This window comes from Oryctolagus cuniculus, chromosome 4 (assembly GCF_051225735.1).
Source record: "Oryctolagus cuniculus isolate XC-2025 breed Fujian yellow rabbit chromosome 4, ASM5122573v1, whole genome shotgun sequence".
In the NCBI taxonomy this organism is placed as follows: domain Eukaryota; kingdom Metazoa; phylum Chordata; class Mammalia; order Lagomorpha; family Leporidae; genus Oryctolagus; species Oryctolagus cuniculus.
Genome location: NC_142870.1, coordinates 98,827,856 through 98,972,034, shown reverse-complemented (window position 1 = coordinate 98,972,034; position 144,179 = coordinate 98,827,856). Strand labels below are relative to the sequence as shown.

At 38.3% G+C, this 144,179-nt stretch overlaps 2 protein-coding genes across 6 annotated transcripts; one reads left to right on the top strand and one right to left on the bottom strand.

Annotated features, from left to right (window-relative positions):
- The first annotated feature begins 50,828 nt into the window (after window positions 1–50,828).
- On the top strand, window positions 50,829–59,803 carry TTC14 (tetratricopeptide repeat domain 14). 4 transcript variants are annotated; one of them, XM_002716445.6, is made up of 12 exons: window positions 50,829–51,207; window positions 51,568–51,692; window positions 51,802–52,001; window positions 52,738–52,822; window positions 53,277–53,406; window positions 53,691–53,846; window positions 54,235–54,306; window positions 54,709–54,828; window positions 54,933–55,055; window positions 56,383–56,500; window positions 57,425–57,534; window positions 58,484–59,803. In XM_002716445.6, exons 1-12 carry the CDS (start codon window positions 51,047–51,049, stop codon window positions 59,403–59,405), a joined length of 2,322 nt encoding a protein of 773 aa, XP_002716491.1. In that variant the 5' UTR covers window positions 50,829–51,046; the 3' UTR covers window positions 59,406–59,803. The 4 variants fall into 4 exon arrangements, 2 of the variants coding, with proteins under 2 accessions (XP_002716491.1, XP_089187032.1); XR_016232539.1 differs by having other exon boundaries at window positions 50,865–51,207; window positions 57,442–57,534; XR_007924612.3 differs by having other exon boundaries at window positions 50,865–51,207; window positions 56,383–57,005.
- A 2,084-nt stretch (window positions 59,804–61,887) lies between these two features.
- Window positions 61,888–104,979, bottom strand: CCDC39 (coiled-coil domain 39 molecular ruler complex subunit). Of its 2 annotated transcripts, XM_070072467.2 has the most exons (20): window positions 104,594–104,979; window positions 103,193–103,312; window positions 101,286–101,432; window positions 99,729–99,887; window positions 98,501–98,593; window positions 98,275–98,403; window positions 93,828–94,019; window positions 90,104–90,207; window positions 89,665–89,797; window positions 87,930–88,124; window positions 84,697–84,861; window positions 81,227–81,364; window positions 78,471–78,679; window positions 70,774–70,897; window positions 66,646–66,805; window positions 66,132–66,238; window positions 64,892–65,032; window positions 64,567–64,746; window positions 64,353–64,438; window positions 61,888–63,207 (listed from the first exon to the last, which is right to left on the bottom strand). In XM_070072467.2, the coding sequence occupies exons 1-20, from the start codon at window positions 104,681–104,683 to the stop codon at window positions 63,060–63,062; spliced, it is 2,820 nt and encodes a 939-aa protein (XP_069928568.2). In that variant the 5' UTR covers window positions 104,684–104,979; the 3' UTR covers window positions 61,888–63,059. The 2 variants fall into 2 exon arrangements, with proteins under 2 accessions (XP_069928568.2, XP_089187031.1); XM_089330905.1 differs by lacking the exon at window positions 64,892–65,032 and having other exon boundaries at window positions 62,916–63,207.
- Between the last annotated feature and the right edge of the window lie 39,200 nt (window positions 104,980–144,179).

The window sequence follows — 144,179 nt, the reverse complement described above, 5'->3', positions numbered from 1 at the left end:
TGTGTAACCAGTAGTTACTAATACTAGAATTGGGAATACAGCAGCTAAAATGGATTATCTGAATCTCAAATGAGAAGGAGGCAATAGTGGTAGATAAGGTCCGAGAAATAACATGAGAGAACAGAAGCAGACACTGGGTGATGCATAAGAAATGATATCAACTGTGAGAGGATTCAGGGAAGGTTGTCCTATCAGAAAAATAGTCAGATTTGGGTTTTTTAAGGAAAACAGCAGTGTAGAATAAATGAATATCAAATAATAAAAGGTAATGACCATTCAGTTTACAAAGGAGTCAGCCACTATCATTTGATTGGTAGAGACTAAAAGTAATGCAGAGGAGTGGGAAAGCCTTATAGCAGTGAAAGGAGTCACGGTAGGAATGGTAAAAAGCTGGAGAGAACAAAGAGTCCCTTGCCATAATGTGGAATACTTAACAGCTGGGAAACCATCCTGAGCTAAAAGCAAGTGTGATAATAAATGAGACATAAAGAGTTTTGTCCATTATGAGAAATGCAGGCTGTGCCAACAAGGCCATTCAAAAGGCCAGGTGGCTGGAGTTATCTGTACCCAGACTCAGGAGTACAGTAAAGACAAACAGCTCCCTACCCCAATAGGCCCCAAGTTGGATTTTTTTCTCTGTCCTGTAAAAAGTCACAAGCAAATGGGAGGAATGGGAAATAAAAGTCAGGATGAACTCATGAAACAAGGAAACACTCTTTTACAAGACCTCACACAAAGTTTCCGATGAGTTTAAACCCCAGATCGCTTCCTTTCAACAGCTTTTTCCTCTGAAGAAGTCCCTCCCAGCTGCTTTCCTGGGAGGTTTCCCTCTGCTCTTTTAATCTGCTTGCTCTTTAAAATAAAACTCTTTTGCTAAAAATTGCCTTCTCGGTTTGTTCATCTGCCTCATACTTCATCATAGATAGAACAAATTCCCAGGGATTTCACTATCAGTTGTAATAGTGAAAAAAGGGAAGTCTTCAGGAATGCTATGATTGGAGGCTGATGGCAAGGGAAACCTTATACAGGCTACCTGGTTGGTCAGGGTGCATATTTGGCTTTCTCTGGTTGGTCTGAAATTGGAATTAGTGATAAAAATTCATAAAGTTGATAGTTATTAATTAAGACATGGCCATTTGGGGCCAATTGTTATAGGGTTTATTATTTGGCTTCCAGCATTGTTACTAGCTGTTGTTTTGTCATGTATAACACCCTGCTTTACAGGGATGCTTAAATAGAGAATGCACAGATTGCTGTAAGTTATCAGTCACAATTCTATTTGTACATGTGGTCTGGCCATTGTCCATTTCTTGTTCAGTTTCTTAGAAACTTGCTTTTGTTATTCATTATTACTTTTGAACTTCAAGTAGCACAAAAGATTGCACTTTTGAAACCAAATGACTTGGGTCATAATCTCCACTCTGTCAACAATTAGTGGTATGAACCTAAATTGATCAGCAAACTTCTTTGTACTTAAATTTATTCATCCACAAGTGAAAGGATATCAAGAGTTTTTAGCTGCTGACAATATGGAAGTTAAAGAAAGGAAGAAAAAGACAGTGGACAGTGGAAGGAATGAAGGAAGGAAGGAAAGAAGTAGAAGAAGGATTGGGAAGAAGAAATGAAGGCAAGGAGGGAAGGAGAGAGGAAATTTAACCAGGATATAGAGAAAACTAATAAAATTTCAATATCAATTAAATATACTTAAGCTATAAATTATAGATTTAAAACACAAATTAGAACTTGCAGATCATAATCTAGAAGCAAATATGAAGCTGTAAACAGAAAACTATGAAGCTGTAGTTAATCAATTAGGGAAAAAAGACAAAATTTTGTCAACAATTGATTAAATTACAAGAATTCTATGTGTCGACACAGGCTATAGGTGGGAATCAAGGAAAGTAATCTGAAAATCATGAACTAAACAGAAGCCTAAGTAAGGATAAGGAATATTAAGGATGTATGTGCGTGTGCATGCGTGTATGTATAGGTATTGATAATTAGTATGAAGGTAGACATTAGAACACAAAGTATAAATCTCCCTAAATACAAAAAGCAATAGAAAAAAGGAAGTGTGGTAAAAATGTAGATGATCAAAATGTAGTTTAGATCAAAATTATCAGTGATATTAGCAAATTCAGATGGACTTAACTTATACCATTTTAGCTCACAGAACAAAACCAAACAATGCTGTATGCAATAAAAACTCCTATAACAAAGTTATTTTAAAAACTTAAACATAGAGACCAGCACTGTGGATAGGTGAGTAAAGCTGATGCCTGCCACCTGCATCCCGTATGGACACCAGTTCAAGTCCTAGGTGCTCCATTTCCCATCCAGCTCGATGCTAATGCCCCTGGAAAAGCAGTGGTGAATGGCCCAAGTGCTTGGGCCCCTGCACCCATGTGAGAGACCCGGAAGAAGCTCCTGGATCCTGGCTTAAGATCAGGCCAGCTCCAGCCACTACAGCCATTTGGGGAGTGAACTAGCGGATGAAAGGGAAGGAAGATCTCTCTCTCTCCCTCTTTTACTGTTTCTCTGTGTGTGTTTGTGTGTCTCTCTTCTCTCTCTTTCCCTCTCTATCTCCCTGTAACTCTGCCTTTGAAATAAATAGTTTTTAAAAAGTGTGAGACCGGGAAGAAGCTCCTGGCTCCTGGCTTCAGATCAGCACAGCTGCGGCCATTGCGGAGTGAACCATTAGATGGAAGATCTCTCTCTCTCTCTCTGCCTCTGCCTCTCTTCTCTGTGTAACTCTTTCATATAAATAAATAAATCTTTTAAAAAAGAATATTTAATCCTTAAATAGCATAGACAATAAATTATACAAAAATATCAAACTTTGCATCCCCAAAATAGAAAATATATCTTCTTATCAACTATACATAAAAATTCATAAACACTATAGCTTCTGTCCTAAAAAATATCTCAATGAGTCTCATAAAGTAGAAATGATAAAAAGATAATTTTCTAATATTAAAAATATAGAAACCAGGGGCTGGCATTGTGGTATAGTGTGTTAATTTGCCTAGTGCATACAAGCATCCCACATGGCTGCAACTTAAGTCTCAGCTGCTCAAATTCCAATCCAGCACCCTGCTAACACACCTGGGAAAGCTGCAGAAAATGGCCCAAAAGCCTGGACTCCTGCCATTCATGTGGGAGACGCAGATGGAGTTTCATGCTACTAACTTCAGCCTGGTCCATCCAGCCCCTGCCATTGTGGCCATATGGGGAGTAAACCAGCAGATGGATGATAACTCTCTCCCTCTCTCTGTAACTCTTTCAAAATGAATCTTTAAATAAATATATGTAAATTAATAATGAAATCAAAACATAGACTTTTCTATCTAGAAGTTAAAATACTTTTCAATAAACAACTCTTCAGTCAAAGAAAAACTGAAATGTCACAATTACTTATAAAAAAAAGTAATAAAAACAATAAATGCCTGAATCAACAAGATAAAATTAAAGCATAGACTAGAGGAAAAACTCATAGTATTAAATAGTCATACAAAATATTGAAAGGATTAAAATAAGTAAATATCCACTTGAGTTTGTAGAAATATATCCATCATTCTTGGAGAGGATTTCTTTAACATAACAAAAATGGTAATTCTTCATGCATGACACACAATTTAACTTATGAGTAATTACAAATAAACAAAACACAAAAAGAGGGAATATTTAAAATAATGACAAAAATAATGTTAGAAACAGAAAACAGTAAATTTAATAAATAAGTCAGTGTACTGGTTCTTTGGAGGAAAAACAACAAAACACAGAACCCATAAGCTAATTAAAGAAACAAAGAAGAAAGAAGCACAAATATACATAATAAAAAATAACAATGAGGAGCACTCATTGGTGATTAAGAAGCTGATTGGAATGTCTGCTTCCCATATTGGAGTTCCTTAGTTTCAATCCAACTTCCTACTAATTCACATCCTGAAAGGCAACAGATGATGGCTCAAATACTTGGGTCCCTCCCTCCTATGTAGGAGACCCATACTGAGTTCCAGCTTCCTGGCTTTAGTGGCCCAGCTCTGCTTGTTGAGGACATTTTGGGAGTGAATGAGCAGATGGAAGATCGTTTTCTTTCTGCCTTTCAAGAAACAGAAAATAAGTAAAAATTTGAAAACAAAATGAAATAGTTGTAAGAGATTGCATGGCAGAACTCTAAGCAAATAAATTGTAAAACCTAGATAGAATATATGAGTTCTAAAAAATCAAATAAATGAGATCTTGGGGTTTGTTTAGGGTTGAAAAATATTCTTTTATATATATGTGTATATATATATATACACACAAACATATACACATAATACACACATATATAACAGTTTTATATATATTATACTCATGCATATATATGACAGTTTACATATATATACATGCATATTTATAAATATATATCACACTTTATTTATTGATTAATCTGTCAAGGGATACCTTGGTTGTTTCTATAATTTGGCTATTATGAATACTTTATTAATAACTTTGCAATGAACATGAGAGTACAGATATCTTTATGAGATAATGCTTTCAGTTCCTTTGTGTATATATGACCAGAAGAGGGATTGCTAGGCTATATAGGGGGGTTATTTCTAATTTCTTTAGAAACATCTTAATTGGTTTCCATAATGACAATGAAATCAGACATGACCCCCTAAAATTTACACAAAAATGTGGCCCCGTAAAGTTCCCCAGAAGTGCTATCTGGGGTGCCACATGTGCTACCAGAATTTGGGGTGCCATACGATTTCACCATCGGCTTATTAATAAATCCCCAATATTAATAAGCCCAAGATGGTTCTTGCCTAATATTTAGAGAAGAATTCTAAATGCCGGCACAGATAAATGAGGCAGCATGGTATGTTTTAAGCTTTTATTCAGTGAGAAAGATGCATAGGAGAGTGAGAGCTTTATTTAAGAGAAGTAAATCTGGGTTCATACCAAGCACCAGGAACCAGCCACATGAGGAGTATATAGGCCAGGAAGCCTAGGGCACGTGGCCCGAAGGCCATGCGCCCTGGAGGTGCAGGGCTACAGCAAGCCCCCTCCTGGCAAGAGGCCAGGCAAAAGAGAAGGGCTGGATACACTGTGTCCCAGGCTTTTAACCCACTTCCAAAGGGGAGTGGTTAATTAACCTGATTGGCTGGCAGGCACCCAGGTGTGGCCAGGTAGAGGGATGAGGCCACACAGGGCCGTGGTGAAGGCATCAGGTAGGGCATGAGGTCACAAAGGGGTGTGGCAAAGGCATGGTCTTCCAGCTCACAAACCTAATCGATTTTAACCTGAATGCCTGTCTACTTCAACAACACCAATTAATTACATTCCCACTAACTGTACACGAGTTCGCTATTTTGCACACCATACCAACATTTATCTCTTGAATTTTGTTAACAGTCATCCAAAAAGGTGTGAAGTTATATCTCATTGTGGTTTTAACTTGTATATCCCTCATGATTAGTGGTGATAATCACCTTTTCATAGTCCTGTTTGCCAGTTCTATGCCCTCTTTGGAAAAATGTCTTTGTTGTCCTTTAATCATTTTTAAAATCAGGTTGTTTTTCTATTATTGAGTTGCAAGATATCTTTCTAATTGCTACAGTAAGGATGAGCATGGAAGACATTGTGCTAAATGAAAGAAGCAATATACAAAAAGAAAAATATCACATGATTTCACTTATATGTGGAATCTTAAAAAGAAAAATTCAAGTATAAAGAGACAACAATACAGTGGTTGGAGAGGGTGTCTGATGTAGATCAGAGTGTTTATGGTAGCAGATAATGTAGGACAAACAAATCTAGAGAGCTAATGTATAACATGAGGTAGAGTAATAAAAGGTAATAAAAGTAATAAAAGGTAATAAAAATTTTACTATATTTGGGATTCCCGCTAAATGAGAAGACAATCCCTGTGAGATGATGAGCATATTAATTTGCTTCATGACAACCTTTTAATGATATATGTGTATCCCATAATATTGTGTTGTATACCTTAGATATACACAATGAAATTTATTTTAAAAATAGAAAAAATTCAGACTAATTTCCATTAAAGAAACAGATATAGTTTATTTATTAAAACACTAGTCCTGTGCCGGTGCCGTGGTTCACTAGGCTAATCCTCCGCCTTGCAGCACTGGCACACCGGGTTCTAGTCCCAGTCGGGGCACCGGATTCTGTCCCAGTTGCCCCTCTTCCAGGCCAGCTCTCTGCTGTGGCCCAGGAGTGCAGTGGAGGATGGCCCAAGTCCTTGGGCCCTGCACCCCATGGGAGACCGGGAGAAGCACCTGGCTCCTGCTTGCCTTCGGATCAGCACGGTGCCCCGGCTGCAGCAAGCCGTCCGCGGCGGCCATTGGAGGATGAACCAACAGCAAAGGAAGACCTTTCTCTCTGTCTCTCTCTCTCACTGTCCACTCTGCCTGTCAAAAACAAACAAACAAACAAACAAAAAAACAAAACAAAAAACACTAGTCCATGGGCCGGCGCTGTGGCTCACTTGGTTAATCCTCCACCTGCAGTGCTGCATCCCACATGGGCAGCGGGTTATAGTCCCGGCTGCTCCTCTTCCAGTCCAGCTCTCTGCTGTGGCCTGTGGAAGGCAGTGGAGAATGGCCCAAGTCCTTGGGCCCTGCACCCACATGGGAGACCAGGAGGAAGCACCTGGCTCCGGGGTTCAGATCGGTGTAGCGCCGGCCATTGCAGCCATTTGGGGGGTGAACCAACGGAAGGAAGACCTTTCTCTCACTGTCTGTAATTCTACCTGTCAAATAAATAAATAAAATCTTTAAAAAAAAAAAAGAACAAAAAAAACACTAATCCACAAAAAGCACATAGGCCAAAATGGTTTCACAGGGAATTATTGCAAACCTCCAAATACCAGAATATTTCAATATTTCTGTGTTCCAAAAAACAGAGGGGTAAAAATTTAACCATCTGCCCTCCTAAACACATCTTGAACCTTTCCCTATCCTCCACACACACACTCGTTACCCAAGCTCAGAATCTCATGATTTTTCATCTGGGTTCTCCATGGTTTCTTCCTCTAATATTTCTGTACTGTCATCCTAGAATGCTACCATTTTGAAAATGAAAACCTGACCACATCATTTCTCTCTTTAAAGTTTTTCAACAGGGGCAAGTATTTTGGGTTAACAAATTAAACCATCTCTTGGGATGCCTTGTGTCCTGGCTGCTCACCATTTCCAATCCAGCTCCCTGCTAATGCATTTGGGAGGCAGCAGATAATGGCTGAAGCACGTGGGTTTCTGTTACTCAATGGGAGACCCAGATGGTGTTCTTGGCTCATGTCTTTGGCCTACCCAGCCCTGGCTATTGTGGGCATTTGGGTAGTGAATCAGGAGACAGAAGATGTCTCTGTCTCTCTTGGTCACAAACAAAAAAATATTCAGCAGCTCTACATTTACCAAGAATAAAATCTAAACTCTTTGGAATGACATACACCATCCTTCAAGGAGTCTTATTCTCCTAAATCAGCTCCCATCTGCCATATGTCATAGCCATATTGAGTTTCTGCAGACCCTTTATTGGCCATCCTATTTTGCACCTCTGAGCTCTTTTTTTAAGATTTTATTTTTATTCATTTGAAGGGTAGAGCTTCACAGAGAGAAAGAAGGTGTGTGGGGCAAGTAGGAGAGAGATAGAGATTCTTATTCCACTGTTTCACTCCCCAAACAGCCACAATAGCCAGGGATGGGCCAGGTGGAAGCCAATAGCCAGAAGCTTCATCCAGGTCTTCCACTGGATACAGGGACCCAAGGACTTGAGCCATCCTCTGCTGTTTTCCCAGGCACATTAGTTGGATTGTAAGTGGAGCAGCCAGGACATGAACCGGAGCATATTTGGGATGCCAGCACTGCAAGCAGAGACTCTTATGTGCTGCATCACAACACCAGCTCCATAATCTCTTTCTTCTCTATTTGGAGTGTTCTGTTCCCCTTGCCTCCAATGTACTTGTTCTATTTCTTGACTCAGCTTGTGTCAACTCTTCCATGAGGTCTCCTCTGAATGCCAAATTCATTCTTCCTTAAAGTATGTTGCATATCTCTCTCAAAGCATCGACCACTCAGCACCAGGTTGCTGAAACAACCCAGCTGTCCTTCAGAAAGTGAATGAACAAACACACTGTACTATCTATACAGTGTAATATTCAGTGATTTTTTAAAAAAAAAATGAGCTTTCAAGCCACAAAAGGACATGGAGAAAACTTAAATCTGTGTTAAGGGAAAGAAGCCATTCTGAAAAGACTACATGCTACATGATTCTAATGATATGACACTAGGGAGTAGACAAAACTCTCTAAACAATTAAAAAATCAGCAGTTGCTGGATTTGGAGGAAGAAGGGAGAAATGAACGAAGTAAAATTTAACTATTCTGCATGTTACTCTAAATGTGAATACAAGACATCACAGTTTCTAAAAACATAAAATTTACAATCCAGAGTGAACCCTAATAGCTATAGTAAACTATAGACTTTAGTTTAAAATAATGTATCAGTATCAGTTCAACAGGTATAAACAACTTATCACACTAATGCAAAATGTTAATCCTGGGAAAGAAGAGGTAGGAGGAGGAAGCATATGGGAACTCTCTGTACTTTCTACTCAATTTTTCTGTAAATGTAAAACTGCTCCAAAAAAATAAAGTACATTTATAAAAAGGACATGGGTTCCTATGGATATTTCTTTTTTAAAATTTTTTTTTGACAGGCAGAGTTAGACAGTGAGAGAGAGAGACAGAGAGAAAGGTCTTCCTTTCCGTTGGTTCACCCCCCAAATGGCCGCTACAGACGGCATGATGCGCCGATCTGAAGCCAGGAGGCAGGCACTTCCTCCTGGTCTCCCATGCAGGTCCAGGGCCCAAGCACTTGGGCCATCCTCCACGGCCCTCCTGGGCCACAGCAGAGAGCTGGACTGGAAGAGGAGCAACCAGGACAGAACCAGTGCCCTAAATGGGACCAGAACCCGGAGTACCGGCGCCACAGGCGGAGGATTAGCCTAGTGAGCAGCAGCGCCAATCTCCTATGGATATTTCTAATTCAAGTTAGCATATATTTTTAAATTAACTTCTTTGATGTAATATTTGTCACTCTTCACTCATATTGAAAATCTTGGTTCCTGGGGCCGGCACTGTGGTGCAATGGGTTAAAGCCTTGACCTGAAGCACTGGCATGCCATAGAGGCGCCAGTTCTAGTCATGACTGCTCCTCTTCCGATCCAGCTCTCTGCTATGGCCTGGGATAGCAGTAGAAGATGGCCCAAGTCCTTGGGCCCCTGCACCTACGTGGGAGACCCGGAAGAAGCTCCTGGCTCCTAGCTTCAGATCAGCGAATCTCTGGCCATTGTGGTCATCTGGGGCGTGAACCAGTGGATGGAAGATCTCTCTCTGTGTCTCTACCTCTCTCTGTAACTCTTTCAAATAAATAAAATAAATCTTTAAAAAACGAAAATAAAATATTGGTTCCTAATTATATTAATTTACATTTAAGTATATGTTTTACCCTATAATACATAAAATAATTTGGCAATATTGAACTTTCAAAATTACATCAATATTACTAATAACATTAATCCTATTGAGAGAAGCTTAAGATTTCTTTGCCAATATTTTATCTTTAAAATATATCTCAATTAAATTATACAAAGAATATTTTTCCCAATTTAATTTCCTAGTTCAGATGTACTGAAGTTATAGTGTGAAAATTACAACTGGGATAACTCTGCTATCATCTTTAAAATGCTCTACAGTTTTGAGATATGTGGGGCTTAAGGAACCAATGCTATATACCATAGTTACTTTGGGAAACAGCACAGAATTTAAAAACTAAGACGGCTAAGTAGGTAATTCTAGGAAATATATCAAAGGAAATTAGAGAAAAATATTGTGAAGAAAAGTTGAGTATACAGATCCTCTCAGTGGTTTTGTGACATAGTCAGTTAACTCTCTTTGAGAATCTTGTCTCAGGATATTAGCTAAGGTCAAACAACTATCATGTGATGCAATAAGGATGAAAGCCCAGATTATAGCCAAGGCCAGCATTTGACACACACTGCCTCTTTCTTCGTCCAACAGTCCTCCACTAATCATACCTTCTGCAATGTCATAGCTTCTGATCCAGCCTTGTGTTAATAGTTCACTTCCTTAAATTAGATTACACATTCCCTAAGAGAAAGAACTATGTCTTATTGCACTTTTTTAATCAGAAAGGTACCTAGCAAATTTCCATAATGTAAGAATTCAATATATATTTTTTCTGCTTTATAACTGAGTAGAGGAGGGGGAGGAATAGCCTAGTTTATGAGTATTTTTCAAGTTTCAGTCTTGTCTTTACATTGAAAAGTAAAAATAGGTTATTTGAAGCACTAAATCTTGCACAGAGTTCTTGTGTAGCATTGACTATTATTATAATGTCTCTTTTCTTAAACATTTTTATTAGATTTCTCAGAAATCTGCACCTATTTTTTAAGCTTTTGCTGTTGAAAAAGACAGGATAGGACACACTTAGCAACCTTATGGCTTAGATTTTTTTTTATTAGGACAGAGGCAATTTTAAATAATTTGCTTGACTGTCACTATCAGTAGATTTCATGGTTCCAAAAAATATGGCAGAGGCAGTCATTTGAATTCTCAGCTCCCGGCTTTGACCTGGCCTGGCTTGGCTACTTCAGGCATTTGGGAAGTGCACCAACAGATGGAAGTACCTAATAGCTCACTCCCACACCTCAAACACCGTCACCCAAATAAATAAGTAGAAAAATGTGGCAACCATATCTTTGTTACTAGTTTTGAACTGTTATCCAATGTAGAAATATGCTGCTGTAAGAGAAGAGCCAGAAAAATCCAATTGAAGTACCTCTATTGATTATTATTCTCAACTCAAAGTATAAACAACATTTTACTTTATGTTGAACTATCGAATGCACTCTTTCCCTCAAGCTAATATTGAATATCCACTGTTATTAATTCATTCTATATAGTCAGTGTGGTTAATTTTTTAAAAGTTGTGTCACTTTAAAAGCTCACCAGTAAACTCAGACTGACAGAAGAAAAGGCTAATATGAGGAAAAGACTGAATAGTAAATTATCCTAAAGTAATCTTAATACTTAAAATATACAAAGAAATTACACCTAGTTGAATTTTTCAGAAATTGCTTTATGAATAAATTTGCAATTGGCATATTTGTAACTGTCTTTCTGAAGTATGCGAAGACCCAGGGAAAGTTTATTTTCAGAAGTAGTTTTTAATCTGCAATTTTGTTAATATATTAATTTGCCTAGGAAATCCTTTTATGTAGATGATGTAAGAGAAAACTTTGAGCAAATAATCATGAGGCAGAAATTTACTGAGCGCAGATGAATGCTTCACTTGCATATAGGCTTGCCTCTGAATGTGGTGTGCACATCTGAATTATTTTATTTATTCATTTATTCACATAAATTCAAATAGCCCGATTTATAAGACGTGTAGAAGTGAAAATATAGATTCATGAGAGTACAGCAATGCTTATGTAGAGCTATAATGGATAACAAGGAAGAAGGATTTCACCAGGATTCCACTAAAATGTACTTTCTGGGAGTGGTACTGGAAAATAATTTGAAATCTTAAATATAAGCCCCAGTTCATACAGTCCCAGCCATCAGTTCCCTTCATTAAAAACTTCCTAAAATTCCATACACTGGAAAACATCTGAAGTCTTGTGCTGACACTCAACCGAGCATTCATTCCCAAGCAATATAAATTATACATATGATAAATCTGACTAAATCTTCTAAATTTATTTATTTTGAGGATCAAGATGGATAGAGTCTGTATCACTTTAGGTCCTAGCAGAAAGAGATGACTCACTCAAACTGGGCAATGGCAAAGAATTTAACAGAGGGACTACTGACAAAAGTAGGGGAAGGGTTAAGGAAAATCAATTAGAGAGACTATTGTATCACATGCTAGCAATTGTACAGAGATGCTACTCCCTGGATCTGAAGTGTGAAAGAGAGGAGAAAAGGATCCTTGACAGCATCTGTAGGGTTAAGAGGGATCTGCCAACCTGTTGTGATCTTGCAGGGAAAAGCTGTAGAGAATAAATGTGTGGACCTCACTTTCTAGGGTGATTTCTATTGGCTAACCACTATCAGACACCAGAGGGCAAATAAGTTCCTTGAGGCCGTCTATTCAGCAGCACAATGCAGGGTAAAGAAGAGTACAAAGTGAATCTGGAGGGCAAATTGTAAATATTCAATATAATGTTCTTTTGCTCTACGTATTATAAAAATCTACCTGAAGTTTGTCTAAGCAAATAAGGAGTTTATTGGCTCATGTACATGGAAAGTTTAGGGGTAGTTCTACCTTCATGCCCAGCTTGATCCACCATTTCAAAACAAATCACTGGGACTCTATCTTTCCATCTCTAAGCTTTGGTCTTTCCCATGGAGACTTCATTCAAAGTTTCCATGTAGTAGCAAAGTAGCTCATAGCAGTTTCAACTTAAAGTTCAGGAAATAATTTAAAAAAATTGTCCCTTCAACAGTTCAATCATGGTTCCTAGGCATGACATTCACTAGCCTAAATCAAGTTACCTGCCCATGCCTAAACTACTCAATTTAATCACAAAGATCAAACATGATGATTAACCTGTACTGAAGTTACTTATCTATCTGTAGATTTAATGCTAGAGGCCACCCAAGACCAAATGATGGAGACTGTGAGGAGGGTGATCCCTTGAGGGGCCAGCATTGTGGCCTAGTGGGTAGGGCCATTGCCTATAGTACCAGCATCCTATATGGGCACTGGTTTGAGTCCAGCTGCTCCACTTCCAATTCAGCTCTCTGCTGTAGCCTGGGAAGGCAGTAGAAGATGGCCCAGATCCTTGGGCCTCTGCACCTGTGTGGGATACCCAAAAGAAGCTCCTGGCTCCTGGCTTCAGATCAGCCTAGCTCTGACCATTGCAACTATCTGGGAAGTGAACCAGCAAATGGAGGATCGATCGATCGATCGATCTATCTACCTCTGTTTCTCTGTAACTCTGCCTTTCAAATAGATAAATAAATCTTTAAAAAAAAGAGTACTATTACCAAAATGAGGAGAAATGGACTCTAGGCGTCCAAAAGACAACAAACCACTAAGATATTTAGTAAGCCAATTCCCTCTTAGCTCTCAATTATCATTATGATCAAAAATAATGTGATCCTGCCTACTTTGGCCTAAGTAGCATTAAAAGATATAGTAACAATTTCTATCTCCTAAATTCCACATTTAATGCCAATGAAGCTATGAAATATATATTTATATCTGCATATTAGTATAAACATATATAGACATATATTCATATGTATGTATATGAAACTTCCCATTATGTAATAATTTGTTGTGCAATAAAATATTTATATTAGCTCTGGACTCTATAAGTACTTCCTACAACATAAGCATTCTCTTTAGGCTAACTCTTGAAAAAGAGGAGTCATTTCTGTCTTATCTATTGTTAAACTTTCTTCCCAAATTATTGACATAGGAGAATGAAATAATGAGTCAATTTTATGTTAATGATAAAATGATGCTTTGAGATATTCCACTCTGAAATGGAAATTGTGGGGAGCAATCCAGACTAGACTAAGTTGCTCGAATTAGGACTTATTCTATGCATCTGCTCTCCCACAATATGGCGCTGGGAGAGAAGTAAACAGCTTCCGCACAGCTGCCTCCAGTTCAACCAATTAACTGTAGGACTTGCTCCTGATTGGAGAGCAGTGTACTCGGCGTGTGGGCAGCCGAGTTGGGATTGGCAGAGAAGGACTATAAAGGAGGAGAGAGACGGCATGCACCAGGAACATCTATGGGGAACATCTAAGGGAACCCGTGCAGCCCCCGAGAGAGCCGGCCGGCGGTGTGCCGCTCCCCTGCGGAAGTGGGGAATGTGGCCAGGGGGAACTGCCCTTCCACGGAGGTGGAAGGGATAGTAGCCAACCCGGGAAGAACCAGCAACAAACCCGGGGAGGGCCGAGCAGACGAAAGAACAGCGCAGGGTCCTGTGTCGTTCCTCCACGAAGAGGGGGAGCGACATAATGGTGCCGTGACTCGGATAGGAAACCTAGGACGGATAGAAAACTTAGGAGGGAAGAAACGGGAAGAACTAGGGAAAATATCGGAGAGAGAAACTAGCAAACAGCCTAGGGAAAAGCCGGACGAAAAAGGTGCCGGAAGAAGCTATTGAAAGCCTAGGCATAGACTCGGATACGGACTACAGGGGGAAGCTGGGAGAAATCTCTAAGGTCGAAAGCGAAAGTGAAAGCTAGAACAAACAGACTCGGACGCGGACTGTGGGGAGAGGCCAGGAGAAATGAGGGAGGAATATCGTTGGAGGAAAGCTTGGGGAAACATACCGGGTAGAGAAAAATGTTAGGGAAATTGAAGCTGCGGGGGGCAGGCCGAGGCGGAAACGAAAGCCACTTTGGGGTTCTCAAGTTAGCCCGGGAATAGGGGGCGAAAAGTTGAAACCAGAAGCTGAGACGCAAGCCAGGTTGGGATCCGTCTGATTAGCCCGGGGAGCAAAGGACGGGAAGCCAAATCGTGGGGCGGAGACGTACGCTGGGTTGAATTCGCCAGGCTAGCCCGGGGAACTTGGATTGAATCCTAGTGGCGGAGACGCAAGCTACGCTGTGTTACTCGCGGAAGCCGCCGCGTGCAGAGAGAGCACGGGGCGTGAATAGATAGGGAACGCTGGCGTAGGCCGTGGTTCAGACGCGAAAGGGTTAAGCGTGGAGACCGCGGAGCGCGCAAAGTCGAGCCGCGCAAAGCCGGGAAGCTGCGCAGATGAGAGACGCGGGCTGAAGCGGCGCAGAGCCGGGAACCCGCCGGCGGGGCGAGGTGCCGGGAAGCTGCGGGGATAAGAGAAACAGAAGTTTTAGAAGTAAAGTGAGAGAAATAGGAATGCTGGAAGATAGAAGTAAAATGGGAGAAATAGGAATGCCCGGAGATAGAGAAATAGAGAGAAATAAGGCCTCCCCTCAACATGCCAATTAGAAGGCTTGGATTCGGTCTGCCTAATCAAGTGAGGCGATGAGCACCTGCGGGCAGCTAGCAGCTTATGAGCTGCAGGTCACCGAAGATAGGCACGAACCAACACTAATAAGTCTCCCCCACAATAAGGCAATGAGAAGGCTTGGATTCGGTTTGCCTGATAGGTCTTGTAAGTCCCCTGCAGGCAGAGCAGAGCATGCGCTGCAGGGCACCGAATACAGGCATGCATCAGCGCCTAAAAACCTCCACACAATGGCGAAGAGAGGACCCGGATTCGGTTTTCCTGATTGATAGGACTTGTAAGAGCCTGTGGCAACTCTAGCAAGTACAGCAGAGTGTGTGCTGCGGGACACCGAAGACAGGCGCGTATCAACGCCAAAAAATAAAAAGAAAGGGGGATCTGTGGGGAGCAATCCAGACTAGACTAAGTTGCTCGAATTAGGACTTATTCTATGCATCTGCTCTCCCACAATATGGCGCTGGGAGAGAAGTAAACAGCTTCCGCACAGCTGCCTCCAGTTCAACCAATTAACTGTAGGACTTGCTCCTGATTGGAGAGCAGTGTACTCGGCGTGTGGGCAGCCGAGTTGGGATTGGCAGAGAAGGACTATAAAGGAGGAGAGAGACGGCATGCACCAGGAACATCTATGGGGAACATCTAAGGGAACCCGTGCAGCCCCCGAGAGAGCCGGCCGGCGGTGTGCCGCTCCCCTGCGGAAGTGGGGAATGTGGCCAGGGGGAACTGCCCTTCCACGGAGGTGGAAGGGATAGTAGCCAACCCGGGAAGAACCAGCAACAAACCCGGGGAGGGCCGAGCAGACGAAAGAACAGCGCAGGGTCCTGTGTCGTTCCTCCACGAAGAGGGGGAGCGACAGAAATAACACTTTTATCCAAGATAAATGGTTTTTAAACCTAAAGAATCACAATGACAGACAAAGTTCAAGTAATATAAAACTAGCCAACCTTGAAGAAATTAAAATCTACTTATTTGTCCCAGAAAAATTACAGTATGCTGTGGTAACAGGAGTGAATATAACTGCTAATTTTAACCAGTGATATCACATGGACTTGTAACACACAGTGAAATTTATCAAGTGAATGGCAAGAGAATATTAGGACCTAGCCTAAATGTTTATTCATATATCCCTTAAGTCATCCTGATGTTTAGGAAAGGAAAGCTTTAACCAGGTAGACACAGAACTGTTTTCTCAAATCATATTGATAGGGTAGATGTGGAACATTTTATGCAGCTGTGTACTTGCTGATGAGACAAAATGAACTATGCAAGTACTTAATCATCATATCGTCCCTAAAATTATAGAGAAGACTGTTTATTTTTAGCTGTATACTGCATTTTTTTTATTTTTCCTGTCAGTAATATACCTACATGTTAGTTTTTAAATCGCTTACCTACACAAAGTACATTAGCTTCTCATAGGTTTGCAGGCTGCCTCTGTGTTTATTCCTGTACAGAAACAAGAACATCTCTAAAATTATCCACTAACGAATCTAATGCTACATGCTTAGAAGAGCAATTGGGGAGCAGGAAATCATCTTATTTTAGCCTGTTTAACAAGACACAAACTGAGATGTATCAAAATGAAAATGCAGCATTCTTTAAGACTGGTTTCTCTTTGCCTCTTATATTTCATTGTTACTGACCTTGCAGACTTAAATGCTACGAAGACTTTCACATAGAAGACTGCTTTGGATCTGAACTGGTCTCATTCTTAGGAACTGGCATCCTTGGAGATAATGGTTTCCCCCATTGTGTTGGTAAACTACTGAAATATGGCAACATCCTCTTCTGATCTTCCATCTTCCCTAGGCATCTTCAATCTAGCTGAGACAAATAAGCCTCCTACAAAGAGTCCTATATTCTGTGCCCTTTCTTTCCTGAGGACTCAGAGAAATGTTCACCATTTTGTCATACACCTCCCCTACAACAAAAGACCCTAGAGTCCTCAGCAGCCACTCATTGTGGCAAATCATCCATCCAGCATTCTCTGATTCATTGCTTTCAAGTTGCTATGGCATGGTGAACCTCAGCAAGACTATCACAATTCCAAAGAGAAAGGGTAAAGCATAAAGCTTAAACCATGAAAGGAAGAATGTGAAAAGGAATTTATTTCCACTCACTTCCTATACTTGCACCAGAATTTTTTCCGAGAAAAAATTTCTTCCAAGAAAAAAATGCCAAAGCTCCCTTTCCATTTTCCTATCTTCATTCCTATTCTAAATCTATATGCACATATATGATAGTTGTTGAAAAGCCATTGTTTATTAATTCCATCATCTCTTTAATTTCTAGGACTGTTTCTATTGAAGGCTTTTTCACATGGATATGGGTCACATTTTCATGCTTCTTTGCATGTCTAATAATGTTTGTTGAATGTTAGACTTGGTGAATTATATTGTTGAGTGATTCTTATGTGTTTTATTAAATAGAGTTTTGTTCTAGCAAAATTTACTTGGACATAAACTTGATTATTTTGATGCTTATTTTTTCTTAAAGATTTATATTTTGAATTTAATCAAAAGGGAAAGTTACAGAGAGAGAAAAAGACACACACACACACACACACACACACAGAGAGAGAGAGAGAGAGAGAGAGAGAGAGAGAGAGGTATTCCATCTGCTTGTTCACTGACCAAATGGCTTCAATGGCTAGGGCTGAGCCAGGCTGAAGCCAGGAACTAGGAGCCAAGAACTTCTTCCAGGTCTCCCAGGCACAGGTCCCAAGCACTAGGCCATCCTCTGCTGCTTTCCCAGGCCACTAGCAAAGAGCTGGGTCAGAAGTGAAGCTGCCAGGACAGGCACTGCTACCCACATGGGATGCTGGTGCTACAGGTGGTGGCTTAACCAACTATGCCATAGTACCCCAGACCCTTGATGTTTCTTTTTCAACTGTGTTAAGGGTTTACAGTAGATTTTAAACTCTGGATAGTTTTAGCCCTTCCTCTTAGGTCTATGGCCTTTAGGGAATTTAATGACTTGTCTGAATGCTCATAAAGGTCTTTCATTCCAGTTGATCAGAATTCAAACATCTCTCAGTCCTAGGAAATTCTGATATTTGTTCAGCTTATAGCTCCCTAGTAGTTGTTCTTTACCATATAAAGGTACTTCAAAAATATTTTGGAAAAATGGAGTTAAAATATGACTTCAATTTGATGAAAAAAGTTAAATATATGCATATTTTTAATAACACAAATCTTCAATGCTGTAAAAAGTTTCCTCAAAAAGATTTTTTGCACCAAAATAAATTTATACTTTTAATTTCATCTTTCCAAAAACTTTTCAAGTACTCCCAAATATTTATACCTTACTACTTAAATATCCCAGTGGGTTTCTATGCAAATGTCTAGAGTTCTTTCCTTGCTTGGCTCTTTCCTCTTTTGGTTCTCTGTCCCATAAATTCCCATTGTTTAAGCATCTCCAAACTTTGATATCTATCTCCTCATCCCAGCAAGGCTACCATGTTCTGTCTATGTTCCCTTCTCTGCACTTGAGCCTCAGAAGAATATCTAAAAGGATTTTCATAGCACCCACCTAGACTTAAGATGTGATACAGCAGGACCAGCCAATGATAAGAAGTGTGTTACATGCTTTAAGTAAGCAGGGGTGTTGCATGAATCTTAAGAGAAACTGAAATGGACACTATAATAGTTTTTGGAAAATTTGAAAGTTGTATACACTACATGGACAAGCATGACAAACAGTCTCACATAGGGATTCTGAGGACAAATAAAATATCAATGTTTTAAAAAGGCAAATAGTTTTGAATAGATAGATTACCCAGAAAATTATAGCAGTAATATGCTATCAAGTCATCTTTATTAAAATGATTTTTGGGGACAGGTATTTGGCTTAGTGGTTAAGAGATCGTTTGAGATGCATGTATCCCATGTAGGAGTTCCTGGGTTCAAATCATGGCTCTGCTTCCAATTCCAGCTTCCTACTAATATGCATGCTGGTAGACAGCAGATAATAGCTCAAGTACTTGGATCCTGACCACCCATGTGGAAGATCCACGTGGTATTCCAGGTTTATGGCTTCAGTGTGGCCTAGCCCTAGCCATTGCAAGCATTTGGGAAGTGAATCAGCTAATTGGAGATATCTCTCTTTCTATCTCTCTCTCACTAACTTTCAAATAAATAATTTCTGTTCTACTTAATACTATTGGTTGAACTCTTTAATTAACACACAATTATTCTTAGGTGTTTAAATTTAACTGAAAAGTGATCCCTGTTTAAATATAAGAGTGGGAATAAGAGAGGGAAGAGATGTACAGTTCAGCACATGCTCAATCGGTCTTGCCCCAAATGGTAGAGTTAGAAACGTGTCAGGGGATTCCAATTCAATCCCATCAAGGTGGCATGTACCAATGCCATCTCACTAGTCAAAGTTATCAGTTTCAGTTCATAATTGATCATAATGATAGGATTAAGAGTTAAAGGGATCTTATCAGCGACAACTAGCTGAGCACCAAAGGGAAAACTTGTTGAAGTGAAATGGACACTATGAGAAACAGTGACTTTATCAGCTCTTGTCCTGACGGTTGATGTACAATGTAATACTTTATCCATTTTAGTATTTTTTTGTTCTAGTACCATTGGTTGAACTCTGTAATTAACACACAATTATTCTTAGGTGTTTAAATTTTAACTGAAAAGTGATCCCTGTTAGGAATTTGGAAAACATTATGCTGAGTGAAATAAGCCAATCCCAAAGGGACAAATACCACTTGTTCTCCTTGATAGGTGACAACTAACTGAGCACCAAAAAGGAAACCTGTTAAAGTGAAATGAACACTAGGAGAAACGGTGACTTGATCAGCCCTCACCCTGACTGTTGATGAACAACTTAATATGTTATCCCTCTTAGTATTTTTTGTTTGTTCTACTTAATACTTTTGGTTGAATACTGTAATCAATACACAATTCTTCTTAAGTGCTGGAACTTAACTGAAAGTGATCATTGTTAAATATAAGAGTGGGAATAAGAGAGGGAAGAGATGTGCAATTTGGGACATGCTCAAGCTGACTTACCTCAAACGGTAGAGTTAGAAACATACCAGGGGATTCCAATTCAATCCCATCAAGGTGGCACGTACCAATGCCATCTCACTAATCCCAGTGATCAATTTCTGTTCACAATTGATCATAATGATAGGACTAAGAACCAAAGGGATCACATAAACAAGAATAGTGTCTGCAAATACTAGCTGAGAGAATAAAAAAAGTGAGAGAATGATCCAACATGGGAAGTGAGATACACAGCAGACCCATAGAATGGCAGATGTCCTAAACAGCACTCTGGCCTCAGAATCAGCCCTAAAGGCATGCGGATCTGGCTGAAAAGCCCATGAGAGTATTTCAGGAATGGAAAGCCAAGAGACTCTGGGGGAAAAAAAAAAAAAAAACCTAAATGAAAGATCTCCGCAAGTGAGATCCCAGTGGAAAGAATGGGTCATCAAAGAAGGAGGTACCTTTCTCTGAAGGGAGGAGAGAACTTCCACTTTGACCATGGCCTTGTCTAAATATGATCAGAGTCAGTGAACTCATGGGGCTTCCACAGCCTTGGCAGCTCATGACAAGAGCCTAGGGTGATTACTGATGCCATAAACAAGAGTGTCAGTTTGTTAAGTCAACAACAGGAGTCACTGTGCACTTACTCCTCATGTAGGATCTTTGGCCTTAGTGTGCTATACATTGAGATTTAATGCTATAACTAGTACTCAAACAGTATTTTTCACTTTATGTTTCTGTGTGGGAGCAAACTGTTGAAATCTTTACTTAATGTATGCTAAACTGATCTTCTGTATATAAAGAGAATTGAAAATGAATCTTGATGTGAATGGAAGGGGAGAGGGAGTGGGAAAGGGGAGGGTTGTGGGTGGGAGGGACGTTATGGGGGGAAGCCATTGTAATCCATAAGCTGTACTTTGGAAATTTATATTCATTAAATAAAAGTTAAAAATTTAAAAAAAAAAAGAATTAAAGGGATCACATAAATAAGATTAGTGTCTGCTAATACTAACTGATAGAATTAAAAAGGAGAGAACAATCCAACATGGGAAGTGGGATACACAGCAGACTCATAGAATGGCAGATGTCCTAAACAGCACTCTGGCCTCAGAATCAGCCCTTAAGGCATTCAGATCTGGCTAAGAAGTCCATGAGAGTATTTCAGGCATGGAAAGCCAAGACACTCTGGCAAAAAAAAAAAAAATGGCCTAAATGAAAGATCTCTGTGAGTGAGATCCCAGAGGAAAGAAGAGGCCATCAAAGAAGGAGGTAAGTTACTCTGAAGGGAGGAGAGAACTTCCATTTTGACTATGGCCTTGTCTAAATAAGATTGGAGTTGGTGAATTCAATAGGCTTCCATAGCCTTGGCAACTTATGACAAGAGCCTAGGGTGATTACTGACCCCATAAACAAGAGTGTCAATTGTTAAGTCAACAACAGGAGTCACTGTGCACTTAATCCCCATGTAGGATCTCTGTCCTTAATGTGTTGTACAATGTGAATTAATGCTATAACTAGTACTCAAATAGTACTTTACACTTTGTGTTTCTGTGTGGGTGCAAACTGTTGAAATCTTTACTTAGTATATACTAAATTGATCTTCTGTATATAAAGATAATTGAAAGTGAATCTTGATGTGAATGGGCTGCGAGAGGGAGTGGGAGATGGGATGGCTGTGGGTGAGAGGGAAGTTATGGGGGGGGGGAGCCACTATAATCCTAAAGCTGTACTTTGGAAATTTACATTTATTAAATAAAAGTTAAAAAAATAAAGGGATAGGTGGTGTTGGGCTTAATGGCTGACACCTATATCACATATTAGAAAGCCTGGGCTTACATCCTGGCTCCATTCCTGATTCTAGCTTCCAGATAATGTACACCTTCAGAGGCAGCAAGTGATTGTTCAAGTAGTTGGGTTGTTACTACCCACATACAGACTCAGATTGAGTTCCTGGCTCCCAGCTTCAGTCTTAGCTAACCCCAGAAATTGCAAGCATTTGGGATTTTCTTTTAAAAAAGAAAAAAATCCATTTTAAATTAGCTTTTAATAGATTCAATGTGATTTGTAGATACAATTCTAAGAACATAATGATATTCCCCCTCCCTCTCCCACTCTGCCTCTCACTCTCCTTCTTGATCCCTTCTTTTTTTTAAGCTTTTGAGATAATGTATTTGAAATTTACATTATGGTAGAAAGGCTTAATACTTCACCAAATAAGAAGTTTAACAAGTATAGTGCAAAAATACTCTCGTTTAGTGGAACTATAGACAATGGGTAAAAACAGTAATTGGAAAAATCACCGTTTCACACATATACAGTAAATTTTAAAGTAATCATAGATCACTAAAACTAATGTAGTATAAAGTTCAATAAAGGTATAAAACAAAAAAAATTTTTTAATTAATGAAATAAAATTTATTTTATTTAAACATTTTAATAAAATTTATCACCAGTGCCCGTGAGGCGGAGGGACGCCGGCCGGAGGGGTCATGCTTCGTCCCACGCGCTCCTGGCTGCCTGCTGTGCACAGGGAGCCCCCTGCCCAAGAGACCCCAGCCAAGGAGGCGCCTGGGCCTTGGCGGCTTTGTTCGGGTGTCCCAGACCCGGGCCGCGCACAGCGCCCCAGAGAAGCTGGCCAGCACGGGGATCCTGTGCAGCACGTGTGGGAATGTGTGCAGAGGTAAGGTGCTGCGGGTGCAGAATAGGTACTTCCACATCAAGTGCTTCGTCTGCAAGGCGTGCGGCTGTGACCTGGCGGAGGGTGGCTTCTTCATGCGTCAGGGTGAGTACATCTGCACGCTGGACTACCAGCGCCTGTACCGCACCCACTGCTTCTGCTGCGACCAGTACATCGAGGCGAGGTGGTGTCGGCGCTGGGCAGGACCTACCACCCCGACTGCTTTGTCTGCGACGTCTGCCGGCCTAACTCCAGTGAAACCATTTTAACCAGCGCTGTGAGGAATGGAAACTTAGACGTCTGTCAGTTGTTCTTCAGCTTGGACTTGTGAATGAGCAGGGATTCCCGGAGGCAGGGAGAGGCCCCTCTTCTCCCTGAGCACCAGTCTTAGACCTCACAAGCACATGAGCCTGGATAGTCACCCACAGATTCCACGTCCCCATACACACTCAGCTGTTCCACAGCCACAGCCACAGCCACAGCCGCACAGCAGATGCAGGGCAGCCCCATCACCCAGGGGACCAGCGGCGTGGTTAGGATCACCAGGAGTTAAGAGACACATCCAGGAAGCCTCGCGTCCTCCACCTTCAAGATGGTTTCTGAGTGCTTCTGGTTTCTCATCAACAGGTGAGATTCTCCCAGCTTCGGGGGTCCTGCCCCCACAGGGCTGCACACTCCATTCTGGCTTAGACTGGACTCTCATCAGTTTCTGACAGAGCTTGGTGCAGGGCTCCGTCGCCCCCTCCAGCAGGGCTGGGGGAATGGTAGATGCGTTTCTGACGTTGGGGATGTGAGTTGTTCTCATCTCGGTTCGGCAGACAGTGGCTGGTCTGGCGACCAGGATGGCAAGCATAGTGTTCGTCAGACAGGGAATCGGCGGATTCACTGTCCAATCTGATCGCGGTTTGAATCAATCCCATCGTCCTTGAGCTGGAAAATTGGAAACAGCCGCCTCCTCTCTGTCACACATGCAGCTCCTCTTCCTCGGGGAAGCTGTGCAGTGCGCAGGTCGGCTGCCAGGCCCCGCGCAAAGACGCCATGTGGCCCAAGACCGAGCCCAGCACTTCAGCAGAGGCAGTGCCCGAGCTTCCGGTCAGGACCACGGTCAGCAGCAGCAACAGGCGCCCCCTGCGCCCTGGCCCAGAGGCTCCCCTTGCGGCCATTTTGTTCCCCTCTCCAAGTGCTTTCGAAGACAGCTTGTTGGGGCCATCGGGATGCCTAGCAGGGTAAGCTTCCACTTGTGGCACCGGCGTCTCATATGGGTGCCGGCTCATGACCAGCTGCTCCACTTGTGATCCAGCTCCCTGCTAGTGCACCTGGGACAGCAGAGGAGGATGGCCCAAGTCCTTGGGCCCCTGCACCCACGTGGGAGAGTCAAGAAGAAGCTCCTGGCTCCTGCCTTCGGATCGGCCCAGCCTTGGCTATTAGGCCATCTGGGGAGTGCACCAGCCGATGGAAGACCTTTCTCTCACTCTCTCTTCGTCTCTCTGTCATTCTGCCTTTCAAATAAATAAATCTTAAAAAGCTAGCTTGATAAAGGCCCCAATAAAGCTGTGAGAAAGGCAAAAAAAATTTATCACAAGAATAGAATATCACAAAAAGTAAAAATACTTATCTCACAGTTTATCACCCTTGCTCTTTGAACAATGGGAAAATAGGTCATGCAAACCCAGAATTTTCTATTAAATAAATATCTAAGTGGTACAAAAATTTCTCCAGCACAGTTCTACATCGTTAAGTTCAAGAGTCTGACAGATTTTCTGGCTATATAGCTCAGGAAACGAATGGTGTTTAATTTGATCAGAAATAAGAGGATATAGCAAAGGCTTGGAAATATTTTAATTATATAGAGCTAATCAATGTGATACGCTATCATTGTGAATTTTTATCTTTCCTGACTCTTTAAATTATAACGTGCTGTTAGTTCTTTTATTCTATGGAGTTACATAAGCTATAAGATAATCTACTTGTTTTTCATCTCCGAGTCCTATAGGTTTGGAACTACAAAAGAGTCGTCAGGATGAAAATAAAACATCAACAACAAAGATCACACTATGTTTTTCATAGCAATTTTCATAGCAATTGAGATTTTCTAGCAATTTATTCATACCTGAATTCCTAATATTTAGAGATGGTTGGAATAAGAAGATATTCAATAAATATTTGCCACTCTCACATTCATGCTAGTTGCCATGATTCTTGGTTATCATCTAATGAAAATTTATAGAAAAAAATAACAATAAAAACAATGTCAATATATTCCCTAACTTGGGCCGGCGCCGCAGCTCACCAGGCTAATCCTCCGCCTTGCGGCGCCAGCACACCGGGTTCTAGTCCTGGTCGGGGCGCCGGATTCTGTCCCGGTTGCCCCTCTTCCAGGCCAGCTCTCTGCTGTGGCCAGGGAGTGCAGTGGAGGATGGCCCAAGTCCTTGGGCCCTGCACCCCATGGGAGACCAGGAGAAGCTCCTGGCTTCGGATCAGCACGGTGCCGCCGTCCGCAGCATGCTGGCCGAGGCGGCCATTGGAGGGTGAACCAACGGCAAAAGGAAGACCTTTCTCTCTGTCTCTCTCTCTCTCACTGTCCACTCTGCCTGTCAAAAAAAAAATATATATATATATATTCCCTAACTTGATGGTATTTGGTTTTGTTTGTTCTTGTTGGGGAAGAAGAGTTGAAATGTGACCATAAAAATGGAAATGAAGTAGTTAAAAGCAAAATTCTAGGCTGCTACAATTAGGGCCGACGTTTGATAGCTCAAAAAGAGAAGTCATGGAGCGTCGATAACACATGAAATAGGAAATGACTTTACTCAGTTCTCCAAACCAAAGTTATTCTTTAGAAATCACCATGGAGGACAAGTAATATCCTTAAATTCCAGATCTTGAAGGAAAAAAAGCATTAAGAAATCCTACTGATAGGATAACTCAAGATGGCAGAGTAGGGAGGGAGCTTGCTGCTCTACTATAGGAGAAGATAGTTTTTAAAAAGTGGAAATAGTGCAGTCTCAGGGAAGAGTTAGGGAATAAACAATAGAGGAAACTCTAGGCAAATTGGAGGGACACAGTGGACCTACATGGAGGGCAAGCACACACAACTCAGGACCCCAGCAGCCAAGAGCCTCCGCACCAGCATTGGAGAGTGAGGTGAGACCAGATTGCAGCAGCCCAAGCCACTGGAGAAAAAGCTGCAGGAAGCCTGAGGGAACCCAGCTCAGAGCCCTGTGGGGGAGAGTGTACGTGACAAACTAGAGGAGAAAAATCAAAGGGGGAGCACATTCTCTCTCTCTCCAATCACCCTACAACAGCATCCTATAAGAACCTGATAGACAGCAGGCAAGATTTTAGACATACATAACAGCTACACAACTCATGTCTTCATCTAGCAACCAGCCAAATGGAGAATCCTGAGTCTGGTGGGAAGAACAGATGGGACTGGGCTCTTGTGACCATGAGTGGTTTATGTGCCAGGACTGTGAAAACACTGAGGCTGTGTGGGAGAACTCAGCATGGGGCTGGGATTTGGCAGTCACTGTGGGAGGCTCTACACGGTCAGGGTTCCCTGGATACCTGGTGAGAGACATTGGTGGGGAATCTGAGCTTACACTGAGGACTGAACAGATCTTTTGTAGTGGTCCTTGTGACAGAGCAGACAAATAATATACCCAGTGGGGCTAGCCCCCAACACGGCACTCCTTTGAGGAGAGGCGCTCAGCTGAGTCTATGCCAACAGACAAGAACAAATTTACCCTATGATAAGGAAAAAAAAAAGAGATTTACCACACCAAACCTGGGTATATCACCTCAGACACATCCTTCAACCTGGAGCACTGAAGAGAGCTCCTTGGCCACACCCACCACATGACTCTAGGTATCCCCTGCAAGCATACACTCCACTAATCCCCTGAAAGCAGACACTCCACTAATCCCAAAAATAAAAGCTACCACAATGAAAAAACAAAGAAGCCAAGGAGTATCTCCACAAATGCTGAATAATAAACACACCAATTCAATAAACAAGAATAAGGAAGACAATATGATGCCCCCAAAAGAACATAACATTTCAAAACTAGATTGTGAAGATGATGAGATTGAAGAAATGCAAGAAACGGAATTCCAAAAATGATCATAGTATTACTTAGAAGTAATCAGATGCAAATGCACAAACTACTGAAATCTATATGACATGAAAGAAAATTTCACCCACAAAATTGAGATCTTAAAGAGAAATCAAAATGAAATCTTGGAAATGAAGAATTCAATAGAATAAATAAAAAATGCAGTGGAAAGCCTTAACAACAAAATTGGTGAGGCAGAAGAAAGAATATGTGACTTAGAAGATAAAGCACAGGAAATTATATAGTCAGACCAAACACAAGAAGAAGAAATTAGAAAAATAAAAAACACTGTTGGTAATCTACAGGATACTATCAAATGACCCAACAAATGAGTTCTAGGAATTTGTGAAGTCCTGGAAAGAAAAAAAGGATTAGAAGGCCTTTTTAGTGCAATAATTACAGAAAATTTCCCTAATTTGAGAAATAAAGGGACATTCAAGTACAGGAATCACATAGAACTCCTAATAGACAAGTCCAGAAAAGGTCTTCACCACAACACATTGTAATCAAACTCTCCACAGTAAAACATAAAGAAAAGATTCTAAAATGTGCATAAGAGAAACATCAGACTATTTTCAGAGGATCTCCAATTAGACTCATAGCAGACTTCTCCTCAGAAACCCTACAGGCTAGAAGAGAATGGAGAGATATATTACAAGTCTTAAGAGAAAAAAACTATCAACCCAGAATACTATATCCTGCAAAGCTCTCATTTATGAATGAAGGTGAAATAAAGGCCTTCTATGACAAACAGAAATGGAAAGAATTTGTCACAACCCATCCAGCCCTGCAGAAGATGGTTAAGGATGTGCTGTACACAAAAACATGGTATTAACTATGAAAGAAGGTAAAGGAAGAAAATCTCCTAGTAAAAGTCAAAGCAAGTCCAAAGTAAAAACTAGGAATATTCATGGAAAAATGGCAGGGCAAACTCATTACTTATCGTCACCTTGAATGTAAATGGCCTCAACTCTCCAGATAAAAGACATAGACTGGTCGAATGGATTAAAAAACAAAACCCATCTATTTGCAGTTTACAAGAAACACACCTCACCAACAAAGATGTATGCATACTGAAAGTGAAAGGATGGAAAAAGTTATTCATTGCTAACAGAAACCAAAAAAGAGCTGGTGTAGCCATACTAATATCACACAAAATAGACTTTAATGCAAAAACTGTTAAAAGATACAAAGGACACTATGTAATGATTAAGGGATCAATTCAACAGAATATATAACTATTATAAACATATATACAACTAACTACAGGGACCCTGACATTTAAAAGAAATGTTATGGGATCCACAGGGAGACATAGACTCAAATACAATAACAATGTGGGACTTCAATACCCCACTTTCAGCAATGGACAGATCAACCAGACAGATAATCAGCAAGGAAACAGCAGACTTAATTGACACTATTGACCAAATTGTCCTAACAGATATCTACAGAACCTTTCATGCTACAGTTGCAGAATGCACATTCTTCTCACCAGTGCATGGAACTTTCTCTAGGCTTGACCACATGCTAGGCCAAAAAGGATGTCAGAAAATTCAAAAAATTATCATCATAGCATGCATTTTCTTGAACCACAATGCAATGAAGCTGAAAATCAGCAAATCAGGAATCTCCAGAACATATTGCAACACATGGAGACTAAACAACATGGTCCTCAATGAACAGTGGGCCATAGAATAAATCAAAAGAAATCAAAAAATTTCTTGAAAGAAATGAAGATGACAATACAACATATCAAAACTTATGGGATACAGCAAAAGCAGTGTTAAGAGGAAAGTTTATAGAAATTGGTGCCTACATCTAGTACTTGGAAAGGTACTAAATAAATGAGCTATCAATGCATCTCAATGATCTAGAAATAAAACAGCAAACCAAACCCAAAACAAGTAGGAGAAAAGAAATAATTAAAATTGGAGAAAAAGTGAACAACATTAAAACCAAAAAACCAATAAATTGATCAGCAAAATGAAAAACCAGTTTTTTGAAAAAATAAGCAAAATTGACACACCATTGGTACAACTAATCAAAAAAGGGAGAGAGAAGACCCAAATCAATAAAATTAAAGATGAAAAAGGAAATGTAACAACTGACACCACAGAAATAAAGACTCATCAGAAGTTACTACAAAGAGCTGTATGCCAACAAACTGGGAAACCTAGAAGAAATGGATAGATCCCTGGACACAACCTAACTAAATTGAGCCATAAAGACATAGAAAACCTAAACAGACCCATTACCAAGACAGCTACTGAACCAGTAATAAAGACCCTCTCAACAAAGAAAAGCTCAGGACCAGATGGCTTCACTGCTGAATTCTACCAGATATTTAAAGAGGAACTAACTCCAATTCTTCTCAAGTTATTCAAAACAATTGAAAGGGAAATTCCTTCTATGAAGCCAGCATCACCTTAATTCCTAAACCCAGAAAAGATGCAACAATTTCCCTGATGAACACAGACACAAAAATCCTCAACAAAATTCTGGCCAATCAAATCCAATAAGAAAGATCACATAAGAAAGATCATTCACCTGGACCAAGTAGGATGTCCCCTGGTAGTCAGGGATGGTTCAACATTTGCAAATCAATCAATGTGATATATCACATTAACAAATTGAAGAACAAATACAACATAATTATCTCAGTAGATCAGAGAAAGTATTTGATAAGATACAACATCCCTTCATGATGAAAACTCTAAGCAAATTAGGTATAAAGGAACATTCCTCAACACAATAAAGGCAATTTATGACAAATCCACAGCCAGCGTCTTATTGAATGGAGAAAAGTTGGAAGCATTCCCACTGAGATCCAGAACCAAGACAATGATGCCCAGTCTCACCATTGCTACTCAATATAGTCCTGAAAGTTTTAGCCAGAGCCATTACAAGGAAAAGAAATCAAAGGGATAAAAATTGGGAAATAGGAAATCAAACTTATCTCTATTTGCAGATGACATGATTCTATACAGAAGAGATCCTGAAGACTCCACAAAGAGGCTATTAGAACTCATAGAAGAATTTGGTAAAGTAGCAGGATATAAAGGCAATACACAAAAATCAACAACCTTTTTTTATGAACTTTTACATATTTTTATGAATTTGCCATTGCTCAGTCATGATGACTTTTATTGCCTTAAGTTTTTTTAAAGATGAATTTATTTATTTGAAAGTCAGAGCCACAAAGACAGAGAAGAAGGGGGGGTGGGGAAGGAGGGAGGGAGGGAGAGAGGTCCTCCACCCACCAGTTCACTCCCCAATCGGCGGCAACAGCCAGAGCTGTGCCAATCCAAAGCCAAGAGCTAGGAGCCTCTTCCAGTTCTCCCATGTGGGTGCAGGGGCCCAAGGACCTAGGCCATCCTCCACTGCCCTTGCAGGCCATAGCAGAGAGCCAGACTGGAAGTGTAGAGGTGGGACTCAAACCAATGCCCATATGGGATGCCAATACTGCAGGCAGTGGCTTTACCTGCTAGCCCACAGTGCCAGCCCCAACAAACTTTGTATATACAGATAACGCCATTGTTGGGAAAGAACTTCTAAGATCAGTCCCATTCACAATAGCTAGAAAAAAAAATAAATGCTTTGGAATAAATTCAACCAAGGATGTCAAAGATCTCTACAATGAGAATTATAAAGCATTAAAGAAAAAACAGAAAAGATACAAAAAAAGAAAAAATCATCCATGTTCATGGATTGGAAGAATAATCAATGTCATCAATATGTCCATTCTTCCAAAAGCAATTTACAGATTCAGTGTGATACCAATCAAAATACCAAAGACATTCTTCTCAGATCTAGAAAAAAAGGATTCTGAAATTCATATAGAAACACAAGAGACCTTGAATACCTAAAGCAATCTTACACAACAACAACAAAAAAAAAGCCAGAGGCATCACAATACTAGATTTCAAGACATACTACAGGGCAGTTATAATAAAAACAGTCTGGCACTGATCCAAAAACAGATGAATAGACTAATAGAACAGAATAGAAATGCCAGAAATTAATCCAAGCATCTACAACCAACTTATATTTGACCAAGGAGCTAAAGTGAATCCCTGCAGCAAGGACAGTCTCTTCAACAAATAGTGCTGGGAAAACTGGGATTTCCACACGCATAAGTAAGAAGCAGGACCCCTACCTTATACCTTTCACAAAAATCCATTCAAAATGGATTTAAGACCTAAATCTATGACATGATACCATCAAATTATTCGAGAACATTGGGGAAATCCTGCAAGATATTGGCACAGGCAAAGAGTTCTTGCAAAAGATCCCAGAGGCACAAGCAATCAAAGCCAAAATTAACAAATGAGATTTCTTCAAACTGAGAAGCTTCTGTTCTGCATAAGAAACACTCAGGAAAGTGAAGAAGCAACTGACAGAATGGGATAAATTAATTGCAAACTATGCAACTGATACAGGATTAACAATCAGAATATATAAAAGATCAAGAAACTCTACAATAACAAAACAAACAACCCAGTGAAGAAATGGGCAAAGGATTTAAAGAGACATTTTTCAAAAGACGAAATCCAAATGGCTGACAGACACATGAAAAAATGTCCAGGATCACTAGCCATCAGGGAAATGCAAATCAAAACCACAATGATTTTTCACCTTACCCCAGTTAGAATGGCTTTCATACAGAAATCAACAAACAACAAATGCTGGTGAGGATTTGGGGAAAAAGGAACCCTAATCCACTGCTGGTGGGAATGTAAACTGGTAAAATCACTAGGGAAGGCATTTGGACATACCTCAGAAATCTGAATATAGACCTACCATATGACCCAGCCATCCCACTCCTGGAAATTTACCCAAGGGAAATGAAATCAGCAAATAAAAGAGTTATCTGCACCCCCATGTTTATTGCAGTTGAATTCACAATAGCTAAGACATGGAATCAACCTAAATGTCCATCAACTGAAGACTGGATAAAGAAATTATGGGATATGTACTCTATGGAATACTACACAGCAGTAAAAAAAAATGAAATCCTGTAATTTACAAGAAAATGGATGAATCTGAAAATATCATATTTAGTGAAATAAGCCAGCCCCAAAGGGACAAATACCATACGTTCTCCCTGATCTGTGATAACTAATAGAGCACCTAAAAGGAAACCTTAGAAGTGAAATTGACGCTTAGAGAAGCAGTGACTTGAACAGCCCTTATCTTAACTGTCAAGGAACAGTTTATTTTTCTTCTCTTCTTCATACTATTTATTGAATTATTTACTTAACATAGAGTTAATCATATGTGTATAAAGTCAATTGAAAATAGCTGTCAGTAAAAAATAAGATTGGTCGGCACTGGCACCCCGGATTCTAGTCCCATTTGGGGCGCCAGTTCTGTACTGCTTGCTCCTCTTCCAGTCCAGCTCTCTGCCGTGGCCCAGGAAGGCAGTGGAGGATGGCTTAAGCGCTTGGGCCCTGCACCTGCATGGGAGACCAGGAGGAGGCACCTGGCTCCTGGCTTTGGATCAGCACAGCATGCTGGCCATAGCGGCCATTTGGGGGGTGAACCAATGGAAGGAAGACCTTTCTCTCTGTCTCTTTCCCTCTCTCTCACAGTCTAGCTCTGCCTGTCAAAAAAAAGAAAAATAAGATTGGCACTAAGAGAGGGAGAAGGAAGTTTATAACTATGAAGCATGTAGTTCTGCATAAATTCCTATAGACTTACTTCTAAGGGTACAGTTTAAAAACTTGCCATGGGACCCCAAGTCCCATTAAGCTTTGGTCATAAAAATATTATCTTAAGTGTTAAAGTGGCCATATTAAGTGTTAAAGTGATCATTTAGATAGGATCATGTGTTAAAGGGATCATACAAATAAGATCAAATGTCTGGTAATAATAATACAATTTAAAAGGAGAGAACATTACAATTTGGGAAGCAGTCCACACAGCAGACTCATAGAATAACAATCGCTTTAAATAGCACTCTGACCTCAGAATCAGCCCTTAAGGCATTCTGGTCTGGCTGAAAAGCCTATGAGAACATTTCAGGCATAGAAAGCCAAGACACTGTGGCAAAAAAAAATGTCCTACATAAAGGATCTCTGTGAGAGAGACCCCAGTGGAAAGAAGCAGCCAGCAAAGAAGGATGAACTTTTCTCTGTAGGGAAGAGAGAACTTCCACTTTGCTTATGGCCTTGTCTAAATACTGACAGAATTTGTGAATTCAAAAGGCTTCCATAGCCTTGGCAGCTCACTGAAAGAGCCTCAGGTGATCACTGATGTCATACATAAGAGTGTTGTTAAATTGACAACAGCGGTCACTGTGCACTTACTTCCCATGCAGGACTTCTATCCTCAATGAGTTGTATTATGAGAATTAACTATAAAACATGTTCTCAAACAGTTTTTATGTATGTGCATGTGTGTGCCAATTATTGAAATCTTTAATTAGTACAGAGTTGATCTTCTGTGTATAAAGTTAATTGAAAATGAATCTTAATGGAGAATGGGACTGGTAATGGGAGAGGGAGGAGGAGGAGTGGTGGGAATGGGAGAGTAGTTATGGTGGGAAGAATCACTATATTCTTAAAGTTGTACTTATGAAATTTGTACTCATAAAATAAAAGGTTTCTTTGGGGAAAAAAATAGAAACCCTGCTAATAAAAGCCTTTAAATAAAATTAAAGCAATTTTAAACCAAGAGACTATAAAAAAATCTTTGTAATTAATATTACAAATCTAATATGATATACCATGATTTGATATTATGATTCAGGAGCAGGCATTTGGCATAGCAGTTAAGATGTCACTTGAGGGGTGGCTGTTGCATAGCAGATAAAGCTGCTGCCTGTGATAATAACGTCCCATATGGGCACTGGTTCCTGTTCTGGCTGCCCCAATTTCAACCCAGTTACCTGATAATGGCCTGGAAAAAGCAGCCGAAGATGCCCCAACTGTTTGGGTCCCTGCCATCCACATGGGAGACCCAGATGAAGTTCCAGGCTCTTCCACTGGCCTGGCCCTAGTCACTGTGGCCATCTAGTCCATGATCCAGTTGTTAGAGGATATGTGTGTGTGTGTGTCTGTGTGTGTGTGTTTCTGTGTGTCTGTGTGTAACTCTGACTTTCAAATAAATAAATACATCTTATAAAAAAGATGCTTCTTAATATATCAGCACCCCATATCAGATGGATGCCAAGAGAGTCCCAGCTCTGCTCTCAGTTCCTGCTAATGCACAGCCTGTGGGTCAGTAGATGATGACTTCATTCTTTGTTTTCCTGTCATCCACAAAGAATACCCAGTTTAAGTTCTAGCCTCCTGGCTTTAGCCTGGCCCAGCCTTGGCTGTTGAGGGTATTTGTCTCCCACCAGCAAGTGGGAGACAACTTTTCTTTCTCTCTCTTCCTCTTCCTCCCTCTCTCTCTCTCTCTCTCCTTTCTTTGCCTTAAAATGGGACACTGAAATGCAACACAACTATGACAGTTAATTTTTTAAAGATTGATTTATTTACTTAAAAAGCAATGTTTCCATCTGCTGATTTACTACCCAAATGGTGACATAGCCTTTGCTAGGTCAGGCCAAACCTAGTATCCAGGAGCTTATTCTGGGTCTCCTAAGTGGGTGCAGGGACCCAAGCACTTAGGCTATCTTCCAATGTTTTCCCAAGCATATTAGTAGGGAGTTAGATAGAAAGTGGAGCCACCAGGACAGGAACTGGCACCCATATGGGATTCTGGTGTTGCTGGTGGCTGCTTAATCTACTCACCATAATGCCAGTCCCTTGGTGGTTAATTTTATGTTAACTTGTCCAAGCCATGATGGTCAGACATACAGTCAAACATTATTCTAGATACTCCAGGATGCTGGTTTTGGATGAAATTAATATTTTAAATTGGTAGATTTTGCTTTACTCAGATTTCCCTCAATAATCTGGAGAGTATGTTCAAATAATTAAAGGCCTAAATAGAACAAGAAAGATGGACCTTCTATAAGCAAAAGGGAATTCCTGCAGCGGATGGCCTTCAGAATACAACTGCACCATTGACTCTTTCTTGAACTACAGCATGTTGGCCCACTCTGTATATATTGACTTGGCAGCTTCTAAAAGCACATGAACTAACTTCTTAAAATAAATATCCTTTTTAAGTATATATACACACATCCTATTAGTCATGTTTCTCTGAACAATCCTAATCAATACAACAAATATGCAGATATTTGTTCTATAAGCACAAACACCACATAGAAATTATCATTAGTAACAGATCCAAGGCAATCAGTTATTAACAAAAGTTAAAAGACAAAAAGAAATGTAAACCTCAGTGTAGATGAAATGAGGTTAGGGAGAGAACAAAAGGAGGAAACAGAAGGATTACATTTGTTTTAGTTGTCACACCAATTAATTCACTTGTCCTTACCAAAAAAAAAAGTCTTTTAAAGTTTAAAAAAAAATAATCTATCTGCTTCTGGAGTATCCACTCACTATGTTTGCTGCATTTGTTCAGAAAGCATTTTTAGATTTGGGCATTTTGTGTGGTGGGTAAAATGTCACTTGGGATACTCAAAGCCCACATTGGAGTGCCTCAGTTTGACCCAACTCTGCTCCTAGCTCCAACTTTTTGCTAATGTGAACCCTAAGAAGCAGCAGGTAATGGCTTACTTATTTGGATTCCTGTCATCCACAAGGAAACATAAATTGGTTCATGGTTCCCAGTTTCTGCCTGACTTTTGTGGGCATTTGCAGAGTGAACTAGTGGATAGGAGTTTTCTCTATCCATCTTTGTCACTCTGCCTTTTAAATAAATAAAATAATTTTTTTTTAAAAAAAGGAAGCACTTTGATTCAAGGTTGAACCTACAATATAGGCTACTTTTCTGGAATACTGCTCTTCGTATGTTGCTACAATTTCCAAATGAAATGCTTTATTTACCAAAACTACCTTGTAAGCCAACAGATGATCCCACTGGCCAGAATGGGAATTTATTTTTCAGGTCTTCTTCCATTAATCTGGTTAACTAAGCCTTACTCAGTCATATTTGTGACATCCTGTGCCCCATCCCTTACTCTGAATGAATTAGATATCAACAAGTGTATATGTGGCCAGCAACGCGGCTCATTAGGCTAATCCTCCGCCTTGTAGCGCCGGCACACCGGGTTCTAGTCACAGTCGGGGCGCCAGATTCTGTCCCAGTTGCCCCTCTTCCAGGACAGCTCTCTGCTGTGGCCAGGGAGTGCAGTGGAGGATGGCCCAAGTGCTTGGACCCTGCACCCCATGGGAGACAAGGATAAGTATCTGGCTCCTGCCAGCGGATCAGCGCAGTGCGCTGGCCGCAGCGCACCAGCCACAGTGGCCATTGGAGGGTGAACCAACAGCAAAAGAAGACCTTTCTCTCTGTCTCTCTCACTGTCCACTCTGCCTGTCAAAAAAAAAAGTGTATATGTATATGCAGTCATTCATTTATTCAGATAAATTCATTTAAGATCTGACACGTACCTGGCACTAAGCTAGTTACTGAGTACAGTGTCAAGGTATGATACAGTCCTGTTTTCATGGATCTTATATTTTAGCGTGGGAGACAAATAATAAGGGAAAAATTATGATAGGTGTTATGATGGAAGTAACTGGAGTGCTGAAACAGTGAAGATAAACTAAGACCTAAATATAAAAAGAAAGTAAAGCGAGGGATGAGCATTTAAGAAAACAGCAAGTACAAAAGGTATGTAGTAAAGAGAATTTGGAGTATTTAGAAAGTATAAGAAAATATATGTAGTTAAAGCCTGATGATTGATGGAGAGGGTCAAAAAAGAATTAGGAAATAAAGGCAGTTACCAGATCATGAAAGGCTTTTTAACAAATTTATCTGGGCAAAGAATGGAACCCTCCTGAACTTACAAATAAGATTACCTTCTGAGAAAGTGAAACTAGAGAAGATCAAAGCATTATGAACATGAATCACCATGTACAAAAGCAGCTAAAAGCAGAAAAGAAAGTACACGTATGCTTATTGTTTCAGAATTTGAGAAATGTACAATGCAAAGTGACTAGTATATAGACATTGAGAAGAATTAGAAAATAATTGCAACTTAAAATGAAACAAAGTCAATAAGATAGAACCTTGCCTTAAGGAGGAAATCTGTTAACAAGCCTGAGATATGCCTTAAATGTATCTCTCCAGCCACCATTTTGTATGCACACGGGAGGACAGAGCAAAAATAAAAATGAAGGTAAATCTGCTGCTATCTTATTTGTATATTGGGCTTCCATTTTGAGAAAGCTTTTTTTTAACTTTTATTTAATGAATATAAATTTCCAAAGTACAGCTTATGGATTACAATGGCTTCCCCCCATAACGTCCCTCACACCCGCAACCCTCCCCTTCCCACTCCCTCTCCCCTCCCATTCACATCAAGATTCATTTTCGATTCTCTTTGTATACAGAAGATCAGTTTAGCATACATTAAGTAAAGATTTCAACAGTTTGCTTCCACACAGAAACATAAAGTGAAAAATACTGTTTGAATACTAGTTATAGCATTAAATCTCAATGTACAGCACACTAAGAACAGATATCCTACATGAGGAGTAAGTGCACAGTGACTCCTGTTGTTGACTTAACAAATTGACACTCTTGTTTATGGCATCAGTAATCACCCTAGGCTCTTGTCATGAGCTGCCAAGGCTATGGAAGCCCCCCTGAGTTCACCAACTCTGATCAAGGCCATGGTCAAAGTGGAAGTTCTCTCCTCCCTTCAGAGAAAGGTACCTCCTTCTTTGATGACCCATTCTTTCCACTGGGATCTCACTCGTGGAGATCTTTCATTTAGGTGTGTTTTTTTTTTTTTGTTTTTTTTGCCAGAGTGTCTTGGCTTTCCATTCCTGAAATACTCTCATGGGCTTTTCAGCCAGATCCGCATGCCTTTAGGGCTGATTCTGAGGCCAGAGTGCTGTTTAGGACATCTGCCATTCTATGGGTCTGCTGTGTATCTCACTTCCCATGTTGGATCATTCTCTCCCTTTTTTATTCTATCAGCTAGTATTTGCAGACACTATTCTTGTTTATGTGATCCCTTTGGTTCTTAGTCCTATCATTATGATCAATTGTGAACAGAAATTGATCAGCGGGACTAGTGAGATGGCATTGGTACATGCCACTTTGATGGGATTGAATTGGAATCCTCTGGTATGTTTCTAACTCTACCGTTTGGGGTAAGTCAGCTTGAGCATGTCCCAAATTGCACATCTCTTCCCTCTCTTATTCCCACTCTTATATTTAACAGCAATCACTTTTCAGTTAAGTTTCAGCACTTAAGAGTAATTGTGTATTGATTACAGTATTCAACCAAAAGTATTAAGTAGAACAAACAAAAAATACTAAGAGGGATAACATATTAAGTTGTTCATCAACAGTCAGGGTGAGGGCTGATCAAGTCACCGTTTCTCCTAGTGTTCATTTCACTTTAACAGGTTTCCTTTTTGGTGCTCAGTTAGTTGTCACCGGCGCCACGGCTCACTAGGCTAATCCTCTGCCTTGCGGCGCCAGCACACCGGGTTCTAGTCCCGGTTGGGGCACCGGATTCTGTCCCAGTTGCCCCTCTTCCAGGACAGCTCTCTGCTGTGGCCAGGGAGTGCAGTGGAGGATGGCCCAAGTACTTGGGCCCTGCACCCCATGGGAGACCAGGATAAGCACCTGGCTCCTGCCATCGGATCAGCGCGGTGCGCTGGCTGCAGCGTGCCTGCCACGGCGGCCACTGGAGGGTGAACCAACGGCAAAGGAAGACCTTTCTCTCTGTCTCTCTCTCTCACTGTCCACTCTGCCTGCAAAAAAAAAAAAAAAGAGAGAGAGAGAGAGAAAGCTTTTTGAAAATTGAGCAAATACAAACACACATATTTACAATTATGTTTATAATATTATGCTATAATTATTATGTTATTTATACATGTACAAGGATACTTCAAATGTTCATGAAAAATGAAGTTACAATGCATTTATCTTGATGCAAAAAAAAATTGAAATCCATGCATTAGCAGGACCTTCAGAAAGTTCATGGAAAAACATTATGAAAAATACTATGTCTGGATTTCAAGTTTTTTACAGCCAAACTGTCGCTCCCCCTCTTCGTGGAGGAACGACACAGGACCCTGCGCTGTTCTTTCGTCTGCTCGGCCCTCCCCAGGTTTGCTGCTGGTTCTTCCCGGGTTGGCTACTATCCCTTCCACCTCCGTGGAAGGGCAGTTCCCCCTGGCCGCATTCCCCACTTCCGCAGGGGAGCGGCACACCGCCGGCCGGCTTTCTCGGGGGCTGCACGGGTTCCCTTAGATGTTCCCCATAGATGTTCCTGGTGCATGCCGTCTCTCTCCTCCTTTATAGTCCTCCTCCGCCAATCCCAACTCAGCTGCCCACACGCCGAGTACGCCGCTCTCCTCCAATCAGGAGCAAGTCCTACAGTTTATTAGTTGAACTGGAGGCAGCTGTGCGGAAGCTGTTTACTTCTCTCCCAGCGCCATATTGTGGGAGAGCAGATGCATAGAATAAGTCTTAATTCCAGTAACTCAGTCCAGTCCGGATTGCTCCCCACAGATCCCCCTTTCTTTTTATTTTTTGGCGTTGATACGCGCCTGTCTTCGGTGCCCCGTGGCACACACTCTGCTCTACTTGCTAGAGTTGCCACAGGCTCTTACAAGTCCTATCAATCAGGCAAACCGAATCCGGGTCCTCTCCACCATGTTGTGAGGAGGTTTTTAGGCGCTGATGCGTGCCTGTGTTCGGTGCCCTGCAGCGCATGCTCTGGTCGAGCCTGCAGGGGCTTACAAGCCCTATCAGGCAAACCGAATCCAAGCCTTCTCATTGCCTTATTGTGGGGGAGACTTATTAGTGTTGGTTCGTGCCTATCTTCGGTGACCTGCAGCTCATACTCTGGTCGAGCTGCTTGCTGGCGCTTACCGCCTTAATTAGGCAGACCGAATCCAAGCTTTCTCATTGTTGTATTGTGGGGAAGCCTTACTGATGTTAATTCGTGCCTGTCTTCGGTGACCTGCGGCGCATAAGCTGCTAGCTGCCCGCAGGTGCTCATCGTGCTCATCGCCTCACTTAATCAGGCAGACCGAATCCAAACTTTCTCGTTGCCATGTTGAGGGGAGGCCTTTCTATTTCTCTATTTCTCTATCTCCGGGCATTCCTATTTCTCCCATTTTACTTCTATCTCCCAGCATTCTTATTTCTCTCATTTTATTTCTAAACTTCTATTTCTCTTATCCCTGCAGCTTTCTGGCGCCTCGCGCTGTCGGCAGCTTCACGGCTCCGCGCAGCTTCCCGGCGCCTCGCCCCGCCCCGAGGCTGCTTCTCGGCGCCTCGCCGGCTCTGAGCCGCTTCAGCCTCTCTCATCTGCGCGGCTCGGCTTTGCGCGGCTTGGCTTCACGCGCTCCGCGGTCTCCACGCCCTTCGCGTCTGCACCACGGCCTCGCGCCAGCCCCGTTCCCTATCTACTTGTGCCCCGCACGCTCTCTCTGCACGCGGCGGCTTCCGCGAGTAACACAGCGTAGCTTACGTGTCCGCCACTAGCATTCAATCTAAGTTCCCCGGGCTAGCCTGGCGAATTCAACCCAGCATACGTCTCCGCCCCACGGTTTGGCTTCCCGTCCTTTGCTCCCCGGGCTAATCAGACGGATCCCAATCTGGCTTACGTTTCAGCTTCTGGTTTCAACTTTTCGCCCCCTATTCCCGGGCTAACTTGAGAACCCCAAAGTGGCTTTCGTGTCCGCCTCGGCCTGCCCCCCACGGCTTCAATTTCCCTAACATTTTTCTCTACCCGGTATGTTTCCCCAAACTTTCCTCCAACGATATTCCTCCCTCATTTCTCCTGGCCTCTCCCCACAGTCCGCATCCGAGTCTGTTCTAGCTTTCACTTTCGCTTTCGACCTTAGAGATTTCTCCCAGCTTCCCCCCGTAGTCCGTATCTGAGTCTATGCCTAGGCTTTCAATAGCTTCTTCCGGCTCCCTTTTTCGTCCGGCTTTTCCCTAGGCTGTTTGCTAGTCTCTCTCTCCGGTAATTTCCCAGTTCTTCCCGTTTCTTCCCTCCTAAGTTTCCTATCCGTCCTAAGTTTCCTATCCGAGTCAGGTTTCCTATCCGAGTCACGGCACCATTATGTCACTCCCCCTCTTCGTGGAGGAATGACACTAAGCCCTGCCTAGGCTTCATATCCGAGTCACGGCACCATTATGTCGCTCCCCCTCTTCGTGGAGGAACGACACAGGACCCTGCGCTGTTCTTTCGTCTGCTCGGCCCTCCCCAGGTTTGCTGCTGGTTCTTCCCGGGTTGGCTACTATCCCTTCCATCTCCGTGGAAGGGCAGTTCCCCCTGGCCGCATTCCCCACTTCCACAGGGGAGCGGCACACCGCCGGCCGGCTTTCTCGGGGGCTGCACGGGTTCCCTTAGATGTTCCCCATAGATGTTCCTGGTGCATGCCGTCTCTCTCCTCCTTTATAGTCCTCCTCCGCCAATCCCAACTCGGCTGCCCACACGCCGAGTACGCCGCTCTCCTCCAATCAGGAGCAAGTCCTACAGTTTATTAGTTGAACTGGAGGCAGCTGTGCGGAAGCTGTTTACTTCTCTCCCAGCGCCATATTGTGGGAGAGCAGATGCATAGAATAAGTCTTAATTCCAGTAACTCAGTCCAGTCCGGATTGCTCCCCACACCAAACACATCTTTTTTTAAGAGAGGGTGAAGCAGAAGCATAGAGGGAGAGATCTTCAGCCACTGGATCACTCCCCAAATGGCCACAACAGACAGGGCTGGGCCAGGCCCAAGTGAAGAGGCAGGAGCTTCATCTGGGTCTCCCACATGGGTGGCAGGGGCCAAGTGCTTGGATAATCTTCCCCTTCTATCCCAAGCACATTAGCAGAAAGCTGAACCAGTGGAGCAGCTGGGACTTGAACTGGCGCCCATATGGAATGCTGACTCTGCAGTGGCAGCTTAATCTACTGCACCACAGCACCATTCCCACATATCTTGTAAATTCATTTTTTTCTCAAACTTTCTGAAATGCCCTCATGTGCATATATCACATTTATGTTACATATATCATATATAATATACAGTATATATTGTATATTATATTATATATATTATATGTATGGGTGGAGCAGTGTCCAGATTAGCAGAACAGTTGATCCCTAAATAGGCATTCCCATAAAGAGGAAATGAATGCACAAGATTACTTAGTTTGATTAAATTAGTCATTAACATCACCCAACAGAATGATTTTGCCCTTATTCCAGACACACAAAGTTCTAACTAAAGCTGACTTTCCATCAGAGACCACGTTGACCCTCAATATGAGTTTCTAACGCAGCATTTATATTTCATCATCAATATATCATAAATGTGATTTCTAATCTGTATCTGGTTTGGTTAGTGTGTGCCACTCTATCCAAAATGACTTCCATGTCTGCACTTGGAAAACTGAGGATCAATGCCCAGAATACAATCTACAAACCTCATGGAACTACTACACTGAGACTTCTTAACAGTGACCAACCAATCTCTCTCTACAATTTGTGTAGCTTGGGCCTTTTCTAACTACAAGTAAAGAAACTACAGAATCTCATTCACTTAAAGAGACCAGCCACAGTAGGAATCCACACTTAACCGGCACTGCAATACAATAGAAAAATAACTTCATACTGTTTTCATAGAAAAAGAAGCACAGTGGCTTAAAGATTGACATGTAGTTTCAGTACTTGGACTGTTTTTATCATAGAACAGAAAATGTTAAGGGTTAGATCTCAAAATTCATTGTGTCCAACCCCTTAGTTTTAAAGGTGACAAGAGAAGTATGAGAGATCAGATAATTCCCCCAAAATACAGCTGGGACTCCAGGACTAATGATCTTCTCACTATGGTAAGTGCCCACCCCAGAGTAATAGTAGCTCACACTCTAAATCTTTCTGTATACACTGACATGTAATATTCTCATTATGTGCAATGATAGACAAATTAAATAATGAAATTATGTTACCTAAGAAATAAGAACAGATACTTAGCTTTCTCTAAAACTTCATCCTTTTGAATAACAGTCAATTCCAGCCTGAGTAGCAGCCAAAATTATCCTTTTGTAAGAAAGAAATAATGTGCTTTCATGCTTAACACACTGAAATGACTCTCAATCATCAGTAGTAAAAGCCGAGTTCCTATTAATCCCTAAACCATGGTGGATGTTGAGCAACAGACATGATTATTGGGACACTCGCATTACATATCAGAGTGTCAATGTTCCAGTTCTGATCTCATTCCTGATTCCAACTTCCTGCTAATACACATCCTGGTAGGCAGCAAGCGATGGCTCAAGTACTTTGGTCCCTGCCACTCACATGGGAGACCCAAATTGAGTTTCTGGCTCCTGGCTTCAGTCTGGCCCAGCCCCAGATGTTGCAAGTATTTGGAGTGTAAACCATGGATGGGATATCTCTCTCTCTCTCTCTCTCTCTCTCTCTCTCTCTCTCTCTTTCTCTCCTTGCCTTTCAAAAGATAAAGAAATAAATATTAAATGTTTTTTTAAAAGTCCTATGTCTCTGTGTTCACTCTATCACTGCCGTACTTACTTCCTACTTTTCAGATACATCATCTAACTTGGGATCTCTAGACTGACTATGCACCCTGCCTGGAATTCTTCTCTCTCAAATAATTAGAATGACTAACTCTTCATCTCCTTCAAATCTTTGCTTAAATGTCACCTTTGAAATGAGACTTTCCCTTAAAAAAACTGTTACATTCATCCTACACTTCCATTGTCCCTTGCCTTGATTTACTTCTCTATCTATCAGAAAAAAATATACTTCATCATTTACTTATTATGTTTGTTGCTCATTATCTGTCTCCCTTGGGGATGTAAGCTCAAAAAAGCAAGGATCTTGGTGTCTTTTTCCACTATTATATCCCTATCCTTTTATTTTTTTTTAATATTTATTTATTTATTTATTTGAAAGTCAGAGTTATACAAAGAGAGGAGAGACCGAGAGAGAGAGTGATCTTCCATCCTTTGGTTCACTCCCCAATTGGCCAAAACGGACAGAGCTGCCCCGATCCAAAGCCAGGAGATAGGAGTTTCTTCCGGGTCTCCCACGTGGGTGCAGGGGCCAAAGGACTTGGGCCATCCTCCACTGCTTTTCCAGGCCATAGCAGAGAGCTGGATCAGAAGTGAAGCAGCCGGGACTTCAACCAGCGCCCATATGGGATGCTGGCACTTCAGACCAGGGCATTAACCCACTGCGCCACAGCGCCGGCCCCATCTCTATCCTTTTAAACAGCATCTAGGTGCTGGCACTGTGGCATAGTTGGTTAACACCCTAGCTTGAAGCACCGGCATCCCATATGGGCACCGGTTTGAGACCTGGCTGCTCCATTTCCAATCCAGCTCTCTGTTATGGCCTAAGAAAGCAGTAGAAGATGGCCCAAGTCCTTGGGCCCCTGTACCCATGTGGGAGACCCAGAAGAAGCTCCTGGATCCCGGCTTCAGATCAGTGTAGCTCTGGCCATTGCAGCCAACTGGGGAGTGAACCATAGGATAAAAGACCTTTCTCTCTCTGTGTACCTCTGACTCTCAAATAAATCTTTTAAAAAAATAAATAAACAGCATCTAACTCACTAGAAATTTGTTAAATGAATTCATTCATTCATTTGATAATTAGACTACTCTGTGTATACAGACAATCAAATGCCATATAGAAAGTGACTAGGATAGGGACAGGAATTGTAATGCAACAGCTTAAGCTGCCACTTGGAATGTCCAGATCCTATATCTGAGTATCTGGCATGAAGTCCAACCTCTACTTCTGATCTGGCTTCCTGCTAATCCACATGGGAGGCAGGAGATGAAAATCCAAGTACTTGGGTTGCTGCCAATCATATGCAAGACCCAAATGGAGTTTCTGACTCTGCTTCCACCTGACCCAGCCCTAGCTGTTGTGAGACTTTGGAACCAGCAGACAGAACACAGCTCGCTCGCTCTCTCTCTCTTTCTCTGTCAAATAAATAAATCTTGTTTAAAAAAAATAAGTAAAATGATCAGGGTAAAGTAAATCCTTTCCCTGATGTATCAGATCTTCCAATGGATTCCATCAAGGAATTTTTTTTTTAGATTTATCTTATTTATTTGAAAGACAGAGTTACATAGAGAGGTACAGAGAGAGATCTTCCATCCAATAATTTACTCCCCAGATGGCCACAACAGCCAGAGCTGCCCTGATCCGAAGCCAGGAGCCAGGAGCTTCTTCCAGGTCTCCCACGTGGATGCAGTGGCCCAAGGACTTGGGCCATCTTCCACTGCTTTCCCAGGCCATAGCAGAGAGCTAGATCGGAAGAGGAACAGCCAGGAACAGAACCGGCGCCCATGTGGGATGCCAGCGCTTCAGGCCAGGGCTTTAACCCGCTGTGCCACAGTGCTGGCCCCCCATCAAGGAAATTAATACATGTCTACTCCCTGAAGTTCTCCTTTAGTGCTGGGGTCAAATAAAATATAAAATTACTTTAATAATTGAAAACTGATCAATTACTCTTATTTTACAGAAATGTCTAGGTTGCATTTAAAATGAGTATTAAAGCAATCTAGAGGGGCCGGCACTGTGGCATAGCAGGTAAAGCCACCGCCTGCAGTGCCAGTATCCCATATAGGTGCCAGTTCAAGTCCCAGCTGCTCCACTTCCCATCCAGTTCTCTGCTATGGCCTGGGAAAGCAGTAGAAGATAGCCCAAGTCTTTGGGCTCCTGCACCCACATGGGAGACCTGGAAGAGGCTCCTTGCTCCTGGCTTTGGACTGGCGCAGCTCCAGCCATTGCAGCCATCTGGGGAGTGAACCAGCGGATGAAAGACTTCTCTCTCTTTCTCTCTCTCTGCCTCTCCTTCTCTCTCTGTGTAACTCTTTCAAATAAATTAAATAAATCTTAATTTAAAAAAAGGCAATCTAGAATGTTTAGACAAAGAATACTATTTATATAGTATTAAACTTGCAAATTTTCTTGGTTATAATCCTGACATTTTCTCTGGAATTGTATCCTGTGAAATTGGCACACAATGAGAATTCAAAAAGTGTGTATGTGTATGTATAGTGTATGTGTGTGTGTGAATATGTGTACCCTTATCAACAGTCAAGATCAAGTACCTGAAAATAAGCACATTAAACTATTAGTACTACACACATCTTTCAACTCCTTGTTTTCCAGAACAATCATCATATATTTATTCTAGAATATCTTCATTCTATTTCTCAGTCCTTTTTGTAAACAAAGACAAACATACAAGAAATCTGGCTGAATCTAGTACTGCAGATGGTCACTACATTTGGTCAAGCACTGCACATCTCCAGGAATGCCACATACATCATACATGGATTATAAAATGCACCACCATGCTGCTTGCTCACCAGAGGCTGATACCTCTGGGTCTTTTCAGAACTAATCAGCCTAGGCTGGAACTGAAATCAGTAATCTTTCTTTTTAAAAAGTAACTACAAGTTACTAAGATAATCAACCCTAGGCAATGAGATATGAGGTGATTTACATTAAATTAATGGCTTCAAAACATTTACCAGTCACTAAAAATTGGAGAAAGTTTAGAGACACATTTAACTTAAAATGACTCTATTTGATAGGTCAGTATAATTCATCCCTGAATCCTTGTTTAGTTAGCAGGTTTTCTGGTAAAGGGGCTAAAATTTTGTATCACAATAATCTTATAGCACCCTCAAGTGGATTAGACTGACAATGTTTTTATTGTCAAATAAATGTAATTGGTCTGTGAAATGAAAAAGAGAGAAGGTGGTAGAATCCTTTCAAACAAAGACTATTTGTATTAACGACGATGTACCAACTGTTAGCACGGCTTATGGTTTGAACTATTCCTTTAATAACAGGGATGGGTTTTTGGCTGATATAACCATACTTTCCATTACTTTTGCTTACTCTTTTCTGAGTCACTTTAGGGTGGCTTTGTATAGAACATAGCTAACTACCTTTATATGTAGGAAAGCTATAATCGAACATCTTGACCAGCGCCGCAGCTCACTTGGTTAATCCTCCGCCTGCAGCGCCGGCACCCCGGGTTCTAGTCCCAGTCGGGGCACTAGATTCTGTCCCGGTTGCTCCTCTTCCAGTCCAGCTCTCTGCTGTGGCCCAGGAAGGCAGTGGAGGAGGACCCAAGTGTTTGGGCCCTGCACCTGCAAGGGAGACCAGGAGAAAGCACCTTGCTCCTGGCTTCAGATCGGCACAGCGTGCCACCCGTAGCGGCCATTTGCGGGGTGAACCAACAGAAAAGGAAGACCTTTTTCTCTGTCTCTCTCTCTCACAGTCTAGCTCTGCCTGTCAAAAAAAAAAAAAAAGGAAAGCTATAATCTGAACATCTCCTACCAAATACTTAAAAATAAAACGAAATGGCTCCATTATTTGGAAAAAAAGGTTCAAGGCTATCTTTGGATATTAATAATAGATATTTGTATTTGTCAGATTTCTCCAGAGAAAGAATTATTTGTATGTATATCATGAAGAGTTGTCTCACATGATTATGGAGGATTATGGAGTCACACGATCTGTCATCTGTAAACTGGAGGCTCAGGAAAGCTGATGGTGTAATACAGTCAGAGTCCAAGGCCTGAGAACCAGGACAGCCAATGGCACAAAGTCCCAGTCTGAAGACAGGAGAAAAGGAAATGTGATGTCTCAACTAAAGCAGTGAGGCAGAAAAAAAGTTGGGTAAATTCCTCTTTCTTCTGTCTTTGGTTCTATTCAGCTACTCAATTGATAATGCCAGTCTACACTAAGGAGAGCCATCCACATACAGAGTCCACTGAGTCAAATGTTAAACTTGTCCAAAAAACAGTCTTATAGACACAACCATAAATTTTTAGCCAGCTATGGTAACATTTCCTGACCTAGTCGAGGTGACAGAAAAAATCACAATATTTTCAAAATATTGTAAGTCCCATACATACATATTTTAAGACCATATCCTTAAGGAGTATGGTTTCCACTGACCCTCTAACTGCAAGGTTTGGTGAAAAGACCACTAGATAGACAATAGTGTGGATTCTAAAATGGCATTTTGAACAACAAAAACAATTTTAATATCTCCATATTTGTGTCTTCATTTTTTAGGTGGCAGAGTAGAAAAAGAAATTACTAGTTAGTAGCCTCTTAGTATATTAATCGAGACTCTTGCTTTCAAACCGTAAGCTTACTCAAGTTGGTTTAAGCAACAAAAAAGCAATTTTCTTTTTCAAGGAAAAAAAGGGAGATGAGTTGGAGAACACCTGGCTTCAATATCTATGTTATATAGCTTTAGTAATCCAGGCAGTATATATAGGCAAAAGAATAAATAAATAAATATTCAATGGAACAGACTAGACAGCCAAGAAATAGATCCATGAAAGGACAGTCAACTGACATTTGATAAAGGTGAAAAGACATCACAATGGATAAAAGACAATCTTTTCAGGAAATGAAGATGGAACACATAAACATGCATATGGGAAAAAAAGAATGTATACACAAATGTTCCACTCTTCTCAAAAATAAAACCAAACTGGATCATAGATAGAAGTATAAAATGAAAAACTATAAAGCTCCTAGAAGGTAACATAGGAAAAAATGTAGATGACCTGTGGTTTGGTGCTGACTTTTTAAATATAATACCAAATGCATAATTCATGAAAGTAAGAATTGATAAGCTAAACCTCATAAAAATTAAAATTATCTACTCTGTAAAAGATACCATAAGAAAATCAAAAGACAAGCATCATATTGGTGAAAATATTTGCAAAACACACATACAAAAAACTGTCAAAACTCAACAATAAAATAAACAACCCATTTTAAAAATAGGCCAAAGACTTTAACAGATACCATACTAAACAAGATACGCAGATGGTAAATAGGAATATGAAACAATGCACATTTGTTACTTTATGAACCTTCCTAGACACATCATTATCTCCCCAAGTTCTAAGTTTATCTTAGAATACACTCTTGGTGCTGTTCCTTCTGTGGATTTAGACAAATAAAATGACATGTATTCACCATTACAATATCATAAAGAGTAGTCCCACTGCCTTAAAAGTCTTCTGTGCTCTTCCCTCCCTCCCTAGAATTCCTGGCAACTATTGATCTTTTTGCTGTCTTCATAATTCTCCCTTTTCCAGAAAGTCATATACTTGTGATCATACAGTATGTGGTACTTTCAGACTGGCTTTTTTCACCAGCACCATGTATTTAAATTTCCTCCATGTCTTTTCATGGCTTAATAGTTCATTTCTTTTCAATGCTGAGTATTATTCCATTATTTGGAAATACAGCTATTTTTTTATCCATTCATCTACTCAAGGACATCTTGATTGTTTCCAAATTCTGGCAATTATAAATAAAGCTGCTATAAACATCCATGTGCAGGGCTTTTTTTTTTTTTTTTTTTTGGTAAACATAACTTTTTAACTATTTGGTGTAAATACCAAAGAGTGTGATTGTTGGGATCATATGGTAAAAATATATTTAGCTTTGTGGAAAAGCTCCAAACTGCCTTCCCATCAGTAAAGAATGAGAGTTCCTGTTATCCCACATGTTCACCAATGTTTGATATTATCGGTATTCTGGATTTTGACCATTCTAATTGCTGTGTAATTGCATCTCACTGCTGCTCTAATCTACATTTTTTTCTTGATGGATGATATGAACATCTTTTAATATGTTTATTTGCCATCAGTATATCATCTTTGGTAATGCGTCTGTTAAGGTCTTTGGTTCATTTTTAAATTGGGTTGTTCCTTTTCATAGTTGTTTATGAGTTTATTCAGACTTTCTACTTCTTGATTCAATCTTATGAGCTGTGTTTATAGGAATTTGTCCATTTCCCCTAGATTATCCAATTTGTTGGCACATAATTGTTTACAATAATCTCTTAAAATCCTTTTTTATTTCTGAGGTGTTCATTACTTTCATTTCTGATTGTATTTGAGTTTTTACACTATTTTTTCTTAGTAAGGGTTTGTTGATTTTAATTTTTTCAAAACATCAACTCTTCCTTTCATTGATGTTTTTATAGTTTTCTATTCATTATTTGATAGATTTCTGCTCTGAACTACATCATTTCCTTTCTCTGAGAACCCTGTGTTTAGTTTGTTCTTTAGTATCTTAAGGTCAAACATTATATTATATACTTGAGATTCCCCATATAGATGGTAATTAGCAAATTAGTTGCCCTAAATACACGTTACTAGAGAAAGGAAGACTATCTGCTACCACTTACTTCTTTTCAAGAAGACTTTACTGAGCTACACATACTTAAAATGGTAACAGATTTCACTACATTGAAATAAAACAGAGCCACATTACTTCAAAATTAAAGTTAATGATAAGATATTCTCTCTAGCAACTCTGTCAAGATCTATCAAGACCTAAGCTGGAATCCAAACACTAGCTTCTTACTAGTTAGGTGACATTTAGTAATTTACTCAGACACTCTGAGCCTGGTTCCTCAATCTCTAAAATCGAAGTGAAATGAGATTCTGTGGTTAGGATCTTAAGTCAGTAAGCAGGAACGGGGCACCAACGTCAAAATTACTTTTAAAAGTCACTTGAATTACCCTCGAGTATGGTATACTGACTTTTGTGCACATTATATTATACAGTAAGTCTTAAGGACACTCAGTCTTGAGAAACCACTGAGACAAACTAAAGAAAGTATGTGTATATGTGTAGATACATATTCATGTCCAGACGTTAAAGTCATTCTGGTCTTACAACTCTAAAATCACTAGGAGTAAACGAGATATGAAAACAAAATACAATTCCGACTGCTTAATAAACGCTAGCGTCCTTCCTTTCTCCTGCATTTTAATCTATTTCTATATAATATTATCACACGAATCTTAAAAAGTAAGATTCTCACACACATCTATCACCGGAACCCCAGTCAGCTCTTAGCTCAGGAAATCCTTTGCCCAGTCCTTCGGGCTTCCGTAGTCTCGCTCAGCGTCGCGAGATCTGGACTGAGCTCCGCCGCCCCGCCGCTGGGGGCGGCCCCGGAACACTTCCGGGAGGCAACCCTGTAAGTGGCTGTGATGTGTGCTTCCGGCCGCCTTCGGGCTGCCTTCAACTGTGCTTCGGAGCTCAAGTAGCGGACACGGGGCAAAATACTAGCAGCGCCCCGGAAGCCCCGCAGGTCCCTGCAGCCATGGACCGGGACCTTCTGCGGCAGTCGCTGAATTGCCATGGCCCGTCCTTGCTCTCCCTGCTGCGGAGCGAACAGCAGGACAATCCGCACTTCCGGAGCCTCCTGGGGTCGGCGGCCGAGCCTGCCCGGGGCCCGCCGCTCCAGCCCCAGTTACAGGGCAGGTAAGGGGACTGCGGCGCCACTGCCGCTCGGGAGTCGGGGAGGCCGCTGGAGGCTCCAGGACCGCGGCACCGCGCCCACGGGGCGGAAGGCCGACGGGAAGATGGGCGCCCCTGGTGCGGGTCTCCGCGGGCTGCCCTCTGAACTTTGTGGCACTTTAGCTTTGGCGTCTGCTGCTGGAGGCGTCATTTTTTAAGTGTCCCCGCCTTCCACGCCCTGGTTGGCGAATGAGGGAACGTCTGGACACTTTTTCTCCCGGGGGTTAGGTGTCGCGCCTGGAACGGATGGGGTCAGGAAAGCTCTTAAGGAAACGCTCGCCTCTCACATGCACCAGTTTAAATAGCATTTGTTTCTTTTTTAAGGAAAGAGAAGAGAGTTGACAACATTGAAATACAAAAATTCATTTCCAAGAAAGCAGATCTGCTTTTTGCGCTTTCCTGGAAGTCAGACACACCTGCAAATTCCGAAGTTAATGAAGACAATGAAGGTGAGTTTAGTCTTAAGATCTTGTAAAAATTGCAGCTTCGTTTAACAATACTCGGGCTGAAACGGGACTCGGAGCTATTGTTACTGATTTTATTAACTTTTTTTTTCAGATCATTATGCAGTCATGCCACCTTTAGAGCAGTTCATGGAGATACCTAGCATGGACCGGAGAGAGCTGTTTTTCCGAGATATTGAGCGTGGTGATATAGTCATTGGTAGAATCAGTTCCATTCGAGAATTCGGTTTTTTCATGGTATTGATCTGTTTAGGAAGTGGCATCATGAGAGATATATCCCACTTAGAAATCACAGTAAGTTACTCATTTTTCAGTTATGTGGATTACTTCTGTTTCTGATAAAGTCTCCGCAGTGCAGGAATTATATCTTTCAATCCAATTGTGCTTAAGTATCTGTCCAGATACTTTTGAGAACTAAATAAGCAGTAATTGGAAAAAAAACAAAATAGCTTTTTATTTGCAAAAGTTGTTAGCGAAAGAGTTGCAGAGTTACATTCTTGATTTCTAGTTTTGGACTCTGGCAGAGCATTGTCCTTTTTAAATACTCAAGGATAACATCAGCGGACAAGATGAGGTTGATTGATTTTTTGTACTTCAGTTGAACATAGTGTTAATTATTGAATATTTGGCATTAGGCTCTTATATGTTGATAATTTAGAGAAAAGTTGCTGTTGTCAGTATATTTATGATAAAAAAAATGTGATCTGTATGTTGTGTTTTGCCCAAGATAAATAGTCCTGAATTTGAAATAACATATCACTTTAAAAGATGTGATATTTAGAATCCTGGTAGTTTAGTTTTGTTTTTGAGACTTTAGTTTTTGAACTGAACCAGAAGACATATTTTACTGTTTGGACACAGAAATTACTTGTAACTAAAATTCTCATTTAAATTTAGACTTTAAGGAGTTGGTTGTTTTTAAAGTTTATGTCAACAATTAGCTGTCCATGTTGAACATTTAAAATCAAAGAAGACCTTGTTCTTACCAAAGAGTGAAATACCTGATGTTTTAAAATACTTTTTGTTGCAGGCTCTTTGTCCTTTAAGAGATGTACCTTCTCACAGTAACCATGGGGATCCTTTATCATATTACCAAACTGGTGACATCATTCGAGGTGATCAGCTTCATCATGCTAATAAAAACCTAACAACTGTTGGGGCGAGTGTTTGGCACAGTGCTTAAATATGGCTTGGGATTCCCACATCACATACTGGATTGCCTGGGTTTAATTCCACTCACCATTCCGCTTTCTGTGTATACCCAAAGAGGCAGCAAGTGATAGTTCAAATAGTTGGAGTCCTGCCATTCATGTGGGAGACATGTTCTGGGTTCTGGCCTCTTGATTTCAAGCTGGCACAGCCCTGGCCGTTGCAGGCATTTGAGTATTGAGCCAATTGTCTGTCTCTCCCTGTCTTTTAAATAAAATGAAAATAATTTTTTTAAGTAGCGATGTTGGTATTTTTTGTTAAATTTAAAAATTGAGTGTTATTCAGGTAGTATTTGTTAAGTTTGCTTTTGATGTTTACATTTTCTTACAAATCAGCATAGTTTCTCTCTCTCTTATTTAGCTGGAATCAAGGATATTGACAGATACCATGAAAAGCTTGCAGTATCTCTGTATAGCTCATCTCTTCCACCACACCTGTCTGGCATTAAATTAGGTGTAATTAGCTCTGAAGAACTTCCTTTGTACTATAGGTAATTTATCCATGTTATTTCAATATAATTTCTTATAAAAATTATTGGATATAAAATAGCAAATTTTGTTAAATATCTGACAGTCAAGTGAAATTTTAATTTCTCTTAATGCAAATTTTTTCTTTTTTTAATTACTTTAGCTTGGTAGAAGGAGTCATATATTGCTGTGCCATCATATAAAATGTTATTAGTATTTAAACTTTAAATGATAATGTTATTTCTTTAGTAGAAATGAAATGTAATAAGTTAGTTACTATGTTTTTGTCTTTGTGTTTTGTTTTAAGGAGGAGTGTTGAACTAAGTAGCAATTCTTTAGATTCCTATGAAAATATCATGCAGAGTTCGTTGGGATTTGTTAATCCAGGAGTAGTTGAATTCCTTCTTGAAAAACTAGGAATAGATGAATCTAATCCACCATCTTTAATGAGAGGCCTGCAAAGGTATAGTAAATCAGTGTTATTCTCATGGGTGGTAAGGATAATGGTGCTGAGCTTAAGCTGCAAAGCTGAAAAGGCCATATTTGACTATTCAAAGCCTAGCAGCAAGAAAATGCCAAAAGTTGAACAAGGTGATCCCATCTCCTTCTGGCCTGGAATTTCTTATAAATGGTTAGATGTGTGACACATAAACAAGTAGAGAAGAATGAAGAAACTTATGAGGATTTTTTTTTTAAGGTAAAGAAAAATATTGTTTCACATTAATCATTTGTGGTACAAGGATTTTGCTACATACAAATTTGGGTTTTACTCCTTTTCTGTGAATTTATCAGGTATGATGAAGTGTAGTTACTTAAAAAGTATTTAATTTACAGTTTAATTTTTTTTATAGCAAAAATTTCTCTGAAGATGATTTCGCTTCTGCATTGAGAAAGAAACAATCTGCATCTTGGGCTTTAAAATGGTATGAAGAATGTATTTATAAATATTACATTTCTGGTCTAAAAGGTTGGGGTAAAGCAGGCATGCTTATCATCTTGACTAAAATTTGTTAAAAATGAATTAAGATGATGTCTTTTGGACATTTGGTTTTTATGAGAGTAAGTCATCTTAGGTTGTAAACATAATAGAAGTTAATAGCTGTTTCATAAACATATAAAAATGTATATATTTTATAATGTATGTTTTATAAAAGTTAATAGCTGTTTCATAAACATATAAAATGTATATACTTTATAATGTATATTTTATAAAAATGTAGAGACAAAATGCATCTTACATATCTTGGGAGTATTTTGAAAACTAAAATAATTCAAATTTTATGACATTTGATTTTAAAATGTGTTTGCACTAACATTTTCTTTAGTGTGAAGATTGGAGTTGATTATTTTAAGGTTGGACGACATGTGGATGCTATGAATGAATATAATAAAGCTTTGGAAATCGACAAACAAAATGTGGAAGCTTTAGTCGCACGTGGAGCCTTGTAAGTGAATTGTGGATTTTCAGGAACATTTACAAGATAAATGTGACTAACATTTAAGACTACCTCACATGCTACATTCATCTAATTTTATTTCATGTCTCTAGATATGCAACAAAAGGAAGTCTGAACAAAGCAATAGAGGATTTTGAGCTTGCATTAGAAAACTGTCCTACTCACAGAAATGCAAGAAAATACCTCTGCCAGACACTTGTAGAAAGAGGAGGGCAGTAAGTATTGGGTTTTGTTTAATAGTAGACGTCTAATCTTCAAGTACTATAAAATCTTAATGTAGGAAATAGTAATGTTAGCTTCACGTCGTGTAAAATCTTCATTTTAATATTGGTTGACAATTTGTTTTAGATATAGTCCATTTTAATCTTCTAGTTGCTGAGATTCTTTAAGATTGGAGATATTTTAATGTCTGAAGTTCATTTTTCTGAATATCTGTTTTCATTATATAGAAATATAAATGCAGGGCCAGCGCCATGGCTCACTTGGTTAATCCTCCGCCTGTGGTGCCGGCATCCCATATGGGTGCGGGTTCTAGTCCCGGTTGCTCCTCTTCCAGTCCAGCTCTCTGCTGTAGCTCGGAAAGGCAGTGGAGGATAGCTCAAGAGCTTGGGCCCCTGCACCCGCATGGGAGACTGGGAGGAAGCACCTGGCTCCTGGCTTCGGATCGGGGGTGAACCAAGGGAAGGAAGACCTTTCTCTCTGTCTCTTTCTCTCACTAACTCTATCTGTCAAATTTTTAAAAATCATAAAAAAAAGAAATATAAATGCAAAAGGATAAGAGATTAGGTAAGCATTCTTTTTCTGAATATGCATTAAAATTTTTTGTTTTAATGGTGAATTTAATCTTAATTCATCATTTTAATAGCACAAAGTCAAATATGAATAGAGTGTTCTGTGGTTCCAAGGTTTTGCTGTCATATTATCCTATTACTCCATTTAGTCCAGTAAAATCCATAAATTTAGATTAAATGGAAAAGTAGATCATTAAGAACAAACTTATAATTATGTTACTGTCCTGAGATGCTGGCAATGTCACTTAGCTTACACCAACCAGTTACACAAGCCATAAACATTGCTCATCTTTGACTCATTCCTTACAGCATCCAATCTGTTGACGCAAAGGTGATCCCATCGTTTTTATTTTATAGTAGTTTGTCTAAGAACTAAAAGCATTTTACAGAGTCCTTTTACCACCCTATAGTTAAATTTTCTAATTCTGATTTTTCATAACAGACTTACGCTCAAGGTCATACTGTTTCCAGACATTGATTTGTCATATGCTTTTATGTATCATTACAGAAATGTGCCTGTTTTGGATGCTTAGTATGGTTTTAGTTACTAGTAATGGACTTCTGTGTATGTAGTATATTAATACCAAATAGAGTAAAAAGCATGTTACTTAAGTATTGTTCATTTTGGAATGTCTTGGTAAACATGATGTTTCCATGATAAAGTTCTCTTAAATAACACTCTGATCTATAAGTATATTTGAGTACTTTTGTTTTTACAAAAAAAAAAAAAAAATCTTTCTTTCAAATTTAGGTTAGAAGAAGAAGAAAAGTTTTTAAATGCTGAAAGTTACTATAAGAAAGCTTTGGCTCTGGATGAGACCTTTAAAGATGCAGAGGATGCTTTGCAGAAACTCCATAAATATATGCAGGTGATTCTTTATTTCCTCTTAGAAATAGAATGATATTTAAAGTTAATACCAAAACTTAATTGTCTTTTACAGAAAACCATTCTAGAAGTGAGGCATTATGAAAAGTGCCTTTCTAGATCTAGCTTTTCCTAATTGGGCCTGACATTGCCTTATAGTGCCTCTTCTTATTTACCCTTAAAAGTAAAAATAATCCCATGAGAAGATTCCTGTTGCCTAAATGTGGTTTGTGGTTTTGAGAACTGTCCTTGTAGTGAGCTTACCTGCTGGTTATGAAATTATCAGTGTTGCTACTGTAATTGAGCCAACTTAAAAAACCTTTTTGAGACATATTTTAAACTTCCTTTTCCTGTAATACTGATGATGATGTTTTCTCATGCATTTTCTTCTGAACTGGACCATTGCTGCTGTGTCTGTGACATCTGGTGCTGCTCATCCCCATCCACAAACTGGAAAATGGTTTCTTATGTAATCATGCATCCAACTGGGCTGTGCTATTTTTAAAATGGTTTGTATTTGAACATGATGATTGCCTCCTCAATTCACCTTAATGGCATGTCTTTATTTGAATTTTATTTGTAAAATTTGTGTCCTGTTTTAATTTTTTAAAATGACTTTCTTGTGTTCTATATTTTACCTTTCTTGCACTTTGGGTCATGGGGTACCACTGCAATGGCTTCCCCTTTTTTCATGGGATACCAACTGCAATATGGTCCTCAATACTGTACTGGCCATCCCAATGATTAATGCCAACATCTGTATGATTTTTTTTTAATGTTTAAAAAAAATACCTGTTTAATGCTGGCTATATGGTGATTGGTAATATTGAATTGGGTTTCTGGTTGGGGGGTGGTCTTTTGAATGCTGGGTTTTATATATTCTGCTATTTTTAACGTGTGGTTTTTTCCGATATCTGGGTTCTAAAAGAAATCTTTGGAATTAAGAGAAAAACAAGCTGAAAAGGAAGAAAAACAGAAAACAAAGAAAATAGAAACAAGTGCAGAAAAATTGCGTAAGCTCTTAAAAGAAGAGAAAAGGTAAACTATGACATTCAGTGTTTTTTAACTTAAGGCAACTACTAGTTAGAACCCAAAGTACCACATGGAGGTAAAGTAAGTATAAAAAGTATTTCAAATTTTAAACAGTGACTTAAAATTTTTAACAAATATGCTTGTCCATTTTCCTGTAAGAGATTAAACAAAGTGGAATCTAATGCTTCAGTCCTTAAAAGAAAAAAACACATTAACCTTAGAAATAAAACACAAGATAAGTTATTCTAATTATTTTTATGTTAGGGAAAACTAGAGCAGTGGTTCACAGCTGGCAGAGGTTTTGTTCCCCAGAGGATATTTGGCAATGTCTGGTGATAATTTTGGTTGTCTTAACTAATAAACTGCTACTGGCATCTCGTGGGTAGAGATCAGGGGAGCTATGAAACACTGTGTCTCACACACACACACACACACACACACACACACACGACAGCCCCCACTCCTTCCGTCAACAAAGAATTATTTGGCCAAAATGCCAGTCATGCTGAGGTACAAAAACTATGACAATAGCAGTTAAAAAACTTTAATCCTCTACTTAGGTGTTCAGATAGTATTAGAAATGTCACTGTCAGACTTTCAGAACCGTGAATTTGTTACAGTGACACCTAGCTGCACAAGTATCTTTTCCCCAAAATTCACAGTTGGTAGTAAAATTGGATCTTGTAATAACAGATTATTTTATGAGAGTACTTCAAAAAGTCCTTAGAAAAATGGAATTAAAAGATATTTATTTTGATACTCAAAAATGGAAATCCATTCCTGGTTTTTTCACAATATACACTTTCCTTGAACTTTTTGATGACTTCTTATGTCATTTATCTGAGCCACAGTTTTTATAAAATCTTTAAAAGAAACAAAATAGGATGAAAGTTTATGGCTAATTTAGGAAAATTTTTGTATTTAACATATCTGATGAGTTAACTACCTTTTTTAGGCTAAGAAAGAAAAGAAGAAAATCGACTTCTTCATCTTCAAGTGTTTCGTCTGCTGATGAATCAGTTTCTTCTTCATCATCCTCTTCATCTTCTGGTCACAAAAGGCATAAGAAACATAAGAGGAACCGTTCAGAGTCTTCTCGAAGTTCGAAAAGGCATTCATCTAGGGCATCCTCAAATCAGGTAGATCAGAATAGGATAGATGAATGCTACCCTGTTCCAACTAATACTTCAGCATCTTTCCTTAACCAAAAGCAAGAAGTGGAAAAACTGCTGGAAAAGCAAGATAGGTCACAATATCAAAAGACACAGGTAAAAGAGAAAGAAAGATGCCCGCTCTCTTCATCTTCAGTTGAAATTCCGGATGATTATGGAGGTAGGTCTGAAGATTCAAAAGATTTTTATAATAGCTATAAAACCCAGGCAAGTAGCAGCAAAACTGAAAAGCCATATAAATCAGAAAGATACTTTTCTGGTAGAAGAAATTCCTCAGATTCCTCCTGTAGGAATTCAGAGGACAAGACAAAAATGTATGGTTATAGGAGGTTTGAAAAAGATACAGAGGGAAGAAAAGAGCACTATAGAAGGTGGGAACCAGGTTCTGGGAGGTATTCTACTTCACCAGCAAGCTCAGAATACTCTTGGAAGTCAGTGGAAAAATATAAAAAGTATACTTATTCAGGATCACGTGATTTCAGTAGACATGAGCAAAGGTATCGATTAAATACAAATCAAGGAGACTATGAAAGACAGGACAATTACGGGGAGGAAAACAAAACAGAGGTTCCAGAAGAAGAGGAACTAAATAACAAAGAGCAATCAGAAAGCAGAATTAAAAAAGATTTACCTCAAAATCTTCTCAATATATTTAATCAGATAGCTGAATTTGAGAAAGAAAAGGGAAATAAGCCAAAAAATTAAGGTGCCAAAAATCAGCACCATTATACTAAATGCTGTTAATAAAAACTTTGGGGTGTTTTAGTTATTAGTAGTCCGGTGCAAAGATTACAGAAAGCAAATGCTTTTTAGCTTTTCTCAGATTTTATGTTACAGTTGTAGGTCCCCTTGTCACAGCTTGATTTTTAGGAATTTCATAAGTTTATGTATAGTATATTTCTTACTCTGACAGTATAAACCGCTTCACCTAAAGGTAATTCTCTGAATGTACTGCTGCTTCATTGTATTATGGGGTATGAGAATTCCTGGGCTCACCTGAACTCACTGTTTGAAAAAAATTAAATTTTGTGTATTGAACTCTGTTTTCATCAAACATTATTTTAATTTTTTTCTGTTAAATTAAAAGCCCACAGTTTTTGAAAGAGGTTATATGTTTGGTCCTTGAATACTAGTTTATATCCATCATTTGTTTAAATTTTTTATATTTTAAAATGATGTCTTAATTTCCCTCTAAAGCCTGATTTAATTAAAATGAGTGGGGAATGGTTTTTTCTATCCAGCTTAGTGAGTACCTTAGAAATAGGACCATGAAAGCTAAATAGGAGCCCGCCTCACTGCTCTATTTCATGTTATTGCTGATATTACAGCCATAAGGAAGTTTTTAACCTTAAATATTGGCAAGACTCTTAAAGACCATATTCCAAGTGACAGTAAATAAGAATAGAAAAGAATCCTGTTAGCACATAGAGAGCTATGGCAGAGAAGCATGCTCTAACTGTGGTTTTCTTTTAGGGAAAAAATATTGGGAAACTATTTTAGTACTGCAAATGTTCAGTCAAGAAGGCACTAGGCATGTTTTTAAATAAGCTAGAGCTGGCCTGCATTTATGCTTTTCTTTTAACTTCTTCCTTGATGCTTCCCCAGTGTCTTCCTTTCTCAGGATCTGAATAAATAACTTGACCAGCCAGAGCTTGGCTTTACTCAAATTTCAGCAAGTAGAGTTTAAAGAAGAAACTTGAGTTGTAAATAGCTTCCCAGATTTACTGAAAACAGTATAGTGTACTCTTGGGAGATACACATAGAAATCACAGGTATTGGGTGTATAACAACTGTAGAAACTTTCCATAATAAGATGTCACAAGCTGTTGATCACATGGGCTTTGAATCCTGTTATTCATAACACTAGGTGTTACAGGTGGATGGGTAAACAGGTATCCCTCTACAGAGGTCTACATGAGGTAGAATGAGAAGAAACTTGCATCTCCTTATTCCATGTTGCAGTTCTTGCCAACAGTAAAATACCAGAATTTTAAGTTCTGAGCTTACTATTTATGTCCTTCAAACTCCAGTGATGGGAGCCTCATGGAAAGTCTAAAATTTGTTTTGCCAGGAAACAAGGAAAAGAAACCCTTGTCAGAAGCAATAGAAAGTGGAAATAGAAATGTGTCAGTTAGTTAGGCATTATTCCTTGCACCCAGAAACACATCTTAAGATGAGTCTTCATTTCTGTGTATCAATAACTTAGTGTCATCTACTTAGTGATGCTGCTAAAGACTGATAACTGCCCGGTGATGCAGCCTTTGACCTTTTGGAATGCATAATACAGTTTACTATTTTACATACATTTTATCACATTTTAATTTTTTAAGGTTATTTATTTGAGAGGCCAAGTTATAGAGAGAGGTCTTCCATTCGCTGGTTCACTCCCCACATGGCCTCAATGGCCAGAGCTGGGCTGATCAGGAGCCAGGAGCTTCTTGCAGGTTTCCCATGTGGGTGCAGGGGTCCAAGCACTTGGGCCATCTTCCACTGTTTTCCCAGGCCATCAGCTGGGAGCTTGATTGGAAGTGGAACAACTGGAACTCGAACTGGTGGCCATATGGGATGCTGGCACCACAGCAGAGGCGTAACTTACTATGCCACAGTGCCAGCCCCACACAATTTTATTTTAAAGTTAGGATAATGCCTTAGTATACAGGCTGCCGGAATTTAAAAATTCCAACTTTCCCAAGACCTCTTTCCTGGGGCATATTAAACTTAACCAGTTTCTAAGTGTATGTTCAAGAATCTCATTACAGCAAAAACCTATTAGAGGTTTGCATTGTCCAAAATCTGCAGTGACATCTTCAACAATTTTTGTCAACATAGTACATCTATATTTTGTACATAAACGGGTTTACTGTTGTGATTTCCAGAAGTAGATGAAGCATGGTTTTTTGGATGTTAAGATAACTCCATATTAGGAGATAGAGGGATTGATCCTTTATCTGACCATTCAGCATTATTACACTGAAGTCACGACTGTTTAAGGATTAAATGTAGACCTGTGTGCTGATCCAAAGATTCTGTTTACCCAGCAAGTAACAATGCTAGGTTCATGGTTATGACTTAGTAATAGAAATCTTTAATAGTGCAGTTACTGTTTGCCCAGACCTGTGCATTGTTCATATTATCCAATTATTTCAACAAACTTGTAGGTCACTGTTAGTATCATAAATTCCAAGGGGGGAAATCTTAAAGAAGTAACTATCACAGAGCAAATAAAACACAACCCCCACCTTCGTAGAATTCAGTGTTTAATATTTCAACTTCCAAAAAATTTACAAAGCAGCATTTTAGCCAGAATTATCTTTTCACTCATCTTACTTACTGGACTTCACTACACCTGTTATTTGCTGTTTCTAAAACAAAACAAAAAATGATAGGAGAAACATTTATTACCACTACTGCTTTTCAGAAAGAAGTAAAAATTATGGTTCTAAAACAGTGACAGCTGTCACAACATATATTTCCCAACGTTTGAAGAAGACATTTATGGATATGAATTCTGATCTCTTTATTTGGAATCCAGTTTTATAGCCTAGTATTCAGCACTCTGTACCAAGAGTTCAAAATGTTGGATACATTACAATAAAGTATTAACTGGAAAAACTAATTCTAGATCTGATGGTCTATCTCCATTGTAAATTTATAGAATTCTTATTACAAATAAAATCACATCCAATTTTATTTATTAAATCAAAATTTCAAAAATGTATGCTTGGGTGGCTATATTTTGAGAATAAACTCTTTAATGCATATGATTTATTTCACAGTATGGAGTAATTCTCAGAAATTTAAGATGCATTTTTCATTGATAGTGTTTTTTTCCTTATGAATTGTTTCCTTTGGTAGAAGGGAGGTAACAGAACTTCTTGGTTGAAAATTATACCAAAAGGAGAAACTGCTTGTAACAGGTTCTCCCCCACTCAAAATCAGGAAATATCTCTTTGAATAAAGAAAACAACTTGGGATTCTTGTTATTGTTAGAAACACTTACTAGTACAATGAATGTTAAGAAATTTCTACCAGAAAGATTGTTATGTGAGCGTAGTTTCATTAAACAAGTGTGTTTTTTAACCTGACAGATGTCAATACAATAAAAAACACCATTTTCCTTATGCTTGTAAAACATGTAGGTTTGTTGAAATCTGTTACTTTCCTTTTGTATGAAGAAAATAGTAGGAAAACTAATTTTTAAACTACCAGTACTTTTTTGCTGGATAAAACTTTTGGTCATTTTCTATTTCCAACACCATTTCACTAGATACATATATCATTGTAAAGCACACAAAAGCATAGAAAAAGATTTACTGTTTTAACATGAGATTTTTGTGTTTACAACTTGTTCAAAATAGTTTATTTGCTGCTCTTTTTGCTACTAAAGCTACTACTAGCACTAGCTTGCTTAGCACTGCTGTCTGCTAGTGCAGAGGAGTCTGGGAAGCTGAGCTCTAGTACTTTAATTGAAGTCTGAGAAGCCAAAGAACTTGTACTGCTGGATGACCTAGAAGAAAGCAGAATACTGTAAATGTAATACAAATTTTTTATATTAATATAGACTCTCCCATTACTGGCAAAAGATACCATAACTACCTAAGAAATCAAAAAGTACATACTAATAGTGCTAATATATTTTAAAAGTGTGACCATTGGTAAATATCAAAAAAAAGGAAAAGAAAACTAATAGTTTCAATAAATACTTCAATAAATGCAGTATATTTTATGTGAGAAAAGTGTTTGCAATTGCAGTCAATTTCTTAGAATCATTAAACATTAAAGGTTTGCAAGATTGTAATGAAAGATGAGGATTTATGGCAGGAGTAATTAAAATGGTAATTAAAAGGATAGTATGTGAAATTTAAGTTGAAGTGGAAGGGGAGAGGCATGCTGAGGAATAAAGTGGTGGGATCATATGTAAACTATCCATACAGTTTTGAAATGCTATGTTTTAAAAATATATTTCATGGCAGTGTAGAGATATTCAGTAGGTACTCAGTGTATTTATGTAGAATATCTAAGTGAAACACTTTTTCCTCATGATATCAACATGAACTAGTGGAACGTAATAAACAATTGCTGACTGTTAGGTAATTGAATTCTAAAATGAACATCATCATTAATTTTTATTTTCTCAACAGAATAAGCATGTTAATTGAAACATCTCTGATAATAGAATTCTGGATAACAATAAACTTCAGAAGGAAAAAATTCATTTCTTTTTTAGTAAAATAAAGCATTATAAAATCAAATCCTGATGTAAAATTTCATGAATGTGGTTTTAATCAGAAAACTCCTGTTTGCTTGTACATCTAAGTTGCCCTTTTGTGGTTTAAAAAAACCTCCCCTACTTGGAGTTCACCCCAAATGCTAACTCCAACCGTCAGATTTCACTCTGTCCTACTGTAATAGCTGATAATCAGCATTTGTGCAATAGTAGATATGAGGACAGCAGCTGAAATCAGAAGGAAAATCTTGGCTCTGTCACCTGCTTCTGTATCTAATCAGTGTCTGACACAGGGAGGCAGTTGAAGTTGAAATGAGCACAGGCTGTGCCCTGGCCAATCCAACAGCTGTGCTTATGGGTAAGTGACTGGGTTCACATGCTGTCAACTGGGGGTTGAGGTTTTTTTTTTTTAATCTTCCACTTACCTAGCTGATAACAGGGAAGTCTGTGAAGCAGATCTAGAACTGTGGCGACGGCCTTTAGTACCAGCTGTAGGTAGTTCTAACCCATTCTGGAATGATATTTAATAGCAAGTCATTACTCCTACTGCATTGTAGAAGAAAAACAGATTTCATTTTATGATGGATGCTATAAATTTTTTCATGAAGTATTAGATTCTTATTAGAGGGTATGTACTACCTGTTGAAAATATGTTTGTAGTATAAGATGGATCTCAGCATTTTCTTCTATGACATCAGCTATCATTTCATCAATGACCTTATGAAATTGTTTAACTTCACGAAGTTTGATGTCTTGTTCTTCTAGCGTTTCATCTTTTGTTCCTTTCAAAAGACGGATTTCTTTTGTGAGTTTTGCGCACTGTTGGCAAACAACAGCCAATTATTATATAAGCCTATTTTCCAGAACTTAAAAATTTTAAAGGATAAAGGAAGATTTGTGTTTACCATTTGGTACATCAAAAAAATGTAAATATGACAGGTCAGTTTTTAAAAGCTATCAATACCTGTTTAGTTACTCTTTCTAATTTTGGCTTTTGCTCCTCAGTTTCTCTACGTAGTTGAAATGAATAGGCTTGCTTCTCTGATAGTTTTTCTTGGACATTATTTGTTAAATGTTCTATGACTTCTAAAGTATTTTCCATGCTCTGCAGAAATAAAGTAATAACATACTTAACTGGTTTTAACCAAAAGCTGATTTTTATTGCTTGCTCCTGTGATTTGAATATGATTTATTCCCCTAAACTCATGCAGGATTTTAATCCACAAATCATATGTTAATGGTAGTAAGAGGGTAGAAACAATGCAACTCTGCTGTTTAGAGCTGGGGGTCTTTAGAACATGTTTAGATTTAGATAAGGTCAATAGAGTAAAGTTCCTATGGTTGAATCCTAGCGTCTTTGTGAGGAATGACATACCCAACACAGTACAGGCATGTGTGCTCCCTGTCCTTTGCTATGAAATGTCATGCGCTACTTCAGGACTCTGCCACCGAGAAAGCCACCAGCAGATCTGAGCCAATGCCAGAACAATGCCCTTGAACCTCCAAAACTTTGACCTGAATAAACCACTTTCCAAAAAGTGGGCTTGCCTCAAGTATTTCATTATAGTAATGAAAAACAGACTAATATGCTTGCCATTTGTCATTTAATTATTTATTTCTCTATATAATGCATGTGCACTTTTCAGTAGATAATAGATATAATGGTTTTATGGATTAAGTTTTGTATATTATTCCACTGGGAAGTATTCTTATGTTACTTGGAGAAAAAAATGATAGACATGGTGACTATTGAAAGCACGCAGTTTTCAAAGATTCACAATTCATATCTTTCTTCAGCTTTATTTGTTTAAAAATATTTTTATATAGTGACTGTGTTCTTTTGTCTACCAGCAATTTTTAGTAACTACTTTCTACTTTATTATATTTACCTTTTAAATTTTGTTTTATAGAGCAATACAACTTTTATAGAATAAAAGTTCATTAAAATAGGTCATAATTAGCTAGCTATGGTATGTCAACCAAGTACAAGTAATTGTCAGGGTCTAGCATTGAGATTTTAACTAATTAATACTTGGGTCACTTATTTTTCTCTCCTTTAAATGAGACTATTATCTGTCTTACAGTCTACTTACCTGAAAAGGTTCTCTAAATAACTACCTTCTTTGTGCACACTCGAGAGAGCAGCTGTAGTATATTGGTAGTTAACTTTTATTGAGGGCTTATTTAGAACTCTTAGTATTTACCTGTATATCTTCTTGAAGTTCTCTGATTTGTCTTTGTTTGTATCTGTATTTTTCATCAACAGCTCGTTTTTGTTCTTCTAGTTGAATTTTTAGCTCATACTCATCACCTAGAATTCAGAAATTTTTAGTATGAGCTTTCAACATACTATTTAGAGAACAAAGTATTGCGTATATAGTATTCAACATCTAATTCTTTATGAAAGGTTAAATTCCTTGTATCTCTTGAGGGAAAATTATATGGTCATATAGTACCTATTTTGCCAACAAAGAGCAGCAATATGCTGCATTTTTAACAAATTTAAAATTCCCTAGAAAAGTAATAAACCATACCCCCATAATGTAGTCATATCTTAGCAGACTACTTCAAATAAAAAAGAGAGTGGGGAAAAAGGTTGAATTGTGTTTGACCCAATAGGATAATTTTGCTATCCATGTCTTATAAAGTTGTTCCTTTTCTTTATGTATACAGCTTTCATTGTATATATTTATTTTTAAAAATTTAACACCAACATACTAGAAGGGGTCACTTTTTTAAAAGATTGTTTATAATTGTTGTTGCAGTTTTTCAGTACTTGCAAGGTGTTTTCTAGAGCAAAGATTTCTTTTTCAGCTTTGTTGATCTTAGCATCCAAATTGTCACCTTCTCTTTGAAGTTCTTCCTTTTGTTGAGCGGCCTATGAAGTACAGAATAGAAAAGTTACTAGCATGGGAGGAATTGTCTGTCTTTGGGGCAGAAAATAGTTAATTCCAACAATGCTAGTTTACTGTAGGGCCTATATACAGCAGGCATTTATTTATTTATTTGTTTGTTTGTTTATTTTATTTTATGGGATACCGAGGATTAATCTGCACCACAGCACTGTTCCCCCCACATTTACTTTTAAATTCCAAAATTATGATTCCATCTGCTTTTGAATCAGATTACATAATGCAGAGTTTTATTTTGGGTTAAAATAGCTGGTATTTAGAAGAAATTTTTATAAACTTCGACATTTCAAAACATTTTCAAGTACTTTAATTGGAAAATTCCATTAATTATGATGAAAACTAGACTATTTCATCATAAAGACTAAGAGGAAATTGGAAATGAGATTTGAAAGATGCCAGTCCTTCTTTGATTACTGATTATATTTTTCAGTCTGGCCTTTAGTAGTCAAATATCATAAGATACTAGGGTTGGCAAAGAAAAAAGACATTGGTGTTCCATACACCAAGGGCATTGTAGGACCAAAACAGAGCCTATGCGTTGAACTGTGTCCATAGCAGGGGGAAAAAAATAAATTGAGGTCCTAACCACCATGCCTCAGAATGTGACCTGATTTGAAAATAGGGTCTTTGTAAGTGAGGTCACGTTTACATGAGGTTACTAGGGCAGGCTTTAATTCGATATAGCTGGTAGACTTAACAAAAACAGGAAAATTAAGCAGACATGACATGGAAGGAAAGCTGTGTGAAAAGACAGAATGGCACATGAAGTTAAAGGCAGACACAAGGGTGGTGCAACTACAAACGAAGGAACAGCAACCACCAGCAAACCACCAGAAGGTAGAAGAGAACAGATTCTCCCTCATAGTCCTCAGAGCAAACAAACCTTGCCAATACCTTCCATCTTGGATTTCTAGACTTGAAAAGTACAGCACAATAAATTCTGTTTAAACCATCTAGTTTGTAATACTTTTGTTAGGGTACCCATAAGAAATTAGTTAAAGGAGCCAGCAAATTTTCTTTGTAAAAGCAAGATAGTAAATATTCTGGGTTTTCTGTGCCATTCACTGGTTTTAAAACTACTCAGCTTTTATCATTGTAGTCTGAAAACAGCCATAGAGAATACTTGAATGAGAGATGAGTGTATTATGTTTCCCAATAATTAACAAAACAAGTAGACAGTATTTGGACTGGGTCCAGTTTTCTGGTCCCTGATCTATAGTGTGCAGAAAACAACACTGGCTAGTACTGTTTGTAGCCCTTACCCAGAACTATATACATACATGTATGTGTCTATCAGGAAAGATCCCTTTCTGGAGAATGTAGGGAAGGGAGAGAATCTTGAGTTTGACTAAATCCTAAATCACCACATTGAGAAAATTAGCAAGTTTAGGGTTTTTCCTTGCTACAAAACTGCTCAAGTATTATTTCCAAAAGGTCAAACAGTCTGGTAAAAATATTAATGAACACATGTCAAAGATGTTATTGAGCTTATAACTAAGCAACTAGTAAGGTATTCAAAGAACTGAAAATTTTCATATATGGACATGCAGCCTCAAAAAGATGCTGAAATTAACTTGCCAATAGATACAAAATTAATATTTTTTAGGGAATACATACTGATGCTTGGATTATCCTACAAATCCAAAAGTGATTAAATTATTCTAAGATGTATTTGTGTTGCTATCAGCTAATCTATAAGTTATTATCCCTACAGAGTTATAAGTCAATAGAATGTCAAAGGCATGCACTCCCACAGGATCGAGTAATCCTAGAGAACCTGCTAGAAAATACCAAGACTTTGATGTCACCCTGCAGTAGCATCATTACACCCAGTGATTGCTTTTCAGGCCATAGATAATTCTTTGTGAAAAAAACTAGACTGAGTTTTGTTATAAAGCTTTATTGTTACACATCTGCAAATTACAAAGTCTTATGAGAAAAGGCTTAAATATGCTATATAACAAAAAACTGAAATAACTGGGGCAAGCTATGGATAACAGAGAAGACCACATAAAGAAGTCTGGCATCAGGAAGTTGAGAATGGTAACTGATAGCCTCAATTCAGTTAATATATTCTTGATACTGATATTTATCTGGCAAATTCATTGTAAAAAGGAATGCTCTATCATAAAAAACTTGTGAAGTAGGTTAATAAGCCTTATTACAGCAATAGTGATAATTAACATTAATTGAGGACTCACTTTGTGCCAGGCACTGTCCTAAGGGCTTTACGTAGATTGTTGCATCCACGTCTATCAAGTTATGATCCTCATTTTGCAAAGATAAAGTTACATAACTTGAATTCAAGATCACCTACCTAGTTGGTGGTAAAACTAGGATATGATCAAGGCACTCCAAATACTAGTAATTTTAGGTAGCCCACCACAGCCCTTGTTGACTGAGAAGCTTAATTGGAATTCCAACATCTACCTTTCCAACCCCTAAGAGTCTGCAGCCTTTCCTTCACCCTTTAGGAAACTTTAAAACCTGAAGGAGGAAAAGTCCTATTATTCCTGGGCAGAAGCCTGAGGCAAATACAGGTTGACAAACTACAAGAAAGCTTTGACACCTGGAACTGATTTCTCATAACTTAGAATGTCCAGGGCCAAAGTGACAACCATCACATTTAGTGCATATGTTAGGGGCATACTTGAAGAAAGGCTACAATTCAGGAGGTTAAGGAGATAGGTAAAAGAGGGGAAGTGGGGTTGGTGTCGTGGTGGCATAGTGCATAAAACTGCCTCCTGTGGCTCCAGCATCCCATATGGGTGCTGGTTTGAGTCCCAGCTGCTCCACTTCCAGTCCAACCTCCTGCTAATGCGCCTGGCAAAGCAGCAGAACATGGCCCGAGGACTTAGGGCCCTGCAGCCTCGTGGGAGACCCAGAAGAAGCTCCTGGTTCCTGGCTTCAGATTGGCCCAGCTCTGTTGCGGCCATTTGGGGAGTGAACCAGAGGATGGAAGGTCAGTTGATGTCTCTCTGTAACTATGTTTCAAATAAATAAGTCTTTAAAAAGAGGCAGTGGGGTGGGAGGAGAACATCACCAGGGCTGTCCTCTGAAGATGTGAAGTGAGAGATCTCAATCCTATCCATGTACAGGACAATGAGTCACAGAATTTCCATTCCTCCTTTGTAGTGTTTTGAGTAATTTCCCAGACCTTTCCATAATGGAAATTACACTTGCTAAACGTGCTTTCTGCATGGGAGAATTAATGCCACCACAGTACTAATGAAGGAATTTCTCTCAATTCTTGATCACTTCTGAATTTCCCTTAATGAGTTACTAGGTGAAGACAACCGTGGGATGGCAAACAACTCTGGAACACGAAAGTTTCACCTGATATCTCTTTCATGTATGATGGGAGAAGAACAGTACACTTCCTCTCTGAAGAACTGCCATACCTGGACTGAAGTGGCATACTGGACTTTAACATTCAGAGGTGGTATAGCTCCAAAGTGTGATGAGGTCCAGGGTATTGTATAGCTATAGTGAAGTCAAGCTTTGACACTGAACAGCAAGCCACCCTGAGTGATAACAGGCTTTAGAGTAAAACAGATTATGAATGTTAACTGAGGGAAAATGACATGACACAAAATAGCCTAAAAGGAATGTCTAAGAATGATCAAGTAGAATGACCCAAACTCAAATGAAGGGTTTTGGAGCAAGTTAGCTGGTTTTGGGCACTGGAGGGTAGTGAATGTTCCGACCACTTCAACTGGAAGTGTATAGCCTAGTAGTGCTTCAGTCAGCTTCAGCTAGAAACTAATGTTCTGGCTCTTATTAAGTGCAATAGTTAATGACCCTAATTAAGTGAAATAAATAGTTGCTAGATTTTATGGGGTAAGGAAAGGGGTGGGGAGGATGCCATTTTGGTTCTTTTAAATCCAGAGGCTTATACTTCATACTATCACAACTGTAAATCAGTTAACATTACCTTTATTACATAATAGGCCTGTGTTTTCTCCTCTTCTCCTTCAGGAGGCATCATAACAACAGTAAGAATCTCATATCTGTTCTTCAGCTTATCAATTTTACTTAGTCGCTCATGATACTCAGCACTAATATGAAAAGAAAACAATTAAAAAAACCACACAGGGAAAAACACTTCTCATGTTCTTATTTAAGACATTTGGATTTGTGTTACTGTCAAACAGGTTAAATGTGTTCTCATTTTTTAAAAAAGATCTGTTTAATTGAAGTTGCACAGAGAAGGAGAGACAGAGTTTCCATTCACTGGTTCACTCCCCAGATGGCAACAATAGCCAGTGCTGGGCTAGACCCAAGCCAGGAGTCAGGAGCTTCATTTGGGTTTCCCACATGGGTGACAGGGGTCCAAGCACTTGGTCCATCTTCCAGTGCTTTTCCCAGGCCATTATCTGGGAGCTGGATCAGAAGTAAAGCAGCCAGGATAGGAACTGGTGACCATATGGGATGCCAATGTTAAAGGCAGAGCTTTATCTGCTACACCACAACACCAGCCCCTCATTTCATATTTAATAATCACTATAAGGGGTCTCAAATTCTACCTGCCATAGATTCATGGATGCTGGCAGAAGACAGTTTTTCTGCAGCAGGGATAAATGGTTATTAGTCGTGAAGCATCAAGTATCATGAGTTTCTTTTTTGCCCCCTCATCGGTTGGGGACAAAGAGGGATTCAAATGAATGTTGCACACACAGTAATTCAAATGACAGGTGAGGAGTCTCAAGTTTAAGTAACTGAAATATTTGATAATGAAAAATAAGCAAACATGTCAAACTTTTGCTCCAGAGAGTTTTTCAAGCTGTGTACTATAAAAACATGTTCTAAAAGATAATGAACAACAGGGCAGTGAGTGGTTCTCATTGCAAGGCAGACAGAAATATGAGAAACTAATGGCAAATTGTCTCCCAACATTCAGATTTCTAAATTTTTTGGTTCCTTTTTTATTAAGTTTATATCTGAGCTATCTTTAGAACTTGATTAATAACAATACTAATGCTAATATATGCATGACAATATGGAAAGTGATGCATTTGTCCAGTACAACCTCATGAAAGTCAGCCATCCAAACTTCCAGTTTTCCTACATTTAGAGAAAACCAATGGCAAAATATATTTAGTGTCAGAAGTTATTTTTTTATTTTTAATTATCACTGTTGTTTCATCAGAAAATATTCACTCATCCTTTACATGATTATAAAAGACTTTCTGGCCTACAAGCTTAAGATGATGGATTGAGTATAAGTATATCTCTCCCCTTTCTGAGTTTGAAAAAAAATGTAATAGCTTTGGGAAAAAAAGAATTTTTTTTTCATGAACTTCTGGAAAAATAGAAACCAGAGGGATAAGATTAATGGGGAAAAATATATAGAAGCAAGAGCAGTTTTCTACTACTGAAGTGAAAAAAATCCAAACTCAGAAATGACAAAAAGAGCAAGAGTAATCTGTGAGACTGCTGTCAATGGGTGGCTAATGAGAGTTGTCCACAGAAAATTTGGGTCACTCCCCTCTACCCTTCAAAGTAAACAGGATTGTTGACATGAATGATATCTACTTTGCTGGTAATCTAAAAGTAACCAGAATTCCTGGTATGTATGTTGGAGCTAGAGTGAGAAGTGAAAACAGACGTACTATTTCCAGGCTTTCACAACAGTGGAAATAAGTTTTAAAAAGCAGTTCTATCTGGGAATAAAATAAAGTCTTCATCATTCAAATAAGTATTTCTTAACTTTTTGTAACTAATAACTGCCTAATACATCTCAATGGTCCTTATGTGACAAGTTAGCCTGGACCCCATTTCAGGGAGAGATCTGTTGGAGAAAGAGATCTATCTAATTCAGGGAAGACCCTTACCGGCAGATCTGTCAATATCCGCTGATTGTTAATTAAGCATTTATTAATAAATACAAACCAAAAGCCAAGCATCATCATATATGGAAAGCCAACAGAATGAATGGAAAAAAAAAAAATAAACAAGGAACAGACCCTGGGAAAAACAGAGATAAGCAGAGAATAAAGCAGAAGTTTCAAAGTATTTAATTAGTACCCTCTAAAATGTGGAAGGATGTTGCCTCCAAAAACACCTATGAAACAAGATGAGGTGCTATGAAAAGAAAGCAGCTGTGAAAGAATAATTCTTGCAAGTAAATTTTCAGTTTAACATCAGGGAAGAATAAAGATTCAGTTAGTAACATAATGGAGAGACAGAAGCAAGGCAGAGTGGATAGCACTAGGGAGAGAATATCTGAGAAATCAGAATAAAAAGAATAGAACATTGAAAATGAGAGAAAAAACCTGGCTATATCTAGGAGAGCCAAAGTCCACTAAAAATGAGCAACAAATGAGGAAAACAATAAGAACGGTTATGAGGAAAAAATTAAATAGAAAAATATTCCTTGGCTCCAGCGCCGTGGCTCACTTGGTTAATCCTCTGCCTGCGGCGCCAGCATCCCATATGGGTGCCAGGTTCTAGTCCCAGTTGCTCCTCTTCCAGTTCAGCTCTCTGCTGTGGCTAGAGAGGGCAGTGGAGGATGGCCCAAGTGCTTGGGCCCCTGCACCCGCATAGGAGACCAGGAAGAAGCACCTGGCTCCTGGCCTCGGATCAATGCAGCACTGGCCGTAGCAGCCATTTGGGGAGTGAACCAATGGAGGGAAGACCTTTCTGTCTCTCTCACTGTCTGAAGAAAGAGAGAAAGAGAGAAAGAAAGAAAAAGAAAGAAAGAGAGAGAGAGAGAGAAAGAGAGAGAGAGAGAGAGAGAGAGAGAGAAAAAGAAAGAAAGAAAGAAAGAAAGAAAGAAAGAAAGAAAGAAAGAAAGAAAGAAAGAAAGAAAGAAAGAAAGAAAGAAAGAAAGAAAGAAAGAAAGAAAATATTCCTCTGACCTGGGGAAAGACTTGAATGAAACAACTGCAAGCTCACCAAGGGTCAAGCAAGAAAAGCAAAAAATGACAAAACACTCAGACACATCTGAGGAAATTACGAAAAATCAAGGATAAAGAGATTGTCTCAAAGCTTCCAGAAAGAAAACAACAAAAACAAATTCCTCATTTTATTATTAAATTCAATTAACCTGGAACCAGAGACTGCCCATAAATAATATTTTAATCCAGAAGAATATAATCAGTGGTTTTAACAATACATGAAAATTGGGGAGAGGAAATGTTGAAGTGAAATGTGCTAAGACTCTTCTTTAGGAAAGAAAATTAATCTTCAAAATTCAGAGAATTTGAAATATTAAAAATATAAAACTTCCGCCGGCGCAGCGGCTCACTAGGCTAATCCTCCGCCTTGCAGCGCCGGCACACCGGGTTCTAGTCCCGGTTGGGGCGCCGGATTCTGTCCCGGTTGCCCCTCTTCCAGGCCAGCTCTCTGCTGTGGCCAGGGAGTGCAGTGGAGGATGGCCCAAGTACTTGGGCCCTGCACCCCATGGGAGACCAGGATAAGCACCTGGCTCCTGCCATCGGATCAACGTGGTGCACCGGCCGCAGCGCGCCGGCGGCGGCAACCATTGGAGGGTGAACCAACGGCAAAGGAAGACCTTTCTCTCTGTCTCTCTCTCTCACTGTCCACTCTGCCTGTCAAAAAAAGAAAAAAGAAAAAAAATATAAAACTTCCAAACAACAAGAGAGAAAGAGAAAATGAAATTTAGTAAAACCAATGAAAGAAGAATAAGTATGGGCTGGCACTGTGGTTCACTAGACTAATCTTCTGCCTAGTGGCGCCGGCACACCAGGTTCTAGTCCCAGTCGGGGCGCCAGATTCTGTCCCAGTTGCCCCTCTTCCAGGCCAGCTCTCTGCTGTGGCCCGGGAGTGCAGTGGAGGATGGCCCAGGTCCTTGGGCCCTGCACCCCATGGGAGATCAGGAGAAGCACCTGGCTCCTGGCTTCAGATCAGCGCAATGCACCAGCCACAGCGCGCCGGCTGCAGCGGCTATTGGAGGGTTAACCAGTGGCAAAAGTAAGACCTTTCTCTCTGTCTCTGTCTCTCACTGTCCACTCTGCCTGTCAAAAAAAAAAATTTAATTTAAAAAAATAAAAAAAAAAAGAAGTATGGCAATTTCTTAATGTTTCTTGAAAAGTTATGTACCTACCCTAAGACCCAGCAATTCTACTCCCAGCTATTTACTCAAGAGAAAAGAAAGCATATGTCCTTACCAAGAAAACATATGTTCATAGCATATTTGTTTATAAAAACTACAAACTGGAAATAAATGTTCATCAGCAGGTAGATGTATAAACAAATTGGAGTAAACATATTCAATGAAATAGTTCTATTAGCAATAAAAAGCCAGAGTCAGCAAACCATGCTGCCTGCCACCTGTGTTTGTAAGCTCACAAGCAAAGGATGGCTTTTATGAAAAATAACAAAATTAATTTCATGAAAAATGAAAATTATACAGGAATTCAGTTTCAATGTCTATACAGTTTTACTGGAACACAGCATGATCACTGCTGTCTGCTTTCACTGTACAATGACAGGGCTGAGTTACTGAAACAAGAACTACCATATTTATCATCTAGCCCTCATATATAAATTGTACCAACTCCCATTAAAGAGGAGTGTATTATTGATATATACAACATGGATGAACCTGAATTACTCTGAATAAAAGAAGCCAGAAAACTGAAAAGTTCCTACTATTGAATTCCATTTATACGAAATTCTTAAAAATGCATTCTAAACTATCCAGATAAAAAGCAGATCAGCCATCATCTGGTATGGGTATATGCGAAGGCACAGGGGTGGTGAATATCCAGCACCTGGGTCATATAAAGCCCATGAAATCAGTTGGTCTGGCTCTGCCAAGGCAACCGCAGGCAGGACCCAAATTCAATACATCTACAGCAGGCTAATTTTTAAGTTGATAATTTTGTATGACCCATGAATGATGTTATAAAAATCCAAATGGCCCTTGACAGAAAAAAGGTTCCCACCCCAGGACTAGAGGGAAAAATCAGAATGGGAAATTTATGGGAATGATGGATATATTAACTATCTTGATTGTGATGATGTTTATCAAAATGTATCAACTTATATCAATTATATCTCAGAGTATTTTAAAATAAAATTTCAACGCGACAATGAAAAGCAGGAAAGATAATAAAGAAAATAAGAATTTAACTTTTGTGGAATGCAGCTAAAACAATATTTAGATGGACATTTTTAGGCTTCAAAGCTTAAAGTTAATAAATGAAGCATCTATCTCAAGATATTTTTTTAAAGAACATTAAAAATACCGCACAAAAGAAGGAGCAATAGTAAAGATGAGGTCAGAAGTTAATGAAATAACATATACATGTACACTAGGAAAGATCAGTGAGTGGACTGTTTTCAAATACTGCTGGGGCTGGCACCGTGGCTCACTTGGTTAATCCTCCACCTGCAGCGTCAGCATCCCAGATGGGTGCCGGATTCTAGTCTCGGTTGCTCCTCTTCCATTCCAGCTCTCTGCTGTGGCCAGAGAGGGCAGTGGAGGATGGCCCAAGTACTTGGGCTCCTGCATCCCATGGGAGACCAGGAGAAGCACCTGGCTCCTGGCTTCAGATCGGCGCAGCACTGGCCGTAGCGGCCATTTGGGGAGTGAACCAACGGAAGGAAGACCTTTCTCTCTGCCTCTCCCTCTCACTGTCTGTAACTCTACCTGTCAAATAAAAAAAAAATAAATACTGCTAAAAATTATTTAATGGTGTAGGTGTTCGGCATCGCAGTTAGGACATCACTTAGGATGCCCACATCCCACCCTGAAGTGCCTGCGTTCAAGTGTCATCTCCACTTCCTACTAATGCACACCCTGACAGACAGCATATGATGGCTCAAATTCTTGGGTCCATGCCACCCACAGGATAGATCAAGACTGAGTTCTGGACTCCTGTCTGGCTGTTGCAAGCATCTGGAGAGTGAACCAGCAAGTGGAAAATTTCTGTATGTCTTAGCTCTATCTGTCTCTCTGCATTTAAAAATTGTTTTAAAAAAGATTAACTTCTCTAAGATTTATACCACCCCAAAGAGAGAAGGCACAAATAACCAATATGAGGAATGAAAAAGGATAATCTCTACAAATACAACTGTTTATAATAAAATGATATTATAAGCAATGTTTTGGCAATAACCTTGAAAATTTGGGTGGGGATTTTTTCCTGGAGAAAAGTGTACTTCACCAAACTAATCAAGACAAAATAAAAAATCTGCATTGTCTCATAAGCAATAAATAAACCAATAGCTGCAAATCTCCCATAGAAAACTCCAGGTCCTCAATGGTTTTACCAATGAGATTTTTGAAAATAACAAGATAAAAATCTACTCTTCTACAAGTTTATCTAGAGTATAGAAAAATAAGAAACATATCATTTTATGAAAGTAGATGTAATTTTAAAAACCTGAAAAGGGCAGTAGGACAAGGAAAACCATGTTGTTTATACACGTGAGCATAGTATAAAAATTATATAAAAATATTTTGAATAAAATATATGTATACAAAAGATAATATATGGAAGACAAGTTGGGTTAATTCCAAAAATATAAGGTTGAAAACTTTGGAAAATCAGTCAAATATAATGCTTAACATATATTAAAGGAGTTACAGTATAGCAATGAATGCAAAGAAAGCTTATAACAGAAAACTACAGCAAACTTCTTAATGATAAAACAATGAAAGCTTTCCCTTTGAGATCAGGCACAGACAATGGTACTTGTAATTGCCACTTATATTCATTATCGAACTGGACATCCTAGCAAACACAATAGAAAAAGAACAGTTATAAAGATAAGAAAGAGAAAAATAAAACTAGTTTTATTCAAAATGACACAAATAAAATACCTAGAAAGAATCTAAGATGCATTGGTAGAGTTTAAGCAAGTTGGCTGAATGTTTAATAAACAAAAATTAGCTGTGTGATATTTCTATATACCATCAACAAACCAAAAATAAAATGGTTTAAAATGCAGTAACATTGACAGTGACATAAAAAATTAACATTCAGGGGCCAGCATTGTGACGTAGCAGGTAAAGCTGCTGTCTGCAATTCCAGCATCCCATACGGGCACCCATTGAGTCCCAGCTGCTCCACTTCTGATCCAGCTCCCTGCTAACTGCCTGGGGAAAGCAGCGGAAGATGTCCCAAGTGCTTGGGCCCCTCCTACCCTTGTGAGAGACCCAGAAGAAGCTCCTGCCTCCTGGCTTTGGCCTGGCCAAGCCCTGGCCATTGAGGCCATCCGGGGAGTGAACCAGCAAATGGAAGACCTCTACACCCCAACCCCCCTTTCTCTGTAACTCTTTCAAATAAATAAATAAATCTTTAAAAAATTTAACCAATAATAATCTTAAAACAAATATGCAAAACTTCTATGAGAAAATGGCTTCAATAAATACAGCTACCAGGTATCTCTAAGGAAAAACATGTTACTGGGTTCTCACCACAAACCATGCCCAAAATCAATTCTAAAGGAATTAAAGATCTTAATGTCAAAGGAGAAACTAATGAGTAAAGACTTAAGCAAAGAAAAGAGTCTAAATACTTATAGTAAAAGCCTTTTCAAACCAATAAGAAAAAGATTAACACCCAGTGTAGAAAAGGGAGCAATCTGTTCTGCTAACATCACCTTTACATTTTCCTTTCAAAAATTTTAGCAGTATTTTAAAACTCTAATAATCACCTTATGCTTTGCCGTTCTTGATCAACATATCTTATTTGTGACGCAAGCATTGCTTTGTGAACCTTGATTTCTTCAGTTCGCTCTTCCATGGCTGTATATAACTGCTGTTTTCTCTTCTCCAGGGAAAGAACTTCTTCTGCCTTACTGTGAAGCATTTCTCGAGTACGCTTAACTTCAAGTTTTAAAAGATTGTCCTCTATCATCAAATCCTACCAACATAAAAAATTGTAAGTACCAAAATCATTATTTTTATAACTAAACCAAAATATTTATTTGTATTGCCAAATATGCCAAACTTGAAAGTATACCTTTTTCTAATTTGGCCAAGAAAATGTGTATGGCTATTTGAAATCAATTTTTATAATTCAATTTTAAATTCAAGCTTTATTTTTTAAAAAAGTTATTCTTAATATTAAAACTTGAAATGTCCAGAAAAATATATAATTCTGCAGATGGACTTTATATACTTTTAACTAAATCTCACAAAATAATGTTGAAGTAAGGTTTTACTTTAAAACAGCTTAGTCGTGAATAGATAAGTACATAACATGATAAATTTTCAGAGAACCCTGAAACAAACACTCAAGAATGGAAGATTTACTCTTTCATAATGGCTCTTCAGTTAGAGAAAAGATTAGATCCCTATCTCACATGTACTGAAAATACATTTCAGATTTTAAAAAAAATGCTTAATGTAAGTCATGGAACCAATGCAACTACCATAAAAACAGTAAACACTGGACTTTTAATGTGACAACTTTCTAAGCATAAAAATTATAAAGGGAAAAAGAAGTTGATATCTTTAAAAGTTCATATCAAAAACACTGAATAAAATTTTAAAAGCAGATGGGGAATATTGAAAACGTGACACTATGACACAAAGATATCTTTACATATGAAAATATTTTACAAAGCAATTTAAAAATATAAACATCCCAATGGCAAAGTGGGCCAAGAATATAAACTCGAATTCCAAAAGTAAAAACTGTGGAGGAGCCAGCACTGTGGCACAGCAGGTTAACACCTTAGCCTGAAGCGCCAGCATCCCATATGGGCACCGGTTCAAGACCCAGCTGCTCCACTTCCGATCCAGCTCTCTGCTTTGTCCTGGGAAAGCAGTAGAAGATGGCCCAAGTCCTTGGGCCCCTGTACCCATGTGGGAGACCCAGAAGAAGCTTTTATCTCCTGGCTTCACATCGGTGCAGCTCTGGCCATTGCGGCCATCTGGGGAGTGAACCAGCAGATGGAAGACCTCTCTCTCTCTGCCTCTCCTCTCTCTGTGTAACTCTGACTTTCAAATAAATAAATAAATCTTTAAAAAAAAAAAAAAAACTATGGAACATAACATAATGAAAAAAATCTTTTAAACATTTTTACTTAAACATCCATGTTTTACATTTTATCTTTAAACAGAATGCTTTTTGAATAATTTAATGTTAATCTTTAAAGCAAAATGTTTTTAAAAAGCACATGTTTAGCCTAGCAATTAAGATACCTACATCCCACATCAGAGTACTGGGGCTTCATACCCACCACTGGCTCCTGATTCCAGCTTCCTGCTAATATAAACCTTGGAAGCAGCAGTGATGGTTCAAGTAGTTAGATTCTTATTACCCACATGGGATACCTGAGTTGCTTTTCTGGCCGCTGGCCTCAGCTGTGGCCTACTCCTGGTGGGCAGATGTGGGCATTTGAAGAATGAACAAGCAAATGGGAACTTGTTTCTCTCTCTCTCTCTCTCTCTCTCTTTCCCTCTGCCTCTCAAATAAATATTTTTAAATAAAATTAAATGTCACCAATTTTGTAAATATAGACTAAAACAATTACAGACCATGTTGGCAACAATTATACAAATTAAAATATCCAGCCTCAGCAGTTGTGACTACAAAAGAATGTGTACACCCTGCTGGTAGGAGTATTATTGGAACCCTCTAGGGGGCAATTGGGCTTTAAAATAGTTTTAAGACACTAAAAATATTCATTTCTTCTTGAACCATATTGTATGGATAGGAATTTATCCCAAGAAATTAATTGAATAATTGTACAATGATATGTGTCCATTGAACACAATAGCACTATTTATAATGGTTAACATGAGAGTGGGGCCGGCACTGTGGCATAGTGGGTAAAGCCACCACCTGCAGTGCCGGCATCCCATATGGGCGCCAGTTCAAGTCCTGGCTGCTCCACTTCTGATCCAGCCCTCTGCTATGGCCTGGGAAAGCAGTAGAAGATGGCCCAAATCCTTGGGCTCCTGTATCTGCGTGGGAGACCTGGAGGAAGCTCCTGATTCCTGGCTTTGGATCAGCATAGCTCCGGCCATTGCAGCCAACTGGGGAGTGAACCAGCAGATAGAAGACCTCTCTCTCTGCCTCTCCTTCCCTCTCTGTGTAACTCTGACTTTCAAATAAATCTTAAAAAAAAAAAGTCAAATGAGAATAAAAGCAAACATCAGAAAACTAGAAGATGGTTAAATAAATCATAGCAACTTCATGAAATGAATTTGTAGGAAAATTTTTAAATATTGTTTAAAGAATAATGTTTTAGGAAACAATAACAATAAAAATTATTTAAATATAACATATAAGTCAATTTTCTTTAAAAGCCTAGAGGGAAATAAAAGTTAACACTGTTTATCTTGGTAAAGTGATTATAGTGACTTATTCTTCACAATTTGCCTTATTCTTAAGATTTTCTACAATTAACATAAAACTCTGGTTTTTAATACTGTGCATTGAATATAATGTTTAGTATACCTGTTTAAGAGCTTTGGTTTTGTTAAGTTCTTTCTCTGATCTGTCAATAAAAAGATTTAGTTCATCTATTTTGGTCATAAGGGACTGTTTTTCATCACAATTTTTACTGTTTGACTTCTTAATAAAGTAAAGATCATTCTGTAAAAAGAAAAAAGTTATATTAATGTATGCTTTGAATAACAATATTAGAAAGACTTCTTAATAAAGATCATTCTGTAAAAAGAAAAAAGTTATATTAATGTATGCTTTGAATAACAATATTAGAAACTGAACGTACTATATAAACATCTTATAATTATATTCTCTTAAATACTTTATTAATCATATGGTTTAATCTCTCATCATGCTATGTCTTCAACTTAATATACATGGAAATTCACAAGAAAATTTTTCATTTTTATTACTTATGTTTAGACTTTAGTTTGAGTTTGGAAAATACAAGTTTATATGTATATATATGCATATATATGGCTCAAGTTCAACATGAATTATTAGGTGATCATCATGTATGAGAAGAGAACATATATTGTGGTGCACTACATGGTTCACCACTCCCATTCTGGAATTCATTGTTTGATTCTATCCAAGCCATAGATGTTAAAAACAAAGAAGTCTGGGAAAGTACAGGGTGCTAGTTAGTACCAACTCTGGAAGCAGATGTTTCAATTACATGTTAGCCAGCCAGCTGTGGCAGGCAACATATTTATCCTTGGTATCCTCATCTCTAAAATGGAGATAAGGACAATTCATACCTTCCTGGGTTGTTGGGAAAATTTTAAAAGCTACTGTCAAAGAGTATAGACAGCAAAGTTTAACACATAGAAGTACCATATAGATGTCAGCTATTATTTTATTAGTATTATATATATATATAATATATATAAAATCACATATTCCCAGAGAGAAAAATATCTGATAAGATCTAATTCCTTCAGATGAATAAATAGGTCCTACCTACCCAGATACCAATTTTCTACTAATTATATACCTCTTCCCACCCGGAATAAGGCTTTGTGCTCTTAGCCCCTTCATAGTTTCTAAATCAAAACTTCCTAGTTCCAAACATCTCTCTCTCTCCCCCTCCCTTCCAGTCTTTTTCATTGCTTGTATTTCTCTGAAGTATCAGGACCTAATATAGCAACAAGACAGAAGAAAATTTTTTACATAAAGATGTGATTTTATAAAATCAAGTTTAGTATTAAGAGTTCATGTGATCATTCAACCTGAAGAAACTGGTGTCGATTTATGTAAAATAGAGATAGAGTGGTATGGGAGAGGGCATACAGAATGACTTTACAATCTGATGCTAGTATTGAAAAGAGCAAATCTTCTAACTGGCTTTAATGTTTTTAAAATTTACTTACATTTCTATTAACTTATTTATCTGTGTGTTTAAACCAGAGTTGGGGCAGGCATAAGCACCAATCAATTGTATAAAGGAGAGAGAGGTCAAGGTGGTTAAAAGACAGAAGAACTATAACCATCTTTACATAGCAAAACAGATATAATCCAAGGAGGGGTCAAGAGACACATTTCACTGTAAAAATCATCCCCATATGACTTCTGTAGCATTAATATTCTCATATGCTAAGTAATAAAATCCACCATTTATTGACTACCTATTGAAAGCACTATTCTAAGGTATACATTGCTTCTAGTTTTCCCAAAAGCCCTAAAATGATTTTCTTCATTTAACAAATGAGTAAACTAGGGCTCAGGAAGTTAAAATGGTACAGTTTTGAAATTCAAAACAGGCTCAATCACTGCCACCCACCTGAGAAATCCAGATAGAGTTCCAGGCTCCTAGCTTTGGCTTAGCTCATCCCAGGCCCAGTGGCCATTTGGGGAGTGAACCAGCAGTTGGAAGATCAATCACTCCACCACCCCCACCCCACCTATTACTCTGCCATTCAAATAAAATAAATGTTTTTTTTTTAAATATAATGGATAAAACGTTGACATGCAACTTAACATTTGTTATTCAGCAAAAATCCACACAACCACCACCAACAGCAGGAAGTCAGATATTGCAAAATACCCCAGAAGCTCCAAGAGCCCCTTCCTGATCACTACTCACCTCCCCTTGAGAGGAGATTACAGCTTTTAATCTATTGATAATTTCTTACTTTACTTTATAGCTTAGCTCCATTTACTCTATGTAAGACTTTAAAATGTTTTGCACAAAATAAATTTACTTTTAATTTCAAAAATAAAGAACAGGTTCTCTCTGATCCAAAAACATGTTATTTTCCAGTAAACAAAAGTAAGAGCTAAAAAAAAAATTCCTTGGACTGTAAACTACTCCAAACCAAAATATGGCCATGTTAAAAGTTTTTAAAAAGGTAACAGCTCCTTTCATCTTAAGCAGCCTTCAAGGAATTGGGGCAATTCTATATATAACCACTAGAGGACGCTCATCACTAGACTTTCCAGCTGTCAAGTTCTCATCCCATTTATGTCCACACTTTCAATCCCTCATTCTTACATTCCAGTTAAACTTTAACTTAAATTTTATAATAATAATAAAAATTCCTAAAGATGAAGAATGGTCCCACATTATTAATAGAATTTAGTCTTTTGGAACACTGCAATTAAATAATATTTGAGTAACAATAAATGACCCATGAAAGAGCAACTTCTATTAGCATTTCAGTGATGGGGCAATCAAATTATTATGGCAGATACATAACAGGAAACTGGAATTCATCAATGTTCTAAATAATCTTAAAATGTAAATTTTAAGTCAAATGGACCAGAGATCAAATCTTAGCTTTCCATGTACTAGCTGTGTAACTTTGGATAAGTTATTTAATCTATAAGACAAATAATAATGTCTTCAAAAGACATTTATAAGGATTAAATGAAAATATTAGAAGCATGTAATACAATATTTAGCTTATAGACAATGCTTGATTCAAAGGTAGCTTTACATTCTGACAGCATAGAAATATGAACCTTGGGGTTGGCACTGTAGCATAATGGGTTAAGCCACCACCTGTGATTCCAAGTATCTCATATGAGCACTGCTTCCAGTCCTGGCTGCTCTACTTCCAATCCAGCTACCTGCTAATGTCCTGGAAAAGGCTATGGAAGATTGCTCAAGTGCTTGGACCCCTGCCATCCATGTGGGAGATCTAGATTAAGTTCTGGCTTCTGCCTGGCCCAGCCCTGGCCATTGTAGCCATCTGGGGAGTGAACCAGCAGATAGAAGATTCTCTCCCTCTGCCCCACCCCGCCTCTCTCTCTCCCTCTCCCTCTGCCCTTTCTTCCCTCTCTGTATCTCTTTCAAATAAATATAATCTTTAAAAAAAATAGCAACATTTTCCATACTTTTTTATGTATGTGGGTAGCTTGGCAATTGGCCTTTGTAGTAAGACTACTGTAAAGTCGTTTTAGGAATAATTTGATTTATAAGAGAATGACTAATAAGTGGGATATCTGAAAGATAAGAAGTTCTTGGGGTAAGTTACATGAAGTTTCTTGATCTGTGTTTCCAAAAGGCCAAATGTAGCTTTCTTCTCTTCCAGTGACTTCTTAAGCTCAACGATTTTTGCTTCAAGGGCTTGTTTTTCCTCTGAATTAATTTCTCCCTTTAGCCGTGACATTCTCCGTTCCACTTGTTGAATATAAAAATCCTGTTACAGTTTTTAAAAAGGAGTTAGTACAAAGAAATAATTAAAAGCACCTTTATAAACATTAAAAAAAAAAACCATAGTGAATACTTTCTTGTAAGTGTGGCTTTGGGGGCCGGCGCTGTAGCTCACTTGGTTAATCCTCCGCCTGCAGCGCCAGCATCCCATATGGGCACCAGGTTCTAGTCCCAGTTGCTCCCCTTCCAGTCCAGCTCTCTGCTGTGGCCCAGGAAGGCAGTTGGGCCACTGCACCCACATGAGAGACCAGGAGGAAGTACCTGGCTCCTGGCTTTGGATCAGCGTAGCTCCGGCCGTAGCAGCAATTTGGGGGGTGAACCAATGGTAGGAAGACCTTTCTCTCTGTCTCTCTCTCACACTGTCTAACTCTATCTGTCAAATTAAAAAAAAAAAAAGTATGGCTTTGATGTCATCATTTAATATGATCACTTTAATCCTTCATTAATTGAAGACAAAATCCTTCTCACTCTAAGGGGAGCAACAACAACCTATCCTTCAATAATCAGAGTGCATAACAGTGCCACAGAAGAAATCTGACAAGATAACAAAATCAGGGAGTTTTAACCCTATTACCACAATGGAACCTCACACTAAATCCACTGGATTTATATGGACATGGCTTTTTGAGGGTACATGTATTTGAGGGGGATGCAAAAAAGACAGTCACAAATTATTAGCTATGAAATATTCAAGCATAATGAACTTCAAATGAATTTTGTAATTATACTTTAGCATTTGTAATTTTGACAAAACAATAGGGATAGGGCATTATGGCATTGCAGATTAAGCCACCGCTTGGCACACTGCCATCCCATATAGGAGTGCCTGGTTCGAGTGCTGACTACTCCATTCTTCTCATCCAGATTCCTGCTACTGCTCCTGGGATGGCAGTGGATAATGACCCAGGTGCTCGGGTAACTGCCACCAATGTGGGAGACCTACATGGAGTTCCTGACTCCTAGCTTCAGCCAGGTCTAGCCTTGACAACAGGCATTTGCAGATGTGAACCAACAGATGGAAGATTCTCTCCTCTCCTCTCTCTCTGTTTCTGTCTCTGTCTCATCCTCTCTCTCTGTTACTCTGCCTTTCAAATTAAAAAAATAAATCTTTTTTTTTTTTTAAGGAAAAAAGAAAAAAGAGGGGCTGGGCTGGTGCTATGGTGTAGTGGGTTAAGCAGCTGCCTGTAGCACAAACATCCCCCATATGGGCCTGGTTCGAGTCCCAGCTGTTCCACTTCTGATCCAGCTCCCTGCTAATGAGCCCGAGAAGGCAGTAGAAGATGGCCCAAGTTCTTGGGCCCCTGTCACCCATGTGAGAGACCAGAAGAAGCTCCTGGCTCCTGGCTTCATCTTGGCCCAGCCCCAGCAGTTGTGGCCATTTCTGTGAATCAGCAGATGGAAGACCTCTCTGTCCCTTCCTCTCTGTAACTCTGCCTATCAAGTAAATAAAATAAATCCTGTCTTTTGCAACAAAATTGATGTACCATATTTAGTGAAATAAGCCAATCCCTAAAAGAAAAATATCATATGTTTTCCCTGATTTGTGTTAACTAAAATAAAGTACAAAAAAATGTAATGTGTGTGAGGAACACTGACGTTTTGAATTCGGCAATTGTTTATAGCCTTTGTCTCTACTGCTGAGAAACAGTGTTGTTTTCTGCTTATGATTTGTTGAATTCTTTACTTGGTGTAGAATTAATCTTATGAGTATAAAATAGACTGAAAGCAGATCATTGTAAAAATTCAAAGAACGGGTTTTGCACTGTGGTGCAGTGGGTTAACGCCCTGGCCTGAAGCGCCGGCACCCCATATGGACGCCAGTTCTAGTCCCAGCTGCTCCTCTTCCGATCCAGCTCTCTGCTATGGCCTGGGATAGCAGTAGAAGATGGCCCAAGTCCTTGGGCCCCTGCACCCTCATGGGAGACCTGGAAGAGGCTCCTGGCTCCTGGTTTCAGATCAGCACAGCCCCAGCTGTTGCGGCCACCTGGGGAGTGAACCAGCAGATGGAAGACCTCTCTCTCTGTCTCTACCTCTCTCTGTAACTCTGTCTTTCAAATAAATAAAATAAATCTTTAAAAAAAATTTCAAAGAAAGAATAAGGAAGGAAGGAGGGAGGGTGGCAGCATAGACAGGAGGGAGGGTGGGGGAAAGTATCACTATGCTCCTAAATCTGTACATATGACATACATGAAATTTGTTCACCTTAAAAACTAAGAAAATTAATAATTTTTAAAATAAAAAAGAGAAAACAAAGGATACATCAACTGAGGAAATTAGGATATGGAGATAAATGACTTTAAGAATTAATCTGAATATTGAAACCAGTGATGAGGCATAAAGGATAAAACCAACACCTGCGCTGGTTCATATCCCCACTGTTCCACTTCTGATTCAGGTGCCTGCTATTGTGCCCGGGAAAAGCAGTGGAACATGGCCCAGGTACTGTGCCCCTGCCACACATAGGAGATCTGGATTAAGCTCCTGGCTCCTGGCTTCAGCCTAGCCCAGTCTTGACCATTGTGGCCATCTGGAGAGTGAACCAGTGGATGAAAGACCTCTCTCTCTCTCTCTCTCTCTCTCTCTCCTCTTCTCTCCCTCTCTCTGTTACTCTTTCAAGTAAATAATTTTTAAAAAAATAATTGACCTGAATATATAAATAGAAGAGAATAAGGAAAAACCAAAAAATACTATTGCCCTGAGGGTAGAGATGTGGGTGCCTGTTTGCACAACTAAGGTTCAAACCTACAATTTCTCTAAGTCTCCTCTATCCTACACCTTCTTTTGTTTTACTCTGGGTCCAGTTGCCCTAGATTCCTTTAAATCATGGTTCTCCCTCAGTAGAGTTGTTCATCTTCTTGCCCATTTATCTCAGATGGGAAAAAATCGCAATTAAAGCTCCTCCCCCCTACTACTGATCTGATCTGAGAGTCCACTCTCTGCATCTATCCTTTGGGAAGAGTGCTTACAAACCTTTCTCCTAGGATATTGGAGTATATTGATCATCACAACTACAACAAATTAATAGGGAACATAGCCACAAAAGCACCACCTTACCTGACTGTACATAATTTCTTGCTGCTTCAACGTTTCAAAATCCAGTCTATGTAATTGATTATTTAGATGTTTCAGAGAGGAACGGGTTCCTTCAATTTCTGACATAACAGCTTTTTCTTTCATTTTCTCTGTCTGTAACTCCTGAACCTTCTTAAACAGCACATCTTTCACTATGTTCAATTGAACTTCCACTTCCTAATAATAAGAATGGCAGTGGTTAATGAAATTATGATATCTTGAAATGTTTTATTTAAGTGAACATTATAATTTGGAGCTCATAAATAAACTTGAGCCCTTGTTCTCAACATTGCAGCCCTTAAGAATATAAAGGACTCCCCCTCAATTTCAACAAATCTTCCAATATTTCTTGTCGTAACTTTTTTTCTGGCAACTTTATTATAATGCACCTTGACCAATCATCTTAATTCCAGCCCACATTGCTCTAGCCTCAGAACTTGGCCATTTCATTGGTTTCCTCAGAAAATAAAATCTGCTGTAGACATGCTTGTAAGTTCACAAAGTATTCTCAAGTCTAGTGGGCTTTGCGGAGAAATCACATCATCAACGACTTACCATCTTTTGAGTACTATCTCAAAAAAAAAAAAAGTTGTGAGATCCCTGCTGACAATCTTTTTCATTATGTATTTTAGATAATGTATTCAAAAAATTCAGAAGTTTATAATGTTCCCTGACATCAAAATGTCTAATTGAAATGAATTTCACAGTCCCATCTCCAGTGCTTCAGGAAAGGATGCTCTTGGGGGGAAAAATACCTATTTTTAAAATACTGCTGTACAATTGGGACTCAAATACCATTCAAGTTAAGATTGCTACATAATTCATTACTCAGCAATTACCCAGAAAACTGAGGAAGTGGGACTCCATCCAAGTATAAATGAAATCCTATTTCATACAAGTCTCAGAAAGTATCTAGGGACTTTGTCCCCCATCTTCAGCTATCCTTGTCCCCACCCCTAAAAAACGGTAAAAGCAAGAAGTGATGACCATGGTGCCCAGTCACACTTACCTGTAATCATTTTTAACTTTCTAAGGAGGAAATGGTAAAGCAGCCTTTTTAGTTCCCCAAAACTTGGCTTTAACATTGCTACCTATATGTCAAAAAGCTTGAGGTAGAAGGGGAAATGCCAGCTGAGTTAGGAAAGTGATAGCATTTCAGAGCCCATTTCCTCAAAAAACTGATGCCAGGTTATAAAGGGTTAAAGAGAAAATTGATGATGAAGAAATATGGATAGTGAATGTAGATCACCAGAGGAATCTGATCACAAATGAAAACATAAAATGATCATCAAATAGAAACGAGTTGTAAAACAAGGGCACTTTTCAAGGTACGTATACAATATACATTCAGATGTATGAATGATGGCAGGGTCGTGGGCACAGTAGGCATAGGGAAAGAATGGAATTCAGGGCACAGTGAAAGGGCTACCTTCAAAAGGAAACATCAAAGTTAAATGCTGAAAGTAGAGCAAGTAGAGAATTAGTAGCTTTGGAGAGGAGGTTGAGAATATGTTCTGAAGCAACTTATAAAAAGAGGTCTAAAACTAGAATAACAATGTAATCATACCAAAAAGACATAAAAAGAGGTCCAAAATTATAAATGCGCTCATACCAAAGAAAAGCCTCTTACAAGGCCTTTTAGTCCTCTGATCCTAAGTCTAATTAATTCACACTTGTTGAACTTGTTACAAATTTCTAAAAATTAAAAGCACTTTACCTTTGCACCTTTTTCCTCCTCCTTTAGCATATCTTCCATATTGGTAGCTTTCTCTTCTACAGACATGGTTTTCTCAGTAATCTGCTTTAATTTTTTTTGTATGATGTTATTATGATTTTTAATTTTCTGTAACCTGAATAGGATTTATGAGGAAAAGATAGAAAATACGCCTTCAAAGTTCTTAATGAAAATAAAGTATGGTTTATCCTAAGATTTCTTTATATAACTTGAAAGTTGCTTTTGCTATAAGCCTTTTGTTATCATTGTGCATTAATAGGTCATTAAAATACTGCTTCTGAGTCCTTGTGATAAAAAAAAACAAATATTTTTAGTTACAATTTTGCAAGAGATTATTCTTCACAAAAAGTGCTAAGTAGTTAATGATTTTCTAGAAGAAATTCTAAAAACCATCAACATTTTTAAGTATCTTTTTTCTTACCGTGTTGTTTCTTCATGAATATCCTTCTTTATTTTGGAAATGTTTTTCCTCAGAGCTTCTAAATCGCCAGAAGTTCTGTTCACCATGGCTTTCAAAGAATCCAGCTATTTATTATTTAACAGATAAAAAGTATATATTTACTCTATATCATATCATTTCATTTCTGGGAAGGTCTAGTCTTCCCACTTTAAGTTTCAATCTATATAACATCTATAAAGATAGTAACCATTTTTCTATAATCAGTATACATTAACAGATTTTCTTATTGACCTGCTATCAAACTTTAAATGGTTTTGTTTTATCATATTGGCAAACTATAATTATCTACATATATATTGAAAGAAAATGCAAAAACATCTGTTATCACTAGACCTATTCAGGGGAACACATCATAAGATTGAAGATAAATTAACATATATATATGAAGTGCTCATGAAAATCTTAAGTTTAACTGCATTTGGAAAAATCTCAAGACTATTGTATCATCCTCCTAACTAATGACACATATTTTGTCAGTCTAAAGTGTTAAACAGAAAATCTAAAACATGAATCTTGTCCATAATTTAGAACCTTTTCAAAAACTCTTAAAGATGCCATAAAAAAAAAACCTGTTAGAATGAGTAAATAAATTAGTAAAGTTTCAGAATACAAAATCAACTTTAAATACCAGTTCATTTCTATATAATAACAACAAACTTCTGAAAAAGAAATCAAGAAAACAATCCTATTTATAATAGTACTAAAAAAGAAAAAATATGAATAAATTTAGCCAAAAATTAAAGATCTGTACACTGGAAACCATAAAACAGTTATTAAAAAAAATTGTAGAGAACAAAACTAAATAAAAATATATCCTGTGTTCAAGGATTGGAAGAAATGATACTGTTAAATGGCTCATACTACACAAGGCTATCTATAGATGCAATAAAATCCATATCAAAATTTTAATATTATTCTTTACAAAAATAGAAAAAACAATCCTAAAATTCATTTGGAACCACAAAAGACTCCAAACAACTAAGGCAATCTTGATCGAGCAGCACAAAGCTGGAGCGATCACACTTCCTGATTCCAAACTATATTACTAAGCTAGAAAATCAAAATATAGAGCTGATAGAAAAATTGACACACAAACAAATGGAACAAAATAGAGAGTTAAGAAATAAATCCACATATATATATATATATATATATAGGCAACTAATTTTCAACAAAGTTTCCAAGAATATACAGTGAAGAAAAGATAGACTCTTTAATAAATGGTGATGGAAAAACAGGATATCCACATGCAAAATAATGAAACTGCAACTTTTTCTTTCACCATACAAAAAAATTAATGTAAAACAAATTAAAGATACGACACCATAAAACTCCTAGAAGAAAACATAACGGAAAAGACCCTTGATGCTAGTCTCCACAATGATGTTTTTGGATTTGTTGCAATTCAAAGCAAAGACAAGACAAGACAAGACAAGAAAAAGTAGAACTACATCGAATGAAAAATTTTAGGATAAATTATATGTAAACCTGATAAGGGATTAATCTCCAGAATACATAAGAAATTCATGTAATGCAATAACAAAAAAGAAAACACAATGTGTATACACACACACACACACACACACTAGAATATTATTAAGACTTTGAAAACAACAAAATCTTGCTATTTTCAATAACACAGATGAACTATGAGGGCACTATGTCAAGTGAAATAAGCCAAACACAGAAAAACAAGATTACTGCATGATCTCATATCTGCAATCCAGAAAACGTCAAACTCAGCAGAGTAGAATGATGGTTAACAGGGGCTGCATATTGGTCAAAGGGTACAAACCTTCATCTATAAGAGAAAAAGTTCTGGAGAGCTAATATACAGCTAATCTATAGGTTAACAGTAATATATACTTGAAATTATTATAGTTTAAATATGTTACATGAAGAAACTTCAGAGAGTCTGTAGAAAATGGAATTAAAATGTGAGTTTATTTTGGTGCAAAAACTTTTGAAATTCATGCATTTCTTCAAAATACACATTTTCCATTAACTTTTGGAAGATCCTTCTAGACTTGAAGTTTGCTAAGAGATTCGATCTTTTCGCATTCTCACCACAGAAAGAAAGTAGCTATGTGAGGTGATAGCTATATTAATTAGCTTGATTGTGCTAATCATTTCACATTGAATATATCTATTAAAACATCCCATGTTATAAATTATATATAGAGTTTTTCCTGTGCCAATAATACCACAGTAAAACTAAAAAAGAAACACATGTATTTTTTTTAAAAAAGGGACCTTGTTATAATGTAAATAAACTTTGTTATATTAAAGAATCTAGACACAAAAAGCTGCATATTGTAGGATTTCATTTATATGAAATGTCTCGAATAGGAAATTCCAAAGAGAAAGAAAGTATATTAGTAGCCATCGGAATTTGGGAGAAAGGGGAAATGGATAACCCAAGTCCTTGGACTCATGCACTCACATGGGAGACCCGGAAGAAGCTCCTGGCTCCTGGCTTTGGATCAGCTCAGCTCTGGCCATTGTGGCCATTTTGGGAGTGAACCAGTAGAAGGAAGACCTCTTTTTCTCTGTGTCTATCTCTATCTCTCTCTGTAACTCTGTCTTTGAAAAAATAAAATATCTAAAAAGAAAAAAAAGCTGAATTACATCATAAAGGGGGGGGGGGGGATGGTATAGACAACAAAAAGAGAGACAGAGAGAGAGATATTCCATCTACTGGTTCACTACCCAGATGGCTGCAACAGCCAGGGCTGAGCTGGACCAAAGTCAGGAGCCAGGAGCTTCATTCAGGTGTTCCAAGTGGGCAGCAGGGGCACAAACACTTGTGTCATCTTCTGTTGCCTTTTCCAAGCCATTAGCAGGAGTTGGATTGGAATTCGAGCAGCTGGAACACAAACCAGCACCCATGTGGGATGCCTACCTTGCAGGCACTATGCACTATGCTACATTCCGGTCCCTATGCTGTGAATTTTAAAAACAAAAATAAGCTATCAGCAATGACATGCAATTTAGGCAAGAAATCCTCCCCACCCCGCCTTTTTTTAGGATTTCCTGTAACTATTCTTTTCCCACCTAAACAGTGGTAACTTCAGATACAATGGCCTCAAAGCAGAAAATTCAGTTTCCCTAATCCACTTATTCTCTGACTGGAAAAGTCTAGTTGATATGTATGCCTGCAAAAGAAGGAAAGATCTCACGGTGGCAGAAGTTTTGTTCTCCCTTGTTCCCTCCCAAGGTATTTCATCACCACAGGTCTTAAATATTATCCATTAAGAAAGAAACTAAATGTAAGCAGGTAGCTCCAAGTAGAATGTAAGCGTTAAAACCACAACTACACATGTAGTAATGGGAAAACTCCTCAAGTTATCACTAAATAATTAATCCCAATGTTTACCTACTCTTGTCATTATGATTTCCCACATAGACCATTAGCCAGCATTTAGTCTTGAGCCCCTTTCAGAACACCATACATGGCAGGCAGGTTGGGCACTGCACAACCCCAGAGGAGCTCTTCACACCACTTGTGATATGAATGACAACCCCGCCTTTCAGGGCTCCAACAGAGGATGCAGAAAGTTCCACAAAACAGAGCGACATAACAAAAAGAACTAAAAACACATTCCTTAACAGAAGAAAAGGCTGTATGCTTATTTTTCTAGGCATTTGTCGTGAACACACAAACCAGTCTTTCCAGTTGACATACCTCATCTTTCAGCTGAATTCTACTAGTTTCGTGATTCTGATAGTCCGTTCTGCATTTTAAAAGTTTACGATCAGCAGCAGAAATTCTCTTCTCATATTCTGTGTTATTCCCAACCTCATTTTCCAAAAACTTGATCTTTTCCTTAACCAAATTTTCTTTTTCTCTTGTTTCCTGCTTTATCCTTGCTAATTCCTGAGATTAAAAGAAATCTGTTTACTTAAATATATGCTTAATATGACAAAACTAAAAGGAATTTACTGCTTATTTTTCTATTATTACAGTCAATATTTATTTTACTGTTAACATTTTAAAAAGACTTTCTGTATGAATAAAACCAAAAATACTTATATTTTACATAACAATATCTATAAACTCAGATTGCTATTTTCTTTAATCAATCTAGAACTTTAAAGAGATGGGGGAAAAAATCAAGTTTTATACATGAAGGATAACACCTTTAAAAATGTAACAGTGCTAAATATTTTTCTCGCAGAAAGTTGGTTTTCAATGAAATTTTCCAAATTTCACAGAGCAGTTTTTTTCATCTGTTGAAAAGGACATTTTAATTATTGGTTTCAATAAGAATGTCTTCTCACAGTCCTTTTGCTGGACTTAGAGATACAACAATAAAATACCCAACGAATTACAACTAAAATGTAGTCAAAATACAATGGGAGCAAAGAAGTGATGAATCCTCTGTAAGAGGAATGAGTCATTAGAAGATACTGTCCAAGAGGCACCTTTTGAGTCAGGCCTACAAGGTGAATAAAGATACATAAATACGCTAATGTGTTAAGTCTAGGGTAGATGGCAGGTTTGGGAAGGGATAATATGGGAAGGGACTATATTAAGAAAGAGTAGGGTACACATGAAAGGATTGAGTCTCGAAAAAGGATTGGGGAATAAACTGTGAAGATGTTCAAATACCATGTTAAAGATAATCAACTTTTAAAGCAATGTGAAACGAAAATTTGAAAGCTGGGGGAAAAAGTTGAGATGTTTTTACAAGCAATGCTAGTAGCTAGGCTGAATGAATTAGAAGGAAAAATTACATTAAATGTATTTCTTTCTATTTTTTTTTCTAAATAGAAACATTTTTCCTAAATGGGATCCTACAAAACAATTGATTCCTGGAGACTGGGAGAGGGGATATATATTTTGAAATAAGTAAGTTTTAGAAATGCTGCATGTAATGTTATACATATCACCATACTAAATACATACATATCTGAAATGTAAAATATTTTAAGATATTTTGTTTATTCAATCCAATATTCTCGTATGTTCTCCATAAAAATTAACATAGTTTTAGTTTTAGTGTTCTATTTATTTACTGTGTTCATTCAACTGAGACATGTCAAAACTTCCTAAGTTTAAAATATTCTAAATGATCATTCTAAAGTTTCCTGCATTATACTGATTTTTCTATCACTTAGATGCTTTAAAAGCACTTTAACATTCATATTTCTTAATAGTGCTAGTCATAGTTTTCCATTTAGGTTACACTTGTAAATAATATATCAAAATCTGTATATTAGAATAAAAGTATGATAGAAACTATTTTTCCTTTTTTTTTTCTTTTTTTTTTTTTTTTTTTTTTTGGACAGGCAAAGTTAGACAGTGAGAGAGAGAGAGAGACAGAGAGAAAGGTCTTCCTTTTTCCATTGGTTCACCCCCTAAATGGCTGCCAAGGCCAGCACGCTGCGCCTATCCGAAGCCAGGAGCCAGGTGCTTCTCCTGGTCTCCCATGCGGGTGCAGGGCCCAAGCACTTGGGCCATCCTCCACTGCTCTCCTGGGCCACAGCAGAGAGCTGGCCTGGAAGAGGAGCAACCAGGACAGAATCCAGCACCCCAACAGGGACTAGAATCCAGGGTGCCAGCGCCACAGGAAGATTAGCCAAGTGAGCCGCGGCGCCAGCCTATTTTTCCTTTTCTAAATATCGCTTCTTTTAGGAGCTCAGCTTCAGGATTATATGGTCAGGCTCCTTCCAAGAAGTCACTGAGAAAGCAGGAATTGTTTTGGAGTATGAGGAGCAAAGGCATACAAATTCAATTGCAGGGGATCAAAATATGCCACTGCAAAATACTCTGGTTTGGCACACGGATCAGTTTGAGTTAAAGGCACTTGGATACCAGCAGGTGCAAGAAGGCTACTCTGACCTTCCTCTTCTTCCCCAAAAGCAGGAAGTAAAATTCCTAACTGAAAGAAAGACAGACATTCTTATCACCACAGAGAGTCAAGGCCAAGAGAAATCTGTATGCATGAATTTTGTTAGACCAACCCTTTCTTAAAGATTTATTTACTTATTTATTTATTCATTTATTTGAAAGACAAGAGTTACACAGGAGGAGGAGAAACAGAGGGAAAGAAAGAAAATCATCCTCTGGTTCACTCCCCAAATGGCCACAATGACCAGTGCTACATCAAGCAGAAAGCAGGAGCCGAGAACTCTTTCTGGATTTTCCAAGTGGGTGGCAAGGGCCCAATTACTTGGGATATCTTCTGCTGCTTTCCAGATATATTAGCAGGGAGCTGGGTAGGAAGTGAGCAGCCAGGGCTCACACCAGTGCTCTTTTGGGATGCTGGCATCGCAGGCTGCAGCTGAGCCTGCTGTACCACAATGCCCACCCCTAAACCAACCCTTACCTTCCTCATTCCTTCTCCTCAATCACCACTCTTTGTTCCACCTTAAATATAAGCACTTAGACCTTGCAACTTCTTTTGAGTTTTTGTTTTTCTTGTGAAAGCTCCCATGTACATGTAAATAAATTTGTATATTTGGATATTTTTCTCCTGCTAATCCTTCTGTCAGAAACCCTCAGAGTATAGAGAAGAACTTCACCTCCCCTGTTCTAGTAGTGTGAACCCCCTCTCACTGATCTATAAGAACCCATTTACTAACACCATAGGAATGGGGGCTGGAGAACTATTTGTTCTGTTTTGATTGTTCTCAGAAAGCAGTTGTTCAACATTGAGAAGCATCCCTCCACCCAACAGAACCACCTCTGACAGTCAGGGGATGTTAACCTTTAAATAAGGAGCCCTGTGAATGAGAAAAGGGAGCTACAAGTTGTGTATTCCACCAAGTCCACAAGCCTAGTCAATTTAGACATGGGGTTGTATGAGAACTCTGATCTTGAATCTATACTCTCTGGTCTGACGCATTTGAATTCCATAGCAGAAACAGGCAGAACTTGATGTTTGAAAGCAGTAAGAAATTAAGAAATAGAAATCACTACCAGCACTAAGAATTCAGAGGACCTCATAGTTAAGATTGATTCTCCTTGGGGCCCGAGTTGTGGTGTAGCAAGTTAAGCAGCAACCTGAGACACCTGCATTGCAATCTGAGCACCAGTCTGAGTCCTGGCTGTTCTGCTTGCAATCCAGCTCCCTGCTAATGCACCTGAGAAAGCACCAGATAACGGCCCAAGTACTTGGGCCCTGCCACCCACATGGGAAACCTGGATGCAGTTCCATGCTCCTAGCTTCAGCCTGACCCAGCCCTGGCTGCCTGGGGAGTGAGCCAGCAGATGGATGATCCTCTCTCTCTCTACCTTCCAAATAAATAAATCAATCCTTAAAAAAAAAAAAAAAAAAAAAAAAAAAAAAAAGATCAACTCTCCCTTGTCCTTCCTGATAAGATGGCCCATTTTGTCGACAAAATGTTCATTACTTACAGAAATTTAAAATATGAGAATCACAAGAAATCACATACAGATATCAGAATTTCAAGCTCAGAGTGGCCTGAGCTACTTGACAAATGTCTTTCCATGGAGTAGACTCAAAAAGAAACTTAACACACCTCAACCAACTTTCTTTCCTCTTCAATTTCTTCTTTCTAACTCATCCTAATATTCTTTACTCACCATTATTTCTTTCCTAAATGGTTTCCAAAAACATGTTCCTAAATTACCTCTTGAGTAACAAGAGCTAATGTTAGCTCTGTAATATCAGCCCACTGTTCCCACCCCATCCTGAGCTTTTATGTCATTATCGGGGTCCCAGCTTTAAAAGTGAAATTTTACTGTAGTCCGGATTTCTTGTCTGACTCTTCCTCTTTGTGTCTGGTTATCTAAAAAGGTTCATTTCTCTACACCAGTAACTCACTGCCAGTTATGATATATGTTAAATCCAAGTCACCTTGGGTACCCATGTGTAACTCTGGGCATCAGTTTTACTGCAATAAACATTAGCTGTTGACTTTCTCTTGTTCCACAATTCAGAGACGGCAGAATCTAGTCTTTGAGGATTATTATACCATAAGCAAATATTTTCATAAAAATCACATTTCTAAATGTATATATAGTCTGCTTTAAGAAACATTTACCAAAATCATGCTACAAAAGTGACTTTCAAATAATAATATGACTTACACACTTGAAATGGGTTAAAATACAAAAGAAACAAATAGAGCTGAACATTACAAAGACCAAACAACTACTTTACCAAGGCACAGTTATCTATGTCTCCATCCCTCTTTTGCATCTGTTCTATTGTATTCTCCCACTGTTGGATGAGTTCTTGTCTTTCATTATGAATCTTATTAAAATCTTGGGCTGCTTTATCCAATTCTAACTGTCAAACAGAGGGCAAACAACATTTTCTGTGAATTTAAGTGCCTTTTCAAACATCATCTTAAAAATTAAGAAATAAAAATCCTTATTAAACCAACCTGTGCACTTAGAGTCTCCGTAAGCTCATTGTCAAGTACCTTTCTTCTCTGGTTACATTCCAAAGTTAATCTTTCTAATTGTAGAGTCAGTGCCTATGATATAATTACATGCAAAAATATTTATATTTACCACGCTATTAATTTAAAAGCTATTAACACATCTAATATTAACTATTTTTACATTTTTCATTTGATACCTAAACAACTATAAAACAATATATTTTTCATTATCTTTTAACTTCAAAGGGCTAATCTAATATACTTGCATATAACTTAGTGACATGCTATTACTTCCAAAATGACTTTTATTACTTTTTACAGCAACTCAGAAAAAAGATTAAATTATTACTTAAAATTACTTCAATGCTTCTAGAGTTACATTCACTAGAAAATACCATTTTTATAATTATAACTCTGTAGTATTACTTTTATTTTTTTTTAATTTTTTTTTTTTTTTGACAGGCAGAGTGGACAGTGAGAGAGAGAGAGACAGAGAGAAAGGTATTCCTTTGCCATTGGTTCACCCTCCAATGGTTGCCGCGGCCGGCATGCTGCAGCCGGTGCACTGCGCCGATCCGATGGCAGGAGCCAGGTACTTATCCTGGTCTCCCATGGGGTGCAGGGCCCAAGTACTTGGGCCATCCTCCACTGCACTCCTTGGCCACAGCAGAGAGCTGGCCTGGAAGAGGGGCAACCGGGACAGAATCCGGCGTCCCGACCGGGACTAGAAACCGGTGTGCCGGCGCCACAAGGTGGAGGATTAGCCTACTGAGCCGCGATGCCGGCTTGCAGTATTTCTTGTAATTTTTAAGTGATGATTATAAAATAGCAATCAATAATACTATTCTCAAATCAGTAAAAACTACATATAACATTCAAACTATATAGACAAAATAACTAACATAGCAAATAAGTAATTTTAATATTAAACTTTCCCTCCTGAAATGCTTTCAAAAATCCTTCTAAATCAGGAGGTTCTTAACAAGAGATGCATGGATCACTAAAAAGGCTTTGGAGGATCTGTAAAACTGTTAGCAAAATGTTGTGGGTATCTGAGTATATTTTCCTAAAAAGAAGATACTTGGCTTTATTAGATTTTCAAAGGAGTCCCAGATCCCAAAAGTTTAAGAATTACTGCTTTAAAAAACCACTAATTATATTTTTAGATAAAATTGTTGATATACCGCAGATTCACAGAGACTTTAACAAATAACTTATAATTTCTCACCCTAATTTTATTATCATCTTGTTTTGCATATTTCTGAAGAGTGAGAGCATCACTATCTTTATGAGCTGACTCTTCTAACCAGGCCTCCAAAGCTTGCTGGTCCCAGTTCATCTGACATTTCAAACCATCCAATTTTTGAGTCGCTTTAAATATGCCATTCTAATTTCCAAAGAATGAGAGAGAAAGAAAGATTACAAAACATTACTTACTATATAAAGAAAATAAAACACATTACACACTACAAAACATTAAGAAGTTCTATTCCTGTCTTCCATATGTTTATAATATATTTTACTGCACAACTATTACAATTGAATTTATAAAAGAAAAGAGAGATGATTGTACTAGTTGAGAATAGTAGTTGAGCCAAAGGCCACTTAAAAAGGCTGGAGGCTTACGTTAGCTCCCTCCTAGCAACCCCAGTCATTGTACCAAAGCCATCGCATATCACTAGACAGTGTTAGTTAAAAAATCGTGCTTGACAAGATCCCTTCAGAAGCATTTCGAAATGAACTAAAAATCGTAAAGGAGAGAAAACTATTTCTTTAGTTATTTAACAAATCCAGATTTATAAAAGAAAACAGAACAATGTATAAATAAAAGAAAATAACATTACATTTATAAATATTATAAAACTACAATAAATGTTTATGTAACTGAACATATGTATGTATATTTCCACTTATATGTATGTGTGCGTGTGTGCGTGTGTGCGTGTGTATGTATAAAGACAAGAATCAGAACGCAGAAAGAGCTCTCAAATCAAGTATCTGAAACTAAAGAAAACTGAGGACCAGCATTCTAGCACAGCAGATTAAGCTGCCACCTGTAATCACAGCATCCCATAGGTGCCAGTTTGAATCCTGACTACTCCACTACTGAACAGCTCCCTGATAATGTGCCTGGGCAAACAGCAGATCATGATTCAAAAGACTGGGCCACTGCCACACATATTTGGGAGACCCAGATGGAGTTCCAGGCTTCTGGCTTTGGCCTGACTGAGCTCTGGGCCTGCCATTGCAGTCATTTGCGGAGTGAACCAGCAGATAGAAGCAAGCTCGCTCGCTCTCTCTCTCCCTATCTCTCTAACTTTGCCTTTCAAATAAATAAATCTTTTAAAAAACTAAAGAAAAGAGAAAAATAGGTTAAAGCAGTTTAATATTAGAGTCACAAAGCTGACAAATTAACATGAAAGGGAAATTTTCAAATGAAATTCAAAAATAAAAGTGATTTGTAAACTGTGGCTGTAACATAGGTAGCACTTACAAATTATCCTAGTATTTTGTAACAGGTGTCCAACATGGATACTTTGCACTTATTAAGTCTCAGTAAGTAACTGCTGAATAAATATGGGGCAGGGATGTGGAGGAATGCAATATTCTCATTGTTCTGTTAAAATCACAACTCCATGTGCCTTTCATTGTTCAAAAAACACAATGTAGGTAAAAGCCAGGAAATTAATGAATGCCTTTCCTATACTGAAAAAAAATCAATGCTTGTTTGGTAACGGACAATAAAGAAGAAGAACAAAATCTGAAATCACATTGCAACACATACTTCCTTATCATTCTTCTTTTCCTGTATTGAAGCCATCTCATTTTCCAGTCGTTGGATTTCATCCTTCACTCGTTCCAATTCTCTTTGAGCAATGGCTTTAAAATGTTCTTCACTTTCAATCTCATGCTCCCTTGCTTTGTAAAGAGACTACAGAAGAACATACAAAACAGAAAGACTTATAAATTTTTAATATTATAAAACATTTATAATAATACATTAGATAAAAAATACAAAGTTCCCACAAAACACTTAGATTAAGTTCTATTACTTGCACCACTCTGACATCTATAGCAAATTAGACTGTGATTACATGGTAATTGATGTTGCCCCCTAGCTTTAAGAAAGTTAGTCAATGGACTGTGAGTCAGCAGTTTTCAGATATTATGTTTCTCTATGAAAATGAAAGAAAACTGAAGTTTTTATGGTGAGCCTTACAAGATATAACTCATTGGTTATCTACAAGTAAGAAATATCGATGAAAAAAATTATTTGAAAATGAGATGTTTCTATGACTGAATCACACATTCTCATAAAGAGACAATTTTAAAATAATTAAAATATTTTAGTATATAACATGCCTTAAGTTTCATTTAATAAAAGGGTATCTGTTGATGATTGATCTTGTAGTGCTTCAAAGTTAATACTCTCAGTATTAATTTTACAGAATTAAAGCTGATAATGTGGTAAGAGATTTATTGCCTTTTGTCTATATTAAACTATTGAAGTTTGATAGTAATCAGACATACCTACAAAGAGACAAATACTCTCTCAAACCACAACTGAGGAGTTTAATACCTTGAGGGAAAATGCTGTTCAGATTTACAACTACTCATTCACATCAGGATTCAGAAATCCTGAATATTGTTTTTTAATGTTCATTAAATTTATAAGTTTCTAGCGACATGTATAATCCATGAAATAGTTACTTATCAATATTACAAACTATTTCTGAAAGGTTTTGTTCATTCTTAAGATTTACATACTTTTTCTCAGAAATGTAGATTTTTAAAAAAAAAAAAAACATAGTTTGAGACAGAAGCTAGTAAACTTGTCAGGGCTGATTTGCTAAGCTGTTTGGTTTGTTAGGCACCCTCAGGGAATGACTTCCTATCCTTGAAAAAATTGTTCATAAAACAGAGCTTCTTAATCACTTCAACTTAATTTTATTGTAATTGTGCTAATATTTTAAAATGCAACACACCTTCTCAGATGATTTTTATTATTTTATTTTTAATTTTACTTAAGGTAAACAAATTTCATGTATTTCATAAATACAGAATATAGTGTCTCCTAAACACAAGGAGAGTTCAAAAGTTTGAAGAAAAATTGACTTTATAGTAGATAAGTTTAGTTTGTTGCAAAAAAATTTTGAGATCCATGCATAATTTTTTCATAATAGCCATTTTCCATGAACTTTTGAAGGACCCTCACTTTAGTTTTTGTCATTACAAATTTCAATCCTTGAAGTATGCTAAAATACTATGATGTCCAAGGGGTTCCTGAAGTATACAGACTATTAGTCTCCACTCAAAATGGCACTATTGGGTTGTGTTGAAAATTTAAAGACACAGAAACAAAATATATTAGCTGTGTTTCTGTTATTAGCCATTATTTTTCACTGCCATCACTATATCCTTCTCATATAAACTGCTGCCTAATATTGTATTAGATTGTTTTTAAATGATGATTTGTTTCATGTGAACTAGTTTTGTTTATAATTAGTAGCAGTGGTTAGTTTCTCAAACTCTTTCCTATCTATTTTCAGGTTCAAGGTTATGCTCACAATAATTTAATCACACTAACATTTCTCATTGTAGCTATAAAACAAAATCACAGATAGAAATTCACTTTGAAATATGCCATAACTACACATGACATAGTCAACATATATTTCAATATTACTGTACCTGTGTAAATGAGAACTCCTGCTTAACATTTTTGAAGTGAGAAGACATAGCATTAATTCGATCTTCATAGTCACGTAGCTGATCTTGCAAGTTTGATCTTTCATTCTGAAGCTTTGACAACTGTAAATAATAAATGATTGTCACTTCTGTGGCCACGAGTGGACACTTCTGGGAGAGAATATCTCATATTTTTATTTTATACTCTTGTATTCTAGTTGAGTTACTTATAAGAGTTGTTTTTTTAATGTCAGAGTTTATCCAGGAGAAGCAATTAGTCTTCATTTTTCTTCTTTTTACTACTCTGTTCAAAGTAGCTAATATTCATATAATAATGTACATAAAATCCTATGAGACAAACATCGTGGAAACAATACCAAAAACTAACATTTGAATGAACTTTAGCCTACATATGTCTTTACAGCCTTAAAACAACCCAGGGAGGTAATCATTTTACTTATCACATTTTATAGAAGAAACAGGATTAGGGCTAGTAAGTAGGAATTGAACCCAGCGTTAGATACTTAATATTATTGCCACCCCTCAGTCCTCAGGGCTGGTTCTCTTTTATTAGTAATGTTGCCTGTCTTTGGGAAAAGAAAAATGCAGCCTCCTAAATTACACCTGAATAAATAGGTCAAAATATTTGGAAAAGCATTTCCAATTCTTTTTAAAAGATAGGGCCAGGGGATTTTCATTTAGAAAACTTAACGTTCTATTTTTAAAGTTGCTTAAGAAACCTCTACTCTTGGACCTTTCTTTACACAACACATCACCAAAGGATGTAACTTTAAACTGGCTGCTAAATGGTTTTAAAAGTTTGCTGCGTAGTTGGACTTTTTTTTTTAAACAACTGTTTTGAATTGTAGTAGGTCTATGTGTGCTCTTACAACGTAAAATACCTTGTCATTCTGTGAGGATAGAACCTTTCACATTCTTGAAAACATCTAATGTCACTTTTAGCTTCACTCCTCATAGGCAGAAACTCACAAAGAAGTACCAAGCAGAACGTGTTTCGTTAATAGGCAATGCCAATAACTGTTGCCATGCAAAGCCCAGGCAATTTCTGGGAAGGAAAACAATACACAAGAGCCAGTCTTTCTCCTCCTGCCCAGGAGGCGAGAATGGAGGAAACAGAGTGTGCGCGGGAAGACAATCACCATTCGGGCTTTGTAAACCTGAACACCAATTACTGTTCCACTAAAAATGCTTCAATGCTTAACAATTACCGAAAAGGGCAGGCCGGGTGAGAGAGGAAGGAAACGGTACCGGGGGCGCATTAGACAGGGAAGGGTCCCGATGAGGAAAGAAAAGGAGGGAAATAAAAGGACTGAGGTAACGCTGCCAACCAGAAAACGTCCCCCAACAAACTCTCCCGCGTTCGCGCCTACTTCTGAGCCTCACCTCATCTTCCAGTAGCTTGTTCTCCTCGTTCGCCACCGGGATGGCGAACCCGTCCTCCCAAGGCAGCTCCGCCAGGAACTCACTGCTCATGGCAGACGCATAGGAAACGCTCGACGGGGTGCAGAAGAAATATTGGCCTTGCCCTGCACCGACGGAACCGCACTTGATACCCCCGCGCCAGCCGCACAGCTCCGCTGCTGGGACCACCACAGCCCTTAGCAACCGTCCCGCGTCCTTAGTTACCAAACAGGAAGCGCTCAGGCGGGGAGGCGAGACTTCCGGTCGGGAACTCTACCTCAGGTTCCAAGAAACTTTCTCTTTTTGGTTCTCGGGAGCGGCCAGGAGGTGGCAAAGTTCTCTGTCAAAAGGCCACCCCTCCTCCCAGCGTTCCCTGTGGGTGTAAAATCCGGCCGAAGGGTTCCCACAGCTTGCTTTGGAGGCACCCGCGCCACACAGCAGTCCTGTGTCCTGGTGACGATGAGAGCTAATGAAGCCAGGTTTTCTTTATCAGCAGTATTTGCTGGGATTCCAGTCACTACTGGAATTCAAAGTAGGCAGATGCGGACGTGGTTAGAAACAATTCACTCCCTACAATCCTTGTTGGGTGTTCTGATCTTGGTCTGTTTAATTCTACTAGTCTCAGTGCTCTTTTGACCCCAAAGGATGGACTGCGGATTGGTGACCTGCACGCCGCTTTGTGCCTTGGTTGGTCTTCACGTTTTCACTTGTTAACATTTAGAACTATGGAATTTCTTAAAAATCTGTATTTTCCCCTCTCGAAAAAAGTTAGCCAGCTAAGAAGGTTGCTTTGGTGAACCATATCCCACGGCCTATCGGATGCCTGCAATCAAATGCCCCCTCGCTTTCAAAGCCAGCGATCAGCTAATTTCTCCACTCACGTTAAGACCTGGATGGAGTCCCAGGCTCTGGGCTTCAGCCGGACCCAGCCCTGAACTTTGCGGCCGTCTGGAGAGTGAGCCGGCAGATAGAAGATCTCTTTCTCTGTCTCTCTCTGTGTGTATGTCTGCCTTTCAAATAAATCAATCTTTAAAAAAAAGACAAAGGCCCCAATATCAAAAGGCTATTTATTAAACCTTATTTACTTATTTACTTTTATTTTCTGCTAGAGAGGCACCCCCTTTAGACTGACAAGCATTTCACCAATTAACTATTTTGAACTATCTGCTGGGGCATTTAAGTGTCTGTTGTATACCATCTCAGAACCGGAAAGAAAAAAATATCTTATCTTTGCATTTTCTAGATAAGAAATCTGAGGCTCTCTGAGGTGAAGTGATGGAGAGTATATGTATGTTTATAAATTTAACATATCCAAAACGTAACAATTGGTAACTTTTTTGCCATATTGAATTTTATTTTACCAAGACTCACTAAAGTTTTATTATAAAAATTTCTAATGTATATAAGAATAGCGATCTCAATTTAACTTGATATTTTTGCCATATTGACTTCATCTGTATGTTTTGCTGAAGTACTTTAAATCACAGAAATCATGACATTGCATCCCTAAAATATTCCAGCAAGCAATGCTAGAATGGTTAATATATTCTAACATAAGAACAGTATCCTTATCACACCTAACAAAATAATAATTCTTCAATATCATCTAATAACCATTTTGTGTTCGTATTTCTTCAATTGTCCTGAAAGTGTCTTTTTCTGGTTGACATGTTAGTATACTTTTGAAACTCTCCAATGGTAGCTTTGTGTCATTGTACCTATATTGTTTTCCATAAATTTAGAAGTGGATTTAGAAGTAGTGTCTTCAAAGACTAGAATTGGCAAGGCACTTTAATCTCTATTTCTACAATGCTTGAATCCCTGTGGAGCTAGGGAGGAAGACATGTTGGAAAAGAAATTTTGTCCTTTATGGAATAATGGGATTTTTTAGCTAAAATACCTTACAGAAGATAATCACTTTTGTATAACAGTTTTGTATTTCCTACTGATGAAAATGTTAATATCTAGCTTATGTTCAGATGACACAGAGTTCCTCATACTTGAGAACTGTGGCAATGCTACTTTTTAAAATTATTAGTGGGGCAGGCATTTGGCACAGCAGTTAAGACACTGCTGGCAATGCCTGCATACCATATCAGAGTGTTTGGTTAGAGTCCAGTCTGTTTCCTGTTCTCTTCTCTGCTAATGCACACACTGGGAGGCATATGGTAATGACCAAATACTGGGGTCTCTGCCACACACGGGAGACTCAAAATGAGTTCCTGGCTCTTGGCTGCTGCCTGGCACAGCAGGCATTTTGGGAGTGAGTTAGAAGAGGAAAGATCTTCCTCTTTATATATATCTTGCTGTCTGTCTCTCTCTATCCCTTCCAAATAAAATGAAAATTAATTAATTAGTTTTTAAAATAAATTCATTGGTGTTATTACTGCCTGTGTGTCTTAAGCATTTGCTTACTTATTTCTCATCACAGTTCCTAAAGTGAGTACTGAGGCAGCTGCCTTGGCCTGTGCCAGCTGGTTGAAATGGGCTTCTCCATGGCAGCTGCAGCTACCAAATGCTTAACTGCAGCTGTCTTCAGTAGGTCCTCCCCTCCCACCACAGGCATAAGTCCAGCAGCTGCAGCCCTGCAGGGAGTCCTATAGCTTGTGTCTCAAGGATTCTATTTCCTGAATTTAAGGATGACAATTATACAATATTTAATTCTCAACAAAATATCCACACATCTTCCAAATTCTACAGTTCTGCCTGAAAATAATATCTCTGCTTCACCTCATCACCACAGCATCCTATATTACTCTCTTTAAAATTCTACAAGTTCTAGATCACAACCCTGTTTTTCATTCAGACCTAAATTTGAGAACAAGCCAGTTTTACAAGCTTTGTTGCTCAACATGAAATACTCAAGCCCAAAATGCTAAATTAGATGTTATCATTTTACTGTCTTATTCCCCAGTCATTAACCTCACCCAGGCTAAACCACAAAGATTTTTTTCCTTTGCAAAAATGTTATCTTTGTTTTTTAAAAATAGAAAAATGCATATACAAATCAAGCAAAAGATATTATTTACCTGTATGCCAGTTCTATTCCCAAGAGATTACCACTGTTTGGTGTTTACCCGTATTTTTTAAATGAAGATATAAAAATATACATATAAGAGTTTTTATCCTACAGAAATAAACTATTAGAATTATTCTTCAGAAAATTCATTTATTTCTCTTAACAATAGTGTCCGTATTTCCAAGTCAGTTCATTTAGATCTACATTGGTCTTTTAATGGAAGCTTAAAATTCAGTATTATCAATCAATTATAACTTTTTAAACAATACTACAATGAATAATACTGCATTTCATCAATGCTAGGGTATACTTATTTTCACATTTTAATATTTCTGAAATTGGGATGTACTTTTAAATCAATTGTATCTTAAATTCAGTGAAATAAGGTATAATCTCACATACCTAATATTCTTAGAGGTAAAATTAATGGAAAACAGGTATAGAGAACTTCAAAAACTCATGGAAGAGTGGAGTTAAAAGATAAATTTTTATAAGCTCTTTCATAATACATGTTTTCTATGAACTCTTGGAAAACCCCTCATGTAAGCCATTTTATTTTGATAAGTAACACTAATGTACCCTCCAAAAAGACTTTACATACTCACCAACAACATGAGAGTGTCCTTGAGCGCCCTGGATATTATGAGGTATTAAACACTGCACAATCTAAAGAGCAAAATGCAGTGTCTCATTGTTAATTGACATTTCCATAATGACAAAACAGAGCATCACATTTCTTCTAAGAATTTCTTTATTTTGTCCTTAACCCATTCCTCCCTATTCAGTTGTCTTGCTGAACCATAGTAGGGCTTTCTATTGTACAGTGTTTGTGTATAAATGCTATTTTTCTACCAGTATGTTTTGGAGTCTTATTTTAACTTTGTTTTTAGTATATTTTGCTGCATATACCTCAGAAACTATTCTTGGTGCCATAATCAAGTTTGTTATTCAAGAGCACACTTTGATCATCGACTTAGCAGATCTAGCAGCAGCATTCAACACAGCTGTTCCTTCCCTGTTAAAGCATTTTCTTCTCTTGACTTGTGTTATTCTTTCTCTGTCATAAGAGAAATCTTTTCTCAATTGCTTTTGCTGCTTTTTCTTTGCCCTGTTTTGCCACATAGTATTGGTATTTCCCAGGACTCAAAGGAAATCGCTCTACTCTACTCTTCTCATCTTACACTTGCTTTCTAGGTGATCATGTCCATTTTCGTGGTTTTAAACACTATGACTGGTATATTAATATACTAGGACCGTCATTACAAAATACCACAAACTGGATGGCTTAAACGACAGAAAATGTTTTTTCTCACCTTTCTGGAGGCTCAAAGTTCAAGATCAAAGTGCCAGCAGGGATAGTTTCTGGTGAGGCCTCTATCCTTGTCTTGCAGATGGCCACTTTCTCACTGTGTCCTCTGATGGTCTCTTTTCTGTGCAGTCCTGGTGTCTCTTCCTCTTTTTGTACAGACACATTACTATTGGATTAGAGCCTACCCTTCTCATTTCATTTAACCTTAATTACCTCCTTAAAGGCCCTATTTCTAAATAGTTATACTGGCAATTAGGGCTACAACATACGAATCTGGGAGAGTGCAGGGATTCACAATTCCACCCCAAACAGCTTATTTTATTAATGGCTTCCATTAACGTTTCTCTAACCCAGATCTCTCGTCTGCCTTCAAATATATGTCTAACTCTTTACTTGAGAGATCCATTAATATGTTTCATACGTATCTTAAACCTGGTACACATGTCTAAGACAGAATTCTTGATTTCACTCTACAAATAATTCAAACCTACTTCTATTTCAGTCTCTATACTACAGCAAATACATGGCCATCTATCCAACTGTATAAAATCAAATCCTGACTGTCATCTGTGATTCCTTCCTCTTTTTCACCTCCCATCTCCAGTACATCACTGTTACATTTCAATTTCACCCCATGCCCCAAAGCAATACTGATTCTACTTCTTTCCACTTCCACCACCACCACGCTAATTCAGGGTTTCATCATCTCTTGCTGCTCTTCCAAAATCTCCTTCTCACCCAGCTGCCCACTTCCACTCTGCTTGGAAAGTCTACCATCTCCTCAGCAGTTAAGGATATCTTTTCTTCCTGACATCTAATTCTAAAATGTTTGTAACATAAAGAAAGGCTGAAATATTGTTCTCATAAGCACCAATGGCCCTACATACCGGTGGTACCGAGACCCTATCATTAACATTTGACTATTTTGGGGTTACCATACCTCAGTCTCTCTATTCATCCATTACTCCATATTATTTCTTGAGGCATTTTAAAAGAAACTACCATAATCAATAGACTTCCCCTTAACTACTTCACCATGCCTGTGTTTGCCTTTGTTTACATCTGTCCCCTATAGCAAAATTTACATGCAAAGAAATAAGAAAATCGTATGCCTGATTCTTCAGAACTACTCTCAAGATGTAGAACATTACCATTATCACAGAACAGTTTGTCTTTCCTTTTTCCAATGTCTGCTCTCACTTCCCCTAGCTCCCTGAGGCAACTATTGTTCCAGTTTTTATTTCTATCACAAATTAGTTTGCTGTCTTTTAAAATTTCAAATAAGCCCTAAACACTGCACCAAAAAGTTATTAGAACTGATAAATCAATTCAATAAAGTCACAGGATGCAAAATCAACATTTAAAAAGTAGCATTTTTATACAATAATGATCTTTCTGAAAGAGAAATCAAGAATTCCCGGCCGGCGCTGCGGCTCACTAGGCTAATCCTCCGCCTTGCAGCCCCGGCACACCGGGTTCTAGTCCCAGTAGGGACGCCGGATTCTGTCCTGGTTGCCCCTCTTCCAGGCCAGCTCTCTGCTGTGGCCAGGGAGTGCAGTGGAGGATGGCCCAAGTGCTTGGGCCCTGCACCTCATGGGAGACCAGGAGAAGCACCTGGCTCCTGCCATATCGGATCAGTGCGGTGCGCCGGCGCAGCGCGCCAACCGCGGCAGCCATTGGAGAGTGAACCAATGGCAAAGGAAGACCTTTCTCTCTGTCTCTCTCTCTCACTGTCCGCTCTGCCTGTTAAAAAAAAGAAAAAAAAAAAAGAATTCCCATTCCCGGGGAACATGCATCTGCTGGCCACTGCTGCCATATTTCATGGCTTTATATTCTGGTGCCTGAGTCTTGGATCCAGTCTGACATTGCACAAAGTCATGAAAGCATCATGGACGTGAAGTGGTGCTATGCCAAGAAACTCATCTACCATGGGAAACTTGAAGACACCAATGAAACAGCCATGCTCATGGCTGACTTCTGGCTCACAGTGAAGGACTTGGTCTCAAAGCTGTTGCAAATACTGTATCAAGATCAGAATGGGGGCCTAATGAGAATGCTGGAAATCCCAAATAGGAGTGAGCAGGATTGGGCTAAGATGGCAGTGATCCAGCATAAATGGAACTGACTCCCAGCCCTGCCCTTGCCACCCTGAGACAGCAACCTTACACTCTTAAACCAACTGAGGTCCACTGCAGAACCTCAGGCCGAACCAGGAGACAAGCATTCACAGCTCCCACACAACTAACACCAGAGACACAGTGCCCATGACTTCAGGCTTCTGTAGCTCTTTTAATGTCTGAAAAGAACTGGTGTGAGAGTTGTGAAATGCACAGTCTTAATGGGTTCCAGAATATTCTAGGAAGTCCAATGGCCTTTGATTTGCATAGTAGATAAAATTCCTTTCTTGAATATATATAAATTGATTTTTTTGCTTCTTCCTCTGGGGTTTCTGGAGAATAAAAATATGTAAATTATCAGTCTACCTGAGCTAGTAGATTCATGGCTTGAATTTCTGGTTCTTAGATTTGGGTTCTGTGTGTTTAGTATAGTTTTATTTTGCTTAACACTAGTTTAGATGGGACACATATAATTCCAAACCAGCTCCTGAAGAAGATTATGGTTTTTGACACTTAGCATAGAGACTGAACCCCTTAGATTTCTTAGAGAAAGATTGCTTCCGATGGGTAGAGGAACAAACATCTGCAAGTGAAATTTCTTTTTTAAGATTTATTTTATCTATTTGAAAGTTAAAGACAGAGGTAGAGACATAGAGAGAGGTCTGGCTACAATGGCTGGAGCTGCACTGATCTGAAGCCAGGAGCCAAGAACTTCTTCTGGATCTCCCATATGGGTGCAGGGGCCCAAGCACTTGGACCATCCTCCACTGCTTTCCCAGGCACATTACCAGGGAACCCTGCCACCATTCCTCTGTTTCTTTGCAGGATCACACTTTACCTTATATGCAAAAGAATGAAATTAGGTCCCTACCCCTCACCACAGAAAAAACTCAAGATGATCAAAGACCTAAATGTATAAACTGAAAACTATGAAATTGCTAGAAGAAAACATAGAAGGAATACTTTAAGACATTGTTGTAGGCAATAATTTCTTGGATAAGATCCTAAAAGAACAGCCAACAGCAATGAAACTATACAAATGAGATTGTATCAGATTCAGAAGCTTCTGCACAACAAAGGAAATAATCAATAAAGAGACCTCCAACAGTTGAGTTAGAATTAAATGCAAGCCCTTTAACTGGCCTACAAAGTTCTTTGTGATATGACCCCTGCTTATTTTTCCAATGCTATCTTTGCCATCTTTCCCATCATTAACCATGTTTCAACCACCCTGGCTTGCTGAAACAAGCCTCAAACAACCAAAACCTCTTTGAGCCTCAGGTGTTCAGATATGCTGGTTCCTCTGCCTTAATCATTTTTTCCCCTTAATGGCTGACTCTATATTATTCTTCAGTTTATAGATACACTTAGAGGCCCTCCTTGTTCATTCAATCCAATGTCATGTTTCCCTGTTACATTCTCTGGTAGCAACCTTTTAACATTTAGTAATGACATTCAAACAACTCACCACAGTTATCATAATTTATTTGCTGGTCTTTTTTAATTTTCTATCTTTGTCACTAGACTCTAAGATGCAAATTAGTAGAAACTGTATACATTTTATTCACCTTATATTCAGAAACAAGAATAATGTCTGGAACATAATAGTTCTCAGTAAAAATCTGTTGAGAGGGGCCGGTGCCGTGGTGTAGTAGGTTAATCCTCTGCCTGCGGTGCCGGCATCCCATATGGGCACTGGTTCTAGTCCCAGCTGCTCCTCTTCAGATCCAGCTCTCTGCTATGGCCTGGAAAAGCAGTAGAAGATGGCCCAAGTCTTTGGGCCACTGCACCCATGTGAGATACTGAGAAGAAGCACCTGGCTCCTGGCTACGGATCGGCATAGCTCCAGCCGTTGCAGCCATTTGGTGAGTGAACCAATGGAAGGAAGACCTTTGTCTCTGTCTCTTCTCACTGTCTATAACTCTACCTCTCAAATAAATAAATAAAATCTTTTAAAAAATAAAAAAAAAATCTGTTGAGAGAATAAAAGAATGAAAAAATGAGATTTAAATTTTTATATACCAATATATTTATGTTTCTAGATGTCTGGTATTTCATTGATTATTTGTCTCTGCAGAAGTGTCATACTGTTTTGAGCAGCATGGTTTTTTAATATGTCAGAGTCAAACACACCATCTGTCACCACTATCAGAGCTGTTCTTCTGTCTATTCTCAAACATACTTCTTAAAAAAAAAAGATTTATATATTTATTTGAAAGCCAGAATTACGCAGAAAGAGGAGAGGCAGAGAGAAAGAAGTCTTCTATCCACTGGTTCATTCCCCAATTGGCCGCAATGTCCGGAGCTGCGCCGATCCAGAGCCAAGAGCCAGGAGCTTCTTCCGGATCTCCTGTGCGGGTGCAGGGGCCCAAGGACTTGGGCCATATTCTACTGCTTTCCCAGGCCGCAGCTGAAAGTTAGATGGGAAGTGGAGCAGCCGAGTCTCAAACCGGCGCCCATATGGGATGCCGGAGCTTCAGGCCAGAGCATTAACCCCCTGTGCCACAGCACAAGCCCCTTTTTTTGGTTTTGGTTTTTGTTTTTTGTTTTGTTTTGTTTTGTTCTGTTTTTTAACTTTTATTTAAAGAATATAAATTTCCAAAGTACAGCTTATGGATTACAATGGCTTCCCCACCCAACCTCCCTCCCACCCACAACCCTCCCCTTTCCCACTCCCTCTCCCCTTCCATTCACATCATGATTCATTTTTGATTCTCTTTATATACAGATCAGTTTAGCATACATTAAGTAAAGGTTTCAACAGTTTGCACCCACACAGAAGCACAAAGTGAAAAATACTGTTTGAGTACTAGTTATAGCATTAAATCACAATGTACAACACAATAAGGACAAAGATCCTACATGAGGAGTAAGTGCACAGTGACTCCTGTTGTTGACTTTACAAATTGACACTTTTGTTTATGGCATCAGTAATCATCCTAGGCTCTTGTCATGAGTTGCCAAGGCTATGGAAGCCTTTTGAGTTCACCGACTCTGATCATATTTAGACAAGGTCGCAGTCAAAGTTCTCTCATCCCTTCAGAGAAAGGTACCTCCTTCTTTGATGACCTGTTCTTTCCACGGGGATCTCACTCACAGAGATCTTCCATTTAGTTCATTTTTTTTTTCCAGAGTGTCTTGCTTTCCATGCCTGAAATACTCTCATGGGCTTTTCAGTCAGATCCACATGCCTTAAGGGCTGATTCTAAGGCCAGAGTGCTATTTAGGATATCTGCCATTCTATGAGTCTGCTGTGTATCTCGCTTCCCATGTTGGATTGTTCTCTCCTTTTTTATTCTATCAGTTAGTATTTGCAGACATTAGTCTTGTTTATGTGATCCCTTTGGCTCTTAGTCCTATCATTATGATGAATTGTGAACAGAAATTGATCACTGGGACTAGTGAGATGGCATTGGTACATGCCACCTTGATGGGATTGAATTGGAATCCCCTGGTATGTTTCTAACTCTACCGTTTGGGGCAAGTCAGCTTGAGCATGTCCCAAATTGTACATCTCTTCCCTTTCTTATTCCCACTCTTATATTTAACAGCAATCACTTTTCAGTTAAGTTTCAACACTTAAGAATAACTGTGTATTAATTACAGAATTCAACCAAAAGTATTAAGTAGAACAAACAAAGAAAATACTACGAGGGATAACGTATTAAATTGTTCATCAACAGTCAGGGCAAGGGCTGATCACCGTTTCTCATAGTGTTCATTTCACTTTAACAGGTTTCCTTTTTGGTGCTCAGTTAGTTGTCACCAATCAGGGAGAACATATGATATTTGTCCCTTTGGGACTGGCTTATTTCACTCAGCATAATGTTTTCCAGATTCCTAACAGGGATCACTTTTCAGTTAAAATTTAAACACCTAAGAATAATTGTGTGTTAATTACAGAGTTCAACCAATAGTACTAGAACAAAAAAAAATACTAAAATGGATAAACTATTATATTTTACATCAACAGTCAGGACAAGAGCTGATCAAGTCACTGTTTCTCATAGTGTCCATTTCACTTCAACAGGTTTCCCCTTTGGTGCTCAGTTAGTTGTCACCAATCAGGGAGAACATATGATATTTGTCCCTTTGGGGCTGGCTTAATTCATTCAGCATAATGTTTTCCAGATTCCTCCATCTTGTTGCAAATGACCTGGTTTCGTTGTTTTTGACTGCTGTATAGTATTCTATAGAGTACGTGTCCCATAATTTCTTTATCCAGTCTGCTGTTGATGGGCATTTGGGTTGGTTCCAGGTCTTAGCTATTGTGAATTGAGCTGCAATAAACATTAATAGCACCGGCCCCTTAAACATACTTCTAAAAGAACTTTAAAATTTTGGAATCAAGTCATCAAGTTTAAAGAGGACGGAAGCTAGTTGAATTGTCCTTGAATAGAGAGAATAATTTAAGGACTGAAACTTTCACTGTATTATCGTTCTGCCCAGAAATATGATAAATGTCTCTATTTATTCAGATTTTTTAAGTAATTAGTTCTTTTTTTAAAATTTTTTGACAGCAGAGTGGACAGTGTGAGAGAGAGACAGAGAGAAAGGTCTTCCTTTTGCCATTGGTTCACCCTCCAATGGCCGCCGCAGCTGGCGCGCTGCGGCCGGTGCACTGCACTGATCCAATGGCAGGAGCCAGGTACTTATCCTGGTCTCCCATGGGGTGCAGGGCCCAAGCACTTGGGCCATCCTCCACTGCACTCCCTGGCCACAGCAGAGAGCTGGCCTAGAAGAGGGGCAACCAGGACAGAATCTGGCGCCCTGACCAGGACTAGAACCCTGTGTGCTGGCGCCACAAGGTGGAGGATTAGCCTAGTGAGCCGCGGCACCAGCCGGTAATTAGTTCTTAATATAGTTTAATATTAATAGCTTCAGGAAAGTTATGTATTACAAGAATTAAAAAGCAAATTTCCAAGATTGCTCTGACGACAAGATGTACATCAGCAACATACAGTGTTTATTCTGTTTAGGTACTCACTACCTCCTGAGGAAATGTATCTTAGTACAATGGATAGAGAAATAGATAATGACTTGGATAATGGAACAAGTTTCATAAGGACAGTATCAGAGAGGTTCTGTAATTTTCCTGTTCCATAGTTTTTTTACCTACACAAAATATGTTTTAAAGCTGGGTATCTTACCCAATTTCTATAGCACTTTGAAAACATTCAACTTCACAAGGCTGTATCAAGAAAATTGGCTGCTGTGTTGGGCATTGTTGATGAAAGAGATGGATATAAGTCCTCATAAAGGAGCGTTGGACCCTCAGCAAAATACAAAGGCACTTCAAAAATTTCATGGAATTTAAGCATCTTAGTGCAAAATCATTGGAAATCTATGCATAGCTTTTTCATGTGATAAATTTTCCATGAACTTTTGAATAACCCTTATATTACGCAATATTTCTGAAATATTCTTGCTTTCCTCAATGTTTTAGATAACTGTTGTTGGCATATAGTAATCTCTTGATTAATACTTCGTGAATAAATTAATTAATGAATCGATTGTTCCTAAAGATTTATTTCTCCTACTAATGAGGGGCCATAACTGTGTTAAAGAAAACATCTTCCAGTGCAAAGAGTAGTGGAGGAAAGACTTCTGTAATTGCAGACTTTCTAACATCCTTTTCTTGGAAACTCAAAAGATGTTTTTGCTAGTGACAACCACTGAATTGGATAAAAAAAATTATGCAATTGAGTTGGGTGCAATGGGATGTGTGTATATGTATGTTGATATGTAATTAAGTTAACTACAGTAGAGTGTGTATGCATGTGTGCGTGTTTGTCTAATCAATTGCTGTAGATGAGTGACTTTAAACAATAGCTAACAATTTCTGTGACTACTTCCAGTGAGAAAAGAAGGTCTTTTACATCAACGTATTCTTACCTATTCATAAAAAAAATCTAAAAATTAAGTGAATTGGCTAAAATAATACTTTAGGAAGTTTTGCCATTCAGAATTTCATGCTTTTGCTGGTAGAAATACATATTTTACTGATTTTATTCATTTACTGTAATCCAGTAGATGGTGCTACATGTCTGTCTATGTGAAGTACCACAAGTGCCTTTTTCCTTTTTTTGAGCCAGAACTCTCATCAAGGTCTACTATTACAATGAAAATCATTATTCTTTACATCTGAGCCAAATCTCTGGATGCAGCATTTGAGATGTATTTAAGGAAAAAAACCAGAAATAATTGTAGACCAAATACAACAGAAGCCTATTAACATCCCCTCCCCCTTGCCATGGCTCTTTCTTATTCTAAAATAACAATATGTTTGGTTTCCCACAGAACTCTGTTGGTCCATTTAAAATACCCAGATACAAAATCAGAGGACTTCTGCTAAACACTGCCAGTTGCTATCGTTGTGAAACAACCATAATATTGATAATAGTTAACAATGAAAGTTTAAATTTAAGATGGTAGTGAATAGATTACCATGTAAATAACATACATTTTAAAAACTTAGATATTTGGAAATTTATAGCCATGAAATTTGTCATTGGATCAGTGATTAAGCTAACTAAATATAATAATTCTTTTTCTTTTCCTTTTACCTTAATGGCTTTTTATAAATCATCAAACAATGAAAACTTTAGCAAAGTAAGGACCATATTCAAGTACCAACACAACTAATCCATATCATCCAGCAACATACAAGTGATTAATTTGTTACTTATATATTCTAAGTGCAACTAAATTTGACATATAATGTGAATCAAAAGTTACCCACTTTTTGCTTCCTTTATCATTTTGAGTTCCTTTATCTTTCTAGAGTCATAATGTTATTAGCTCACATATTCAAAGTTATTTAAAATATCATGGTCTTGTAAATCAAGCATAAGGTGACAACTACTAATATAAAAATCAGAGCAGTTTATTGTATTACATTTTGATTTAGTTAACTGTGATGTGATTGCATGAAGTTCTGTAACATTCTCTGGAAATTTTACTCTTTTCATTGTATCAAAAGAAACATGAAAGCTGTGATCACTAATGAGTGCTCTACATAATATAGGTATTCATAATCTGCTGGCCAAAGTCTTAATAGAATGGCTTTGTTCAATGACCTGTACCTTTTTAGGGACTAGATTCTGATACAAATACAGGGAAGCCAGAAGAAACCTTTCAAGAGATTATTTCATCATTTATGCTTTCCTTCACTCATAGGTTCATTAACTCTTTCACCAGTACTTGAATAAACTAAAGGAGGAAGGATTGAATTGATTATTTCTAGATGTGTTACACAACAAAGAAAAACCAGAGAAAGACAGTTTAATGAAAAAGACATATCAAATGGTCTGTCTTGAGAAAATTCATGCAAAAAAAAAAAAAAAAAACTGGTTGCCAAAGATAGAAGGGGTCAAGAGACTAAAGAAAGAGTAGCAAATCCAGGATTATACAAAGCAGTTTACTGGGGGAGCTGATGGACAAAGTGTGATTTCCATCCACCATAAAACAATGGATCCCTGTTCCACCAGGCAGGATGAAAAGGTTTATACAGACAAAGGTGGCTTGTGGCTAATTGGAATGCACCTGGACTTTTTCTAGGAGTCAGATAAAGACATTCTGTGAATCAGATGAATTTCATACCACAGCAGCAGATTGTCTTACTGACTTTGTTTACCCTACCAAAGGGTTTGGAATGAACCTCATCTAGAAGCCAAGACAGCTATTACATCCAAGATGGCAGTGGTCCCTGTAATATAGGCAAAGAGAGTAAAATAAATCAACTGAAATGTCTCTTGGGAGATGAGGTGTGATGTTGCTAATATCTCCTTTGTATAACTAGCCTACCTGGAGGCAGTAACACTGACCAAGTGACTAAGCGAGTTGTACAAGATAAGACTTCTCAAAGCCAAGTAGCTTTCTTATTCTTATATTTTGGGATATGATAATTGATATAAGCAGATTTTTCTCCCTACATAAAAGGAACATTGTATTTGTTAAAACAGTGGCATAGGGGCCTTGCGCCGTGGCTCACTTGGCTAATCCTCTGCCTGCAGCGCAGGCATCCCATATGGACACCAGGTTCTAGTCCCAGCTGCTCCTTTTCCAGTCCAGCTCTCTGCTTTGTGGCCCGGGAAGGCAGTGGAGGATGACCCAAGTGCTTGGGCCCTGCACCCGCATGGGAGACCAGGAGGAAGCACCTGGCTCCTGGCTTCGGATCAGCGCAGCGCTGGCCATGGCGGCCACTTGGGGGGTGAACCAATGGAAGGAAGACCTTTCTCTCTCTCTCTCTCTCTCTCTCTCTCACTGTCTGTAACTCTACCTGTCAAATAAATAAATAATATTTTAAAAAAACAGTGGCATAATCCCTTAAGCTACAGCATTGAAAAAATGATTATCATTTCCTTTAAACAGTTCACCATCAAGTAGAGAAGTGACCACAGAAGCTCCCATTTAGCTGATCTCTTGACCTCTTATAGATCATCACTGCACCTTGGCCAAAATAATTTTTCTAAACCTCACATCTGAGCACATCACACACACACCTTCCCCTCCTATGGAAACTCCATGCTACCCCTAACTTTCCTTATTAGGTCCTCATGAATTGGACCCTGCTTCCTCCCTAGCCTCTTCTTTTACTGTCCTGCACCTTGCACTGGAATTTCTAGACTAATTTAATTTTTCTGTTTCTCAAGTTCTCCCTCACATCAAGCTTTAATCTGTCATTTCCTCTGCCTGGATTCTCTTCCTGTATTTGCCCAGTTAATGTCAACCTTCTCTGACTCATGTGTGTTTCCTTACATCATAATTTCACTACCATGAGACTTGCTCACTTTTTATTTCCCCAGGTCCCCTTATACATGATAAGCAACAAAGTACACTGTCTGTCTTATTAGCATTGGCTACCCCATCCCAACTACACAGTAGATATTCATTCATACGTTGTGTTGATAGTCACTGTGCACCCAAAATGTGGCATGCGTTCTATGATGAGTAAGGAGGACATATATCTGGAAATAAAACAGACTAGGATGCTGCCTTCCAGAGCTTTTGACAAGCAACTAAAGCAAACCAAGTACACACATTATCAGGGTGTGTGTGAGAATACCAGGGCTCATCTAGGAGAGCGTGTCTACATCTCTAGGTGGAAGGGAAACAGGAGCAGAGGAGCCACCACAAAGAAAAGGCTCTTTCCTGAAGCTTTAAAGATAGGGAGGCTGGAATTTTTGGTGAAAAGATGAGGCCAAACCACATTCTAGGTACTGGAATCACAATAAAAATGTAATAACGTGGAAGATCCTAAAACGTGGCTGGGGTGTAGAGGTAGTTAGGGGAAACTACAAGTAGTTTCAGCACTATTGGGCATGGAGTGGCATTTGTCCGGGATAGTGAAATGAGATGAAACAGGAAAAGGTGAAAGTTACAAAGATCACAAGAATATTTTATATAGACAATAGGGATCCATTGGATAATTTTAATTGGGAGAAGTGAATGGAAAAGAGATGGGTAATTAGGATATGAAATAGGTGAAGAGAAAAGAGGCAGAAGGTAAGACTTAGTGACCAAGATGATGATCTTCTGCTTTGTGGGAAATAACAGGGGGGACCAGAGGGCTTGCAAGGAGAAAAACTCCCAACCTGCCAACAGTATTGTGCCACAAAGAGTAAAGTTTGGGACAGCGATGTGGCACAGCGGGTTAAAGCCCTGGCCTGAAGCGCCGGCATCCCATATGGGCACCAGTTCTAGTCCCGGCTGCTCCTCTTCCAATCCAGCTCTCTGCTAGGGCCTGGGATAGCTGTAGAAGATGGCCCAAGTCCTTGGGCCCCTGCACCCATGCGGGAGATCTGGAAGAAACTCCTGGCTCCTGACTTCGGATCGGTGCAGCTCCAGCTGTTGTGGCCATCTGGGGAGTGAACCAGTGAATGGAAGACCTCTCTCTCTGTCTCTCCCTCTCTCTGTAACTCTGTCTTTCAAATAAATAAAATAAATCTTTAAAAAAAAAGAAGTAAAAGAGTAAAGTTTTCAAAACCTCCTTAGGATTACCCTGTTGAAGTGTAAATGTGTTTTTCCCTAGCTTTTCAAATGCACATGTATTCTTCAGGGTGCTTGACATCCACACAGTTTAATGCATCAGAATTTATATAAACACCCATATGTTTGTGTCTCTCTTATTCTCAGGGTCTAGAGGAAGCACAGGTCTCAGCACAGAGAATAGACCCAGAAAAGGGGCAGAAAGTATACATCCTGTGCCTTACACTGTTCTAGCAGTACGAGAAGCATGAGTTGGCAACGGCTTTCTCTGCATTCACTATCGCTCTTCAAAATAATGCGGCATCCTTGCTTTTATTTCTGAATTTTTTTTTTCATATTCTTCACAATGACCACTAATTGCTTTTGAAATTAGAAAAAAAAAAGACTTTCTGACAACAATAATGTGCAAAAAAATCTCAGCAGTAATGAGGAAGGGTGAAAACAGCAAACAAACAAACAAAAAAAAACTTGAACAATGTAAGGTAAAGAGAGAAGGAAATGTATGTTCGTCATGATACGGTATACACCATCCATGTGAGCACAGCACAAAAACTAGGCTGGTATGAAGCTACAGCTTGAATCTTCTGTACTGCTGTGGGGAAAAAGCACCCCTCTATGGAGCTAAGACACTTGGCTTTTTTATAGTTAAATCCTTAAGAGACACTGCAGACTGCAGACGTGGCTTGCTTTTATTCTATGAGCTATAGCTCTCCACATAATATATGGGTAAGTTTACTCAAAGCACTTTTTATCAGCTGTCAATCTGTTTCTTAGCCTGCATTTGGCTACATTTCAGGTAGCAAATGAGAAAGCAGGGATTATTCCAGGGCTTGTGCCCTGGGGGAACTAATTGTTGCTTATTACTTGGATGAATTGTATGTGGTTGTAATTGCTGTTCTTCTGTTATATTGTGGTATTAGTCACATACATACTGTGTGAAGCCAGATTTGTATACAATCGAGTCAGTTTACATAGAAGTGAATGGAATCTGTATATGTATGTGCCTATATATCTGTATATGTATGTATGTAGGTAGTCAGAAGTATTCATTTGAGAAGCTGTCTTAAGATGTCAACCCACGTTGAGACTTCTATGAAGCTACAATGACTCTTTAGTCTTGGAACCTGTTATATGCCTACCCATAGCCTACAGTAGGCTAAGCATTTTGTGCTACTAATTGTTTTTTTATCTACACACCCAATGCTGAATTCTTAATTTACAAGGAAAATTTACAGATATATTCAAGAAAAAAATCAACCATCTTATCATTATCTCCCTCCAAACTCCTTTGTGAATAAGTTTCTTAAGTTTCAATGAGAATTTTTGAAGATACAAACTATTTTATCCTTTCTTGTTTCCTTTTAACTCTGCTTCTCACCAAGGTTCGTTGACAGGTGGCAAGTAATGGTAGGGAAGAGAGAGAAAAAGAGGGAGAGAGAGAGATGCACACATTAACCAACAGTTTTCTTTTATGAACAAGAAAATTGGCCGTTTTCCTATTAGCATATGAGGAACCTAAGAATGTTCCTTGTTGTCAAGGCAACAGCTGTTCCTTGGGTAGCTGCAACAGAAAAGAAGCCAGAGCAATCTTCATAGGATCAAGTTTTTTATCATCAAATCGTAGAAAGGAACCTTGAGAATCTAGCCTATTCTCCTGCCTTTAGTTAAGGCCCACTAAAATAATGTGAAACCAATATGAAAAGAGAAAGTCCTATTTTAAATACGTCTAAAAGAACTTACATAGCTTTCTTTGATTGATTATTTGTAGTTGTATAGTGTGTATTGCAAATAAATTTTTTCAATAATTCTAACTTAAGTCTTTCACACTATCTCTTGAAATTCACTTCCTACAGGTCCATTCTCAGTGTAAGTAAACAATTGTATGCTTTCCTTCCTAAAAAAGTTTTACCTATACATGAAAAAAAAATAACAAAATTGTGTGTATTAAATTCCCCAAAGTAAATACTGCCAGATCCATTTAACTTTCCAGTCACTGGTATTGTAGAACATTTCTGGTGTATCCTATACCCTGCAAATTCATCTCTAATTATGGAATCCATTGCTGCCTCTTAACTCACATAGAAGGCTAAACACCGGTACCCCGAAAGAACAGGACACATGCAGCTGTCAATCTGTCTACTCAGGTATCCTGGATAAATTTTATCTATAATTGTGTTCCTTGTCAATTGTTTGTCTGTTTGTTTGAGGTTTTGGGTTTTGGTTTTTGTAGAATTTTTACACAGAATGCTAATGCAAATTTTTCTACCTTGTTTGAGCAGAGTCACTCATTCTACATCTGATACATGGGCAGCTTACTTTACTCTTCAAGTAGACAATTATGATTACTTTTCCTTATACCATCATATTTTCTTGGTTCTTTCTTTCAGGATGTACTTCTGCCCCTTCTGGACTCAGGCTGGCAGGTTTAATGAGCATACCTCCTAGTCCAATTCCATTTATTAATTTACATATGTTTAGTACTAGAAGGAAGAAAGCATCTTGGAATTATACACACACACACACACACACACATTGTTCAGCTAGGCACAAAATATTTATCACCTAGAGCCAAATATTTTCTTCTTCTTCTTGATCTCTTGTGTCACTTTGATCTATTACCTTAGTTCTTCAACCATGAATGCAATACTTTCAAGATTCTACATCACATGTCATAGAACTTCTACATTTCATAGCCACACACTAATAATTGCATTTTTAATAATCTCTCAACCCCTTTATATTATTCTACTATTCCTCATGTTGGAAGTGAAGGAACTGCAAATAGACTAATAGCATTAATTACTCTCAATTATGCTAGGCCCTATGTGAAGCACTTTATATCATCTTATTTCAGCTATTCAACAATCCTATGAAGTAGATATTTATTGTCAGCTCCACTTTATGAAAAAGGAAACCACAGCTTAGCATAGTCAAGTAACTTTCCTAAGATAACACAGCTACCGGATGTTAGAATCAGCTTTTGCGATAATGTGATTTATCTCTCATACTTTTAACCATTTTGGCATGAGTTCAGGAAAATGGTTCTCTACTTCTATGTTGCCGTAAGGCAGGTAAATTGTTAGAGTCTTTTTGGAAGATAATTTGGCTACATGAATCAAAGTCGTTACATAAGTGCATATTTTTGGCTCCAGTATTTATCTATTTATTTAAAAATTTATTTATTTAAAGATTTATTTATTTTGAAATTCAGGGTTACAGAGAAAGAGGGAAGCAGATTTTTCATCCATTGGTTCACTCCCAGTTGGCCACAAAGGCCAGCACTGGGTCAGAGCAAAGCCACAAGCCAGGAGCTTCATCAGGATCTTCCACGTAGGTGGCAGTGACCAAAACACCTGGGCCAGCCTCTACTGCTTGCCCCAAGACATTTGCAGGGTGATGGATCAGAAGTGGAGCAGACAGGACACTGACTGTTGCCCATATCGGATGTGGGCATTGCAGATGGTGGCTTTGCCCACTACACCAAGACATCAACTCTCCCCGACCCAATGTTAATTTTTTCATCTAATAAACCTTTGCATGGTATTTACTGGGTGACAAGCACTGCTCTAAACATTTTTAAATATTAAAATAAGAGCTTTTATGATAACACTAGAGGTAGATACTAGTATACTATATAGATACTATACTATTTTATAGAAAAGCAAACTGAGACACTTAGAAACTATAATTTTCCCAAAATTTCAAAAAGTCCATAAGGAGTGACACTTGGTGCAACTGTAGAAACTATGCCCTTAATCACTGCACTATAGAGTAGTTTTATTATTTGAATTAATTCTTGAGAAGTTATTATGAATAAACACAAGAATCTATAACTCCGCTCATATAATCAATAATGTGGAAAGAATTCTCTAACAGGGTAGGCTAGGAAATCCATCTGATACTCTGTAATTAATAAATATGTTTTTGTAAAGGAAGCAAGAATTAATAACATCATGTTTATGATGTACTGATGTCATATACTCATATATTGATAAGAAAGAATAGTAATTAGAAGAATATTATGGAATATTTTTATTTTAATTTTTAAAAATAGACACATATATGGGAACATAAAATAACTTAGAAGATTGTGAGAACAAAAAGTAAACAGTGGTCTCTTGGTAATGAGGTGATGGGTGATTTTTTCTTGAATATATCTGTATTTTTCCTTTTGTAAACTAATGAAAGTATACTTCTAAAGAGCTATCCTTAATTAAAAATAGTATTAAGAAAGTCTTGACAGCAGAATGGTTAAGTTTATATGAAAAGCCATACCAACAAACATTACCTGGAAATCCTGGTAAGCAAGCAAGAAAGACTACTCGATTTGCTTTAATTTTATATAATCTAATGACCACTCTTATATAATCTAATGACAACTCTTATCTTATGAATTTTAAAAACTGTGTCCTCGATGGATCAGTATGACAATCTATTTAACTCTTCTTGCTTTATCTTTGGGTAATGGAGGAGGTGTTCATGATTCTAGGATAGAGTAGTAGTTAAGTGCTAGGTTTCAAGCATCAGGCTTCTTTGGTCCCATTCCTAAATTCACAAGTAACATTAGCTGTGTGACCTCAAACTGTTTAGGCTTTATTTTACTCCTCATGATACAGGGATTTTGAGACAATAACCACGTGTAAAGTATGTATGTATGTAATGTTTTAATGTATATGAAAATAGCACTTAATTGTGTATCGAGCACATGGTAACTACTCAGTAAGTGACAGCTATTATTATTTGTTATTGTTCAAGTTATTATAAATATTGCAAAAAGTGCAAGAGAAATTCTCCAGTAATTGTTACCATATACTTTTTAAGTGATATTTTCACCTGTAAGTTTTAAAAAAAATTGTCAGGGAGTTGAGGAAATGTATGGTGTCATCTATGGCCAGGTCTATTTTAGTTTGTTGAATTGTCAATATTTTAAATGGTCTTTGTGGTTTTCTAAGTGCTGTCTTTATAGTCAATGGGATTACTATACCTGTTTTGGTTAAGAAATAGTAATTTTTACAAAAGTACTCATAGTCAGTTAATACTATGCCATAGGCTGCTTTTTCAAATCAAAATGTGAATCCTCATTCAGTCTAAACCTCTTCAAACAACCTTAGTATTTCAGTTGACTTCTGCCCAGTTTTCATGAGAAATGAATATCTGTTTAAATTGTATGTCTTATGGGCAAGAAAAATGTCCATTAAATAGCTTTGTTCTATAGCTCTCCATGGCTATTTCTAAAAGAGATTTCATCCATGTTTTCATTCCAGTACAGGTATTAATGCATACACGCACACACAAATACACACACACATGCATGCAGTTCTTTTCCACAAATGAAATTAAGAGAGTGATGTTCGCCACTTAATACTACTTCCTTGAACTCAAAAGAAAAAGCTTTGGAAAACCTCTTGCTGTCTTTTGCCAATAGAGTTGTTACACCAAAATCTGCCAGCTTTTCAACAGAATGTGGTCATGTGAGGCAAAGCAGAGCTGTGTTGTTACATGACTCTGCCTTTCCCCACTTCCCACATTAGTTGAGCCTCACTGCTCTTCACCATAATCCTCCCAGACCCACTCTCCACATTGGTTGAGCCTCAGTGCTCCAACAAGTAATGCACTTCTAACACAATGCAAGGCTGGTGGGAGCAGTGTGGGGAAAAATCAGATAACACAGACACAAGCTTGACAGACTTTCTTCCTTTCGAGTGGCACATTATGAACTGGCCAAGTGAAACATGAAGGTATTATCCTGCCTTATCTGGTTGAATGGGGCACAGCCTCCCTCATGGTAAGGTTTCTGGCTTGTTGCCAAAGGATTCTCACTTTAACTGTTTCACACATCCACCCAGGGTGCTACCTCCTCACCTCTTAACTGTTTTGGCTCTGCCTGTTCCAGAATGAGATATGAGAACAAATTAAGACCAGATAATGACTATTAAATGGGGTTTTTGAAAGAGCAGGTCAGTTCTGAAGAGAATTTAGAAATGTCTGCAACTGTACAGTGATTCTAGGGACTCCAAGTTACCGTAAAGAGAACCTGGGTTTTATGTAGTTTCTACCCCCATGTACCTCCACTTGACTGCCTTTAGTCTTCCAAGGAAATCTGTCATTCTTGAATCATTATCTCGTTTCTCAGAGAAGAGATTGTAAAATCCCCACACACAGGCATACACCCTTCAGACTCAGAGTCTACCAAAATGAATCTAGGATCAGGTTCTTGCAAGTAGCTTCATGAATAAATCTGACTATATAATTATCCACAGAATTCCTATAGCTCCATCAACAGACAAACTCAAGTACTAACTTTCTAAGTTTATGAACCACTCTTGCAGAGCAAAAAACACTTAAAGTTCAAGGTTCCCCTCACAGCTGACAGTGAACAATAAAATGTATACCATTATTTTTTATAAGGTACCCACAATGGGTGCTTAGTTTTCATTCAGTGTTATAAGTTAGTTACCCAGAAACAAAGGTTTAGCACTTCTTACAATATAATTGATCCTACAGAAAACCAGCTCACAAACTATCATCCAGTTGTTAGTTGCATCACTCCAAAGAAAATTACTTATGTTGTCTGGGGTTCAGTTCCCTTATGGATAAAATGCATTCTCTATCTCATAAAAATTTTCTAAGGATTAAAAGTAGGTAAGGAGCCTTACCCAACACCAACGTGGTATAAAGTAAACACCCAATTTGGGCTGGCTTGATTTCCTTTCTTAGTCCCATACCTTCATTGTAAACATCTAGATTTTGCATACCACTATACCAAAGATCTTAAGAAGACAGCAATCAGGATAATAGAAGAAGTCAATAAGGGCCCAGTCCCATTTAGCTATAAGTCTGTCATGTAAAGTAGTCCATCTATTAAAGGATTTAGGAAAGTAAATCCACCTCATCCTAGTATCTCATAGACATTTATAGGCATATTTCACTAAACTTACACAAATATCTGATGTTGAAAGAGAAAAAGATTCTCATCTACATTTTATAGGAACTTGAGTTTTTTTGAGGTTATGTGCTTCCAAGAAAACAATGAATGTGTGACCAAGATGTAATTAAGACCCACGATTTCTAATTCCCAGGCTCTGACTCCAACCTCAGAAAATGCTTCAATTCAATGAAACTAAAGGCACTTTGGTCTCTGGAATTAGATCCTGTTATCAATGACTTCCACATGGAAAGATCATTCCAAAATGTGTAATTAACCAAGAAAATGCAAATAAACCAATTTGTACCTGCTATTTAGAGGTAAGACACAGAAATGAATTGAGTTCCTTATTTGAAAATGTAACCTTTTTCCACTTTGAATATAGCTCATGCTCTCAAGTTATTCACATATTTTAACATATTAAATTTCCACTAAAATATTTTAGATCATCTGTGATCCAGTTATAAATGCAAAGTGTAGAATACAGAAAAAAAAAATGTCTTCAGGCTCAATGGGAAAAAAATCCCTTCTTTCAATGACCTATGGCAATTCAATTCAATAAACATCTTTTTGAAACTCCATTGTATACCAGGCTTGTGATGAGTGGAATAGGAGTCAAGCCCCCAGTCTGGCACAGTCAGAAACATGGTAAAATTTGGCCAATGTTACGATGAATGCACCCAGTAGAATGAATACTTATGTGTCCTTTCTAAAAAGCAGACAGTAATCACTATAACAAAAGAAATCTACAAAGACACAGTCCAGAAAGGCCTCTCAGGGAAAGAAATGTTTAAGCTGGATCTGGAAGACTATTATTCTCAAGTGACAGAGGTTCAATTCAAAGTAGTTTAAGAGAAAACAAAACAAGAGACTATGAGTTGGCACGGTAAGAACAAGGTCTTGAACACTCTGCCTCTCTCAGTATCTCTTTGGCTCTTTAATCATATCTCTTTGATTTTTTAATATATTATCCTCACTGTCTTCAACTGTATGTGGGCTTTCTCCCTGTGTTAGAGAACATGGTCACTGGCACCTTTGGAATAACATCATTCCAAAGTAATGACTCAGAGAGACTGTCTCTTGCCTATCAGCAGTCTAGGAAGAATTCCAGTTGACCCTACTTGGGTTTCCATCTCATCCTTACCAATCATTATGGCCACAAACATGGTGACATGTCTAGCCTGTATTGTGTGGCCAGAATTGCATCACTGCTGGGATTGTCAAGTGTTCCAGAAAATATTATTGCTGTGGGACAGAAGCAGGTTCATAAGGGAAGAAGGATTCTGGGTAAGCCAGAATAAATTCCACTGCAGTTTGGAAAGACACATTGGCCACCCTTAAGCTAACATGGAGAATAGATCCATTCCAAGTAAAAGAGACAGTTTAAGCAAAAGCAAAAAAGAGGGGAAACTGTTTGTGTTGGGGGAATGGTATTAGAGAAACATAATAGGAAGAGATTAAGGGTTGCTTAGGGTCGTATAGTCATGCATATTTTATCCCTATAAAGAAGTATGCACTACTTCTCTGAGCAAGGTGCAGACTTTTGAGTGTTGAGAATCAGATGGTATATTTTGCAAATACATTTTAGAAAGAGATTCTGATTATCTGATTATATTGTGGAGGATATACTGGACAAAAATGCTACTGACAAAGAGTTAGGTAGTAAAGGTATGAAGAGAATATTTTTATCTGAAAATATTCATTTCCTGGGTAGAACTTACTCTCCCCTTTGTTAGGTCCTGCTGAAAATGACAATCAGTGTCCCACACAACCTCAAGGCTGGACCAATGTTAATGATACATTTTCTAGGACACAGTGATTGGTTCATGGATAAGCACATGACTCAAGCAGAACCAACCTGAGTTCCTTCTTGAGGTTGAACACTTTGATCTTTTCAGACAGTATAGTCTAAATACGTAACTAACTAAACATGTAATATCCCACCACCATCCTACCATTACAGAGAAAGAGTTTGTAAAATTGAAGCTAACACAAGAGAAATAATAGAGTAGAAAGAGGAAGAGACAGAGCTCTGCTAATGTTGCTTTAGACCTGGATTGATGGGGTCCTTAAATTCCCAGTTATGTGTGGCAATATCATTCTTCTTATATTAAAGCTGATTTGAACTGCATCTCTTTTACTCAATAAAATAAAAATGTACTGATTCATATGAAAGGTACCTGATTTTTATTGAACACTTATTATATGCCAAGATGCACATCACCACATCAAAACCATATAATAACTGTGAAAAGTAGATGTTATGCTTGTCCACTGTACAGAGGGGAAAATGAAGATTCAAGTAAGTGAAGTAACTTCCAAAGTGTTATCGGTAACTATTAGAAGTTAGAAATGGCATTCTAAATGTTTGTTCACCTTGAAAACTCATGCCACAATAAATATATAGGTTTAATAGTAAAATCCATGCAAGATGAGATTATTCACAGGCAACCCCTAAAGTGAGAAGTAAAAGATGGTAGAGACGGATCCTCTCTATTCTAAAGCATCAGCATCTAAGGAGAAGCCTTTTCTTCTGCTAATCCCTCCACCAAGTCTCTTGTATGAATGCATATTCACCTGACTGTCACAACATTGTCATAGCTTCTCTGGCAGGCTTTATGAGATCTTCCATTCTCCAGCAGAACTGGTTACTTCAACTTTAGCTGAAGGCGGTGGCTTTACCTGCTATGCTACGCCAGCCCCAGACCATAGTTTGCACAATGTTCTTATTCAATAATACTGGGAACCAGAGAACAAACTTCAGACCTCATATAGACCTGGGTTGAATTTCCACTCACAATCCACTGGTTTTGATGCCTTGGGCAAATTGCCTAACTTATTGAAGCTTGTTTTTTTGAGAATAAAGCAGATAACTGGAAAGCTTTTAGTATAGACTGGCATGTAGAAAGCATTAGCCTTATGGTAGATATCACTTCTTTCTATTTCAACTTCCCAGACTTCAACACAGGTTGTGTGCCATTCATCTTTGAATCTCTGTTCCTTATCTCGCATCTGATAATCACTCAGGAAATGTGTGCTGGAGGCATGTATGAACAGATAAGGAGTCAGAATGGTTGATCACGTACTGTCTTATTTATTCCCCACTATTTCATAAAATGATGAGCTCTCCCATACTGTCTTTTTCAGCATCCCCCATTCTATTGGGCTATGATAACTGCTTTTTTTTTTTCAATTGATGTGGTGAGATACTTAATACTTGTTTACTATGCTGAGTACACCAACCACCACATTCGAAATGACTGGCAAAACAAATGGTTACATATTTCCTTTTCTCAAATATCTGGTATATATTCCTGATTTAGGGACATTTTCTGAAATCTATTGGTTTTTTGGAAACAATCAAACAGTTTTCTGGAAATAGGGGGGGATATTCAAAATATTGACACAAACTATAGGTTCAATATGGCATTATCCACTAAGAGACTTAAAGGTGGAAATAACTTTTGATTTAGCAATTTCACTTTAGGGTTTTACCCTAAAGAATTTATCAAATGCTAATATTGCATAAATTATGCTCATGGCTGTAGTATTTATTATGGTAAAGAAAACCAAAGTAAGCCAAGTATTCTTCAGTAAGGAATGGTTCAATAAATTATAGTATAATAGGTGGTTGTCCAGTCAGTATAATCATGTTTTAAAGATTATCTTATAACATAGGGAAATATATACAACATAAATAGAAAATCACAGCAGAACTACACATACAATCTATAGACAATTTTGTGAAATATATATGTAAAATATTGGAAGGTGATACAAAACTTCCAGCTTTCCAAATCTACTTTATTTCCTGAATTCACTTAATAAGAGGTTAGCTGTTAGGAATACTTGCATATTATAATAATGAAAGTACCTATCCTATCTCTGTGTGAAAGAATGAGAGATTATTTTGGTTTTATTCCATTTTTTAAATCATATACATTTGCTAAATTAAAATGCTTTCTTTATCATTAAAAAGTAAGATACAAATATTTCTACTTTTATAACAAGAAGAAAAAATGCTTCCTTTTAACTTCAGCTTTTAGGAAAGAAACAAGAGTTCCTCTGCATCCCTGTGACTCCATATCATTTCAAATCTGTTAAGGCAATTTTTTTTTCCTTTGCTGTCATGTGGGTAGAGTAATAACCCAAACTCAGTGTAACTAAGTAGTTAAGTAACCTCCCAATACCCCCATCATATGTCATTTAGAGTGTTCTCTCTTGTCCACACAAGGCCTCCATCTCTAAGAACTATACATGTTCCTTTCCTGATTGTCCTTGAATCTGTCCACTTCTTTTGATCACTACCACTAAGCTATTTTAGTTCACTCCCACCTTTCTCCTGGATTATTTCACAGCCTTTTAACTTTCTTGCCTTCTCCAAACCTTGCCCTCCTTCCCTTCAACTTATGTTACAAGCAGAGCAATCATCTTGAAGTGTAAATCTGACAAAATAAAAACTTTCCAAGACTTCCCATATACATTCTCCAGTGGATAGCTCCTTAATATGGCTCGTGATGGCTTCATTTTCAGGTATCTGCTTACTCCTGTGGTCTTAAAGCTATTGTTGTCATTGTCACACTCTGTAACCCAGCTCATGAAAACTCTCGCACCAGAATCCCTAGAATATGTCACTCATCTCTTCCTGAGTCCCTTCTGTCTGAGTCCCTTCTGTCTACAAAGCTTTTTCTTTCTTTCTTGCTCTTTGTGTCTAACAATAGCTTTCATATAGTTGTGCTCCAGGTCTTAGTGTGGATATCTCTTTCTCCAGGAAGTTTTCCTTGATCTTCCAGTCTGTGTAGTATCCCTTTTCTGCTCCCATGCACCTATCAAAGACACTCATTGTGTTTTATGGCATCATTAAAGTATGCCATGGTTATAGATGGTATAGAATATCATATAATATATTTTATCATGACTATGTATTTCTCCTTGACATGTTAATTACTTATTTATGGTTTTTCATTTGTTACTTTCTGGTGGTTTCCTAACTGTGCTGTAGACTCTTTAAGGAGAAGTATTCAATTCTATTAAATTCTGTAGTCACGGTAGTAGGAGCTCAATCATATCCTGGAATGATTGAATGGACAAATTAATGAGGGCATCTCAAATATAAATAAAAAGCACTCGGTTTGCCCACTAATCCTCGAGTTAGCTCAAATAGAGGGTGGTCATTATTCCAAACATGAGCAGAGTTTCACTATCAACAGGAAGATAAGCAAGTTTTCTAGAAGATATACTCTATAGTCTGGAAATGAAAGATTTCATTAAGAAATGAAGTAAGCAAATGCTCATTAGTAAAACAGTTCCTAGCACTCTTTAAAAATACCATGTATCACCTTTAATTCAGTGGTGTTCCTTTACTTTATCAGAATTTGAAGTCATCTCTGTTTTATCTTCAGTACTTTCCTTAATTTTGTTCAATGTCTTCTCATTGTAAAGGGTATATAGTACTCCACAGCTGCAATCTTTAAAAACTTCGTACAGGACAACAGACCCTTCATGTGTATCGTGGTAAAACAAGGTTCTGCACTGCATAACTTTGGAAAAATTGGCTTACTATTTCCTGTTCTTGGAGATAGCACACATCAGGGGTTGGAAAAATTTGTTAAATTTTGTCTTTCTTTATCTGAAAAGCAGAATTACAAAGAGAGAGAGACAGACAGACACTGAGACAGACAGGGAGAAGCCTTCCATCCACTGGTTCATTCCCCAAGTGTCTTTAATGGCTGGGGCTGGGCCAGACCAAAGCCAGGAGCTAGGATCTTCTTCCAGATCCCCCATGTGCTGGCAGGAACCCATGTTCTTGGGTCATCTTCCACTGCTTTCCGGCACATTAGCAGGGAGGTGGATTGTAAGTGGAGCTGGGACTTGAACCAGTGTTCATATGGGATGCTGATGTTGCGTGCCACGCTGATTCCTGTTGACTTTTTTGAAACTTGAATTATCAAACCTGTTTGAGCTAGAGCCAAAGTCAAACACCATAGATAATGCTGATATATGAGAGGTAGCTGGATTCAAGGTCAGAGTAACAATTTCCTTTGCTGCCTAAGATATATCCTACTAGTCATTTCAGTTCCAGCACCTCAGTTCCCTGATTTGTAGAATGAAATGATTGAACTTGCATCAAAGACCTCTTTTAGACTTAAATTTCTATTTTAATAATGTCAAATCAAGTTAATCTATTTTTATAAGAGATACTTAAGGAAAGATATGTCAAAGATTACTTAATGTAATCATGAAGAAATGAATTTTATTGCACTTACATTCTGCATTTTAATTTTGCATCATCATCCTGATCTCTTGGTGAACATTCAGATACCTGAAACCTATTTGATCCTCTTTCATGAAAATAAAAAATAGTTAATTTGGCCCTCTCTGCAATGGTCCTCTTAAATTCATAGTGCCATTTTCTTTCTTTTCCTTTCTGATAAGTAACTGAAATAAAACTAATGGATATACAAGTCCAAAGATATCATAAGGTTGGGACCTCTGAGTCTGACAAACAAAAAGCCGATTTTGAGTCTGCAGCATGCTGTAGACACATCTGGCTTCCTTTAGCTCACAATGGAGTAATATGAATTGTGCTAAAAAGCACTATTTGTGCAAATGCAAATAATATTCCATCTGCTCAGGATTTTTTTTTCCTTATATAGCTTTTGTTCCAGTGTGGTAAAAGCCTGTTTCTTTACCCTGAAGTGCTCCTGCTGATGAAGAGTGAAGTACATGACAATGAACTAAAATCCATTATCAAACAAATACAGTGAGCTTTTCAGCAAGTCATCACAGGGAATGTTGCCTTTTTCTCTGGCATTAAGTTGAAAGCGATTTGTGCTCATGCAAATAAGACAAAGTGGTAGGGTTAAATATATATATATATATATATATATTCTGTACACTGTAGTTTGCTTTGTAAATCTTTCATTTTATCTCTTCTCTTGGTGGGGGAGGGCAGCAGTAAAGCAGTTTGCCAGGCTTTAGATTTCCTTGTGGTTTGACTTGTGATAAATTCAACAGAAGAATTTAGCTCTGCCTTATGCTGTCTTGAATAACTGACTTGGGATTTGGAGGAACTGCTTTCCCAGCTCCTATGCAGAGTCTAGGGCAAGTTGGAAGGAAACTTAACCCCCAGGCTGCTGATATCAAACATAGTAGGTTTCAAGAGATCCAACTTCAGGATTTGCTGGTGGTGGCAATCAAAAGGTAAATTATCCAAGTTCAGTCTTAAGGTGAGGCATAGGTTTCTGAGTGCTCATGCATCTGCTTCATGCCCTGGGCACTACCTTGGTGGTAGTTATCTTGTTCCTAAAATTAATAGGCCATTTCTCAGGAAAAATACAGAAATGAGTTATAATTGTGTGACCACTACAAAGACACTGAGAAGCCAATGAGAAAGAATGTAGTATTTGAGGGGATGTATTCGGCCTTCTTTTCGGCCCACTTGGCCTTAAGTGTGGCCCTTTGTTTTACTTCCTGGCCCGCTTCTCATATCTATGATTGCTATTTTGATCAAACAGAGAAGAAAACAAAGGACTTGATCTTCTCTTCCTAAGATCAGGGAAGACATAGAGCAGAAAAAAATTATAGCTTATGCGAGCATGAAACACAATTTCATTTTACACAAAAATTGAAAGCTCATTTAATAGCATGTTGGGGTGCTTTCTTTAGGCCAGATGATTTCATTCAATATTAGTTAGATTTCACCCAATAATAATATTTTCCTTTTTGTGAAATTGTAATCATACTCTTTTATGAAACAATAGTCTTAGATTTTTTTATAATGCTTATAGTTCACAGAGTTTAGTGATTATACATTTCTCTCATAGGTTTAAATTTCAATGCTATTTTCAGTTAACATTGATTTGTGGATTTGAAATACAATGAAGCACAAAGTGATGTTAAAATACTATGAAATAAAAAATACTATGAAGTAATATATATAAAAACACTTGAATTATTCAAAGGAAAGTTATCATTGACATTTAAGGTATTAATGCTGTTATATGTAATTTGTAATGCTGGGAAAAATTATTCACTGAAAATGAACAGTATTTCCTTTCTGGAGTACATTATAAACATCAACAGATGATTAGTTTCTTACAGCTTACTTCCCAAGACATATATTAAACTACCCTTTACAGTCCAAGAGAAACTGAAATTAAGCACTTGAGTACACAATTACGTTGTATCAACGCTTTTGCAGTTAAGCTATCTGTGAATCTGAACATCATTCCCCAAAGAGTTCAATTTAATGGCGAAAAATGTGATCTAAAATGAATTAATAATTTAAAACCACAGGCCACTAAACCACAGTAGTTATCTTGGTATAGTGTCTATAATTATATTTACAATCTCATGGTGTACTTCAGAGCTACTGAGAACTATAAAAAAGATAAAATAATATTTTCCCTAGGAGGGTCACTTTTATCAAAGGTGTTTTCCTTTTATGTTAAGGCAAGATAACTTTTCACTCTTCCTGACTTCAAAGGGAAACACATTATTCCAAATATGTTTTAGAGTTTTAACACAAAATCCTTACACATTAAACCATTAATATACGGTTGGTCAGGAAAATGTCTCATTCCACACACAATAATGTGTGACTTTAATTAGACCCTGTAAAGTAAAGGATTTAAATTCAAATCCTGTTCAACATTAATTATAGAACTTTTTAATATTGTAGCATGTCCTTTACTAAGTTTCTAGGATATGTCCTGTGCAAAATAAAAAAAAAAAAAAAAAAAAAAAAGGAAATTAGCTTCTAGGCGCCAGGGACAGCTTGTTATGAAATGTTTTAGTACTGATAGGTGGTGTATCATCCTAAAGACTACTCTCAAGATTCAAAGAGGGAAAGTAGAAATCCTTATTTGTTCCAGCATTCACTTTCCACATGGAAAGGGAGGCAGAGACCTGCCCCTGAATCTTGACCATTTTTTAAGCATATTTAACAGGGAGATGATGGATTCCCTTTGCCATGTGTGAGAGTGAAAATACACAGACACATCCCAGATCCTCTCCTGGTCAGTTATGAGGTACTTGGCAGTCTCTTATTTCAACTAGGGACGTCTGGCTCCCCTATCAATCAATCAACCATCAGTCAATCCATCAAGCACTCATTTTCATATCTGGAGACCCATGAGCTGTACTCTAAGATGGAACACTGAAGGGCAAAAAGCACTGGACAAGGTCCACTGTTCACACTGGCAGGGCAAAAAGCATTGGCCTACGCTCAGTGTTCGCACATCCAGTTATGCCAGTGGCAAGCCATCCACATGGCCTTTGTCACAATCTTATGGCAACGCGGTTTTCTCTTCTGTAAAATAGTTATAACACTTGCCCCATTTAGCTCCAGGCATTATTTTCAGAATTAAGTAAGTTATGAAGGGAATGTTTTGGGAACTGCAAAACACAATGGATCTTCAAAAAGTTTGTGAAAAAAAGACCTATTATGAATAAATTATGTGTGGATTTCAAAAATTTTTGACACAAAAATGAACTTCTGATTCTATTTTTCTAAAAACTTTCTTAAGAAACCTCATATTTAGCTGAAAGCGATATATTGTATGACTTCATTCTGTATGACTACAAATTTTTGTAACTTCTCAAAGAAAAAGTCTTTTTTTGCATTTTAAAAACAAAAACCATTATAAAATGTACTTCAAATTTCAGGCAAATATTAACAACTCCAATTTTGATACATATTCAAATAATTTTAAAGTTGTTATATAAATAATAAAATTATTTATTTTATTTGTTTCTTTCTTAAGATTCATTTATTCATTTGAAAGGCAGAGCTATAGAGAGAGGGAGAGAGAGACAGAGAGAGACAGAGAGATCTTCCATCAGCTGGATCATTCCCCAGATGGCTGCAATGGCTGGAGCTGGGCCCATCTGAGGCCAGGAGCCAGGAGCTTCTTCTACCACATGGGTACAGGGGCCAAAGCACTTGGCCCATCTTCCACTGTTTTCACAGGCACATCAGCAGGTAGCTGGATTGGAAGTGGAGCAGCCGGGACTCAATCAGGCACCCATATGGGATGCCAGCATTGCAGGCAGTGATTTTACCCACTATACCACAGCTCTGGTCCCTAATTGTATTTATTTTTAAATAATCAAATTATGTCACATGATTCAAAATTTAAAAGATATTCAGTGAAAAGTCTCCCAGTCATTCTTGTCCCCAGTCAAACCCAGTCTACAAAATCAGTAGATGTTACTAATTATTTTCTTTTCTTGGGATATTTTATGCTTATATAAGTGCATATGCTTCTACTATTTTTATATCTGTTTCTTTCATATAAATGGCATTTTATAGTATTGTTCTGCACCTTGTTTTTTTCACTTAGCAAGAATCACTTCATAATATTACATGAAGTGTTTTCTCCTTTTTAAAAATCTGTAGGATATGCCATTCATGAATGTATAATAATCTTAGCTTCATTTACCTGTAATTTATCTCAGCCAAAAATTTAGGCAATCACTTTAAGTCTCCAGAAGTCAACAAGAAAAAATCACCAGTTAGTATTTTGCAATTTATTTAAAAAAAATTATTTGAGAGACAGAGAGACATCAAGAGAAAAAAACTGAGAACAGGAGAGTTTCTTTTTTTTTTTTAAGATATATTTATTTATTTGAAAGTCAAAGTTACACAGAGAGAGAAGGAGAGGCAGAGAGAGAGAGAGAGAGAGAGAGAGAGGGAGAGAGAGAGAGAGGTCTTTCATCTGCTGGTTCAATCCCCAATTAGCCACAACAGCCGGAGCTGTGCCGATACGAAGCCAGGAGTCAGGAGCTTCTTCTGGGTCTCCCACATGGGTGCAGGGGCCCAAGGACTTGGGCCATCTTCTACTGCTTTCCCAGGCCATAGCAGAGAGCTGGATCGGAAGTGGAGCATCTGGGACTTGAACCGTCGCCCATAAGGGATACCAGCACTGCAGGTGGTGCTTTACCTACTACACTTACAGCACCAGCCCCAGGAGAGTTTCCAACTGGTATTTCAGTCCCCAAACAGCTACAAAGGCTGGGACTAAGCCAGGACTGAAGCCAAGAACTGGAAACTCAATACAGGTCTTGAGCCAGAGCCAGATATCAAATTGAGGCACTCCAACGCAGGATGCTTTCATCTTAACCAGCGTCTGAACTGCCAGGCTAAATTCCAACCCCTGAGATTTGATGTTAGAATAAGGAATTACAGGCCGGCGCCGCGGCTCACTAGGCTAATCCTCTGCCTAGCGGCGCCGGCACACGGGGTTCTAGTCCCGGTCGGGGCGCCGGATTCTGTCCCGGTTGCCCCTCTTCCAGGCCAGCTCTCTGCTGTGGCCAGGGAGTGCAGTGGAGGATGGCCCAGGTGCTTGGGCCCTGCACCCCATGGGAGACCAGGATAAGCACCTGGCTCCTGGCTCCTGGTTCCTGGCTCCTGCCATCGGATCAGTGCGGTGCGCCAGCGCAGCGCGCCAGCCGCGGCAGCCACTAGAGGGTGAACCAATGGCAAAGGAAGACCTTTCTCTCTGTCTCTCTCTCTCACTGTCCACTCTGCCTGTCAAAAAAAAAAAAAAAAAAAAAAAGAATAAGGAATTACAGAGTCCAGAGTGTACCATTTGTGTTTCAGTGCTAGATTACTTTCTGTTATTTCTTAAGATGATTCTGTTTTTCCAAATCCTATATTCTGAGATAAAAATCTGAGACTCTGGGAAAAGAAGAAATGCATTATAATTATCCTTCAAATGTGAGAGATTTGAAGGAATCACTGATGTGAATCAAAAACAACAGTGAAAAGCAGTGTGTGGGGCTGGTGCTGCGGCATAGCAGATAAAGCCACCACCTGCAGTGCTGGTATCCCTTATGGGTGACAGTTCAAGTCCCTGCTGCTCCATTTCTGATCCAGCTCTCTGCTATGGCCTGGGAAAGCAGTAGAAGATGGCCCAAGTCCTTGGGCCCCAGCACCTGGATGGGAGACCCGGAAGAAGCTCCTGGCTCCTGGCTTTGGATCAGTGAAGCTCTAGCCATTGCGGCCAACTGGGGAGTAAACCAACAGATGGAAGACCTTTCTCTCTCTGCCTCTCCTCTCTCTGTGTAACTCTGACTTTCTAACAAATAAATAAATCTTGAAAAAAAGAAAAAAAAAGAAAAGCAGTGAGTGCCTCAGTGATGGTTTACCCATTCTGAAACCTGGATCTCTGACCTCACCAATCCTCAAAGGGGAGAAAATGAACATTAAGTAATTGAACAAAAATTATAACACCCAGGTAATAAAATTTACACACTGTGCTCATAAGAGAGACCCAGCAGTCAAAACCAATCTAGTCCTTAATGGATATTTCTAACTCATTTCAAGGCCAAAGCTGATTTGAAGCAGCAAATTAGTAAGGGAAAGTCTGGCTAAGAATATTTCCTCTATTAATAAGAAATGAAAGAATAGGGGAAAAAGAAGAGACAGAAACATCTTAAAAATAAAGCAAAAACTCAAAAGGACACTCTCTCTCTGCCTCTCCTTCTCTCTCTGTATAACTCTGACATTCAAATAAATAAATAAATCTTTTAAAAATAAAAAAAGATTAGCTGTGACTTTAAAAAAGAAACAATTGTCCTAAATTTGTCAAGCTTTTCTGAGATGAAAAATATTTGGCACTGGGTATTACCCAGCATTTATTTTTATAAAATAAAGAATTGAATGAAGAAGATCATGATGTTAGTTGGGGGAAAATCATTCTATGTAACAAGGGAAAAAATAAAATTATGAGTATTTTAAAATTAGCTATTTCATCTTTCTCTCTTCTCACCTTTTTTATATTTTCCTGAATGTATAATAGTTATAATTTGCAATGCTACACATATTACATCTAATATATACTCTATATACATATATTGTAATGTTTCTAGTAAATAAACATATTACAACTGCTCTTTACTAACAGAGATGTGTAATATATAATATATGTAGTATATAATATATATATATGTGTGTGTGTAATCAACTATTCTTACTAATAGAGATGTGTGATCAACTCATGCATAATCACAGCAACACTTCTGTACCTAAAGATATCTTATTGATAGCAACCACATATTGTTACATTCATGGCCATATCCTGAAGCACTATAGAGTCATGCTCTTACTTGTTTATCACATGCAACTTGGAAGAAGTAATATATATCAGTCAGGATGCTTTCAGTTGCAAGTAACAAAAACCAACCATTGGCAGTATGGATTTCCGGCAAAGCAATATTAGGGCTCAACATCATTATTATCAACATATTTTCTCAGCTTTCTCTTCTCTTTGGTCAGCTTTAGTCTTCAGGATGGCTAGCCTCATTATCTCAAGGTGGTTACCAATAGTAGCCAGGGCAACAGGATTAATTGTTTATATTTAAGATCAGTGTGGTTTTGTGTGTGTGTGTGTGTGTGTGTGTGTATGTGTGTGGGTGTACGTGTGTGTGTGTATGTGTGTGGGTGGCAGGGTGGGGAGAGAAACAGCAGAAAGAAGGAAACTACTCCTGCCTATCTTGTAAGAGACAGGAAGCTTCCTTCTCCTAAGTCCCAAGCAAGACTTTATTCAAGTTTTATTGGCAAAAATTGTCTTAGGACATTTTCTATGCAAACTTCTTTTAAGTATAATAAGACTACAGTTAGTCATCAAGACATTGGGGTAGAATGACTTTTGAGAAGTCAACCATATGTTTGCTAGATAATATTCTGATTTTACAGATTTCTTCCATTTTACTTATCCCATATGGAGTAAGTAAATTGCCCAAGGCAAATGAGTCATTGAGCTGACCAAAATGATGATATTTTTCATCACTATGTTTATCATTTATTTTAACTGTTATTATTACTGAACTAGTGATAAATAACCAATATTTGTGTTGCTTAATAGAGCACAATATAAGGGGGAAATACTTACAGATAGGTAGATCCAAATGTATAGTTGAGAAAGAGGTCAGAAAGTGGCATAAATCAGTGGCACTTATTTAATACAAGGATTTGGAAAACCTGGAATATTCTGTAGAAAAATAAAAGTGACATCCTATGTTTTCCTAAATTCAAAAATAAATTTCAGGGGCCGGCGCCATGGCTCACTTGGTTAATCCTCCACCTGCAGCACCTGCATCCCATATTGGCACCAGTTCTAGTCCCGGCTGCTCCTCTTCCAGTCCAGCTCTCTACTGTGGCCCAGGAGGGCAGTGGAGGATGGCCCAAGTCCTTGGGCCCCTGCACCCACATGGGAGACCAGGAGGAAGCACCTGGTTCCTGGCTTAGGATCAGCACAGCTCCAGCAGTAGTGGCCATTTGGGGGATGAACCAACGGAAAGAAGACCTTTCTCTCTGTCTCTCTCTCTCTCTCACTGTCTGGAACTCTACCTGTCAAATAAAAATAAATAAATAAATAAATTTCAAGTAGTTTGTGTAAAATATAAAAATAAAGCTACAAAAAGTAGAATTAATTTTAAGAAGTAATTATTCTGCTCTCTCTGAGTAAAATATTAGGGAGTAACATTTATAAAAGTACTGACATTTATATTAGAAACAAAGGAAAAAATTTATTTCCCACTATAAAAATGTAAAGCCATGTCATTCATTTTTAAAACGTTATAATAGAAGACCTGCAATAAGTGAAAAATGATAATGGATTTGTGCCTTAATATATAAAGAGTTCTCATAATTCAAGAGGAAAAAATAAACTTACTAGAAGATAAACCCTCCAAAAATAAGAAAAGATGATTAACTAAAAAATACATTCCAATCTCAGTAAACATAGAAGAAAAATATTCAAACTCATCAGCAATATAAAAGTCCTAATGAAAACAAATATACATTTCATTTTAAAAATAAATTTAGCCAAAACAAATAAAATACTTTGTCTTGTTTAAAATGTTCAGTACAGATGTGAAAGGGATCATCATGCCATTTTTAAAAATAAACTGAGGTTCAAGTGAGGTTATGAACTGAGCTAGAATAATGAAGCTAAGTAATGCCATAGTCACATTTCATATCAGTCTGGTACATTCAGAAGTTTATAGTCTTCATGACTCTATGCATGCTGCTTCTCAGGCAAGACAGACCAATGAAGTAGTGAACTAATTAAAAGAATCAGTCTGGAAAATCAGCCTTAAGTTTTTAAAGAATAGCCCATTTGCAAAATCTTAGTCTGTATTTTTGCATTAATTATCCTGATAATTTGATTTCTTTTTATTTATTTATTTTACAAGTAGAGTTACAGACAGTGAGAGGTAGAGACAGAGAAAGGTCTTCCTTCCGTTGGTTCACTCCCCAAATGGCCGCAACAACCGGAGCTACACCTATCCAAAGCCAGGAGCCAGGTGCTTCTTCCTGGTCTCCCATGCGGGTGCAGGAGCCCAAACACTTGGGCCATCCTCACTGCCCTCCCGGGCCACAGCAGAGAGCTGGACTGGAAGAGGAGCAACTGGGACTAGAACTGGTGCCCATATGGGATGCCAGTGCTGCAAGTGGAGGATTAACCTAGTACGCCATGGCACCAACCCCCTGATAATTTGATTTCTTTTCTACTTTTAATTTATATTTAGGCTTGTTGCAATTCCCAAACTCTTAGAACTGGCAGGAAGTTGTGCCTCTACCATGCCAACCGAGCTGAGGCATTAAACTTGATAAAGGATTGGATGTCTCACTTTCATGCAGGTGCTAGAGTTTATACAGACTCCTAGGGAATAACGACACTTTGATTATTGGCTTCCATTCAATTTCCTGTTCACATCACCCTTACCAACGTCAAAACAAGACATCTAAGAGGCTTCAGTTAGTTAAGTATTTTATAAACAAAGGATTAACATATCATGGTCTTAGTAGTCAGCTGACCTCAAATTCTGTGTTGTATCTTTTTAAGGCTTTTTGAAAAAGTTCTGTATCTAATAAATTTCAACTTGCAAATTTTAGAAGATATTTCTTTTGAAAGCATCCATCTTAAGACTATGTAATTACATGCTGAAAACATCAGAAATAATAATATTGAATACATAAGTAGTATTTTTTATCAAGTACTCTAGGAGAAAAGATGACACTGAAAATGGCTGTGGACAGATCAGAAAATGATCTTACAGCAGCATCATTTTCAGAATAATTTCTAGTCTTCTGAGTTGTGTTGCTTGATATCGTTTTTGAGTGCCAGTTTTAAAGTACTGAAGGTTTGTTACCTTTGTTTGAAAGATTCCTCCCAAAAAGGAAGAAAATTCAAAGT

Coding starts and splice junctions, on each gene's coding strand:
- TTC14 (XM_002716445.6), top strand. CDS start 51,047: ATGGACCGGGACCTTCTGCGGCAGTCGCTGAATTGCCATGGCCCGTCC. Junction 54,307..54,708: donor GCATCTTGGGCTTTAAAATG/GTATGAAGAATG, acceptor CATTTTCTTTAG/TGTGAAGATTGGAGTTGATT. Junction 55,056..56,382: donor CTTGTAGAAAGAGGAGGGCA/GTAAGTATTGGG, acceptor TTTCAAATTTAG/GTTAGAAGAAGAAGAAAAGT.
- CCDC39 (XM_070072467.2), bottom strand. CDS start 104,683: ATGAGCAGTGAGTTCCTGGCGGAGCTGCCTTGGGAGGACGGGTTCGCC. Junction 98,404..98,500: donor CGGAGACTCTAAGTGCACAG/GTTGGTTTAATA, acceptor TCTGTTTGACAG/TTAGAATTGGATAAAGCAGC. Junction 94,020..98,274: donor ACATAGATAACTGTGCCTTG/GTAAAGTAGTTG, acceptor TTTTAATCTCAG/GAATTAGCAAGGATAAAGCA.